General features: G+C 44.4%; 1 protein-coding gene across 1 annotated transcript; it reads left to right on the top strand.

Annotated features, from left to right (window-relative positions):
- The first annotated feature begins 37,711 nt into the window (after positions 1 to 37,711).
- Positions 37,712 to 142,203, top strand: TCERG1L (transcription elongation regulator 1 like). Its single transcript, XM_055721311.1, has 13 exons — positions 37,712 to 38,070; positions 39,472 to 39,615; positions 40,399 to 40,579; positions 55,480 to 55,668; positions 99,117 to 99,242; positions 108,460 to 108,554; positions 110,648 to 110,736; positions 114,575 to 114,729; positions 120,684 to 120,753; positions 128,368 to 128,503; positions 133,099 to 133,188; positions 136,394 to 136,512; positions 138,860 to 142,203. Exons 1-13 carry the CDS (start codon positions 37,762 to 37,764, stop codon positions 139,014 to 139,016), a joined length of 1,860 nt encoding a protein of 619 aa, XP_055577286.1. The 5' UTR covers positions 37,712 to 37,761; the 3' UTR covers positions 139,017 to 142,203.
- Positions 142,204 to 144,179: the final 1,976 nt, after the last annotated feature.

Genomic DNA, 144,179 nt, shown 5'->3' with positions numbered 1-144,179 from the left:
TGCAAACTTCTTATTCGAAACATCGCTCCTGGTTGTCACCTCTCTTTGGATGCTTTCAGCTCTGTCAGGCTCTCATTCACTCTCTTGCTCTTTTTATTGCTGTTAAACCTTGTCTTTGTTAGGCTTTAAAGTATGGGAGATTTGAGCAGCAGCCCAGGGCAAAGGAGAAAATCCCTGAATGCAGGTGATGGGGATTGGGAAGGAGGCTCGGGAGGTTCACTGTGCTGGTGCAGGCTCAGGGGCAGCTGGGCATCCCCACTGGTTAATACTGTGACAGGGGAAAAGTCTTAAATGTCTTCACATGGTCATGTAAGGTCAGGCAGTCAGGAGGGTATCAGCCTACTACTGGGATACTGAAAGCTGTTTTTCTATCAGTTTGGGAGAAATGTGTATTTTGTTAAAATCACAAGAACAAGCAAACATCCAAGTAACCTTTAAAATTAAAGTTATAAAAAGAATCCAATCCAGCACATGTGATCACAGGTTTGTGACATGCTGTGCCCTAAAGCCACTATGACCGGTGCTGCTACAAGTCAGACTTACACCCCAGTCCCTGCAGCGTTTCACACCCTCCTGGATCCCAACAGCTGTCAGACTGTATAAAAGAAAAACAAATTAAAGGAACAATTACCTTGCCACTTAAAAAATGTGTTATGAACAGAAAATGGATTGGGTTGCAGGCCTTTTTTTGCTGTCAGTTCCTGAGCTCAAGCAATTAAGATTATTTCCCAGCTCCAGGAGCTGAGCAGAACAATTTCCATAAGTAAAACCTTTCTCCATCTTTCACTGCCACAGACCAGCTGTGGTGGCACCCAAATAGGTCACATCCAATGTTCTCATTTCTCGTTTTTGCTGCATGTTACTGTGCCAGACTTACAGAGTAATGCCCTGCCATGGATAAAAGCCATCTCCAGCAGCACTTCACATGGGCTGGCTGGCCAGGCTTTCCTGAAGAGCCTTTTCCCAGCAAGGTGTTGAGCCTGGCAGCTTTCTCATATGCACAAGCAGTGCAGAACAGAGGGAAATCAGCCCTCTCATGTTAGCAAATGAATGGTGTTAGACGCTGTTTTGATTCGGACCCTACCTCTCCCCTGGATGCTGGTTCTCTGCTTTCATCAGAAGGAACATCCCCCTGCCACTTCCAGCCAGGTCTTCTCAGCACCAAAATACCAAGAGAAAAACACTTTGGGGAAGTTCACATTCCTAGGTTTTTTTCCAGATCACTTGACTGCATGTTTTGATCCAGCTGTCAGCGTAATGCTTTCATATTTGTACCCACAGCTAGCCAAATGCATGGGGTTTAGCAGCAAAAGGATGGATATTTTTTGCCACAGCAGAGACCACATTATGCCCCAGGGCATAAGAATTTCCCAGGTAGAAAAGTCTGACCTAACTCCTTACTGCTCCTGTTGGCTTTTTACTCATGTAACCTCTTTTTGAGTTGAACAGGAAAGCCCGGGTTCCCTTGATAGACAGCCTGGGTCTTTGCTAAGTGCTGCACCCATGGAGCCACGAGGGGTTTCTGTGTCAGTGTGAAGCTGGGCTTCGTCCGGGCCTCTCTGGTCCCAGCTGGTGGCACCCACTCCCTGGGATGGAGAGGAGAGGAGGTGGAGGACAGCCCCAGCTCTTTGTGGTCCCCCCAGCCACCAGGGATGAAGGATGCCAGCACCACCTGCTCAGAGTGGGAACATATTTACATACAGTATTTAGCACAACAAACCTCAATGCTGAGCTCGACTTCTTGGTGCTAACAGCATCTCTGGATAATTAAGACAAAGCAGAAAGCTTAAGGGATTGAGGCATGTCATCTATTAAAGTTAATAACGGATACATACTTAAGCTCACTGTGCTCCTGCAGAAACCCAAGCCAATTTTTATGCAGGGCAATTTTGGGGAGTTTTATAGATGTAAACTTAGCAAGATAGTAAGGGTGGGAGAAGAGAAAGATAGGAGATAAGAAATGGGAAAGCAAACAACTCAGAGCTGATTGGAGTTGAGGGGAGAGAAATCCAATTCTCCTCGCAGCTTTAAAACAAACAGATAAAAATCAAAGCAAAATAGATGAAATGGCAGATATTAAAAACATACGGTAAAGGGAGAGAGCATGTAGTGTTAGTTCTACTTCAAAGCTACATGCAAGCCATACGTGTGACACACAACGAGACAAAGCGTGTTCATACATAAAGAAATGGGAACAGTTATTTTAGAAGGTTTCCTCTGAAAGCTCTTCAGCTGGTCTCCACAGCCAGCTGGGGCTTTTCTGGTTCTTTCACCTTATTTTCACACCATCCCCCAACACAACAGGATTACTGGAGGTTCTGGAGGCACAAAGCACCTAGACAGGTAAATTCAGATTTCTTGAACTTAGGCAAGAGTAATGCCTTTTGTGTCCAGCCCCACCGCTCCTGTACAGAGCGGCACTGCAACTGTCAGGTGCAAAAATAATTTTTCTCCTTGCCTTTCTCTGCTTTCTAAAGACAAATGTTGGTGTTCCCCAGAAAATTGGCACCTTTCGTTCTCATCATGTTGCCAGCACAGCCTGGGAGCGCAGAAAATGATGTTGCTCCTTAAGTGGGAAATATTAAGGTCACGTACATAATCTCAGCATCTCTTCCAAACAGCTTTAAATGTGCTAGAAAAACACCCGTTTTCCACCAGCTTCACTCCAGGAGGGGGAGAAAGTGTGATGTGCAGAGCAAATACAGGCATGTTTGTTGGCGAGATGCTGCTGCTTGCCTAACCCCATCTTAGCCCGGGAGCTTGGACCAGGAGGAGGGAGACCTGGGCAGCACTTTTGCAGCTCTGCTGTCACAAGATAGCTTGATGTAAGACAGCAAAGAGTTTTAAAGATTTTGGGGCTAAAGCAGGCTCAGGTTGAAGAAGTTAGGATGAGTTCTCGCCCTGTTTCCACCCATGGAAAAACAGGAGGGTGAGGGCAGCGTGGGTTGTTACCTTCACTGCCCACACCTGTGGCGATCCCAGCCCTGAGGCCTCTGTGGCTCTGAGGGCACAGGTGGGTTTGCTGGTCCCCTTCAGCACTCAGCTGCTTGGCTGTGCTTGGCTCTTGTTGAACATTTCATCACTATTTGGGTTACAGGGGGTTATCATCATCCTGCCACGGTCTGCTTCCTTCTGCAGCCTCATTGCCACCTTGTCATGTGCAGGCTGAAGCAGTGATGTGGCTGAAAATAACCTGGTTTAAGTGCAGTATCAGGGTGGCATCAGACCTTCCTCATGACTGGCAAAGAAAAGCCCTTTTTTTTCAGTGATATGTGTGGTTTGCCTGTGTCTGTCATTCCTCTCTGGAATGATCTTGCATAAATCACAGTTAAAGGGATGCCTCAAATGTATTTTAAGTTTACATAATAATCTAATGGATTATTACCTAATTATCTAGATTATAATATCTAATATCATATTAGATATTAATGATATCTAGGATATTAGATAATCTAATGCCATAGTGCTCTGTGCTGGACAAGGAGTCTTTGTATACTCCCCATCCTGCTGCCCTGGGGGTGCCTCATTTGCAGTGGGATGTACCCTATGGCTGCCTATCCTGACCCCATGGTGTGATGAGTTGTATCATCACTTAGTCTGAGTGTGGCTTTAAATTTACTTTCTGAACATGTAGCACTTCATTTGCAACCCTTCTGAGCTGCTAAAGGGTGTCTTAACGCAGAGTACACTCACAAGTGCCTCAGCGTCTCCATGTGATGAGAAGCCCAAGCACTGGGAGGGGGTCTCTGCTGTGTAACAGTGGTATCAGTATGCGAGCAGGTTTTTAGGTGAAAATGGTGAGGACAACCACTCCTCAAATTCGTGTGTGTGTGGATTTTGGCTGCTGAGTAACTGCTGTTTGCTTTTCCTTAGCTAGGGAAACAGCTTTTCATGTAGAATGATATTATGAACTCATTAACACCAGCTCTAGCCACATATTTTATGCAAATACTGGATGAATTTATAAACTCTTACTTCTTTTCAGTTTAGTATGGGATAGTTATAAATACCTAGACCAAAAATAGGCTTATTACAAAGGCTCTGTTCTCATTAGGAAATTCAAATGTGCATTGATTTTGCATATACATACATTAAGTTCTCTAATTTCAAGGGTTTCCAAGGAATAACATTACCTGTATGGTTGGACTATGTGGGTCACAGGCAATGGTGGTGGGGAAAAAAGTTCCAAAGCTCACGTCTTAAAATTCTTCTATGTTGTTAATATTGTAAGAAATTAGATAATAATTTGACTGTGCAATGGGGTTTTCATTTTATCTTGATCTTACTGTTGCACTGTACCCTTCTCCTAACTGTCCAACCCCTCTGTTTTTAGAAGAGGGTGAGAGGTGAGGGAGTGCCCTTTCTCAGGGCATGTGTTCAAGCTTAAAGACAGAAATAAATTAAAAATCCTGGACAATTATCTTTGACAACTCAAGGTGAAGCACTGACTCTGATGTGCATAATTTTATAGTAAACAACAAAAAGAGATCTGGTGATACACCATACAGCAGCTTTCTTCTGGAGTGGCAGATTGTCCTGGAGCCACAGCTCCATCATCCTCCTGGAGGTCAGCCTGCTCTGCATGTGGAATTATAGAATGGTTTGGGCTGGAAGGGACCCTTAAAGCCCACCCAGTCCCACCCCGTGCCCTGGGCAGGGCCCCCTCCCCCCAGCCCAGGCTGCTCCCAGCCCCATCCAGCCTGGCCTTGAGCACTGCCAGGGATGGGGCACCCACAGCTGCTCTGGGCAGCCTGGGCCAGCGCCTCGCCGCCCTCACGGGGAACAATTTCTGCCTCACAGCTCATCTGCATCTCCCCTCTCTCAGCTTAAGGCCATTCCCCCTTGGCCTGTCACCACGTGCCCACGTGCAAAGCCCCTCTCCAGCTTCTTGCCGGCCCCTGTAGGTGCTGGGAGCTGCTCTAAGGTCTCCCCGGAGCCTTCTCCTCCCCAGGCTGAGCAGCCCCAGCTCTCCCAGCCCGGCTCCATAGCAGAGGGGCTCCAGCCCCCTGACCATCTTCTGACCCTGCTCTGAAGGTCAAGGCTGGAAGGAGAAACATCAAAAGGACAGCATGATCCATGGTGTTTCTTGGCCTTACTGTTGGCCTGTAGAAATGATGTCATGTTGAGAAGCAACACAACGATGGTGCTTTAATAGGCAGCTGGCCCGAGGGCTTTATTGTAACAAGGCTGGTGCTGCCCATGGTTCTCCTGCCCTGGTTATACACAGCTCACAGCCAGCAGCACGGGATGGAAGTTAAAAAAAACATAAACAAACAAGAAGCAAAATGTAGTGAAAAGTTAAACTGGGTCTCTATGCTCATACAGCAAGGATAGAGGAAATGACCCAAATCATCCAGGTGCTACCATGAGCATCTGGATGTTGCACTAATACCAGAACCTGAAGTCCTTGACTCGCCCCTGTCATGTAACCTTTAAAGGACGGACTTGCAAGAGAGGAGTAAGGCTGCCTGATTTGTGTCCTAGATTTTTCTGATGAATCTTTTGCTCTGGGAGCAAATGGCCCTTCCCCTGGTCCCCAGGGGAGAGGTCTTCGTCTGTGTGAGGCTGTCTAGGTCCCTGCCTGAGCTGGGGCGAGGAAAGGCAATAGCAGATTAGATGCTGAATTACAGGCTTACTTTAGATGTCTTAATTCTGGAATTAGACACATACCTTTAAGTATGCCATTTTGGAAACTGACTTTTCCTCGTGTGCAGACCCCTTGTCTTGCTAGGGATGAGCTACTGATGAACCACAGACACAGCTGGTCTATTACAACCCATTTTTTTTTTTTCTAATGAATCCACAATTAAATTTGGGGTTTCTTGAGTGATGTGTTATAGGATGATGCAAGATGCATTAATCTGCAGCTTTCATCATTAATTACATGTTATCAGGTAATTTTACACAGTGTGATTTATGCAGCCAACTGTGAAACTGCATTAAATGCATTGCTGAGGAGACCTAAAGGTGAGCTTTGAGAATCATAGAGGGACAGCGGATTTCATGGTGAAATCTCTTTTTACAGGCTGTAATGAAGGTGCACATGCTGTGTGCTTGCTTTATTTGCTAGGTAATGTGCCTTCATCATGGGGCAAAACAAAATAAAAGAAAATGCTCACTTAAGAGTGTCATGGTGCTGTTGAGCTAAAAAAAAAGGTGCATGAATACCTGGAAGACTTGAGAAAAGAACCCATTAATAAAAAGAGATAGCAGTAGTCACTGGCATGCATGAGGCAACATTTGTAATTTTAGAGATTTCTGAATTAGACAAGTTCTAGAAGCATAAATGCTTTTTTTATTGATCCAAGAGATGTTTTCCTTATTCCCTGCTGTCTCACAATGAAAGCATTACTGCAGTTTCTTTTTGTATTTGACAGTTTTATATCTGGTCTCCCTGCAATGCCTGTCCTGATGGCTAGCACAGGTGGAAAAGAGATGCTCCTGTCAAGTGATGGGGGCAAGCAACGAGGCTGTTACTTTTTCATTTTCCATGTGATTACCATGATCAACTGGAACCATGCATAGGTAAAATATCACTTAGTAGTATGCATTATTTATATACAGCAGTAGGCACATAAATAAAATGTATTGATGGATTAATGCTGAGATGTATTTTTAAAAACTGCCAGTCTGCCCTTTTACGTAAGAAAAATAATCCAGGGACTTGTGCAGGTGTTGGGAACAGCCTTCTCACGCCGGCTGTGTGTGCCCTTTGCAGGTGGGGGGTCCCGGTGCATGGGGAAGCGTGTCGGCTGCTGGAGGTCAGCTCTCCAGCCCTCTGATTCACATTTGTAAACCCACAGGAGACAAATCACTTATTTCTGTGTTTCTTCCCTGTTTGGCTTCTGCATAAGGGCATCCCGATGCTGTCTTGCCTATTTTAAAATGCATACGTCTTTTCTGCTAATTTTTGTTCAGGGATCTGGGTGTGACTTAATCAACTAAACACTTTACTGGGGACTGTAGTGGTCCTCGGAGCACCAGCCCTTCGGCAGACCTGGGCATCCACCCAGTGGTGGAAGTTTCCTGGCGGTGTTCACTGTATTGACTTGCCAATGATTTAAGTGAATGGAGAAACAAAGCAGAGTCAGGGACTGAACTTGCAGAAATCCTGTTGAAATCAATACCTCGCTAGAAAATAACGTATATATTCCAGCCCTCACCCAAGGAAGGTGAGGAGAGGTGTTTCTGAGAGCCTGGTAAATTGTAGATCTAAGCTGTGCTGCTCTGTTTGGAAACTGCTAGTTCTCAAATGCTTCAGGAATTGGCTATATTAAAGTTTATGTAAACCAAAAATATTACTTCTAATAAGCCATATCTTATTAGCGTTATGAACATATTTTTAAATCCTTGCTTTTCAGAGGGACGTAATGTGCAATCCAAGACTATAAAACATTGAACTCAGCAAGCTGTTCTCTGCCTGACAAGCAGGTAGTGATTAACTTAAATGATGCCTTTCTACACAGACTATTTCAGTGTCTAATGAACTTCTGGGTAATACTGATTGCAATCAGTTCTCTGTCCAAAATTTACAAAATGATGGCTTTTTTCTTTTGCAAAATAATTCAGAGACTTTAAGCATACATCTTCTGCCAACTGTCCAACGAATATTAATCTACTCATAATAAACTGTCTTATGAATAATTCCAGCTTCACAAAATGAATGAATTTAAGATATCGCAAAGTTAAATGAACCATTAGTGATGTGTCTCTTGTAAATATTGCCACATTATTGGATGTTGTTTCAGAGAGTTTTCTGTCACATACTTTTATTCCTTCATTTATGAACAGGTTACAAAGGATCTTTAATTTCTGTTCCTTATCTATCTTTTTATTGTCTCTATTGAAATGTTGGCTAGATTTATGCTGGACTACAAAGGTTACGGCCCATTGCTAAGCCTGAAAAAGACTGAAACACTACCATCCAGTGAAGAACAAAAGGCAGGAGATGAAGTAGCTTGATAAAATGAGGGCTAAAGATGCTTGAGTTAAGATTTTTGGATCTTAAATTACCTACCTTACCCACAGCAAGACTTTCAGCCTGCCTCAGCTCCCTGTATTAAAAAAATAAGGATGATATTCCCTATTTTGTTTAAAAAAATCTTTCCTTGATGAGAATACTTGGGCACCTTTCTGCACCAGTGTGCCATTTAGCTCAGGGTACTAAGTTCTGTTACGTGATTTTTAGTAACAAAGTTTGCAAAAGTTAACCAAATTCAGCTTAGAAAACTACAAAATTAAAACTTTCTCAGCTGTGTCCTCAGATTATGAACTTTGCAGTGCCCCTTTCTCTCAGACCTGCCTTCCTGCTCTCATCTTGCTGGGTGCCATTAACTGTTGTTTCTGCGAAGCCTCAGCACCCACAAAAAGTGGCAGGGTGGGGAGGAGGACCCCAAACTCACATGATCTGCATGGTTACTTGATCATACATTAGCTAGTCACGGATTTCTGTGAGGTCTCTGCCTTCCAGAAGCTTCCTTTGAATCTTGTAGTGGCAAATATCAGGTGAAGCCAGCCAATTGACGGTCTGCCAAGAGGTACCCTCAAGAAGAAATATGTTATTTTTCCACAACTACTAGGATATAAATCCCAGCGCACAAGGGCAGTTGAGTGAAGTGTTGGCTTCCCTGGCTCATACACCTATGACTGGGGGTGAATGGGAATTCCAGGAAACCCACAGGATTGAGGGAGACACTGGAAGGAAAAGAGCTCAGGGTTCCTCGCCGGGTAATGGCCCCATCCCACAGGAGCCCTTCTCGGTCAGGGCATTTGTGTCCTTCACCTTGAGCGCTGTGAACTGCTGAAGGTCTCTGCAAGGTGTCCTGACGTGCCCCCAGCCTCCAGAGCCCCTTCAGGCACTCGCTGTCTGCCCTGGTGAGAAAGCAGCACACACCCAAAGCGCAGGAGGAAATCAGTCAGCTGATGTTCCCAAAGTAATTGCGTAATTTTAAACAAATCAATATTATCTTTATGACATATTATTTTCCCATTGTTCTCTTATTTTGAAATGCAAGTAATGCATTTCTGTAGCTGAGCAGTAGATAGGCAAGATGAAAATTTGCCTTTGAAAATCAGAAAAATAGGCAAACCATGTAAGCTTAATTATTAATCACTAAAACTGCAGTGAAGAATTCTTTAAACTGCTTCCTTCAAAATAAAAGGTCTAGCAAACTGTGGGAAAAGAAATTTTAAATAAAATGTTTATAGCAGTTAGATGATTTATTCCCCAGAAACCACTCTCAGCTTGACTTTTTGGAAGCTCTCAGTAAAAAAAAAAAACCAACCCAAAAAAACCCCAAACCCAAATAAAAATTACTGCTTTAAACCATGCAAAAGTCTAAAGTAGGCAATAAAGTCGTAAGGACAGTGGCCTACTTTAATCTGCAATTTAAAACATATTAAAAACTTAAACTCTTTGTATTTAAAGCTTTTAAAGCTGTTGCTATGCCTTATTATAAGAATATCTTCATAACTGCAAAATTCATCCATTTATTTTGCTAAAGAATGTAATCTACATGTGGATAAGTGAATGGGGAAGAAAATGCACCATTTTTTGTTTGCATTGTCTAATCCAGTGATGGGAGAGTGTTTTCCTTGAGTAGGCACAGATCAGAAATGGTGCTTTGTCAGCAAGTTGCCTCCTCCTTTTTAAAACGCTGCCTGTGATTTCCAGAGTGTCGGTGGCTGGACTGATATTCACACAGCTGGTGATTTGGTGGGGTGGAGGGTTCATCAAACTCACCAAAGTGAAAACCTCTGACTAATTAAAAGTCAGCTGTACAGCAGGCTTAAATCCATTTCCTCTGAGAAATGAGGTGAGACACAAATCTCTCTGCTTCCAAACCTTGAATGGTTAAAGAATTTAGCTATTTATAAAGAATATGCAAGCTGTACGGAGACAGATAAGGCTTGCTTATGAATAACATTACCCTGTAACTCTCATCTGACGCTCTTATCCTTTCTCTGCCACTGCTACAAAGATGGCAAAGTAGATAACAGAGCCATTTGTAAATTAAACAAAATGTTTTCTATAAATTATTCTAGCATTTCAATTTGTTTCTCTTTTTCCACTTTGGGCTAATTTGGACTTGATCTTTTGCTTTCACTCTTAGTAGTCCATCCCTCATACTGTGCTCGTTTCTGGCTGACTCCTGTCCGCGTCACCGGAGCCCCTGGGTACTGTGTGCCTGGTGCCACGGCTGGGGGTTCGCGTCGGGCACCGCCACAGTTCTCTGTGCTCTGGGGTGAATCCTGGTGGTACCCATCTGACCATATCCACTAGTCCTGTCTTCATCTGAATTGGGATGAAAGTCGTTCTTCAAATCAATTATTTGTAAAGTAACACAGGATCTCACTGCCCCTCTTTTAGACTCGTAGTGGTCCTCTCACCTTGAGGGGTGGTGGTGCTGGGGACCGACTGCTCCTGCCATGTGACCAGCGACGTGCTGGACAGCCTTTTCCACATCCTCAGCCGATGTGAAGTGGGGCAATCGCAGCCCAAAGGTGTTGCCTTCGCTGCAGATTTGGTGATGAGTAGCGCTGCGTGCCGCAGGAGGTAGCAGCTGATTTCCTTCATGATGCCTCTGCAGCTTCAGGTGCTCATTTAATTTGCACGAAGATCTACAAGGGAAGATCCACAGCCACCTGTGCTTGCAGGTAAACCAGCCATGCTTTACTGGAGAAGGCCTGTGCTTGGGAGAGGTATTTAATAAAATGTTGTAACCCCAATAACATCTGTACAAAACAAACTGTTCCAGAAAGCCCTAGCCATTTTTCCCATACTGGGGTGTACATCCATCCTCCCCGAGTGCAGCCGTGTGTACGTGGCTGGGAAAGTCGGGAAGGAGCAAAACTGGAGCTGGTTTGTAGAGGTGATTATTCAACTTTGTTCTTTTATAGAAAATTAATTAGGCTATTATCAGGGGCTCAGCAGCAGCAGGTTGCCATGTGGTTCTCATGTGTCTGGGTGTAGTCCTGAAGGTTTTCTGAATATTTTAATTACTAGTCATGAGTGTAGCAAAGCCTTGCGGAGATATATGCCTTTGGAGGAAAAGAATAATACTATCTGGATGGGAGGCTGTGGGGAATATTTCCAGCTAGGTGCCTGAAGGCAAACCTGCTTGAAACAGTCACTGGGAGAAATAAAATCAGAAGGAACAATTCGATGGGTTTGAATCAACATTACAACAGCAGTGGGGATATATACATTATGTTTTTAATTTTAACAATCTTATCAAATCTGGCTACCACAGAGAGCATTTCAGAGGGCCTTTAGCATTGCCAATATCTTTCTTTTTCTCCACTAAAGGTGTCCTTTCATGTGTTCCCTTCTGAAAAAAATATCTTCCTGTTTTCACCTGGCTAATCTGGCTTCTTATACAGATTTTAAAGTTCTATTGCTTAAGAACAGAAAACACCTCATCCATACACAAGCTGTTTTGCATTCCTTAACTTCTCTGAAAAAAACCCCCAACTCTTAAGTAATATCTCCACTGGAAGCTGCCTGTACTGCATCACCCAGGACAGGCTGCCACACTCTTCAATAGCTTCTAGTAAGATGCTGCTGAGGTCTGTTAGGGGTTTCCCTGGGTGAGAAATGCAGGGTCTGGTCCATAATCCTGATTTACATATTTTCATATAAAATGAAAAAAAACCCCAACCAAACAAAACCCAAACAAAACCAACAAACCAACCCAGACTTTCATGTATGGCTGCCCAGGTGCTACCCACAGTTGCGCTGGTGTCTCTGTAAGTGCTGGGGCTGGTCCTTATGAGCCGTGGTACCTGTGCGTGGTGCGGTACCTGTGTCCTGCCCCGCACCATGCAGCACATGCCAGTAGCAGGGCATCTCCTGGCTTCCACAGAGGGAACATCCACTGCTGTATTTCTGCAGGCCTAGCTGAAGTGGGAAGGTAGAAACAGGAGACCTAGAAGCACTAGGCTTAAGCCCAACACAGAGCTCAACAATCATCTCTCTTAATCTGGATTTATTTGACTTGACAGAGGAACCTCAGTCTTTATCCCACAGTTGATGCACAGCTCTTGCTCCATTTGGTAGGCAAATAAATCATCTCCTATACTTTGGGACACCACATTTCCTCAAAAAGCAGCATGTAAACACTTGGGGTTTCTTTTTATTTGATAACTCAAAAGACCAAACAATTTAAATGTTTCTTCTGCCCACAAGCTCTCTGCTCTGGTGGCCACATTGTTATTTTAGGCTGACACTTTTCAAAAGTTGATTGTACAAAGACAGCAGATGAATGAGATGGGAAATGGGATGTAGTTAGCCAAAGATATTCAGTCCTTTTCTGTGGGGGGATGAAAGGAGCTATCAGGTACGGTAGTACCAATAAACACATTGATTTTTGACCTTTCAGTACCAGAAGAAAAAATCCAGATCTTAATTCTGTCCCGAAGTGGAGAAATACCCAGAGCATTACGCGTATTTTGTCTGTAGCTTTGAACAAATACACTGAAAGCAGCACCAAGTAATAATGATCCTGACCTATAATCTCCAACAGATTACTGGTTGGAACAGTGTTTATTACCTATAATGTTACCTGTGATGTTGTGTAGTTTCTGACAAACCTTACATGTCACAAAGATCGTTAAACCTGGAGATTTTCAGCAGCGTTTGCTGCCCCAAAAAAGCTGCCAACTTTTTTATTTTGTGACGATCTAAAGATTATGTTTGTGCAATTGCAGATAAAAATTTCTGCATATAATGTTTATGCTGAGGACAGGCATTAGTTAACAAAAGAAACAGCAACAACACAAAAATCTAATAGCCTGTAATAACTCATAATGTCAATTCCTAAATTGTGTTTCTGTTGCATTGAGATTGGCACTGAGATTACATAAATGCTTTCCTCCAACTGGGGATCTGAAAGACCTACATATTTTATTTTGTTGATGAAGACAAATTCTTCAAACATTCAGTTGCATCAGGTTAATGTCTGAGTGTGTTTCCTCAGGAATATGATGATAAATTAAACTGGTTGGTGTTTGGCATATGCGGGATCAGTACAAGGTTTCAGGACAATCCATAGAAGTTGCCTACCTATAAAGATGTGGTATATGTAACAGTTCACAGGTATTGCTGCCATCGTGTCTGCTGGTTTTTCTCCCACTCCAAGTGCAGTTGTGGGATTCAGAGCTTTTCCAGAGCTACCTTTGCTTTCACTTCTTTTGTGCAGAAACTCAGCTGACTTTCAACATTCAGCTGAAGCATTTAGTAAAAAGCCAGTTCTGGCTATAGCTGGGTTTCATGATGTAAGAAAAGTTTATTTGCAAGATGGCTTAAAACTTATTTTTCTTTTAACTGAGTTTCTTTGTTCTCTTTTTCTTTTCATTATTTTCTTCTCTTCATCTTACTGCTTTCACTTATTTTTAATTATCCATCTTTCTCTCCCCTTGGTTCTACTCATCCTTCTTTCAATTTCTTTACCCTTCTTCTTGATGATCTTTGATCAGTTTGATCTTTCTTCTTGTTCTTAACATTACTTCCTTTGCATTTCCTTTTGACATTATTTTCTTAGCATTACTTTCTGTATACACATATTTGAAAGCCCTGATGGGAGGGGTGCTAAGGTGGAGGGAGGTAGTTGGTGTGAGGCTACATGCACTCCATGTTTTCTATCTGTGCAGATCTGCTGTTTGCCTTGAATTCTGAAATGCTTTCCACACCCTTGCAGTCAAATCCAGATTTGTCCTGCATGAAGAATATGGCTAAATTCATATATTAACCTTGCTGGAAATGTGATGAACCTTGGGCAGTTCAGGCTCTTGTTGCCTGAGTTCCAAGAGGGAAGGGTGAACCTGGTGATGCTCATCTGCACCCATGAAGTGCTGGGTGGGTGCCAATGGAAAGTTTTCCAGTAATCTCATCTCACTAACTCTGTACCGCTATCAAAAGGAAACAGAGAGGGTGAAAAAAAGGTGATTCAGAATGTATTTGACTGGAGATAACATCTATCCTGCCTGCAAATGCAGCTTCTCCATCTATGGAAGAAATATGATCTATTTAGTTTCATATTTCAGACTTGTACAGTTTCAGCTAGTACAGCAGTAATGAATCACTGACCCTAGAAAAATATCACTGATTTGATTAATTAGCACTTAGAAGAACTCTTCAGAAAGGAAACTTTCAAAGGTTGGAAGTAGTGTTGGTATTTTATTTGTCCTTTCATTAGCTGGAATCCTAAGAAAAAATCTGATATGATTTTTATAGGGGTTACTTTCCAGTTGGTGCGGTGTAACCTCTTATTAGGCCACCTTTAGCAGAAATATAAAAAACTATACATAGATCAGAAGGGAAATTCAAAGGGAAGTAGACTGCATTTGATTGAGTTGGAATTTCTCTTTAAAATCAACTTCAAATTTAGAAAGCATGGGATCTAGTCTGGACAGATAATGTGTGCTTTCCTTTTTATTCCTAAAGATAGCATTAAATCATGTTTCACTATTTCCCATGAGATATACCACACTCTGACACGTCTGCTGGTTTCATCCGTCAACAGCACGCCTGCACTGAAGGGAAGGCACGTTCTCCAGCCCCTCGCAGGAGCTTCGGGGGGGGGGGGGGGGGGGGGCGCGGGGGCGTTGCTGAGGGTTTCTGACAAGACAGGCACAGGGCTCGGGGGCTGACCAGCCGCGGGTGGTCATCTCTGCTGTGCTGACAACCCACCAGACACAGCGTTTGGTCTAGAGAGTTGCCAGAGAGATCTTGTCAGCAGATTAAACAAACAACTAACAAGTTTGAAATGATCAGTTGATGAGCTAGAAAGTGTGACATTGGCTTTGGCTACAGGAAGTGCCAAGCCTTGTGGGGGAGCGTGGTGGGGAACAGTTTGAGCCGGGCAGCTCGGCAGCTGCCTGGAGGAACGGTGGCTGTGGGTGAAGCTCTCCCAGCAGAAAGCAGGGGTGCTGCCCCCCAGGCACATTGTACAACCTGGCAGTTGGATGGCGGCTGGGGGGAATGGAGAGCTCATCTCAAAGGTGGTCTGGGTCAGAAGTGGCCTCACTGTGACCCAGGCACAGACACCCAGAGTGAAGAGTAAACTGGGCAAACTCCAGTGAAATTGCAGAAAATGGCGATATTCCAACGTTCTCCTGCTGCTGCCCTCCCTTGCTCTTTCACTTCCCTTTCCCATCCCTGCATTTTGTGACTTGATTTCCATTCCCCCGTCCCTTCCCACTGGACCTGACTGGTGCCGTAGCCGATTTCTTACCGTGTTCACACAGAAAACGATGCTGACAAGCAAACACCTTTCAAAGCGCTACAGGCTACTATCCTTTTATCAAGATTGCTGTTTTGAAAGTGATCTTCATTTCTTTTACGCTTTCTAGTAGACCAAAGCAGAATTTTAATGAGGCTGGTATGAAATGCAGGCAAAGGGCTGGTGGAGCATCCCCTAGGCTATGCGCCCTTCTGCAGGAGGCATCTCGCCGGGGTCTGGGAAGTGGTTCCCAGTTTTCTTTGAGAACTGGGGGACTGGAGCACGGTGATGGGCTCCAAGTAAACTTTTTGGGTCTGAACAAGATCTGAAATACCAGGAGTGGTGTCAGAGATACCAGCCAGCTCTTGTTGGTTTGGTTGCCCTTTATGAAAACTGGTGAACCACCAGACTGGAACTAGGTCTGATCATCCCAGTGGCATGAGCCAGGGAGGGACAAGCTGACCAGCACCCTAACTGGGCATGGGGAGTATTCTCACATCAAATTCTGAGCGCTGGCATCTGCCCTTTATAATTAAAGAAGCACACAAAAAATTGGATTAATTAACACTTATGGATTTCATTAAATCTGTACATTAACTTAATAAGTTCACTTTTCCAGAACTTATGTCTGTGCCTGTTCTTAAAAGGTGCTAGGAAGAAAAGGGAGACAAGTAGCTTTCATTTTTTTCTGTTTAGGAATGGACATGTTCTGCAGTAATGTAGAATTTAATCTGAAAACAAGTTCAGCATTATCTTTGCACGATGTAATGTTATTACATATTAATTAAATTAATATGTTAACTGGTGATTATTCAAATGCACTCTAATTGGATAGATAGCATTACGGCACAGGGAATAAAAGTGACAGACACGTCTTGCAGATCTCTCCTACCTTTGGGTTGTCTACACGTGCAGTAAATAGGCTTTGCATTTTATGTTGCTGAACTTTACATGAGCGGTTTTCTGCGTATTGTGCCTCTGGGATATTCTTTGATCCATGCTGTTTATATTTTATTGGATTAAAACTACTTTAATAACTGCAGAAAGCTATGTTTGGATTAAGGAGGAAAATTAATGCTACAAGGAAGGAAATAATGAGACTGATCCTATGCCTTGCTTATGTGACTCCAGACTCCTTGCATGAGCAAAACCTGTCAGTGTGGGACTGGCTAAAATGGGCGTTTCTGGTTTCTATTGAATATCACTTACCGGTGGGGGAAACGAAACATTTACTAAACGTAAGTTTTGCAGAAGCTTGTAATTTGCATATGCAGTGCAGGTCAGGAAACATGATGGTGTGTCTCATCGGAGAGAGGAGCAGCCTTTCCTGCACAGGTTTTATCCAATGTTTTATCCAACTCTGCCATGTGTTAGTGCTGTGGGGTGTCTCAAAGCTGATGTGAAAAGAGGTGAGATGAGCAGGCATGGCAGTGGGTCCTCCCGTGTGGGAGCAGAAAGTTCAGGGGAGGGACAGCTTCCACCTCCAGAGGTTGCTTCAAAAGTTAGCAAATTCAAAGAATTTTTTTGTGTTGCACCACCAGATGTGTGTTTCTAAGATAAGTGAGGATTTACAATAGATACTGGATAATTTTTAGCTGCAAACTATGTAAAATTATATTTTTCACAGTGCTTCGATGCAGTAGTCCCAAGTCTACATGCTTCTTGAGTCTAATAGAAAACTCATCTCTCTTATGGAGAATTCATTTCAATTTGAAACAGAGTTGTTGTATTATCATTAGGACTGCTTTAATGTGAAGAGCCAATGCTTTCTCTAACAATGTAAGAGGCTTCGACAGTGGAGCCATAACGTTAAGATGTCTTATTAATTTAAGACATTTCCCTGTGGAGAGATGCTCCCAGCTGTGTGCGCTGTGCACATGCACGTGTCGAAGGCACACTCTGCGACCGGCTTTGCTGTCTGGGGCAGAGCTGGGCTGTGGCTGGAGGCTCACGCTGCCTTGCCTGGACTAACCGCCAGCTCCAGCTCAGCCCCAGCAGCAGCTTCCAACACAGGCTTGTTGTCATCTGTTATGACTAGCAGTTTGATCAGAACTGATGATTTGGCAATTCTTTCTGGGAAGATCCCAACACAAGTCTATACTGTTTAGGGTGACTACTTAGAAACGAGAGTAACATTATTTTTTTTTTTTATTGTTGTTATCATTCTGGTCTAGTGTAAATTTTTTTTTCCTGCTTACAGCAGTGCTACAGGCTCTAAAACAGAAACCATATATAGTAACCTATTGCTAATAATTTCTTCACTTCAAAACTGAATTTGTCAGCCTGAAAAGACCTGTTATAGACCTGTGCAAATGTAGTGATCCATGTTTGGAAAGCTGTCTTCTGGAGCATGGTAGTCTCTGAAATCAGGGTTTTGTTTTCCAGAAATTAATTGCCAACCTTGTTGAGCCAGTGAATTGTGTAACCATGAGGACTCAAAACTTACCTATTTTAAAATGTATCCTTTTCCTTTGTATTGTTCCGAAAACCCTGCTGGCATTGCAGCCCACTGCAGAGCGGGTGCACCCCACTCCTCTCCAGTGCCTTTGGGGGGTGCAAGGGGGGACAGGGGCAGCTCCTGCTTCTCATGTGCAGCCTGAGTAAGGCTGGCAAATACCCTGCCCGTGTCTGACTTCCACTGGTGGGAATATGGACTTGTACTGGGAGGGTGGTTTGCCAGGGGTGAGCTTTTCTGGTCAGACAGCTGAAGCATCCAGATGTGCACCAGCAACCAGGCAGAAAATCCTCCAAGGACAGTTTCTGTGTGTGGCTGTACCTGTGACACCAGGAGCAAACCTGAGACCTGCTGTGCCTGGTACAGAAGCCAGGGCAAGCACAAAGCTGCATGTACTTGGCCAAGAAAAGGAGATGGAGCAGCCCCAAAACCATTTGGCAGGAGGAAGATGATGAGTTTCAGTCCCTAAGAAGCATTCATTTATTTAAAGATTATGCTCTAACTTATCTAAGGTCATACCCAGATTAAAAAAACAGGTTTTTTAGTACTTATTTGGTTGCAAAAAATCAATATGCTCATTTTTACTTGTGTACTGTGGTGCTGTTCACATACAGAACTGTTTTTCTAGAGACCGGTACCAACCCACCGCTCATAAGCCCGTCTGAGGACAGACAGATGGGTTGCAGTTATACAAACTAGTTAGCATGTCCTGCCCCTGTTAAGTACTCTATTTTCTTTTATATTAAGTAAGCAATGACATTTGCCATAGGAACCAGGACATTTCTAGGGAAATGAATGCCCCTAAGGGACTGTTTGGCTCTGGGGATCCATGAGGGTTTGCAGCTGCAGCAGCAAGGGGAGAATAAGCACCAGGGCTCTGGCACCCTGGGGGCGAGCAGGTGATGCTCCTCCTGCGTTCAGGCACGTGTGTCAGTTGCTCTTGGGTAATTGTGGGTTATCCTGTCACCCAGCCCGGGCCAGGGGGCTGTGTATCTTCTCCCAGTGAGCTGCCCCTTGGTGCTTGCAGAGAAGCTGTGAAGAGGGCTCTGCTGTGCTGGGTCAGGCCCTAGGGCTGCGGCTTTTATAAGGATAAACTGAAGTGTATCTCTAACTGTGACAGAGGTTCTGCTTCATTTTGGGTTATATCTTGGAGGTGAGAGCTGAAAGCCTCACCCTTAGCTGGCAGGGCAATGCAGACATTGCTGTTGATGAAGTTACAACACAGATGATGGGTAGAGAGTTTGGAAAGGGAGGGAGGATATGTATTTATTCAAAGGCAGTAGTTTAATTGTCATTAGGAGGAACATCCTAATGGAGAAGTTTGCATCTTATCACATGTGCTCTTACTTCTTTCCTTTCTGTCATACTAGATCAAGCCACAGACTTCATCCTTCCCTGTGACCTCTCTCTAATGGATCTTGAGATCTGGGATTGGCAGCAGCTTGCTTTGCCGTTTGCAAACTTAGATAAAAGCCTCACTGCTAGGAAGAGAGAGGGCCAAGATGATTTCCCAGCCAGCCCTCGGTATGCAGAGCCCCAGTAAGACAAGCGCATTCATGGGGCTACATAAATGCTGCTGCTAATAGTCCAAGCACTATTACACTCATCAGCACTGTTCATTTGGGTATTAGCTCCGCAGCTGGAGCGCAGCACTCCACCTGAACGCCACGGCCTGGCAATTTGATCTGATTACTGGAGTAAGTGGTGCATATGAAAGAAAGCTGCCTAATGACAAAGCCCTGATATGAGGGATCTAGAGATTAATCAGGCACATCACTTTTTTCTGTAGGAAGCAGACAGTTTCTTTAAAATTAATGGCTTGGAAGACTTTCTAGTGGATTTTAAAAACAAACAAACAAACAAACAAACAAACAAAAAACCCACAAACAAAACCCCAGACCTTGGCAGATTTGCTTGGTATGCAAAGTGTGTGGCAGCAAGTTTGGAGGAGTAGAGTTAACTGGTGCAAAGCCCGACACCGATGTGGGATGCTCCATCATGGGAGGCCTCAGCCCTTGCTCCGCAGATAGACTGGGACCCGTGTGGGTGCTTGCAGGATCCTCAGCGGAGCGCTGGTGGCTCGTGGGAAACCCTCCCACTCACCTCCATCCCCCTGCCTTGCATTTGCCAACACCCATCTTTGGGAAGTCATGAGAAATGCCATGTCTCCCTCATGATGGGCTGTCATAGCACATCTTGCTGCTACAAAGCAAGCAGGAAAAAGAGAATATTTTTCTTTTTTTAAAGCCTACATTTACTGGTATTCAACAAACAATAATAATGTAATCGGAGCAATCAAATCTTCAAGTACTGTCAAATTATTTCTGGAAGATGAAAGCGTGAAATGTTCTCTGCTTCTGGCAGTTTTTTCTACAGAAACTGAACAAACTGGAGAGTTTGATAATGCATTAACGTTACTGGGTTTAAGTGGAGCTGGGTGAAATGCTAGATTTCCCTACCACAGGATTAGTGGGGGGATTTTTTTCTTGTTGTTTGAAGTGTTAGGGGTTTTCTCTCTCATTTCTGCACAATCATGCTCAGCTCGACATAAAACCCTGCACACTCCCAGCAGTGCAGCATCGCCAGCTGACCTGGTCCTGCTCAGGGGGAGTTTGAGCTTTACTTTTAGACTGGGGCATTAAAGAAAGAGTCCCTCACTGGTAAAATCTCGGAGATTTGAGAAACCAAGTCCAGTTGTGGTTAAAAGTTTGGGTGTCCATAGAACTCCTAGAGAATGAAAATGATCCAGTTAGAAGACTTAGATCATTTATTTGCTCAAACTGATAAATAAAAGACCTTCTACCTTTTTCTAGCGTGTACAACGTGGAGTAAGGGCAGGTGAAAATAGAAAAGGTCTCAGGCTTGTGGAGTGACCTGGGCTGTGGTCTGGAGAGGGATGCTGAAATTCAAGGTAAGAGGAAATTCTGAAAGCGTTATCACTCATGGGGCCACAGACAGGGACACCTTTCCTGCTTGTACCAAAGGAAAAATAAATGAGAGACTTAAAGTAAAATAAGAAAACAACATAAGAGAGCAATAACAAAAATGAGAGGGATTGCAGAGCAGTGTAAAAGTAGCACTGATATTTTGAGACATTTTTTAAATATATGGGTAACTAAAATGCTTGAAGTGTTGTGATGTTAATTATCTACTGCTCAGTTCAGACTGCTCAGGCATGCAGGACCTGCTTAGATATAAAAGCTGCATCACCTGGTGATGCAGGACACATGCCTGTGCCGCATCCCCCATGGCTAAAGACAGGTGCCAGCACTTCTCTCTTCACTGAGGACCTCAGCGGGGCTTCCAAAAGCCAAGGTTGTGCATGTCCACTGGGGCGGTGGGGACCAGCATGCAGTAGTAAATCTCTGGTCAAGCTTTTGGCAGCTAGGACTCTGAGTCACAGATGGTGCTGGCTCATGTTTGGCACAGCTGGGGGATGATGCTGGCCTAACAGTGGTTGAATGAAGATTGGGCAGGGTGGTGGTGGTGGTTTTATTTATTTTTCATTTGTTAGCAAAAGAGCTGCTTCATTTAGCCCAGATAAAACCTCCTGCTATAGCCAGTGGCAGCTTCCCTGAAAACATTATGCTTTCCCTACCTGATGAGAAACCTTTTGAGTTCTGATGGCTCACTACCATAAATGTAGAAGGATTTTTAGCAGGAGAGCTTAGGACAGGATGGGCCACAAAGTTAATCACGTCATTATCTAAGTGGATACAAAATTCTTCAGGAATGGCATTGAACTCTTATGGTCTGATAACTGTTGGCCACGTTGCTTAGAAATGTTTGTATTTGGGTTTTTTCTCTTTAGAAAGCTACTGGGGAACCCATTTCAGCTCCTTCTACCATGTCCACCCCTACCCCTGCATGATCTAATGTAGAGGAATTATAGAGGAATGAAGGCAGGTTAATTAACATTGATAATATACAGCTGTGGGCTGGCTTGGGGGTGTGGGGGGGTTGGTTGATGTGGATAAGGTGCAGCTGTGGCTAGTTCCTGGTAAGTAGTTAAATAGCTCTAAGGAGCACCAGATAAAGAGAGAGCACTGGATGAAGAGAGATCTGGAAGAAGCAGAGGGAGGAGAGAGTGAGCATGTCCTGAATGTAGGAGAGGCTCTGGGAGAAGCAGAAGGCTCGGAAGAGGAGAGGCTGGCTGGCAGAGGAGCCAGGAGAAGGAAGAATCTGGATACAGCAGAGGCAAGAAGCAGGGTGGGCTGGCCTGGAGAGGATGAAGAAACAGCACGGATAGTAGATGAACTGTTGAAGCCTTGTGGGGGGTTGGTGTCTGTGCTGGAGCAAGGTGTGATAACTACTTACTGAAGTTAACCTGGTGTGGGAAGGTAAAAGCATTGTTGCAGCCAGCTAGTTTGGATAATGTTGCGAAAGTCTAAAGGCCATTAGTATATTGAGATTTCTCTGGAAGACCTCACGAAGAACTGGGGAAGGACTTAAAACTCTGCAAACACATAAAACACTGTGGTGAGTTCAGGGACCTCCCCTCTCCCCCACTTTTATGAGGGGTCATGACAAGAGACACACAGAACTCAATTACCAAGAAGAAATGCTAAGGAAGACGTAATTGCCACCTACCAGCAGGGCCCTCTTGAATTGATTACTTTTTCCCTTTAGGAGCTTGCTTGTCAGTTGAGCTTTGCTTTCATTAAAGTACTACTTCTCTCAATTTTCATCTGCTCAATAAAATCCTAGAAAGAAACTTAAGGGTGCCCCCCGCTCCCTAGTACAGTAGCCCTACCAGCAGTTGCTTAGGCTATTTCTAGATTAAACAGGGCGGAGGAATTTTCTAATAAGAAGAGAGGATCTCGGTCATTATTATTCTCCCTTAAAGCCCAAGCCTGAAGCAGACAGTTCTCCCTACCTCTAGCTGGCCTTTTGGAGAAGAGAGGAACAAGCCTGCTGGTGTGCCAGGCGCTGGGTTCTTTTTCTGGGTTGCTTTTTTTTTTTTTTAATGTAAGACTTCTCACTCTTGCCTTAAATTTGCAGTCCTCCAGGTGTCTGGAGAATTGAACTGCTTTACAAGGTCAATCACAAGTCTTTACTGAATAATAATAGCGAATTTATTTTTTTTAATGATCAATACCAAGATGGCTATATGCGTATTCCTTGCAAAAACGTGAGTTAATTGATCTGGTTTTAAAGTTACATAGAAATTTTGCTTTCTGTCCCTCCATCTTCCTGTCTTCTTACAAAAATTTAAGATCATACCCATTTGTACATTAAAAACATCCATTCCTTTTCATACAGGAGAAGAAAGTAATAATTTGGGATTCTGTCTCAATGACTTTTTAAAATGCATTTCTTTAAATCATACTTCACTGTTTTCTAAGAGCTAATCCTATAAAGTTAGGTGTGTCATGGATGGATAAAATAACAAGAACGTTATTACCTGAATGAAAGGAACTGATCTGAATGCAGTAAAGATGATCTTAATGATAAATATTAGCTAGAAATACTTTGGGCCAACAAATTATTTTTCTTAGGCAAGCTGGATGCATTTTTATAATTTACAAGGTATATCTGGCACAACAGAAGTAAACGTTTGGAAGCAAAGTAATAGGCTTCTGTGATGTTGCTATCAAGACTTCAGAGGAAAAAGAAGATGGGCTTCAAGCGAAGGAAGAAGGTTGTTAAAAGACTGTATTGGGTTTTTTTTTCTTTAAGAATGCTGATCAGGTCTGTCAAACCAAGGGGAAAAACATGTATATGATTATATGAAACAGTCAAATACCTTGTCTAATTGTATTAAGAAACAAAGAAAAAATATCCACTTGTAACCATATCTAGTGCAAAACCATTGCTGGTGTATGGCTTTGGGATGAGGACCTATGGTACTATTTTTAGAGCTCTGTAATGGGTCCATTTTTTCCTTGACATGTTAAGACAGACAAGGAGAAACTAATAGAAAGTGTGAGAAATAGAGCAGGTGGCTATTGCAGGAGGTACCGTTAAATAGTGCACTAAGTACCATGGGTATGTACGGGATGCCAAGGGCGTATGAGAAGGATTCCAGTTGTTCTGGTGATGGTCACCAGCTTGAAGCACCGTGTGACTTGATCCTGTTCAGTTTTGCAACGTCAGATTAAATGGTACCTGAGCTTTGTGCTTTCCCATGGCTGAATTTCAACCACTGTGAGCTGCGTAAAAATGTAATATTGTGAGGTCTTCAAAACGGGTTGTCGATTAGGAGGATTTCTCTGTGGATGATCGCAGAAATACGCTCGCATTCAGTTCATCTTGCAATGCTGCATCTCTGGAGTGGTTTTGCTTCTGCACCTGACAGCTGGCTTTGGCATCTGCAATGAATCCTTCTGTAAAAGAAGCCAAGTGAAGAAGGTTCTTGATGTCAGCTCATAGCCCGTAGGAAAACTCATTAAGAGATGAGCCGCTTCACGGATCGTTTTGAAAATAGAAGTTCTCACACAAGGAAGAATATTATTCAACAAAATGACTTCTTCAAGCAGCAAACAAAATACAAATCAGGCTTGTGACATGAATGACATATTGTGAAGGAGCATCACTGGGGAATATTGCCTTAAAACAGTGAGTGCATCCGTCCCAGCTGCGGTAGCATGTGCTTTTTGTGGAGTCGTCCTTCCTCAGAGCACTGCACAGAGAGAAGAAAGCGATCCAAGGGAGTCTCTGGCTGTAATGAAGGGAAGAAGGCGAAAGAGAATGCTTGCCTCTGCCCTCTGATATTTCCCTTTAACACTGGAGGTGTTGTCCTCCTCAGCTGAGCAAAATATAAATAAGTTATGATGCTGGTAATGCTCAACCCAAAGACAGAAATACACAGCTTAAAGAAATCTCTAGAGGGAAGAGAGCATGTGTTTACCTACTGCGGACAAAGGTAATGTATCAGTCCTTGAAGGGTTTTTTTGTTTTGGTTTCTGTGGGGGTTTTTAATTAACCAAAGTGACAGGGAAATAAAGAGGGAAGATTAACTCCAAAAGCTTGCTGAAAAGCAACAGCAACCAACCAACCCGAAAATGTATTTTATGGTTTTGAAATCAGTGGAATCGGCCTTAACCATCTGATGAGGAGGAAAACCAGACCTGAAACCCAAAGGTAAAACCAGCCTGAGCAAACCTCTGAGGCAGGGAAGGGAGAGGGGGGGGATGCCTGGCAGGTGCCCAGAGAGATACGGCAGTACTGACATACGGGGTGATATTCAATGGGCTGATCTTCAGTGATGGGAAATATTTTTTTGTATTTGCTACTCAAAGTCAATGTCATACAATGGGATAATGCACCACTAGAAACTGCAAGCAAAAGTGTACACAAAATGAATTGGTTTTTAATTTACCTATGAAAAATGTTAAAAAAACCCCCAACAACAATAAAACTATTCCACCACTCCTGTAACTTTTCTCCACCTTTCCCTTTGGATTGCATTGAGCAACCACTCTCCCAAACCTGGGGGTTGAAAATTGTGTCCAGCTGCCTGCAGCGCTCTGCAAGCTGGCAGGATCATCAATGGCACCTTTGAGCTGGAAATTAATGTTTTGCTGTTTTACAAGATTATTTAATAATTTGTGCAGGTTTTAGTATAAGTTCCTTTTAAGCAACAAGTTTCTTATGAAATAAGAAAAATCACAGAATGGTTTGTGTTGGAAGGGACCTTGAAGCCCACCCAGTCCCATCCCCTGCCCTGGGCAGGGCCCCCTCCCCCCAGCCCAGGCTGCTCCCAGCCCCATCCAGCCTGGCCTTGAGCACTGCCAGGGATGGGGCACCCACAGCTGCTCTGGGCAGCCTGGGCCAGCGCCTCGCCACCCTCACAGGGAACAATTTCTGCCTCACAGCTCATCTGCATCTCCCCTCTCTCAGCTTAAAGCCATTCCCCTTGTCCTATCACTGCCTGCTCTTGTGAAAAGTCCCTCTCCAGTTTTCATGGCCTTTGACAGTGCTTTCTGTGCTAACTTTACAGGCTGAAAGCCACAGCTCAATGTTATTCACAAGCTGTGTGGAATGGGGTGATCATTAATTCTCTTATTTCCTTGGAAATGTAAGAAGCTGCTGGTGAATCCTAACGAGTAGCTCCTTGGCATCCTTCATTAGCCTGACCAATTGCTCAGCTTGATCAGCTCTCACTTGCTTTGTGCTGGGCCATATCCTGATGCTGTGGCTGCATCCTGGGCAGGCAGATGGAGTCTTGGGCTCCCTGTAGAGAGGAGGAAGGCACTGCAGCCCCCAGCCCCTACGGCCAGTGGACCGAGCCCTGTTTCTGTGGATGGGTGGGTGAACACCCTGCAGGGATGGATGAGGGTCACCCAGGATGAGGGCTGGTGTGAGGACCTGGCAGCACCGGCCCCTGTGGGGTGGAGGGATGGAGCTAGAAGCAGTTGTCCTTTGCTCTTGGTGCACTGGTGTCCAGCGGCATGCACCACCGCCTGCCTCCCCCCTCCCCCATTCCTGCACCAGGGCTGGGAATAGAATCAGAGAGGCGAGTTGGACCCTCTCCAGCATCTCCTCCTCCTGCTCTCCTGGGGGTCCTCACAGGAGGTGGGGGAAGCTGCAGGCTGTTGCTGCTGTATGTATACTGCATTATCTCTCCAAGCTGCACACCCCAGGTGCTGGGGGGATGCTCTGATCCCTTGAGGTGATGGAGCACAATTCTCTGAGGTGGTGGCTACCCAAGGCAGCAGCACCGAGTTCTACCCCCAAAACCATGCTGGGAGATACAGCTGGTATCTGCTTACCTTGTAACAACTGGGAGCTTAGCGTTTACTGGAGAAGCTTGGACCAGGTTTTGTTCTTGGCCAGAGGACATCCAGGCACCGGAGGTTTCTGGCAGACCACAGACCCTTCTCTTGGCTCGAGTGCCTCCTGTGCACAGCAGCTCTGCCTGCTCAGGAGGGCAACCACATGCACCCAGTTCTAGATGCAGGGATTTTTATGAAGCATTTGGTTTTAGAACGGTTTTGTGTTCTACCTAATTCCTAAGTGAATGGCTGAGCACTTTAATAGGTCTGAAAAACAGGCGTCTCTTCATCCAGCCCTAAGCTGCTTACAGAGGGTGGTGGCTCTGCTGCTGCCAGCCGACCCCTGCCTTGCTCGCCCGCCCGTTTGCGAAGGCAAGGAAAGCTCGGGCACGGGGGGAGGCGAAATGCAGCATGCAGCCCTATTCATAGGCTTGCCAGTCACCGTCCTGAATTGCAGGAGAAGGGACTGGGGGTGGAATAAACATCCTAAGCTAAGAGCTAACTGCAAGGTAAAATCACCCCTGAAATGGGTAATTAGGTGGCAAGCAAAAGTAGCTGCAATAAGGAGAGACCGGGAGAGCTCTGTCCTGAATGTGCTGCAAAATGCTCTTCTGGGAGCGGAGCAGAACCCATTACGGCTGAGTGACTGAAGAATGATACCGGGGGATTTAATGTTGGAGAAATTAAATCTGAAGGTTTCCAGATGGAATAATTAGTCTTGGTACATCTTTTTGTAACTTGACATTGATATTTCCACATTTGGTTCCCCAAACAGTTTTGGAGACAAGTATGTGATCTGGTATGCTGCCTCCACTACTGAATCCAGAATAATAATGTTACTTAAGAGCAATAATCTAGGAAGAGAGATAATTAGGTAACAAAAGTGTATTAGAAGTTACTACAAAGAGGATAAAGCTCATAAAAGTGTAATTTTTTTGGCTGATAAAGTGAAGTTTTAAACTTGCAATGATCTTTGACATAACCGTGTTAACATGGGGAGGTAACCACCTAATTAAGAAGCCAACCCCATGTATTTTTACCTTGGAGTAACACAGAAAAAGTAGAGGTAGCAATGATTTTCCACCTTACGCAGAGACCAAAGTGCCCACGACTCGCCCCCCTTGTGTATTTTAAATAACCTGAGTTCAGTGTAACCAACTGTCTCATAACGCTGCCTTTGCAATAAGCCCTTCTAAGCAATTTGTGAAAATAGCATGTGGGCTGATGATAATTAGGTGCCTCAGGAAAAGTCTGTCCTTGGCATGAAACATTACTGTCTCTTCACCAACTGATTTGGTGCATGTTGTGTACAACAGTATTGTGGTGGGTGGGCGCAGCACCTTTCCAACACTCCCACTTGGCACCCAGACCCTTGCTGTGGGGCATCATGTCCGTACCAGAAGCCTTCTCCTTGTCTGGTGGATGATAGGACCATCCTTCGAGGACCAGGAGTCACTGTGCATGCTGGAAACAGCAACTCCGAGACAGAAAATTGTGTCCTGTGGGCAATTTTGAAGACTTTCTGCAAGGCATGGTGTGATGAATGAGTTTCTAGCCCACCACAAAGCTGACCACACCTTGTGCTGCTCTCGGTGTCAGCTGCATTTCAGAGCTGCTCCTTTGTTCCTGTTATTTCTAAAGTTTGCTGCTGAGTTTGAATAAAGCAGGTTTCGGGAAGGGCCTTGCGACTATGAGATAAGCTGTGGGGCTGTTTTGCTGTCTGATGTCTTATCAGTTAATGCAGTGTTGCTCCCATGTCTTTCCTGGAAAACTGATCTTTTCTAAACTGGAGATTAAGCAATAACAAATGTTTGTTTAGGACTGCAAGAACTGATACAGGGTCTTCTTCCAACTTCCATGCAGACCACAGTGTTATAATGCCGAGTGGTCTACAGCAGCCAGAAGAGGACAGGTTTTTTATCCCTCCAGGATGAAATGGAACTTGTTTTTGAGCGTAAATAACCAAGTTGCTGAGAACGTGACAGACTGTTTTGCTGGACTGTATCTTTTGCCTGCCCTGCAAGTGCTATGGAGCGTGCAGATTTGATTACTGCTCTTCACCTTTTCTTGATAAACTAGCTACTAGTGGGCACCAGAAAAAAAATTGGATCTTTATATTATAAACCCTACTGTTAGTCTTTCTACAAGGGAGTTCATTTGACTATCCATCAAGTATCTCTTTAGAGTAGTAGGTAGATGTGAGATGGCACCATCTGTTGTTTGTTGTTTTGGAATCCACAGCTTTTTGAGCTTGAATCCACAGCTAGATGTTTTGAGCTTATCACATACACATTTTGCTGAAATTCACAAAAATTATGTCTAAGCAAGTTATTGTGAGCGAATTCATTGATCTGACTTTACTGGGAACCTGGAATGCTGAAAATTTCTTCCTTAGCTACCTGAGGTGAAATGCTTATGACGCATGTGCTGATGCTGAGGACCAGATCTCTAGGATTTCAGTGATGGCTGAAGAATGTAAATCAGGAAAGCATTTCTCTTCTGAGAGGTTAAAAGTAAAACACCCCTACTGATTCTCTTCTGTGGTGTACCAGCTGCAAACCAACATCTTCTCTTCAAACCCTCGATACTAAGCGTGTGCCTCAGTATTTTGGAGGACTAAGAAGGTGTAAATCTGATTCTGAGCATGCTATGTTTCTGCAGTGTCTCCTCTGAGACACACAGATTCCTTCCAGACAAGATGTAGGCTCTGAAAAGACAGGAGGGAATAAGGAAATTTGTCTCTTTCTGCCAGTGGTCAGCAATGCCTGCCAGGAAAACCTCCTACAGAAAGCCCCCAGGGCCCTTTGGGACTGTGTGGACCAGCACTGGGTCAACAGAGGAGCATCAGCAGGGTTTGTACTTAAGGGGAGGTGACTTCTGTTCCTTGACATTCCTGAGAAGCTCCCTTACCTTCATATAATGCTTTGCCAAACAAGCAGCTACTACACTTCTAAATGTCACAAACTGATAGGTGGTGCGTGAGGGCAGCACCACTGCCCTGACTGTATTTCATAAATTCCAGGTACATGGGGAGGATTCGTTTTAGCCATCCCCATCCAGCCTGTCTGGGTGTAGAGGGGAAACAGGTTGGTGCATCTATACATTACTCAGTCCCAAATCGAGCGTGGAAACTTTTTTGGAGTCTTTCAAAGGAAGGCCCAGATCAAAGTGAGTTGTGTGTGTTCTCAGCAGTGCTCTGGGACAACAGGCAGGTGGAGGTAGGTGTCTTAATCCTAGAGGTTATTTTATCCTTCTGCTAGTGGGGGGTGGAACTGGGAATGGCTACCGAGGAGGGTTAAAATCAGAGCAGACATGTATTCCAGCTGACTAGTTAGAAAGCAGTTCTTACCTCAAATCACTGTGCTCTTTATTCTTCAATTCAAAAAGAAAATGTTTCCAGCAACTTTAGTCTCTAGCGTGCATATACAAAATATGCCATTTTTTATATTTCTCTTGGTTTGAAGGCCTTTCTGTTTCTTTTCTTAGCTGAATTGATCTTCCTATATGCAAAACTCCGCAGAGCTTTACTCTGGACTATGCATTAGTTGTTCTGTTTTTAAAGAAAAAAAGACTTGTTTGTCTCCTGTATCCAACAGGATTATAATAAATTTAGGATTTTAGTGAACAGGCTTAGCTGTCCCAGCAGTCCTGGCAGAAGATGTTTGGCTCTCCCCCTCTATGCTCCTGCTTTCAGATGACCATACAACTGAAGGGCAGAGGTCTCTCGTTTGTTTTCCTTCCCTAAATAACCAGAGTTTGAGATTTCAGCATCAGTAATTCCACCTTTGTATAAAAATAGTTTGAGAATATTGTATAAGAACTTGGAAAACAAACTGAAGGAAATTCATATTTTATAGCTTATCTTGCCAATTAATCATCTTTGTGCAATCATGTCCTTCTCTGACAGCTGCTCAAACTGCCATGGGGTTAATCCAGCACCCGGGAAGGTGAAGATTAGCCATAATCTCCTGTTGGGGCTCCCGAGAATCCTGAAGGTTGGCAAGTGTGAAGACAGAGTGAAAAAGGAACAAATGACTATCTGGGAGATGTAAATGGTGCTGATGGCAAAGCCGCTCCAGAGATCACCGGCAGCATTACGAGGACACAGTTCATTGATGCCAGCAGAAGGTGTCAGTCCCTGCTGGGGCAGGCTGGGGATTGAGGAACGTTGCTCCATCCATTTCCCCACCCAGAGATGGTTTTTGACACTCTTCATTTGCAAACTGTAAATCAACCGTGCTCCCAGGCTGGCTGGGGGCTGTGCTGACCTACAGGTATGTCCCTGGGGTGGCAGAACCATCTGCAAAGCTTCAGATGCTCTGTCAGGTCTCCAGGCCATGGCCAAATCCTGCTGCTTGCTCCTTTACCTCTTACCTGTTGCTAAACAGGGTGATCCCTTCAGCCTGAAGCCATTTAGGTGATCTGTTGGTAGTTTGCTGAAGTGTCTCCACTTGCTTAAACACTATTCTCTGCTGTTTGGGTTTTTCATTCTCCTTGCCTGTCTCCTGCTGCAGTTTCGAGTGTCTATGTCCTCTAGGTACTCAACAGTGCTGGTCTGACTGTCTGATCCAGTTTTCCGTGGATCACCTCCTGCCAGAGAGATGGGGGGACCTCCTGGGGAGCCAGGTGTCTCAAGGCAATTTTCACCATCCCCAGGGACTGAAAAAGGGGTCCTAGGAAGGCTGAAGTTAGGTATCACAGGTGTTTTCCTGCAGTGATTTTTAGTGCACTGAAGCTACTGTTCATTTGACTGCTATTTCTTTGATTTCTCTTAATAGGTTGAAACTGGGCTCATGGAAATCAATGGAATTTAGCAAAAATCGGATCAGAGATCAGGTATTTCACATTAGGAGAATAGAAACAAAAGGTCATTTTATGGCAGGATTTTTCATTTGATGTGTTTGCCTCAGGGACCCTGTTCGGCAGAGGACTGACTCATGTTTTGAGGAGCAGTGGAATCTGTCCCACCATCCACCATGCACATGTACTGCATAGCTCCTCCTGGGCACAGGCAGTGGCAGCTAAATCCCGTGAGAACCTGACTGGTTTAGGCATCAGGTTTAATCCCTCTATCCAGGTATAGAAGGACTGCTGCTCGGTAGCCACCACTTCCAAAAAGAAGGATTTGTCAAAGCCTCCGATGAGCTACACAGGAGAATAAAAACAGCATCTGTGATTCTGCTAGCTGGAATGAAAGATGGGGGGACAATCAGTTCTTGTGCTACAGACTATAAGCTGATCACTGGACTCAGAAGCTCATTTCCCTTCGTAGCATGGTATTGCACAATTAGGTGCACAGTGGGTTTATTTGATACATTGCTGAAATATCTGCTGTTTACCACTGTTGGAAACAAATGACTAATGCAGCAGATAAGGATTAACCCAAAGGACGGACTATTAGTCTATGTTGCTATGAGGCAACTCAACAGAATAATCACCTTGCCAGGCCATTTGTTTGCCCAGGTATTTTGACAGCTCTGCTTGGGAAGAAATAAGAGCTCCTCAGATGGGGTTCCTGATTGCTGCACTGCTGTGAAGGAGTGCATCAGGTGGGTTAGCGCCACAAAAAAAAAAAAATAATTTAAAAAAAAAATCTGCTTGTGTTCAGCCTTACTTTCTCACACAGCACAAGATACCCAACGATGGCAGAGGAGATTCCCTCTCCTCGCTCCAGCCCCTCTGCACAGTATGAAATGAGCAGTTTAACCTGAGAGGCAGACGCTGGTAAAGATAGCTGCAAACCTCATTCCCTGGGACTCTGAGCTTAGATAGCACACGGAAGCAAGGATGAATTTATTTATTGGGAATTTTCTGAAGCATGGAATTCTGCTGAGATTCTGGTCAGTGCTATCATCTGCAGGCAACTTCAGCATGTTCAAATATACATGGCTACAGATATACCTGTATACAGGGCGATCTACGTAATGCCTTCTGGAACAGGGTGCAGAATACTGTTCTGTTCATATTTACCATGTCAAATTATATTTATCCCTACGGATGGCTACTGTGCTAGAATGGAGAATTACACCACCCATTCTGTAAAATAGCTCGGTGCATTAACAACAGAAAGTTTGGTCATTACCTGATACTGTCTCACACGACAACCTCAGCATGAAGAAAAGTGGTTGATAATGTCCTCAGTAAGAAAAGTCTATCATTTAGATATTAATGAAAGGGATGCCTTTTTTTGAGTCTTTAGACTCATTCTTCAGACTTTAAAATTAGAGATGATGGGTCTAAACCTGTTGTTTCAGCACTAAATTGGCTCTTTGGCTATCTGGAATACTCTTTGCAGTATTCAAGGGCTAACGTGTGCACCAGATGTGAGTCTCAGGTGCCTCCCACCCCTTCCCCCCCCAAAGCACTTCCAAGTTGAAGTTGCAATAGTTGAAAAAATTTATGCCCCAGCCACCTCTCTTCTTCCACCATGGCCTTCCTATTAACTCTCTCTTTTGTCACGAAAAGTGACAAGAAGTGCTGCTTCTTGTTCTGTCCACCAGGAGCATGAAAAACAGATCAATCCCTTCTTGTCAGCAGTTCTTGCACATATTTACAGGTTATTACCATGTCTCTGCTCCATCCTTTCCTGTCCATTCTTTAGCCCACCCCAGCAGACCTCCAGCATCTCCCCTTCATCAGCATCACTGTCACGAATTTCATCCTGTGCTGAGACTCCTCCAGAGGCAGGTAATACTGCAGCTGGGGTGACTGCACAGGACCAATGCTGGAATGACAAGTGGGTTGCTGTCCCGTTCTCTCAGTGATACACGCCATTTCAAGCACATGTGGCTGTAAATACCCATTTGGTTCACAGGAATGTATAACAAGCTTGTCAGCAGATGAGGAATACCATTGCCACGGGCACTGGGAGTAAGCTCCATGAGGAGCTGGGAACTACCCAGACCTGTGTTACTCGAATGCGAGGACATCCCTCCAGCCTTTCCTTTACGGAAAACGCAAGGGCTGGGCAGGAGGAAGATGCGTGTTCAGGGCAGCCCCTAACCAGAACAAAGAAACCTACTGCATGTGTGTTGGAGGGGGAATATCAGAATCATAAAATCATTTAGATTGGGAAAGATCATTGAATCTAACCGTCAACCTAACGCTGCCAAGTCCACCAGAAGAAGCAGTTGGTGGTAAGCAGCATTAAAGATGACACTTCATTCTTTAGGGGCAGCCACCCCATGCTCTGAAGAAGAAGAGGTACAGAGCCTGCGCATACAAGCATGGGGAGCGAGTCCAGAATGTGAAAACTTTATCTGAACCTTTTCACTTTGTACCTTCAGAGCCGGTGAGCACCCAGCCACCACCCAGCGCGGCAGGGTGAGGGGACGCCGTCCAGCCCCCAGCTCCCGAGCTGGGGATCGTCCCGATGATGCCAATCGCTGCGCACTGCGCTGGGCTCCATCTCCGCGCCGGCGCTGGACTCGGCATCACTGCCACTCTCTGGGCTGGCTGGGAAAAGCAGAGCCTTGGCAGTATACATTGCCTGTCTCTGGTGGATGATGCAGCCCCCCGCTCCTGCCGGTACCCCTCGCTCCTGCATCACCCCTTGCTCCTGCTGTCACCCCTCATTCCTGCCCATCACCCCTCACCCCTGCCATCACCCTTTCCCTGCCTGGCCGCAGCCTGGGAGTGCTGAGCTTGGACCACGGTGAGCATCCTGTGTATGGACTTGTCTTAAACTTGCCACACAAATAGCCTGGGAAACACCCAAATACTTCCCCAGCTCTAGGGAGGAAGGCAACAATAACTATGTTGTTATTTTTTGAAGTATAGGTAAAGAAAGCCTAAGCAAAAAAGCAGCTGATGCTTGTGTGTGACCCCCTTCCACCAGGTGATAACATGTCCTTCAGATGAGAAACTCTCCTCTGACCCCCGCTGACCTGAGCGAGCTGGGACTTTCCGAAGCCACATTACACGTACAGACTTTCCCATCTAACTTAGGAAAGTTTTTAGTAAGCCTACCCACTGCTAAGAAATTATAATTATTTTCATCTTTTAATCAGTGTTTTTGATGGTCTAAATAACAACACTGATTTGTGCTTTAAATAGTTACGCAGATGCTGGATTTAGGCTGGCCTTTGCTGATTTTAATGGGCTGATGTTAGTCATGGTTTCAGCACAGGGAATAAAGTCCTTCAAGAAACAACCTTTCTTCTGGACCTTAAATAGAAGAAGTAGCCTTGTCAGTGTTGTGTACCTTGGGAAAAAGTAGCTGTAAGTATCCCCCGCTACCTGGCAAGGGTGCACAGGCACGGGAGGGGTACGCTGCGGAATGTGGAGGTGGATGGACACAAACAGTTCATAGATTCATAGCATATTTCAGGTTGGAAGGGACCCATATGGATCACTGAGTCCAACTCCCTGCTGCTCGCAGGACTACCTAAAACTAGACTGTATGACCAAGAGTGTTGTCCAGACACTAAAGAAGTTGGTGAACTTCTTCAAAATCTATCCCAACCTTTTTCCTCCCCACAAAAAAATCTTCAGCCATAATAAAAAAGAAATTTTGCGGGTATTTTCAGCATTTTACAGGTGAACTATTGCATTTAAACCAGACTACTCAAGGACCACTGCATTTCATAGCAAACAACCATTTTTCTTTTTCTTTTTTTTTTTTGTTGTTGTTGTTGTTGTCATTGTGTGTGTGTTTCTCTGTTCCGTTACAGTTACCAGGAAGTGACTTTGGAGTTTTACAAATAGCTTAGCACTAAAATAGTTAGCAGTGATCTTCTCTTTATCTGATTTCTGTCACTTTCTAGATTACTCAAATCTGTATTTCCCAGTATCAATCTGAGGATAATTATAAGCAATATATTTCCCTGATCTCATGTTTATCCACAGATCCTAATAATTTGATTTCAAACTTCTTGGGAATTGCCTTTACTAAGGTTATTCACTGCCACAGGAGATCCAATTCCTCTGCACACCAAATAAAAGAGAGAGAAGATTAATTTCTGAGACCTTTGACTTTCTTCTGGACAGTTTTGAGAAGCCCCTTGTCTGCCTATGTACAGCTGCATCACCTGCAGTACGTTTTCCTTTGTGCTCTGGCTCTCTGGGACTGTGGGGATTTGCAGACTCAGGACCGGTGCAGCTCGATATTTGCCTTTTCTCACTGCGCAGCACTTGTTGTGCTGCTATGATGGAGAGCTGGAACAGTGCTGTTTGGCAGAGAAACATAAGCAATGATTTTAAGCCATAAAGTTGAAGCATTCGTATGTTCTGTGAACTCAGGCTCAGCCCATTTTAATGTTGTTCATGCCTTTAATTTTTTGCTGGAGATGCTGGAAGCTATGATGCTGTCAGCAGCTAGAAGAGGCTTGCTCAGCTCTCTCCTTTCAGCCGTGGAATGTATTAAGGAGAAGGCAGGAGAAACAAGCCCACAGGTTGCAAGCAAATGAGTTCCTTGCCCTGCCAGCGTGGCTTACCCTACGACTGCCTGAGCTGGGCTGGAGAAGGGACCTGCTCTCGAGCCCAGAGGAGACTACAAAGATTATCAAGGGGCCACAAAGATGATCAGGGAGCTGGAGCACCTCTCCTGTGAAGATGGGCTGAGACAGTTTGGGTTGTTCAGCCTAGGAAGAAGGCTCCGGGGAGACCTTAGAGCAGCTCCCAGCACCTGAAGGGGCCGGCGAGAAGCTGGAGAGGGGCTTTGTACGTGGGCACGTGGTGACAGGCCAAGGGGGAATGGCCTTAAGCTGAGAGAGGGGAGATGCAGATGAGCTGTGAGGCAGAAATTGTTCCCCGTGAGGGCGGCGAGGCGCTGGCCCAGGCTGCCCAGAGCAGCTGTGGGTGCCCCATCCCTGGCAGTGCTCAAGGCCAGGCTGGATGGGGCTGGGAGCAGCCTGGGCTGGGGGGAGGGGGCCCTGCCCGGGGCACGGGGTGGGACTGGGTGGGCTTCAAGGTCCCTTCCAGCCCAAACTATTCTATCATTCTATGCTTTGCAGAGGAGGTCAGTGCTTGTTTTCCCTCGACTCATTACACCAAGTATGATGGCTCACCCCTAACTGCTAGAGGTCACCTGTGACCAAGAGTTAAAGCTTAATTTTTAATGAGGAGCGACCAATGGCTTCTTCCCCCGCCTGGCAGAAGCAGCGGGCAGCAGGACAGCATGTGGCAGAGTTGGTGGCTGTGCCAGGGGCAGCTGGGCTCTTCCCCCACTTTCCCAGCAGCAGCAGCAGGAGGTGTGGAGCTCAGCGATGTGCTGGGCTCCCCAAAACACCTTTTTGCGGGCAGCAGTGATGGCAACGGTATTGTTTCCTGCTGGATGCACACAAAGTCGTGTTATTCCTATCGACGACAGGGGAAGGGCCCCATCTGAGGGGCAGCCGTGGGGTGCTTGAGCCCACTGCCGATTCCCCTAGAGAACCTGCCCGCGCTCCCTGCGCAGGGTGGGGGAGGGGGGCAGAGCCCCGTGCCCGTGCCTGCTCCATCGCACCGCGCATCTCCTCAGCGCCTGGTCCCCCGCCACCTCCCCAAAGCTCCCAGACCCCAGGGGGGAGCCGTGACTCACCCACCGGCAGAAGAGCCCTTTCTTCCAGGCGCTGCTGAAAAACCTCGACGCGGTATGACGCCTGAAAGAGCGCCCCCCGCCCTCCCCCCCTCCCCCCCCCCCCCCCCTCCCCCCCCCCCTCCCCCCCCCGCCCTCCCCCCCTCCCCCCCCCCTCCCCCCTCCCCCCCCCCCTCCCCCCCCTCCCTCCCCCCCCCGCCCTCCCCCCTCCCCCCCCCCTCCCCCCCCCCGCCCTCCCCCCTCCCCCCCCCCTCCCCCCTCCCCCCCCCTCCCCCCCCTCCCTCCCCCCCCCGCCCTCCCCCCTCCCCCCCCCCCTCCCCCCTCTCCCTCCCCCCCCTCCCTCCCCCCCCCGCCCTTAAGCAGCTCTGCCCTCCGGAGGGGGGTGTGCCTGTGGGGCGGGCTGGCCCCGGAGGCCGGCCGGGCCGGTTAACGGGTGCACCCCCCCCAAAAGCATCCTTATCTCATTCTTGGAGCCGGCGGGCCCGTTAACGGGTGCACCCCCCCAAAAGCATCCTTATCTCATTCTTGGAGCCGGCGGGCCCGTTAACGGGTGCACGCCCCCATAAGCATCCTTACCTCATTCGGGGAGCCAGCGGGCCGGTTACCGGGTGCACCCCCACACCAAAGCATCCCTACCTCCGGCGGGGGGGGGGGGCGGCCGGGCCGGTTAAGGGTGCCTCCCCCCCCCCGGGGCGGCCCCAGCGCGGCCCCCGCCCCGCTCCCCGCCCGCTGCCCCCCCCGGGCGGGCGGAGCTTGCCGGCGGCGCCCCGCCGCGAACTGGAGTTTCACTCGGCGGCGGCGCCGGTGCGGAGCTGGGGCGGCCGGGCTCCGCCGCGCCCCGTGCCATGTAGGATGCTGCCGGCTCCCGCAGCCAAGCGGCCGCCGCCCCTGCTCTGGGCCCCCGCCGAGCCCCCGGCTCCCCCCTGGGCCTGGGTGGTCCCGGCCGCCGCGGGGCTCGTCAGGGTCGGTGCCGCCGCCGCTGCCACCGGGGCTCCCCCCGCTCCGCCGCCGCCGCCTCCGCTGCTGCTGCCGGCGCCGCCGCCCGCGCCACCCCCTGCCGCGCTGCTGCGGGCCGCCCCGGGCTGGCGCGTCCCCTGCGAACCGCTCCTGCCGCTGCTCGCCGCCGCCGACCAGCACGGGGCCGCGCTGCTCCACGGGCAGGTACGGGCGGCGCGGGCTGGGCCGGGGGTCTCGGCAGGGCGCGGTGGCGGGCGGGGAGTTCCCCGGTTCCGCGATCCGGAGCCCACCGCCAGCCCCGGGCAGGGAGCCTCCGCGCGGCCCGGCGCTGGTGGGGCTGCGCCCGGGGGAGTGGGTCCGGTGGGACGGGACCCCGCGGGGCCGCGGTTGCACCCCGGTCCGTGCTCCCCCCCGCCCCGGTCCGTGCTCCACGCCCCCTCTCCGGGCCGCCCCCCCTCCCCGGGCTGTGCCCCACCGAGCGCTGCGGGCACGGTGCGCGGCTCCGCTCCCCGCCGGGCAGCCGCCGCAGCGGTACGGCGTGCGGGGGGGCGCAGCGCTTCCCCCGGCTTCTAACACCGGCCGTGAGGCTTCCCCCGGGGCGGGCAGGGCTGGGAGAGGGTCCCGGGTCCCTCCGGCGAGGCTCTCCCGGCACCCGGCACACGCCGGCGGCAGGATGCGTCTTCTGCAGGGGGAGCCCCGAAACACTCCAGCAGAGCCCGTACAGTCGGGTGGTTTGTTTTTTTTTCTTTTTTTTTTCTTCAATATTCCTAAAGGCTAAAGTTTTAAGTCACGTCAGTTGAACCGATCTGTCTCATCAGAGCTTTTCCTGATGAATATTTCAATTATTAATTGCTGTCGCAAGGCTGCTTGAAACAGTAAAGCGGCTTGCTGGAGTGTTTGTCCAGTCAGAGCGGAGCGATCGGAAGCTGTACTTGTAGTTTTGCCTTGTGTCTGTATTTTTTACTAGACAGAAGTGAAAATAAAACAGAGAGGTGAGCGCTGTAGTATCTGCTCGATTTCATGTGATGATTTCCAGCTTTTTCGAACACGAGCGTCTCTTGTGGTTTGGGAGCAGAGTGAGTGGGAGGGAGAAAATAGGTAGTGCTGGGTCTAATGAAACAGTAACATCAATTATTCTCCAGTGTGAGACCACTTAAATAAACTGCAGAGGTGGTTTTACTGTGGGAACCCATTTGCCAAACGGATTTAAGTTAAGATAAAATAACGTTTCCGACATTTCCTTTGGTTCTCATTTGCCTCGAGACGGATTTTAAAAACACTTTCTAGTGATGTTTTTGTTTTGTATGTGAGATGCTGTCTGAGCAGAGAAAAACCCAAGCTTCCCTGGCGACTAGCAGCCATTAGCCAAGTACTGCTTCACTGCCAGGCTACTGATTCCTGGCTCTCTAAAGCAGTTTATAATGTCAGTGCCACGTGTCGCTCGCTGTATAATGCCTAAAGAAACACAAATGGTCGCTGGACTGAGGATACACATTTGAAATTATCTGTACTTATCTTTTATGTAATTAGGAAATCATGAAGAGCATCAGTTTACTCAGGGTGAAATCCTTCTGTTAACTTTTCTTCCCACTTTCTTCCCCTAAGTGGATATTTGGAGCTCATTCTCCAGTCATAGGATTTTCACCTTCGAACGTGGAATTCGTTCCTGTTTTTCCACCTGTGTACACATCTACAATTCCTCCTCATGCTGGGAAAAACTGGATCGATAAAAGGCTACCGAACTGCAAAGTAAGTCTGGTCTTGGCATGTTTAAGTATTTTTAAGGCTAAAGTATATAAGCTGAAAAATTTTAGGGGTTTGTGAATTGCGAAGGCATGTGAAAGGTCAGTAGCTGGGATGTAAGGGATGGCTGATGGAGGAGGCTACTTCAGCGGTTATGCATCCTCACTTTTCTGAAGTTTTAAAAAGACAAAAATATCTTAATATTAAATCTTTATTACGCTGAGTAGAATGTTTTAATCTTGCTATGGGATGTGATGATAAGATTTTTTCATTTTCCCTTTCTTCTTGGTACTTTCACTGTCCCCCTGCGCGCTGCCATGTCCCTGGTGCCCGGGTGTCACTAGTGGTCCTGTGCCCTCATCCCGCCCACAGTTCCCTACATCTGTATATTCACCTGGCTGCATAATTAAAATGTGGCTTTGTGACTTTATCCCATTTCCCTCCCTCACCCCCATGTCTCCTGTTCAGAAGGTGACCCAGGTCTCTAAATTGCAGATGCTCCAGAGTAGCTGTGTCTGGGACACGATTGTCTTCAGCTGATTCTTTTGGTTTTTTGTGATGCTGCATCAGCTGGTTCGTCATGTTAAAAGCCAGTTCATTTTTAGATGCTCAGCTAAACTCCGTCTATAAGACTGATGGAGCAGAAATCAATCTATTTTTGCATGTTCGTCCCCAACTTGAGACACTGTGTGTGCTATAATATTGAGTTAAAAATACTTTATTTTCACTTTTATTTCTGAATTTTATATCTAAAAACTTAACATTCTTTTATTTATTTGTGTTGGACAGATATACTTGAATAATGCATTTGCTCTGGATTCAGCATGGATACATCCTGAGGAATCAAGGCTTTTCCAGGGAAATGAGAAACCTCTGCTAATGACAAATCAAGTAGCTATGGCTATAGCCAGGCCAGCTGCTGCCTCCAGGCCTCTTCCCACAGTGGTGTTGGCACCTCAGCTGATACCAGGTCAGTAGGACATAAATAATAAGCATTTACCTGATTTTTGTTTTTTGTTGTTGTTGTTTGTTTTTTTTTTTTAAATGCATCTCTCAGACATGCGTGAGCCATCCTCTCCTCTAAAGTAAGGGTTTCATTCCATTCAGCTGAAAATCTCTCACTTGATCTGAACCTTGATGGCAAAGTGCATTTCATCCTCTAAATTACTTTTAAAGAAAGAAAAGACCATGTGTAGTTATAGAAGATTGTAACTGATTATTCCATAACTGGTTGTCAACTTCTGGAATGATGGGGCCAGCCACTCCCAGCGTACTTGGTTTGTTTTCAAACAAGAAATTGCTGACACAGTTCATGTATGACTCTCCCAGTGGCTGCTGCTTCCAAGTGTTTGGTGTGGTCTGTGTAGACAGCTGTCAGTAGAGAAGAGCAATTGATCCATCATCTCATTAAGCCTCAGTTATGCGCAGCAGTATTTGTGAAATAAATTCCATTAATCTGCATAACTCAGGTATGTCACAGCTGTTAACAAAAGAGCTAAGCTTTATATTTGGGAAAGAACAGAAAATACATTGCAGTAAAGTGGAATATCTCTATTTTGGTGCTACGATGGTATTTTAAAATAGCAGTTGTTTCATAGAAAAGGTTAAGAAGTAGAATGCTACTGATGTTTAAAACCCTAACATACATTCTTGAGTTCAGAGTTAGGATATCGTTAATGGCTTGCTGTCAGTTGTTTCTTTCTTAGATGGCAATAACGTCCCTTCGATTGACAGCAGAGCCCCTCTTACCTTGCCTTTGCCCTGTAAAGTAGTTCTTATTTTGCAACTGTGTAGCGCACTGGAAGTTTTCTTTCATTTTGCCAGTAATGCGGAGATTCAGTTAGAGTGTGCTGGAAGAGATCTTTACTTTTTGGGTTCATTTGCCAGACTGATTAATTAGCAGTGAATGTTGTTCTGTATTGAAACATGTTGAACCACTCAAATTGGTTCCATATTTTGATGTTTTAGCAAGCCGTTGCAGTAAGCTGCCTTCTCCTCCTGCCAGATTCACCCGATGCTCAACTGAAGTGCTACTCAGCAGCTCTCAGAAACGAGAGTGCCATGGGCAAAACCCCATTACATCGATGCATTCCTCCTGGGGTGCCACGGGGAATAGCCGAGCTGTGCTCCCAGACAGGAGGCACTGTTCCAAGCATATTTTCAAGGACAGGCATAATGATGAAGGAGGTGTTCTGTGCAAGGGAGCAACAGCCCATTGTTTATTTATGTATTTGTGCGAAACGCTGAAATATTTAAAATATTTTTTCAATATTGCAATCTTTAAAAAAATATTTTATAGCACAGTACTTCAGATGTAAAGCAAGAGTGTACCTGGCAGTGGGTTAGGGAAGCATGCCTGGCAGAACAAGGGCATTCCCAGCCTGGTGTCACATCTGTGGTCTGTAAGCAGCGCAGAGAAAAGATTTTCTGCCTCCAGGACAATATATGCCCACACAAGCATGTTGTCTCAGGAGACCTTCAGGTGGATCCAACCCTTCCCCCAGCAGCATTGGCTGCCACCTCTTCAGAACCCCCCTGAGCTCCCCTTTGGGTGGGAGAGGTGCAGGGGAGAGCATGAAGGCCCCCAACCGTCTTTCCAAATCTTCCCATCCCTCTTGAAATCTTATTTCTGACTGATGTGCCCGATGCTGTGATCCAGTAACATCCCAGGCCGTGTGTGAGCTCTAGAGCTGGTGCAGAGAAGGGTGCGTGGTGATGGCGTTACTGCAGGGTGGCGACACCGGTGCCCTACAGCCGTAATCGGAAGCGTTACGGTAGTGCTTGAAGTATGTCCTATATAATCTTTACACTTAATATGAAGAGTAATAAAAATACTAAGAGCAAATTGCTTAGTTAAGTGGTTTGAAACTGAGAAGTTAATAAGCTTTTTGCAGGCCACGTGGCTGCATTCATTTTGAAAGCCTGTCTTAATGGCAGGTTTGCCTTCCACAGTTATCAGTAATGATATAATTGTTTTCTCAATGTATCAGCAATGTTACAAAGATAAAGGAATGAGGCACTGGAGTTTGGTGAATGGCAATGCACATAGTTTAACAGCTGTGAGCTCCAGCTACTAGAAGGTGTTATTTTCTGTAAGAAAAGGAACCAGCTATTATTCTCTCGCATATTGTGAAACATGAATTTATGTACTTACCATTTTGTGTACCTAAAGCAAGTAGTGACATTTTATTTTCGCACCTCAGAATGATAGCTTGTTTTATGTCTACTGGATACTGCATTTTTTGTGAGGAAGGCAGCGTCTAGATATTTTTACAGAGAAAGGATTAATATTTTTGTCTCCTGTATTGTACACTCTACTGTGTGGGTGAAGTCAGGGCTGGCTTTGTCCCGGGTCAGGTGTGCCCGTATGGCATCTGTGTATTCTACACATCCCTGTGTGGTTGGTGGCTGCTGAGCATGGGGTGAGGGGGCAATGGCAAGACCCCTTGGTGGCACCCATTTGATGAAAGCTGTAGCTGTCTGGTACATGATGTTCTGTGCTTTGACTTTTATTGATGCTGTTTTAAATGTCTGAAGGCATGTTTTTGTGCTTCGGCATTCCTGGCTCTCAAGAGAATTGCTGACAGTGGTTCCTTGCAAAGGGTGTGTTTTTATTGGTATTTTTGAGAAGGTTTTTATAGAATCACAGAATGGTTTGGGTGGGAAGGGACCTTGAAGCCCACCCAGACCCACCCCGTGCCCCGGGCAGGGCCCCCTCCCCCCAGCCCAGGCTGCTCCCAGCCCCATCCAGCCTGGCCTTGAGCACTGCCAGGGATGGGGCACCCACAGCTGCTCTGGGCAGCCTGGGCCAGTGCCTCGCCGCCCTCACGGGGAACAATTTCTGCCTCACAGCTCATCTGCATCTCCCCTCTCTCAGCTTAAGGCCATTCCCCCTTGGCCTGTCACCACGTGCCCACGTGCAAAGCCCTTCTCCAGCTTCTTGCCGGGCCCTGTAGGTGCTGGGAGATGCTCTAAGGTCTCCCCGGAGCCTTCTCCTCCCCAGGCTGAGCAGCCCCAGCTCTCCCAGCCTGGCTCCATAGCAGAGGGGCTCCAGCCCCCGACCATCTTCATGGTCTCCTCTGGAGACATTGCTGGGTCATGTTGAGCTTCTTGTCAACCAACACGCCCAAGTCCTTTCCCCTCAGGGCTGATCTCAATCCATTCTCTTCCCAGCCTGCATTTGTGGTTGGGGTTGCCCTGACTCACATGCAGGACCTTGCACTTGGCCGTGTGGAACTTCATGAGGTTCACACGAGCCCACCTCTCACACCTGTCCAGGTCCCTCTGGATGGCATCCCTTCCCTCCAGTGTGTTGACCCACCACACAGCTTGGTGTCATCGGCAAACTTGCTGAGGGTGCGCTCGATCCCGCTATCTCTGTCACCATCAAAGATATTAAACAGTGCCAATCCCAGTACGGAGCCCTGAGGAATGCCACTCATCACCGGTCTGCACTTGGACATTGAGCCGTTGAGATCAACTCTTTGAGTGCCACTATCCAGGCAATTCCTTTTCCACCCAGCGGTCCATCCATCAACCCATGTCTCTCCAGTTTAGAGACGAGGATGTCATGTGGGACAATGTCAAATGCTTTGCACAAGTCCAGGCAGATGACATCAGTCGCTCTTCCTTCACCCACCAGTGCTGATAGTAGAAGGCCACCAGATTTGTCAGGCACGATTTTCTGTTTAGTGAAGCGCTGTTGGCTATCACTAATGACCCCCTTATTTTCCATGTGCCCTAGCACAGTTTCCAGGGGGATCTGCCTCCCTTTCTTGCTGGGCACAGAGGTGAGGCTGACTGGCCTGTAGTTCCCTGGGTCTTTCTTTTATCCCTTTTTAAAAATGGGAGTTGTGTTTCCCCTCTTCCCATCAGTGGGAACTTCACTGGACTGCCATGACTTCTCAGGTGTGATAGTGGCTGAGCCGCTTCATCCATCAGTTCTCAGGAAAAGCTGGAGAACAAGCCTTTCATCCAGCCCTGTGTGAGGGAGGGGGCAGGGGTTACAGACAGAAGTGTTGTCATCTCTTCACGAAGTGAAGCTCTCCAGAAGTGCTTCACAAGCTGCTGAGCAGAGCCCGCAGCAGGCTGCTGCTCCGGCAGTGGCTGGGTGATGAGGGGAGTGAAGGAAGCATCCCCATCAAGGTTAAATATTCATTGGTTCTGTGAAGTTGAGTGAGATGTTGGCTTGCAGGTTATAGCCCCTGAGATCCATGTTTGCCTTCTGCTTGCTGGAGGGTGACTGTGAAATGCAAGGTTAGCGAGTCAATGTCTCCTGAAGTTGTGTGCACAGTCCTGTATCACACAGGCTCCTGCATTGGCAGGGACTGAAAGCTTGCTGGCTCTCCAGGAAACTCCAGTGTGATGCTAAACCGAACAGTCTGTGGGCACTCCGGTAGAACCAGTAATATACTGGTCATCGGTGTGCTTCTTACAGAAGACCGTAATAGTCTGCAGCTCGTTTCAGGGCATCATACTCTGAGCAGATCATCGGCACACAGAGCCAGACATTCTGCAGGGAGACCCTCAGCCTGCGGTAAGGACTGAACCACACACCTGAGCCAGCTCCCAGCCGCAACCAGTGCTGCGAGTGCCTGGAAGCGAAGGTTGCCTCTGTAAATCTTGCTGATGGCTTACTGAATAAATACCCTCAGGAGCTTCCAGGGGTGAAAGTGGTGGGCAGTTGCTCAGCAGCAGTTTGGAGGCTTGCATAACCTTGACAGTGGAGTGTTTGTAATACAGGATCTTCAGCCGGGTCCTTGCATGAGTCCTTGCATCCTGGATGCTCCCCTCTGCACTTCTACATCCATTTCCATTTCAAAATGTTTGGCAGTCCTCAAATGGGTTATATTTTTTTTAACACCCATTTCAACATAAATTGCATTTTCTTACTGATCTTGAGTGTTGTGTTGGCCCTGGCACTATGGATGTCTTCAGTAACAGCCGCAAAGGTGTATGCAGCAGAATGCGTTACGGCAAACGCATGGCGTTTCCAGAGGGCTCCTTCAGGGAGCCTTGTTGGAGCCGTGAGTGCTGGGAGGAGATGCTGAAGAGGTGAAAGCCTTTTAATGGCTTTCATCTTTAACAGAACACTCAGGGTGTCTTTTCCATTTGTAACCAAGGCAGACTAACTTGGAATGGAGACTTTCAGTGGTTTATGGCGTTCGTTTCCTTGAAGAGAAATAGTCTTCTCTAAATCAGACTTCTTTTTTTTTTTTCTTTCTTTTTTCTTTCTTTTTCTTTCTTTCTTTTTTTTTTTGAAAGATTTTTCAATAGAAAATACTTTCTGTTAAGTCAAAGCTTTATTGCTGCCTCTACATTTCCACAGTGTCTCTTTGCTCAATAGCAATCCCTTTGCTCTGTCATCCATTGGTGTCGGAATCAGAAATGCCAGAATAAAGAGTTCTTGTATATTCTTTCACCAAATTGCTTTAGAATTAGCAATCTTATGTAGATTAAAATTTTCATCCTTCCTGTTAGTGTCCTTTTCTTTCTTTTAATCCCACTAATCTTTACAGAAGCGAGACAATATTTTTCATAGCAAGTATCAGTATTAGAATGTATATGCATGTACACATATATGTACAGATACAGTTTTGTAGGTAACGCCAGTTTAAACTTCAGGCACTGCAAATCTATCAAGAAATGTGGTTTCTTTGTATTAATTTTGGGTTCCATTTTCTTAGGTTTAAGAGTTTTAAAATACATGACACAGGACCTCCGACTCTGTATTTCCTACACACAGGCTTTTTATTTGAAGCACATGTGTATGTAGAAGTAGTCAGGTTTTGGTCCTCTCAAATTGGATTCTTTAATATTTGATGTGCATGTGCTAGGGCTCCCTTTTTGTAAGACAAGAATAGCACTGCAGGAACCTGAATATCCCTGAAATGCCATGAAAACCATCTATTTGTGGGGAATTCAGGCACTGCAGAGATGAACAGGTTATTAAGTCTGTGGGAATGCTTGACTTTAATTGCAGCCTTTGCTAAGTTTCTGTTTTGCTTATTAATTTTGTGGGTTTTTTGGTGCTTTTTCTGTTACCTGCCCAAATCAAGTGCAAGGTTTAGCCTAGTTAAGATTTCTTTTTTTTCACTGAAGTTTTAGAAATAAAACTACGTGCAGTGTGTTTATGGGAAAGGCTTTTAGTTCTGACCCTGTCATAATATTGTCCTACCTGGCCCCAAGACCTCATTATAAAGAAATCTACCTCTCTCAGTGATTTGCAGAGGCTGTTTGTATTTGTGAAAAGCCAGGTATATTTATTTATTGCATATGAGCAAAAAAGTTAGCTGCTAGTGGTGCTGTTACTGGCAGACCCCTGCAATAGCTGGAGTTTACAAAATGGAAGAGGCAATAAGCTTTTTTTCCTCCCTTTGGGCTACGGAAGATAGGGATATCGATATGTTTTCCTTTGCATTGGGATAAATATGCTATTTAAGTCAATCCATTGCTTCATTTTATTGATTGAGAAATGCTTCGGTTGCTCAGCTGCTGACATTTCAGACCATGTGCAATTTAGGTAGCAGGGCCAGCAGGTTCTTGGTCATCTGCCTTCTGCAAGTATCGGTACTGCTGCTATAAATTAACGTGCTATAGGTCTTCCAAGTATTTGGGCTTGATGAAAAGACAAAGTTCCTTGCAAGAGGCATCAGAAGCTCCTGTTAAAATCATGCTTGATGGCAAGCCCTAAGACATGCATGGGCATTGCACGGGGCAGGGGGCATTGCATGGGAGGGCATTGCATGCAGGCAGGAATAGGAGTTAAATTCCAGGCAGCTGTTGGGCACCGGAGGGAGAGCACCGACACCTTGGTGCAGCTGCTCCACGCAGGAGTGGGCTCGCCCTGGCAGGCTGGGGCACTTAGGAATTGCTGTGCAGTGGGGTTTGGATAGTGTAAGAAGTGTCAGGAGAGGCTTAACCAAGAAGCAACCATCTTCAAAGCTCGAGCCCATCATTTCAAGGATGTGCTTTGCTGAGGGTGAAAGTAGTATTTTTTTCCTGACCTGGAGTGGTGTCCTGAGCCTGGCTAGTGCTGGCCAAGCGAGTCTCCCCCAGTGCCTGGCATTAGCGATATCCTGCATTAGACGCTCAGACAGCATGGTGTTATGTAGGGGCAGGCTCAGTTTAAGTAACGCTTTCAATTTCCTCCTCCTTTTGTAAGCATCTCCGTGAGTTTTTCTGCTGGAGCCAAGTCTCTGGTCATTTATCACTGGTGGAGGCTTGCCAGCTTCCCACCGCAGCACTGCCTAGCCTGGCAAACTGACTGGCCCTCTGGCTTTCGGGTGGGAGGCACCACCAAGCCCACTGAAACAGATGCTGAAAAAAAAAAGAAAAAAAGGTTTCATTGTTTCTGAAAAGGAAACTTATTTTTATTGGTAGTTTGTGTGGGTTTTTTCAGAGATACATTTATTCTATGGAAAGCACCCAACTGAAATGGCATCTCAGCCTGCCAAAGAGGATCGGCCCTATTGACTTGGTGGTGCCAGAAAATAGCTTTTAAATGGCAAAGGGCTGCGTGGAGCAAGCAAGGAGAGTAGCTACTGCTTGATCCCAAGGGCTTGTAGTAAACAGCCTTCTAATCCTGTTGATGAATAAAACAATAATAAAAGTAACTTATCTTCCTAGCTGCTATCCATTTCTGGGTAATTATCTAATAACAGAAAAAAATCAAATCCTAATATTCACCGAATGTCTATAGATATGAAGTTTGCCCCTGACCTTGCCCTTTTTTTAATACCTCTTTCCACTTGGCACCTTGCATCTGATCATCTACCGCTGTGACGGGAGATTTATTCAGAAAGTTGAGAATTCAGCCTTTAAGGTTGAATTAAGCCCCTGCTTGGCTGCTCAGAGGGAGCTGGCAGCAGCCCCCTTGAGATAGGAAAATCCAAATCCAACCAGCATCTCCTTGGATGTACTGCAGCCAGTAAATTTACATGTATCTATATGTAGTATAAATAACTATATTATTAAAATACTCGTGTCTTCAAGTGTAACATTTTTAAAATCTGTAGCCTTTTAACCCTAGCTATCATTTTTTTATGTATGTGATGATTTTTATCAGCTCTAGAAATGATCCAGTGTGTAGGCTTTTCAAAAATGCTAGATCTGTAACTGACAGCTGAAATAAGTTTCAGAAAATGATTTTTCTCTTGGTGTCCTGCCATACCTGGGCCTGGGGTCGCTGTCCCTGGGGGGTTCCCGTGCTGGTTGTGGGCACAGCTCTGCCCAGGCCCCTGCCACTCCAAAGGGGAGGAACAGTTCCTGCAGAAAAGGCTTGTTTTCTTCTGTAAGTTGTCAGGGTTTGCCACATTGTGGGTTTTTTTTTTTTTTTTTTTTTTTTGATGTTATTGTTTTGGTTTGGTTTTGGTTGGGTTTTTTGTTTGTTTGTTTGGGGGGTTTTTTTGTTTATTTTTTGTGGGTTTTTTTTAACCTTATGTTTTAATAGATTAGCTGGCCAAGACTGCTTCTCTGAAAAAAAAATAAATTAAATGGGAATTATTGTCTATTATCCCTTATTCCCTTTCCCTTCACCTGCAGAGTCTTTAAGCTAAAGTCTTTTAGATGACAGGTCTTTATTAGGCTGTTATCAGGATTAAAACTGACAGCTGCCTTCTGATGGAGAGGGAAAAAATGAAAGGAGGTAGTTGAAATAGGCTAAAATGACTGTTGCTGCGTAGAATCATGGAACTGTTTGTGTTGGAAAAGGCCTTTGGGATCACCACCGCTGTTGGTCAAGAGAAGGTGGTGAGAGCAGAACCTCCCTCTGTGGAGGCTGGTGGCCACGGAGCCTCCCTGCAGCAGTGGGGCTGGGAGGGCAAGGGAGGTTTAGGCAGAAACCACTGGTCTCTGTCCAGCTCTTGGTATGGTTGTGGTTATGGTATTCCTGCTTGTAATGTTCCTCTTCGAGGAGGAGCAGGCTATCCAGAGGAGCGGTGGAGCCACCATGCCTAGGGGTATATAAAAGACATGCAGATGTGGCACTCGGGGACGTGGCTTGGTGGTGGGCCTGGCAGTGCTGGGTTAACAGTTGGACTCTGATCTTAAAGGTCTTTTCCAACCTAAACAATTCTATGATTCTAAGCAACAACGGTCATTTTAGCCTACTTCAACTACCTTTTTTTCCCCCCTCTCCATCAGAAGGCAGCTGTCAGTTTTAATCCTGATAACAGCCTAATAAAGACCTGTCATCTAAAAGACTTTAGTTTACAGACTCTACAGGTGAAGGGAAAGGGAATAAGGGATAATAAACAATAATTCCCATTTCAATTTTTTTTCTTTTGGAGCTTTTTCAGATATCATGGAGTTTTTTTCGTAAGTCTTTGGAAACGGCGTTAAGTACTTCCTGACAGCTGTTGCCTTAGAGCTAAGCTGGCTGTGGTGGCTGGGTTGTGATCTCTGTCTCCCCAGGCTGGGGGTGCATACGGGGGTGCAGGTGTGATGGGGCTGCCACAGCAGCTCTTCATTATTGCTCCCTCCTCTCGACCCATCTGGCGGCGATAGCTAATGAGTGAATTTGCTCTGTGAGACGTGTACCCCTTGTCAAGACTTTGGGCTGGTGGGCAGTGCTGCAACCCTGCACCACGCACAGGTCCCACACCAGCCGGGGCATCGGCTGGCTCTGGCTGCATTATCCCGCCAGCCCTCTGTTCCAGGCTGCAGCTGATTTGGGCGGTGTCAGCTGACATTCAGTGAACGTTTCTGAAATGGCTTTGTAATCACAAATGATGGACTTTTAAATTTTTTTTTCATTTTTATTATTTTTTTGGATAGCAGCTGGGACTGTGCAGTGCTTGGGTGCAGCAAGCTCCGTAACTGTTCCAGTCTGGGAAGACCCAAGCCAGGGAGATTCTTTGTTGTACCCATAGTGAGATTAAGACACAAATGAGGTCAAATGCCACTAACCAAGAAAATTTATTGTGGGCTTGTATAAACAAAACATTCATGTGTTGTGGTAAGAAAACAGTAATAAGAAAGAGAGGGAAAGACAGTTGCGATAGAGTTGCAAGAGGTGGTCACCACCATGGATCCAGTGACGTCCCGTTGGTCCGTAGCCTCTGTTTACGTTGTTGTTGGGGGTCTCTGGATTGGCACTTCATGTTTGATGGCACAGTCTTTTATAGGGCGTTCAGGGGGGTGTTTCCCAGACAATGGCATGTACCCCATTCCTCCGTGGCGCACATGCAATTACAGTGGAGGTAGGGGTGATTGCCCATGTCTAGGCACACCCCTCAGAGCGCTGTGATCTTTCCTTGCCCTGGCCAAGAACTGGTGTCAGGCAGATGTTGGCTCTTTATCTGTTCACCAATGTTAAGTCCTGCAGGAGCTCAGCTGATGAGCTTTCAGGCAGTGTGAGATAGGGTCTCTCAAAGTGACCAAGGGGCTGGGCAGCAGCCTGGCTGGCTGAAGAGCAGTGCCTGAGGCCAGGGAGGGCAGCGGGGAAAACCCAGAAGGGCCAGGGATACAGACAGTCAGGGTGTTAGCGATCCCTTGTTTATGGCTAAAAATAAGGAGCTTGCATACCGCTTTAAAAAGAAGCAAGAATGGTATACATCGTTCTGTGGGTGAGGTTTAGGACCTCAGCATTACAGACTTTTATTAACTCTGAGGTCAAAACATTTAACTTCTATTTACTTTAGTTAGTGTTTAATTTTATGTGACTCCCCCAGCACATACATTTAAATTGAAACCCTTCAAAATATTTTTTACTTTAAATATAAATGGAAAAAATTTCTGATCACTTAGAAAGCTGCTCCAAGTTACTTGGTGTGATTTTTTTGCTAGTAGCGTTGGTTTCTGGTGTCCCTTTCCCATGCTAAACTACCCTACGTTAGCATGGGCAACGACACTGAAACGGGAGGTTTGGTGGCTGGAAAGCTTTGATAGGAATCAAGTGCTGCGCAGTTCCACGTGCTTGGTGCGCGTTCACCTGGATAGAGACAGATCAGCACATTGCAGTGAAAATCCAGTTGTGTTATAACTGTGTCTTTTGGCTACTCCAGGCAAAAAAGAAGAGGCAGCCAGGTCGGTGTCTGTGTTGGGGTCCTTTGGTCCTCACCCGAAGGAGCACCCCCTAATGCAGAAGAGCTCTTACAGGGCCTTTGGGCACTTGCAGTAGCTTGTGGGCTGAAAGGCTAAGCAAAACCCAGTGATTCATTAAAAAAAGTTACAAGGAATATTATACTTCTGTGTATTAATACTTTTTTCTCTGAGAAAGATTAAAGGTTCAAAAGGTCTTTAACCTGCTTGAAATTTTTTCCTCTCTCTCTTTTTTTTTTTTTTTTTTTAATTTTTTTTTAACATGGGTCTTTTGGGAATGATATTTATAACCTTTTGGTAAAAATGTTTTCCTGTAGGCAAAACGGAATACAAAGAGTGAAAGACTATAATAATCAAGTGCAATTTAAAATTCATTACACTGTCTGTACAGTAAGTTTTCACAATACAGATAATTTTTTTTATCTGAAAGGGAAGGTCTGGAATTACTTTTTTTGGGTGAGAGTGGATCTTCCTATCTCATAAGTGTTAGTAGCCTTTACTTTCGTCTTGTTAAAGTAATTTCTGTTCGTTTGGGTGTTTTTTCTTCAAGGAGGAAAATCTTGTGGTTTCAATTTTTAATGTGTTACAGAATGTCAGTCACCAAAAGACAGGTTGTGGTGTGCTGTGTCTGGTGGCAGAGGCCATATGTGAGTGTAGAGAGAGCACTGGCGCAGGCTGGGGGGGCAGAGGACTTTGGTGGATTTTAGAAAGGACACTGAGCACGCTCTGTGTGGGACGTGACACGTCTGGTGGGTCTCAGCAGGGTCCAGTTCCCAAAATTTTTGTACATGATGCTGTGCTAGACGAGAAGAGAAGGCACAACAGAAACAGCTCCTCTTCTGCACCTGTTAGACCCTTTTCCACACGGATGTTACCAGGTAGATATTTGGCCATCGCACATCATCCTTTGTGATGGCTTTGCTGCCTTGTCCCAGTGCTTTCACCGCTTTCCCCACCATCAGTGAATTCTCTCGGAATAGTCTCTTCATTGCTTCTTCAGCTGCTCTCTGCTCTTTTAATTGCTTCACATCAAACCATGCTGCCCATCTCGGATGTTTCCCGCTAATCTGTTTGCTTGAGAAGAGCAGAGCTGGAAGGCTGAGGAAGGACACTGAGATGGGGTTTGTTATTTCGGCAGCCAACTATTACCTTTCTCCTCAGGGTGTAGCATGACTTGGCAAAAGCAGATTTGGGGAAACCACCACTGCTAGGAAAAAAATTCAGGATTTTTTTCCCCTGAAGGCTATATTGATGATAGTATTTTACTACTACTTTTAACTCTTGAAATTCATGTAAATGTGGGGTGATTAATGACAATTCTAAGAAACCCTTTAAGAAATTTTTGGAAGTACTTACAGCAAAATCTGATTTGTTTCTGAGAAGAACGCCTCTCCAGCTACACTGAGCGTGGGTGAAAGTCCCCAGCTCTCAAGTCACATCCCAGGCCAGCTTCCAGCTGGGAAATCATATGCTGTGTTAGAGGCTGATAAACTGCTGAGATGATTGTTCAGTTGACTCAAATCAAGAGAATGGGCTTGATGACCCCCAGACACCCTGTCCGTGCTCTCCTCTCAAGTATTAACAGTTATAGGGGTAGTCCTTTCTTCATGGAATTATTTAGTAGGAGAGAGGGAGAAAGAACTTCATCAAAGGTGGGGAAATCACCAAAACTTCTCTTTCGACTGACTGATGAAACTTTAATAAGGGAATTGATGAAACTTTAATAAGGAAGCCCTGCTTCAGGAGCATTACTCATCTGTGCTGGTGGAAGACTTCAGCTATCCAAGCAACTAAGGCTTACATTATTTTGCTGCTTTCCTGGGGTCTTTGGGGAAATTGCATCTTCTCCAAAATAAAAGAATCAAATGAGAAGTAAACAACCTTTCTGCTCATGTACCCTGTAGGAAGCCAGTAGAAAAGTCATTTTTCTAGACAACATTAGTTTTCATAAGTTGCAGAAGATGTGTGGTTTTTTTCCCAACTGCAGACAGCTCAAATCAGGAATGAGTGCAGGCTCTTGGGGACCTGGTGTTTAACCTAACCTAATGGTCTTTCTAGCCCTCGGGTGCATAAACAATAAATTTGTATTAGACAGTTGGATTAGTTGGACACTGATTATTTATTTTTGAATTTTTTTTACTTTCCACCGTGACTCTGGCAGAATGATCTGATTTTCATCTATCCATGGATAAATGATCAACACTTTAATATTTGTGATTTTTTTTTCCCTGTGTGCCTGTTAATTAGTTTGTATGCAGGTGTTTTAAGTGAATTCTTCTTGGCATTGATGAATACAGTAGAAATAATAGAAGGGATTTTTTTGTGATGCTTACTGAAAATATTTGACTTATGTTTTGCTAATGCAGAGCTTATTTTGTTGGCAAATAATTGTTTATAAAGAGTCAGGAGCAAAACTGCTGAAAGTTGGTATAGTGTATGCCAAAAGTTGGTATAATGTATAGCCTCAGGAGACCCAATTAGCTGCAACCAATGCAGGGTCCTTTCCAAAAACCAGTGACCCGCTCTTTCCCCAACACTAACCGAGACCAAAACAGCACTTGGCATCTGGAGTCAAAACTTCTCAGGTGTCTGAAGCCAGAGCAGGATAGATAAACCTGAATGAGACGTCTGGGCAATGAAGCTGTGTGGTGGACTAGGATCTTGACTGAGCTTGCTCAGCTGTGGTTGTCTTGTCACCCACCCCATGCCCTCATGGTCATGCTTCCCAAGCGCCGGTCATGGGCTGATTCCCTGTTTTCTTCAGAGATGCACGTATAAAAAGAAATCCTACAAACTCACAGAATGCCTGAAGTGAGGAGTCTGATCAAATAGTGATTTTTTGTATTTTTTTTCTGCAGAGCTACAGTTGGCTTTTAGTGCCTGAAGGATTTCCACATGCACTGAAAACATTTGCTGAACAACATAATAAGCTAATGATTGCTTAATTTTTGAATACATAGCTCAGTGTAGAGGGAGTAACAGCTGGTGTTTGTCAAATTAGGTTTTCTCCTTAAGATTTTTACTACTCATTTTCTTGTTTATTTAACATATTTAGCCAAGATTGAGCTCTGAAGGTCTTCCCCACAAGCTTCTTAGACTTAAAAGGTAAATATTACATAGTATGAAGTGTGTTTGAGCCTTGATTTGGGGAACCTCTGTGTTCCCATGTGAAACCATTGGAAGTTTCCTGCGTGGTGTTTTTTCAAGATGAAGGATACTAGTATGTAAAACTTGTAAAACTCGGGTGTTTGTGTGCATAATACAGGAGAACAGCTGGGCAGGTAACAGTAACATTGGACAGTTAATATAGCAAGTGACAAAAACATTCAGATTTTAAATCAGCCAACTTATATTCAGGAAAATTCAGAATAAGGGCGGTCATGCATCATAACGAAGCTGTGGGAGCTGAAGAAAATGCCAACCAATGTCTTCAAATATTTGACTTTTTTATTGAGTTTTTTTTCATTTAAATTTAATAACTCTGCACAGTTTATATATGACTCACAACTGTCTTGTCCCTCTAGGTTATAATGCTATGTTCACATATATGAGGTTTTAATATCTGAAAATGCACCAACCACAAGCTAGGGCTTTAAGAATAATGATGAGGCAAGGGGCTTTGAGAGTCCTAAGAAAATATATTGTATAATATATTCAAAATCTAGCATCTCGCTAAGGGAGGCATGCAAACAGTGGAGGCCAGGTGGGAAACGTTGCAGGCTTTTGTTCCATCTTGCATTGAAATTCAGAATGCTGAAAGCACCATCTTACGTAAATCTGCTGGTTTCCAATTAAAAATAAAACCTGTTGCATCTCACCTTTCCACAGGTGGTTGCCAGAATAGCCTTAAGCCGGTTGGTGGCAATCAGACCCTGGCACTGGCCGCCGCAGCCACCACCGCGATGGTGGCGGTGGAGCCAGAAGCCCCCCAGGGACCTTCGGTGCCAAGCGTCCAGCCCTGCCACGTGCTGACCTTCTCCCCTATCAAAATTCCGGTTTTGGCTTCACCGTTTCCAGGTAAGGTCTGGTAGCACTAATGAGCAGCTTTTTATGTTTGCTTTGCAACAGAGAGAGGCTTCTGAGCGTGCGTTTTGGCGCTGTTTGGTAAACAGTCAGGGGATACAGGCAGCATTACTGTAAACTGGGAATAAAGTTAATTTTCCTGGTGCAGTGTAGGGGTGTTCTCTGAAGTTGTGTGTTAAAACTGAATTCAAAAGCCCATTTGCTATGTTTATGTCGCTGTGGCATTTACAGGCAGTAGATGAACTGAGCTGCATCCTCTGTCACCTTGGTGATCGCTGTAAATGAACGTGGTCTCAGTTGCACGGGGTTTTTGCAGCAGAACCTCAGGTTGTGATGTTGGCAGTGAAAGGTGTCTGTATGACATGTAGTAACACTTGATTAAGACTTAAGTAGATAGTGTGGCTGTTTATAATTAGAAAATATGCTGGGAAAATGTAGCCACAGTTGTATTTTTTTCTGATCGGTTTAGATGTGGTTGCTTACTGGAAAAAAACGCTATTTTTGTGGCATTACTTTGTGTAACCAGTTTCTGAATACAGCAGCTGGGGAAGTACTATGGCATCCCTGACTCGCTGTGGAAGTCTGATTTAAAGTCTTTAGGGTAATTGTTGAAACTGAATACTTCAGGCTATATGGAAATGCTATGTACCAATTAAGTTAGAAATTTAAATCAGGGTGCATTTTCCATCCTTTTGCTACTTGAAGTGTAACACAGCAAGATACAGTGAGATTGGATTTCGCAGAAGGTATGCAGTTATGATTTTTGGGTTTCAGATGAAATGTTTTTATGAGAAATGTATCTCGGTAATTATTGTTCCTGTTGAGCAGTCATTAGAATCACCCAGATAAATGCTTGCCAAGGGCGTACGGCAGTGTTTTCATGTTTAGGGAGTCTGATGAGCAAACTGACCCACAGGAATAAAGGCACAAGTCTTTTGGACTTTGTCAAGAAAGGATGTTTCTGAAATAAGGGCAGACAGCAGAGTTAATTGCTGCAATAGGGCAGGGAGTCGGTGGTGCTTCCCACAGGATTCCCCAAAAACCATTTTGCCTGTTTGTAAGTGAGCATCTTAGAGGAGAGTCCGAAGGCAAAAAAAGCCCATTCTTTATCTGTGCTGGGAAGCAGAATTACATGCCAGATGTGTTCTTCCCTGAATAGAGATGCTGGGACAATCTGGGAAGGAGCTTTGCAGGACTTTTGATTTACATCTGCGGAGGTGAGCTCTTTGTGAGGGGTGTTAGACAAGATAGAATATTATAATGCTGGGAAGCTCTACCACTTTGATAACTGGCTCAGCTCTGTGATGATAAACATGTCAAACCATGATAATTGTTGCTTTCCTTTTGAATAACTGTATGATAGGCTATCAAATATCATGCTTTGAGTGCCTGAGCAATCATCCTATTACCAATCATTCACAGTAAACTACACACTTCTGCGTGATTTCTCCTACAGAATATATAGTAGCTTTTTGAGAAAGAAAGCTTGAAAATGCCTGGTCCACGTACAATAAACCTGAGATTCAGCTAACCATTTTTCTCTATTAATCACCATCTCTTGAGGAAAAAGGCTTACATAAAACATTTTTATGAAATTCGTATTTATTGTGCCAGTGGAGAAGAGGATTCATAGGTGCTGGCTTTAGATTATCTTTGTCAACACCAGCTTGATGAGCAACTCACCCAGCTGGCGCTGGGCGGGCTGGGTGGGTGGGATGGAGTGTTGGGATGCCCTTGGGGCAGGGACCGCTCTGCAGCTGGGCTGGCATCCTCTGGCTGGGTCCAGGGCACTATAGCCATAGCTACCTGATAAAACAGGTGTGAGGGTTTCTGTAAGTGCTAACGAGGGAGCCAGGCTTTTGATAGGCATGAGAGAAAACGGAAGAAAAGCACATGCAGGAGCTTTAAACCCAGCGTGTACTCCAGTGCACGTACACCTACATCCTCTGCCGAAACACTGGGCATGTGGGGTGCTGAAGCTGGGTTTAACTTACAGGAAAAACCGGTCAGTTGGCCAAAGGCAGTGCTCTGCTGTCAAAAGTAAGCGTCTCTATTGCCATAGAGGTTAATGGCTGGGAAAATACCAAGAAAGTGTAATCTGATGTGTAGGTAATCCCAAGTGAGGAGCATGCTTTGTAACCATCTCAGCCTCTCAGTTAAAAACACCCATGTGCTGGCATTTATTAAAGATGACTTATTGTTCTCAAAGAGAACTACATCTCGGAGAGAACATAATCTGCGGACCCTGGAGGCAGCTGTGTTTTTCTCGATCCATGTGTGATTTATAAAGTAACATGGTAATTAATGAGCTTCCCATGTTCTCCTTGTCTAAAACTGATGCAAGGCAATGTTCACATTAACAGGAATGAATTTAGGAAACAAAAGATTAAATTATTTCTAACTTGAATCTACATGTATATTGGTGCCTGTAAGGCACACTGTTAATTGATTATACTGGAGATCAGTATTATAATGCTAGCTGGTGTGGTACTGTGCTTCTAATCACAGCAATTGGTTCAATCAGTAATCTTATAACTGAATATTTATTCTTAAGGAGGTCTTTAAATAAGATTAGTTTTGCAACCGTATTGTTTGGCTGTGTTACTTTCTGCCAGCCTAATTAGTAAACTTGGTGAGTTAGTAAAAAAAAAAGTAAGTTAGCGCAACAAGGCGGGCTGGTGGGGGCACTGGCTGAGCGAGGACCCAGGCTCCGGTGGTTTTCCAGCCTCGCAGAGCAAACATCTGGGAGCTTCCTTGAAGCAAATCACCAAGGTCCAGGAATTAAGGAGAACTGAGAGTACGCAGAACGCGGTAATAATTTTTCCAAGTTCATTTTAATAACATTTATTTTACATTTTGTAAAAGAAAAATGAGAATTAGAGCTGTAATAGAGTACAGGATATTCAGGGAATTTAAAACCTTTTGTGGCCTTTTTCTGTGCGGTATGCTCTGAAGGATCCCTGCTGGGTCTTTGGCCCTGGGGATAAGCAGACAAGGGTGGATGTGCTGGTCAGGAGAGGTTGGCACAGGTTTGCTGTGCCCTTGGCTCTGTGATGGGAGAAACCTCTGTAGTCATCTTTCCTGTTGGGTATTAGTTTGGCACCATGGTGATCCTAGACATTTTTAACAATGAGATAAATGTATGGAAAAGGAGAAATGTAAAATTGCCTATATTTAAGGTTGAGGAATCTATTTGTCTCTACATGAAGTGGTCTGTGATCTTCTGGGTGGCTACAGTTGCATGTTCCAACGTAATGCAAAATGAAAATACAAGCAAGGGACTGACCACCAGTGAACAGTCGCGGGGGGGGGGGGGGGGGGGGAAGAGGTAGACACCCACAACTTTTTCTCACCCTCAGAAGTTCATGCTCAAGTATTTATACATCCACCTGGTTTCAGGTCTAGGACTCAGTGCCTCTGTACTGATGTTAAATGCCATCTCAGAGCATGGCATCGTGCCCAGACCAGGCATTATCAAAATCAACCATCCTGGGGGGCAATGGGCTGGAATTGGTTCTGTTTTCTAGCCATAAAACATGTCCTTGGGCCCAAGAGCCCACTGTAGCCACAGTCCTTCCTAGTACAGGACATGAATTTTCTGTTCTTAATGCTTCCAGACTTGACATTTAAATTGTTAATATCCATTAAAATAAAAACCCAATTGAATTTCAGTACAATATAGTCATTTGAATAAATTGATATTACAAAACCTTGCTTTGGGTGCTATGGGGGTTGAAATTGAATACCCATGTCGTTCTCAGTTTGGGTTTGGGTTAGTTTACTGCTCATACAATTCACAACAGTTGTTGCTGATCTATAAAAAGGCTTTCTGCTCTCACCCTGATTTGGAGCCATGTAAATGCATTGTGCAGTTCGTGTGAGAGTTAAGTTGCTGCTGAAGTAGCTTTCTGGAAGTGAGGAGTCAGGGCGATACTGTAAGCAGAAAAGGAGGGAGCAGCGTTGTGTCCCTCCTTTGCCAGCCTCGCCTGCACTTTAAAACATCCTGACTTTGATGAATGTGCCTGGAGACCATGTGTATACTTCCTTTTTAAATTATTTTTATTTGGTAATAATTTCAGATAGAGCAAATCTGTTTTTCATAGCCACCTGAAAGGCACCTTATTCTTCCCTACCCTTCAAAAAACCACGTCAGTGGTCTTAATCCTCGTGGGCTGGAGTGTGAGAAGACCACCAAGCACTGGGTGTCTTGACTCCAGCTCAGTAAAATCTGCGAGGGCTTTGCTGGTGACTTGAATGACCATAGGGATCACATCTACAAATAGTGAGTAGGTATTTGGTAAAACTCAAAAATCTTGAAATCCTTGTATGTGGTATTGCAGATGGATAAAGCTAAATGCAGGCCACAGGTGATGTGGAAAACTAATGGTGCCTGGAAACAGTGAGGCTCCAGGACATAACAGAAAAAGTTGGAGAAAAAAAAAAAAGTAAAATAGAAAGTAAAATCAGAAGTCTGTTTGAACTATGGCAGCCAGTGGTACTGGCTCCTCTAGCTGTGCCCCGTGGAGATGTAATGGGCACAGAAGACCAAGACCTTCCAACAGCTGGAAGAAAGCGTTATCCTTCTGCTCTCTGCTGTTCTAGTCTGGTTTGGTTTGGTTAGGGATTTGTCATCTGGTTTAAAAAAAAAAAAAAAAAAAAAAAAAGAAATGGTATGGAAATACCTGGGTAAAATCAGAGAATTTTGTTCCAGAGAGCAACTTGATTGATTTGTGTAGGAGTGTGATACTTGACATTTTTGTGGATGAAAACTGATGCTCCTTAGACTTGATTTCCAGATTTTGTCCTCTTCAGCCATTCTCAGCTCAAAACTGCTGATCTCAAACCATTCAGGACAAGTCCCGTGGCAATCAGCTTTGTAATATAGTTGTGAGGTATTTGTACAATTGCTAGATACGTTATTCTATTTTCTGTTCACCAGAATGTAGGATTCTGTCTTAATTCATTACAGCATTTTCCAAGCAACTCTGAGCATACTGCATTGATGCATTATTATTTTTATTTTTTAGCAAAAGTCTTTTTTCCCTGATATGTTTTTTTTAAAAAGTTAAACATTTCAATTTTTGTTCATTGACAGGATGGTTGATGTGCTTGTTTTCTGTTATTGAGGTTTCAATTGGGTTTAATGTGGTGTCTGGTATGATTCCCTTATGGTGAGCTCTGCTTCTAACACAGTAAAACATGGAGCAGTGGCAGCAACCCCTTGGAGAACTTGGCTAGAGCAGTTTTCCTAGTTTTAAGCTGGTAAGAAGGTCTATGGAGTGCCTTCCACACAGTGCACAGAGCAATGACAGATGATGCGCTGATTTTAGCCACCTTCTAATACTGAAAAATCAGTATTATGGCTAGACTCACTTAACCACTAGAAAGTGGTTAAAGCTGTAATTATTAGAGACTCCTACAATGATAAAATTAATTCTTTGGCACCACTTCCACTTTTTTTTGAACACTGTTGAGCCTCTGGCAGTCAGTTTTGAGGGAGGTTTGTGTTGTGGTCAGCCGGGTTTGACTCTTGGAGAAAAGGATGTTCAAGATGGTCATGAGTAACCTAAAATGCATTACCCTGTGATTATCATCTGGCAGCTTCTGGAGGATAAGATGTAGTTATTTTACCTTACATTTTAGCTATGATGACTTAAGACAAGCCTCAACCAAGCTGGAGATAAAACATCAATCCTGTTGGCTAAACAAATGTGAAAATGTTGGCAGCTGAGTCATTCCTAAGCTGTTCACTGAAACATCTTTGTGTATCTAATGTAGTCACATGAACGTGCTCTAACGGGCTTCAATCCTTAGGGACTGGTGGAAAAAAAAATACCAAATTTTCAAGACTAGGAAATATCCATATCCCTGGGGAGGAAAAAAAATAAATATCATCCTTAAGCAGAGGGAAACCAGCTGGGTGAATCTGACATGGTGACTTGATACACGGCACTGTGCCCTTCAGGATGCAACTTTTGCTTTCTGGAAGTTTTGCATCCCAAAAGGTGTTGGACCTTTTCTGGTTATTTTGTTAAACAATAGTTTTGCTCATCCTTTTTCTAGAGAACCTCATGATTTAAGTTAAATCATTTGCAAGCAAGCAAAAAGTGTGTTATAAGCAATGCTGCTTTGAAAGAAACTCATGTTTCTTTGAATACCTCCAGTCTCCATCAGTTGGGACTAAGAGAGGGTGTGAAAGCTCATAAGCAACAGCAGTAGGAGACTCAAAGCCGAGTGGAGCCTGGAGGTCATTGGTGATGCAGGGATGGACCTGAAGCATGGTCACACATGGAGCATCACCTTCATCCCTTCCCCAGCCCCGAGAAGTGTCACTTGCTGTTCAGTTCTCCCTCAAAATGGGTTTTGTTCCAGTGGTCCATGCTGGGGCCAGCCTTGTCTTGGGGATCGTGAGTTTTATTCTAGTGAATATTCCCACTCAAGTACCTGGGGACGGAGCCGTTCAGAAACACTGTGCAGTGAGAAGGGTCTTAGCACAACATCTCTGTGCTGTCTGCTGAGCATGTCAACTGTTTTCCATCAATGATTTAGAATGGAGAAGGTTCCAGCAATGCTGTTGGAGCTCCATTTTGGGTTATTCGTTCAGGTTTTTTCCTCTCTTCTTTTTTCATCTACTGGTGGTTCTTATACATGTACCAGGCAAAATGTTCCCTTAAATATTTAATGTCATCCTTGCCGTTAACTTAGTTTTTTGTGCCAGCTTTAACATAAAGACTAAATAGGAGCTTGTGGAGATGCAGCTACTCACTGTGCTGCATCTTCATGCTTATGTGCTCTGCTGGTAAAGAGAAAATTTAATTTTCCAGCACTATTAAGGCAAGTCTTTGAAGAGGACTATCTTAAAAAAACCACCTAAATGCAATAAACTTTGGGAATGTAAGCAGTTACATGGAGTAATTCAAGTATGGGATATCTAGTAATCTCTAATACCACTTTTATGGCTACTGTAATAAGAATCGGGGTATTTTTCTTACTTTCACATACAATTTCGTAATTATTTGAGTGAGAAAGGTAAGATATGAATCTGTGGTTATGGACTCCGTAAATTAGCAGTGAGTACAAATATTAAAAAAGGCACCATCTGCCATATAAACCATTTGCCACCTGTTCCCTTGCTTTCAAAATTATTTAATGGTTTAAATTTAATGTTTTAGCTTGCCACAGAACAGCTGGGAAGTGACTAAGTATTTTTCCTATCAGTACCTTAACAGCCAAGCAACTTTATATGTTAAAAACAGCTCTTAATGCCAGTGTTTTTCTACATGCTCTTTCATGTGTCTGTCAGCTTGCTTCATTAGCAAATTCTGCTGATATAAAACACATTTTCATAATAACAGTTACTCAATTATTTTTATGGTGTTGCTTGGAAGAAACAGCTTCTCTTCCACAGCAAACAGAAGTGATGGGTATTTCGGAGTGGTCACAGCACTTAGCTCAGCACACGTCGAGGGAGAGGTGGCATGACGGCGGAGTTACTCCTGTGAAACCCTTAAGCTCAGCCTAACGTCGTCCCTCCCTGGTTTCTTACTGCTGTTGAAGGTGAGATTGAGTGAGGTGAGATAAAATTTGTCTGTAAGAAATATTTTTTTGTCAAGGGAATGGAATTTAAGAAATCAGGGACGAAGGTTAGACATCTCTAGTGCCTTCCAGGTACCTGGGGGTTCGTTCTGCTCATCTCCTCCCAGCACCCAGCTGGTGGGGTTGGGGTGGTCCAGCAAGCTGCGGGGCAGAGGAAGTTTGTCCAGCCTCTGTGGAAACTGCAAATGCTTTTCTTACCTTTTGTAACAAGATTAATTAAAAAATGTAATCCGGTAAGTAAATACTTGCAAAGCTTGTGCGGTTCTGGACATTCAGATTGTTTCTCCCTGCTCTGCCATGCTGGGTGCGCTCCGCAGGGCTCTGTTTCTCCAGGCGCTCCTCCTCATCGTTAAGACAATTCCCTCAGCGGTAATTTTCCTTGTGCATTTGTTATTTAGATAGTCTAGCCATTATGTATACCAGAATTCCTAGATGTTAGGTGGGCCAGAAATAATGATTTTGGAAAATCAAAAGAGCAATTCCAAATATCCCACCCAGAAATGTGATGTTTGTCTACTCAGGAAGCTTTTCTCTCCCCTTCCGGGTGTCCTATGTGTCTTGCAGTAAAACAGGCTTGACTTTGAATACTGAGTACTTCTAACAAGCTTGTTGTAAATGATCTGCCCAGCTTTAATGCTGTGTAACGAAGCAAGCAAATGAATGTTTATAGTTATTAAAGTGATAACTTCCTACTCGAGCTAATATTCAGCATAAAATTACTTTTCTGTTTCATATCTGTGTTGGCACATGGAAGGGAAGGCATGCATGTACAGGGGGTTTCTGAGCTAAAATAATGCCAGAGATCTCATTTAAATGAGTATCAATTTTCTCCTTCCATTGGACAGTAAATCTCTGCTGGAAACTGCAAGTGCTCAGTGGCCCAATTAAGACTCTGAGAAACTGGATGATCATTCCTGGGATGGTTCTTATAGTTTGTGAGAAAATTCAGCCATTTCTTTGGGTTACTAAGGCAAACATGTCGCAGGAGGAGGTGAGGCAGAGTGATATCAGGCAGAACTTTTTGATATTGCAGATTTTTTGCACCATCCTCATTAACGAATAAAGTTAATAACGGAGCATTTATTAATGCAAAGATGTTGATGGGCTAAACTGGCTTTATGGGTCATGATGCAGTTACTCTATACAACTGGACGGTGGTTTCCACAGCAGTGAGATGATGTCTGTGTAAGCCTATCATATGTACCTATAGGAAAGGACATCTCTAATCCTCCTTTTCGTGGAATATCATTGACATGACTAACTAGAAGGGAAGATCTTCTGATGGGATAAATACACATTTGCAGAGGGAACGTACTGCTGTGGTACTTCATCTTATCTCTTGCAAGAACCCTATGGCCAAGCTGGTATTATTAGTCCTGCTTCATTTATGCCATGTTCTTGGGTAAACAGCTATTTAGAGTGAACCAGAAGAAACTTGTTCAGTATCTTGAGTGTAATATCAAGATACTGACAATAGCAAAAACTTAATTAAACATTTGAAGATATAGTTAAAGACAAACAACCCAAATCCTTTCATTCATGCCCAACTTTTTGCTTGATAAATGTCATGAAAGTCAGACTTAATTTACTGTATGTTTAACTGCTTGTTAAAACAAGTAGTGTTTGTTGTGGTGGTTTTTGTTTGGTTTTTTTTTTTCCCCCCGAAAAATGCCAGTGCACTGCTGTAGAGAGTTTAAATCAGATTCCACGTGTTAGTAATAGCATTTATACTGTTAAAATACCTGGAGGGTGGTTTTTCCCCATACAAGAGACAAGTGGTGGAGACCTGGGCAGTTACTGCTGCTGCTACTTGGAAGATTAACACTAATACAGCAGTTAGCAATTTCCCCTGTGGAAAGCGAAGGCACTTTGAGGACCTTTGTCTGAATCGGTCACGTTTTGCTCTTTCCCCAGCAGGATGGGCCTCCTGGGCTGTGGCGGGCCACAGTGCTGCCAGCCCCCCCTTGCTGTGGCATGTGGAGGGTGAGCTAAAAGCACGCTATGTATCACTTTTGCTCCTCCTTCATGCTTTGCAATCATTTGGCCAGCCTCGTAATGTTTTAATCTCTGTCTCAGGTGCTTTGAAATTCTGCCTTGGCAGGGTGTGTATGCTGACTCTCTCGATCTCATGCCTAAGATGAGGGGTTGTAACGGGGGCAGGACTGGTGGGAGCTCTGCAGGTCCTGCCCTCTGCTTTAAGGGCTGAATTCCTTCCACCTTCGGCAGACAGGACCCCTGGGGATCAGGGGGGGAAAGGTCGTCTTTTCCATGCAGCTCATGAGACACTAACCTGCCCAACAATGTTCCTGGAGCGTGATCACTGGGCTGGGGGCCTTTTCGTGTGTCGGGGTGTGTGTTTCACACCCTTGCTCAAACATTTCATTTCAAATCTATTCAGCTCCTTCTCATTAGCTACAAGAGACACCATTTCCCCCCCCAGAAGATTTTTGAATAAGGGATTCTCCTCTTCATGTTTTTTTCTGTTGCAGACTCAAATTCAGTTGAGATTCCTGTAGCTTAAAGCAGAGTCTTAGCTAAACTAGATATATTGTAAATAGAGCAGAAGCCTTAGAATAAAAACCCAAATTGACTGAAACAGACAAATAGGTCTTGTGAGGATAACGGAATAGTTTCAAGAAGAGAGTTGTTAGCTTGACCCTAGCCCTAGGAGAAGATGAACAGACAAGAAGTACTGTTGACAATCATGAGTTTTATAACAGAGCTGAAGGAGCACATTGTTTTGGTGGCTGCTGTTGTTGCTTCCTTAAATTTATTTATGCAATTAAACCATTAGGAACTTAGCATGCGTTGCCAAGGCTTAATACAGTTACGATGTAATGTCGCTGCAATGCAAAATAGTTCAATGTACAATGACGCAAGGCCATCTTTTCTGAACTGCTTATTGGTATCCACCAGAAATATCGTGGAGAATTTGAGAGCACTACAAAGGAGCAAATTTTGCTAAGATGGAAGGATGCAACAGGAGTGATGTTACTTACGTGTGTTTCTCTTGCACTAGAGAAAATTTTAGGTATGTTATCAGTGAGAAGAGAAATGCATGTTTTTTTAAAAATATATTTTTCATAATAGTTCAGCCAACTTTATTTTTCAGATTTTTTTTTTTTGAGGCAGAGTTATTTTGAAATTGTAAAATGAAGCTGTAGTGAGTTTCAACCAACATGTTCTCAATGTTTGACCTGAACCTGTGGCACTGAATCAGGTCCGTATATCGTGTAAACTTAGTGCAAAACCAACGCCTGAGGGAGGGAGGAATTCTGTGGTCTCAGTGGACTGAGCTCTTGTGGCTTTTGCATCCACAGAATCTTGTACCTTCTGGTAGAAAATTCTCAATATGATGTGTTAGACAAGGAAATAATTTCACAGCATTCCCTGAAATTGAATGGGTTCTCAAAAGCCTAATAGTTTGTTAATTTTCTCCTTAACAATTTTTCTAACGTAATTGCGAACTGAGTAAGCCCCATGCACAAAAGTGTCCTCCAGATAATTTTAAGAATGCCATTACATTTAATCGTGGAAATTAAAAGGAATATAGAAATAACTGTTTGGAAGTTTACTCTAAAGAAACCTAAATGTAGCAGTTAGGTTTTGTTGCCCGTGAGTGGCTTGGAGCAGATGGGGAGGGCTGCCAGGCTGGGAGCTGGGGGTGGTTTCGTGGCGAGGACCTGCAGGCCCTTCTGCGGGTGGCTTTGGTACTCCAGCCCCAGGGACATGCAGGTGGCTGGCACACCCTGAGGGGGAGTGCAGGGGAGGGGAGGCTTTGTGGTGGTGGCATTGTTATCATTAATCCAGTAAAACCTGGATCAGCCTCTTAGATGGCAGGAAACAAATTTATAGGAATTTTCATGGTATTTTTCACCAGTTATGGTTAGGAGTCAGTGGGTATTTCCTGGTTGACTTCATGTGTTTCTCAGTCAGGCCCCACTATATAAGTGTAAATAAATTTAACAAGGTCAAATAAATTTTAGTTTGTTGGCCAGAATACAAATAAGGAAAATTAATGAAATTCCACAATTTTAAGTGTGCCATAGATGCTTCCCTAGAGGAGCTAAATAGAATTTAATTGATTTTATTGCAAATTTAGTTCTGTTTACTGCATGCAAAAGGCGGCGATGATGTTCCTGCAGGCGAGCAGGCGGTCTGGCAGCCCCCTGGGGCAGGGCTGGTGCTGGCACGGTGCTGAGCCTCACCCTCTGCGGGGGCGTTGGATGAAGGACATGCTCAGATCCACAACCCCCAGCGCCAGTGTGGGGGAGCCTGCAGCTCCTCTGACACCAGCCCTGCAGCAGTGATGCAAGGGGGAGGTAGAGGACATTTGTCACAAAAATTTGGAGTACAACACAAGGGTGAGAACTATTCAGCAAAGGGTTTACTGAGCAGCCACGCTGTTTGGCTTGAGCTGGCAGCAGATAACCCAAAGCAGAGACTCTGTCTGTCTTGGGTTTCTTTTGGAGAGCAGATAAAGCAGTGGAGACAAGTCTGACCCCATGGTTCCAGGAAAGAAACCCCCTCCTGCCAGGCCCTGTATTGTGTCAACTTCCCTTTGTGATTTTAAGAAACATTTGTCTTAAATCTGAGCTCGGACACGGTCATAACAATTGTCAACAGAATCGTGTTTCTGATTTCTGCTTTACTGGTTTCAAAATGCCAAACCTCATTTATAACTCAAATCCTCATAGAAATAAGTATTTGAAGATTTCATTCTGAAATACAAAGGATTAGTTCATGCAGAAAAAATTATTCTGATACAACGGAGAGAGTGTGAAAGTTCTGAAGGTTTGATACCACATAATTGAGTGTATTCTCTCAGAATTACATCCTATTAAAGGAAGAGATTGAAAATTTATGCTGGGATTAGTTTCTGTAATACTGGAAATATATCATAAAGCTTTTGCAAATGGGACCATGTAAAGGAGCAGCAAGAAGTGTTACAGAAGATGAAAGGTGTGAGGTGATCGTCATTGTCCCCTCCCTGTCCCTGGCACAGGAGGTGCTTCCCAGCCCTGCTGCTCCCATGGGCGCAGGATGGGTGCGGGATGGGCACACCGCAGCTGCCCTCCGCCGTTGCTGGTGCATCTCAGCACACCCTCTGCTTGGAGAACCGCCATGCTTACAGCCTTGGAGACTCAGTTACTGGCGAAACATGCTGAGCCACACTTGGCATAAATCACTGCTCATGGGTTTGGGGACCTACATCCTTATTTTCCAATTTTATATGATGGATCGTGTGAATAATTCAAAAGGAGCCTTTCATCTGATACCGGCTGTCACGTTCCTGGGTTCAGGAGGTCCTGCTGCATGGGGAGGTCACCTGGGTTAGGTGCTACTGCACTGAGAAACCTGTGAAAAATCTAATATTAACTCTTCTTTCCATTTGAGGGGACTGTATTATGCTCTGAAATGCAACAGGAGCCAGCAGTGCCTAAAGTGATCTCTGTGGAGTTTTAGACGTGTGTCCCTAGAAACACATATGAACCACTGCTAGAAAAACATGACAGCTCAAATGCTGCTCCTCTCAGCCATTGGTTACATCTCATTTGTGTTTTACTGAAGAGTGAAACAGTGATGCTGCAATCATGCCCTTTATGAAAAGAAATGAGGAAGAAGTAATCTTTGAAATGAGAATCCAGAAAAAATAAATTATCGGTACTTTAATACCAATATTAAGAATTATACTATTTGAAATATCAATAAATAAATCAAATGTTGATAACATTTGGTTTAGTTCTGGGCCTGTAAGACGTAATGGCAAACTAAAGAAGAGTTTAGTGTGTTGCATTTTTACAGATGGGTCCTGGCGTGGGGACCCGGTGCCGAGGAGCCGGTGCCACCCTCCCTCCAGCCCCCCCGGAGCAGGAGAGGCTTTCCAGTGGGAAGGATGGTGACTGCGAGCGTGACGGCGGTGGCATCACGTCTGTGCCATCCGGCAGTCTGTGTCAGTTCCTCCAGCGTCACACAGATGAGATCTGGGATCTTTTGCCCAGCATACATCATCTGGGAAGGCGTGGGGTGACCCCCTGGCTCCACGCCTGCTCCCCTGGCACAGCTGTCCCGGGAAGGGGGGCTGTAAGCAGGGGGTGGTGCACCCACGGGCAGCTGCCTGCACATCCCTCATGCTCAGCACCGCTTGCGAGGGACTCCTGGCTGCAAGGTGACCATGCCATGGCCATCCATCTTCAATAGCTGTAAAGCTTGGGCTGGAGATAGCCCATGGGCCCAGAGCCCTGCAGCCCCCAGCCCTGCCAGGTGCTGATGCTCACTTGTACATTTGGTAAGTCACTTCAGGAGTGACAATCTACAAGGTGACATCTTTTGCTGGCTGGCATAGGTTTTACTAGGTATGAAAATGAAGCACAGAAGAGAAACAGTCTTTTAAAATAAAAGGCTTAACAATTATTTTATTATTTCTTTCCCTAAGTGAGCAGAAGAGCTTGGTTTCACTTCAAGGTTGCTTATTTTGATGGTAGATCTGGAGGATGATTTAATTCCATGGGCTTTGTGAATCACATGTGCTAAGCAGCCAGATTTCATTCACTTTTAACAAATGGTCTGATTTCTGTGCAGTACCGCACAAATCCAGCTCTGGCTTTTGTTATGCCTGGCAGGTGTGCACTGTTTACTGTAGGCAAAGATGATTTTGCTGGGAGGATGGTAGTATTTGAATTTTTTTTCCCCAATTATCGTTTGTTTGCTTTTCAGAGGATCATATTCACCAGGCTGCTGGGGTTTAGAAGGCTGTAGTTGCTTTGGAAAGGATAAAGAGAACTGTCCTTTTGCTGTTTGCTGCAGGAGGACTCGATACTGTTGTGCATGTTTCCTCTGCAAATGTACGATGCTGGCCATGTGTTCCCGAGCTGTGTTACAGGAATTACTTTAATTATTATGTGGTGGTGAGGTTATGCCATTCATGGAAATGAAAATGACTGTCAGGGCTACCAATGGATAGCGTAAGGCAGTGAAGTTCATTTAGTCTTGCTTGGTCCCCACCTGCAGATCGGAGGTGCTGAGATGTCCAGGCTCTTCTCCTGGTTTCTGGTGGCATCTCAGCTCTGACGAGGCACACAGTGGGCTCTGTCCTGCTGAGGAGGTTTTGTCCCTGGTGGGTAGAGCATTTCTCTTTGTATTATTTTCCTCCTTCCTCTCTGTTTGTTGTTGTTGGGGTTTTTTTTGTTTGTTTTCTTTTCTTTTCTTTTCTTTCTTGTGCTTTTTCCCCTCCTGCCTCGCAGCCCAGGTCAGCTAGAAAAGTTTTCAGTATTTTTTGTTTTCATACTGAATCGTGCTGCCTCAAACATCACCATTGTTATCATCTGGATACTGGGATCCAGCTCTTAGGTCGAGAACTGTGCCTCATTTTTTGGCACGATTCTGGCAAGATTTCTTTTTAATTAGTAATACCACCTGTAGAGGAATGAAGCTGGGTTAATTAGGATTGATAATATACAGCTGTGGGCTGGCTTCAGGGGCGGTGGGTTGGCTGATGTAGGTAAGGTACAGCTGTGGCTGGTTCTGTTAAGGGGTTGAGCAGCTAAGGCAGAGAGAGGAGGAAGAAGCAGCAAAGGGAGGAGAGAGAGCACCGTGGAGGAGGAGGGACAAGGAGAAAGCAGCAGAGGGACTGGCCTGAAGGGTGTGAAGAAACAGCATCAACAGTAGATGGACCTTTGAGACCTTGTGGGGGATTGATGGCTGTGCTGGGGCAGGGCGTGCTAACTACTTATTGATGTTATCTCGGCATGTGATGGTAAAAAACCTTGTTGCAGCCGGCTAGTTTTGAGAGTGCTGCAATAACCACCTTGTCAGTGTGATATTTTAAAAATCAGGGGAATATTCAACCAGAATAACATTAATGTCAGAAGAACAGCAGATCCAGGACAGGGTCCCTGTGGTGATAAATGGCACAAGTTTATCCTGGGAAGTGTGGGACACTGTGTGTTCCAGCTGTGCTATTAAAGTAGTGCCATCGCCCAAGCAGTTCAGTAATGCAGAGAAACCTGTCATATTTCAGTATAATCCCAAGAAGCGTGCCTTGCCTTATGGAATTGTTTGTTAGTAGTTTCCAGTATGTTATTTTGGTGACTGTTGCTATCCTGTCCCCCTTCCCACAAAACAAGCTAGAGGACAAGCAGTCCTTGGGGACGCTCTGGTTTTCCCTAGGCACCCAGTGTAGGGAAGGGTCTCATGGTTCAGCTTAAACAATATCAGCACAGGAGAAAAAAAAATAAAAAGGGGATGTGAGTAAAGGTGATTTTTTTTCTGTACTGTACCTCATTGTGTTGATAGTGTGTGTATATGCAGAGCTATATACATGCAGACAGCTGGGCTGGGTGATGGAGGTGCTGCCAGGGTGGTGTTGGGAGCAGGAATCACATGGCTCAAGGCACAGTGAAAACTTGTGGCTAATATTCTTTGTTGACTAGAATTGTGGCAAATACTTGTTTTTCTTTTTAGTAGTTAATTCATGACCAGTGGCATTCTGACATTAATTTTCATGAACAGGCTTACAGGAGTTTTGCTGGGCTGCCTCCTCCTGACTATCAGTATTGCAGAGGTTCAATCTAGTCTGAAAATGTTGGTGCTGAAGTTTAAAGACTTAGGGGGTGCTTTTTGGAAGAGAAGTCCACCCAGGTGACTGGCATAAGATACATGAGATTTCTTTAGTCTCATACTTGGCCTTTTTTTTTTTTTTCCTCCTCCTTTTCTTTTCTATGGAATTCCTCCCTCCTGTATCAAAGTAGGCAGAATTAGGTGGGAAAGTGTACTTGGTTCTAATGCTACTGCTTTTAGAAGGAACACATCTTTGGTTTAATATGGAAAAATGACTTAAGTTGGTGCCAGGGTAGCCCTGGCGATGCTTGAGGGGTTGCAGGGGTTTGTCAGTAAGGATAGCCTTCTGCTGGGGGGAGGAAGAGGAGGAGGAACCCCCCCGAGAAGGGGGAGAACTGGAGCTCAGCCCTGGGTGTCCTACAGTCTGTGAGTACTGAAGTGGCTTCCGGGAGTTAATTAATGAGAGCAAAAGCAGAGAATCTAATTTCACACTTGATGTATGGAGCTCTTAGCTGGCTCACTGTAAACAATGCTGAAGATCTCTGTTAGGAAATATATCAAGATCTTTCCTGGGGTTGAAACCTTGGCGGTGTCCCTCAGTGCCCTTCTGTGGCCACCTGACCTGTAAAACTGCAGGAAAGCTTGCAATGTTGGAGGTGGGGAATTCCACCTTTATGACCTCAGGTGGGGAATCAGCATGTGATGGCTCAGAAGCTGGGTATCTTCTGGGTTGTACTATATGTCTTTAAAAATAAAAAGGGTGAGAAAAACCTTCTGGACAGCTTTTGTATTTTCAGTCTTCTAAATCTTGTGGAATCTGACCCCAAGCAAAATATCTTGAGCATCAGCTTAACAGAAATCCAGACCGCTGAGCAGTTCCACGGGGACGCTGGCTGAGACGCTGGGGATTTGCATCATTTGCTTTTCTAACTGTGGGACTTAAAGTGGCGTTTAATAGTCTTGTTATTTTTGTTATTAAATATGTCATTTTTGATACCATTATTGTGATTCTTTTATGGCTCTTGTGATGAGAAATCTCATTAAAAGTTGGGAAATGGTTTGTGTTAACTTTTGCTGATTGCAGAGCTCTGATTTAAATTTGGACTTTTTTTTTTTCAGTTAAACACCAGTGACAGAGGATAACTGATGTTGTGCAGAAAGATTAATTCCTGCCAGAGATCACAGATGTGAAAAGGCAGTACCAGAGGAGGGGTGGCGCACAGCTGGGTGTGGGCGAGGTGCCTCTCAGGGTGGATGTATGGATTTGAAGAACCGTTTCTCCCCAAAAGGGAAGAAATGAGGATCCTAAAACCCCATCTAAAAATAATTACTCTGAGAAATCTTTTAAATTGAGAAGCTTCAGTTTTCCCAAACGTGGCAATGAGACTTACAAAAAGCAATCAGAGTTGTAACTGCCTGCAATTAATGCCTGTTGAATGAGAAAACCATAGCAGAGAGGGGACCAGGGAGATTTGGCAAGGTTTGTCTTGTGGTGGGATATTTGTTGCCCACTAAAACCAGCTGGTTGGTGGTGCAGGAGCTGGGGCTGCTCCCCCCGTGCGCATCCTCCTTCCCCAGCTGAGATGGGGTGGTGATGGAGAAGGCAGCTGGTGGCTTCTGTCTTTGCTTTCCCCTTCCCGCAGGTCAGGGACAGTTTCTTTGGTTGTTTTTAAACCGATGGTATTTACAAGCATCAATAATACAGTACACAATTGTTAAGAAAGGCAAAACATGGCACTTCATCTGTTAGCTTTAAGGGGATTTGACTAGTTCTGACTTCACTTGGGTCTTGAAGCCACTTTGACTTGTTTCTCTGCTTATCTGCTGGAAATTGCAAAAACCCCCAGGTTATTAAAAGAAAGTGGATAGAAAAATCTTACCCCAACTCAGCTCATTGGTAGAAGATGCTCACTGATGCTAAGTACTTACGCTGCAGATTTAGAGAAATATTTACTGACTTTCTATCTGCACATCTTCGGTTCCCACTCCAATGAGCAATTTACTTCAGTGTTTACTTGTTCCTAAGGTGGTTATGCCAATGCAGATTGAAATGAAATCTTAAAATTATCCTGCAGAAACAAAAGTGCATCTACTGTTTGTGCTGCAGAGGGTGGAAGGAGGGCGTGGGACTCGGGTGTGCTTGGCTTTGTGCCATCAGGGGTCTTGCAGTTGCTGTTGGACATGTGATGGCTTCAGTGTTTCCCACCTTCAGTGGAGCGCAAGGCCAAAGCCACAGAGTTTTTGTAGCAGGAACAAATATGGAGTGAGGCTGTTGGAGCTCAGGTAAAGGAAAAAAAGAAAGGATTGAGAAAGACTGTAGAGCTTGCTGTACTGGGTGTAAATATGGAGGAGGATTGCTATTAGTGGTTTACCTGCAGGGAGGCATGCATGGGAGGTGGTGGGACAGGACCAGATTGCAGCAGATGGTGGTGGAGGACAGAGGGAAACTATTTCACGTGAGGAGCAACATCATGGGGCTTTCTGAGGGAAAGGGCTGAAAGCCACCTTTCTTCCACCCTGCAAACAAGAATGGGCTGTAGGAACTTCCTTGTTTGACTCGCAGATGTCCAAATTTACTTTTTGGAGAAAAGTTAGAGTTTTGCAGAATTGTTTGGGCTCTATGTAATTATTTTAAAGTACTGGACTGGGTCAGCTGCCCATGACACTCCCACAGATGTTCCTGCTGCCTTCTGCCTGTGGTTTGCCATCTTTGCTTCTAGGGAGTTTTTTCCAGCTATACAGTTAGTGCATGCGCTTGCATTTTCCCAGGACCATGGCATAGTCAGCCCTTTTTCTTTTTTTTTTTTTTTTTTTTGTGGTCCTGTGTCTTATGAAGTTCCATCCTCACCTTGTTTTCTACAGCAGCTTCTCTGCCAGGCTGCTATGCTGCCAACTCTGTCTGGCCACTTCTGCCACCCGAACCTGTCTCACCAAGGAGAATTTGGCATCTTTGCTCAGATCATGGCTCCTATTAGTCAAGATAATTTTGAGAAGAAACAAAATGTAACTCAGTTTTTTCTTTGATACTGGTATTTACCCAGCTTCTGTTTTCTACTAGGAGCCAAGTAATGGAAATTAAAACCTGGCAGCAGGTAGTGGTGCCCTGGGAGTCCAGCTCGGCTCCTTGGGTGGCTGCGGATTTTTTTGAACACTTACAGCTCCCAGATTTTCTGGCAAATTCATATTAGTTGCATAAATTGACATAAATGGATAGTTGGAAAGTTCAGAAGACTTCCTGATTCAACTTTTCTGAAAATCCAGATGTCCATCCTTGAGATGTCCAGTTACTGCTCTGGGATTTCTGTGGGACTTCTGGCATTTGACTGAATTAGCATCACTTGGCTTTGTGGTTGCTGCTGCGGCCTTGGTTAAGTGTGAAGGACAAGGGTGAAGATGTAGTGGTGAGCCCTGTTAGCACTTTGGAGCTGGCTGTGAGTGTGTGGACCGCATATGGGCCATGAACTGATGCACCTACTCCAGCATGTGTAGTCCCTACTTTTTTCAGTATTTTAAAGTCGACATCAGGTGTATTTGCACTGTGAGTTCTTCCCTGCACTGGCCTTGTTTGAGCTGGAGATTTTTTCAGTGTTCTAAGTAGAGTTTCATAGCTTAGATGCTCAGAGCACTTGGTGTCTGTTGAGGAGAAGCCAAGGACTTGCCCATGGAGCTGGTGTGGTATTGAGTGGCCACAGCTGGAGCCAGGGGAAACCGAGGCATGAATACTGACTCTGTCAATAATAACAATTTCCCCCCACTTTTTTAAAAGGAAAATCACAGCAGCGCATTATGGAGGGTGCCTGTGTATGTATCAGGTGAGTGCACAGTTTTACTAAGCGCTGCCCCTCTCTTGCTGCGCTCATGTTTTTTGGTGGGTCCTATAAGGCTCAGGGTGACAGGGAATCCAGGCTGAAGAACACCAATAATTTGCTAATGTCTTATCACAAAAGTGAAGTGGCTGATTTTTCTCTCCTTCCCTCAAATTATTATTTTTGCGTGTGTCTGCAATATATACTTGGTATCAATACAGATCATTTTGAAGGTAAAATTTTCTGGGGTAAGCTTTAGTAGAGGCAAAGTAATTTAAAACCATGTCAGTCTAGCACAGATTGTAATCTAATATTTGTAGCCATGTCATCTTTATGATTTGTATCTTGTAAATATCCACTTGCATGAAATGAGATGAAATCATATTTTCTCTTCATCCCTAAAAATCAATTGTCCTGTTCAAATCATAGTGAATGAAAATTATACATTGCAGAGCAGTATCGTAATTTGCAATCATGTAGGGCAGTCTGACCATGGATACAAGGACTGTCATCTCTGTCCTTCTGTTACAGAGGACAGGGATGCAGGATGTAATTAAGGATACGTGGGCATGGCTTTGTATGGCGGCGGGTCTGGGGCGCACCCCCTGCAGCATGGCCCATCCCCAGCTGCCCATGCTGGGTCAGCAGGGACCCAGCGCTTGTTTCCGTAACATACACCAGGGCCAAAATACATCTTCAGAGACAAACTTTGAGCTTTCTGCTACTCAGAACACAGGTCCAGCAGCTGTGTGTGCAATTACCGTTTGTACAAGCTGGCAGTGGAGAACCTGCCACTGAAGTACAGGAAGAATGCAATGCCAAGACTTTGGAAATGGGAATCCAAACTGAGATTCTTGAACTTCTCGTCTCCTGAGCCCTGACATGGCTTCTGTAGAACTCACAAGAGTTCTAAAAGAGGTGTAGGAGGAATAAATGGTACCAAACCCATCTGCACATCAATGCCTGAGGCCTAATAGCATCCCAAGGTGGAAGACTTTGTCTGGGAGTCTCCTGGATGGGAAGGGCTGTTGCTCTGTCCACCTTTGCAAGCTGGGTTGGCCCATGCTGATGTCTTGCATTCAAGGGATTCATCCAGAGGTGCCATGACAATTCTGGCTTTGAGGCCAGGCTGGATGGGGCTTGGAGCAGCCTGGGCTGGTGGGAGGTGTCCCTGCCCATGGCAGGAAGGTGGGATGAGGTGGACTTTGAGGTCTCTTCCAACCCAAACCATTCTGTGACACAGGGCCTTTCGTTACGAAGTAGCGCTGTGAAAGCAGTGGGTTTGCTTTTCCAAAAGCTCTTTAGATAGTCTAAGACCCGAGTTTAAAAGAAGACGGGAAGGAAGATGCAGGAGCAAAGTGCTATATGATCTTGACTGGGGTCTGTAGAAGTAGTTGCCATATATTTGGGATTTGGCTCTGCTCCAGAATATACCTCACTTAATTAGCTGAAACTGGTAGTGACACACAGCTTGCCAATTATTTGGCTTGATAATTAATTTTTTATTTTACCTTTAAGGGAATGAGGGATCATTGCACTTAAAAATACAAACCCCATAAACTCAGAATTTTTTTTTAAAAACTTCATCAGTTTCTCTTAGCACCTTATCATATCGTTTTCTGTTAAGTTTTATGTATTTCTTTCCTGAAGACAACAAACACTGATTCAGATTCGATGTAGCCCAGTGCTTCCTGGACAATGAAAATAGAGCTAGAAGATACTAAAATGCTCCCAGGATTTTCCTTCAAGCAGCTACAGTAGCAGCAGCACTGAGTTGCTTCTTAAGTTCCTAGTGAGCGTTTCACACTTGCACAAGCTACAGTGCTGCAGCTGAACGGTTGCAGGGTCTGATCCTGCCAGCCTTGCTCAGAGGTGCTTTTTAACACCAGTGCCCGCATCAGACTGGCGATACAAAGGAACAGTTTCCTTTTTTTCAGCTTTACGTGAGGGTGGAGAAAAAGGTTGCATTCAGGATGGGGTTTACAAGCCAGAGGGTAGGGCAGGCAGGAGGAGCAGAGGGTGTAGGTGATGGCAATGGTGGGGAGCTGCTGTGGTGTGTCCCGCAGGAGTGGAGAAGAGAGTTCAGGCTGTCGAGCAGTTGTGGTGCATGCCTGCAGGCTGTGCTTTCTGGCTCCCAGAGATTTAAATAACAATCTGTCTCACAATTTAGCTGTAGTAGCACGCGGTTATTTAGCCTTAACTACTTGTATTAGCGGGCAATGTCAATTGTACAAGCACAACGTACAAATCTGCACCTGAAAACTGCAGTTTCCATTCTGTTCGTTTCTGATGCATGGAGCACTGCTCCATGTGCAGTCCTGCCTTTACCGTGAGGATATGTTTGCATTTTGTTTCTCCCTTTGGTTTTGAAAAAAAAAACACCAACAAACAAACCCAAACAACCAAAACCCCAACAGAAAACCAGTATTACTTCTACTTTTGGCCTTAAAGTAATGGAGTGAGTGGCAATTAAATATTCAAGTTGCCAAATCTGTCTGTAAACTGGGTTGTGCACTGATGTCTCTGTTACCAGATCAGTGTTATTGAACCTGTGCACTTCTGGAGACCAGTCTAACGCTCACTGTAGGAGACTTCCAGAGGAAGGAGACCTTAGGCAATGAAATTGTGACCTGGGAAAAAGGCATGAGTGAGTATCCTGAGCTGTGCCCTTTAAACAGGGGAAAGGCAGCTTTCCAGCACTACTAAGCCTCCGTGCCTTTGCGAGAGGATATTCATCAACAATGTTCTCATACTTTGTTTCACTTGATATGAAAATGGAAATATTCTTTGTTTTAATTTATCTTTGCAGTTGTAACTAGCTCATGTTCTGATTTCTGCGCTTAGGCAAACCTGAGAATCACTGAGAAAAAAGGAAGCTGGTGAAAAAACCAACATATGGTACAGATTTGTTTTCTTAGGATCACGAATTTCTCTTTAATGAACTAAAATACTATGCATCATTTTAAACACACATTTTGCATATTTTTAAAATGCATTTTTGCATATGAAAACCGTAGTTGTTGCCCATACCTCCCAGCTGATCTGATTTGGTGAAATGTTCTGGTTCCTTTAAAATTTCATGATTAAAAAAAAATATAAATAAATTCTAGCCCAGAACAGCTATTGTTCGTGTAGCTGGCAGAAAACCAGGCACGTAACACTCCAATAAGTTGGCATTACTATGGATTGGTGTGGCTCAAGAAGGATCCTTTTTTTTTCTTTTTTTTTTTTTTAGAAATCCTTTTTGGCACCTTAGAACGTGCCCTGTTTCATTTGTGTTCTGTTGCTGATTCATTTTTTCAGATAGGTATTTAAGAAGTAATGACTTCAGTCTGAGGAGAGCGGCCGCTGCGCATTAGCGAGGGAGCCAACACATTTCCATTGGCATTGCAAATTAATCAATCTATTCCAAAACCCTGAGATATCTCCAGTATTCCAAATGTGGGGGACAAAAACGTGTTAAGAGCATACCAAAGCTGAGGGCAAAATAATTCAGTGAGAATTCCCACTGTAGAGACTTCTACAGACTTGTCCTGGAGAAGGAGTTGGACGAGCAGATGGTTTGCTGCCAGGTGGCCTTGGCAGAGCTCACCTGCCTGCCGGCTCCTACATCTTTCTAGGAGGAGGGTGGCAGCATCCCGTGCTGAGCGGTTGCATGGGGAATGGAGGATGACCACTGAATCCAAACCTGTGTCCGTGTGATGCTCTGGTGACACTGGTGTCAGACGTTCTAGGTGTTCCCTGAGTGCTCGCTCATGTTGGCATTAGGGAGGACGTCAGGGAGGATCCATACAAAACTGTGTGAAGTGGGAAGGAGTTTGGGGGGTTCTGTATCTTAGGTTTTATCTTGCATATAAGCATTGCATCCATGAAGATTTGTGAGAAATTTATACATGAGGATTGGTCATGGTTGATGCAGGTACAGGAACTTGTGTCGAGCCATGTTGTAAGCCAGCCTTTCCCCAAAATAAAGGGTTAGAGGAAAGGGAAGATCAAACACTTGCTTTCTTTGCTGGGTGTGTCAAAAAATGCTACAGATCCTTAAACCTTGGTCCAAGATTTATGTCCAAGGGAGACAGTGTCATGAGAAGCTTTTCCACAGGTGAGATGGAACTGGAATTGATAGTTGTTTCTCAAAATCCCATGAGAAATTAAGTTTTTCAAGGAAGCCTGAGTTAGTGGGTAGATGTAAGAGTTGGAGAGTTGATGATTATTTTTAACCACTGTGGTGCCATGGGTCTGTCAGTTCTGTTTGCGAAGGTAAGATGAGGGTGGGCTGCTTTTTTGTTGTGCTGAAGTACGTCATCTCTATAGAAGTACTGAGAAAGTAACTGGTATGAGATAATTTTCTGATCTCAGGAAGCCTGATGACTTACCCAGAGACCCTGAAAGGTCACAGGTCTCCCTTGGGTGACTGCTGGGCGGTGCTGACCAAAGACCCCCAAAAAAGACTTTCCTTGAAAATCCAAGTGTGAAAAATATTATTGGAATTTCTTGTGGGATGCAGGGAGGAGTCGCAGTGTGTGTTAGAGCTGGTGCCTGGTCGTTGGAACACAGCGGAGGACTTTGGCAGATTCCTGAGTTGAAATGCTGCCACAGTCAGAATGGTGAGTTGACAACTAAACAGAAAGAAATATTGTTTGTTTTGTGAGCCACTGTAGTAAATATACACATTTGTATTCCTCCTAAGTAAGGATATTCTCGTTCAAAACAAACAGATATTTATTTTTCTCTACTTTAACTGTATTTTGAGAGCTGAATCTATCTTCTTAAGCACCTTTTTCAGGCATCACAGCCATTTCCTACGTAGATTATCATGAAAATTCCCCATGTGAGCATTAAGCAGAAGTCAGACCGTGCTGCCTGTGCTGCTGCTCTCCCCTCCCTTGGCGAATGCCTCTCCTGCTGCTCAGGGCCACGGCTGCCGTGTGCGTGATCCCTCAAATCATCTCATTACACGCAAGACTGCTAATAACGTAGAGGGAAATATTTTCCAATAATCTGGTTTTTTATGTGGAATTCGCTTGCCAGCCTGGCATTCACAAATGTAACAGAGGATCATTGTAATGAAATGTAAATATTTTCCAAACACAGGGCCTTTTCTGCTGGGAGCCTGCTGCTGTCTGCAAGGCACGCTGTTCCAGCGGCTGGCTCGGGCGGTGCTGGCTGTTCTCTGTGCTCTGGGGGCTCAGCACCCTCGGCCATCGGCATGGGACCCTGCCAAGGGCCAGGGGGGGCTTGGTGGGGAGGTACCGGGTAGCGCTGCTCACTACTTGCGTTGTGCCTGGGAATTAGATCTGGGCAGCGTCCTTGCAGCTGAAATCACACAGTCCTTAATTTCTCGGTGATCAAGGATCATAAATCAATGCTTTCAAGGCAAGGTAGTTCAGTTGCGGTTGGAGGAGATGACGTGCACTTGATTGCTGAGACGGCGTGTCCGCTGGGCAGTAAGCATGCAAGGAGATGGGCAATTACCTCCTTAAGTAATTCTCTGAGCTAATGAGGGCTAGTTTCCTACGGATTTATACCTCCTGGTATTTAAATAAGTGCAAACTTCAACTGAGCACTTTACTTTCTCATGGATGCTCGGGCACTTACGAAGAAATGAGGTTTTGCCATCATGTTCTTTCAGTCCAAGCGCTTAGAGCATCTCTCTCCTCCTCCCTGCTATGCCGGTCATGAATACGGAGGTATTCATTCAATCTTTGAAAGCCTTTTCAGGTTTGCACAAAAGCTACCACGGGTTTCAAATGTCTTTGTGGAGGAGCACAGTTATGTTTGGGCAAATATCCCCTGTAAAAGGAGATAGGAAGGAAAAACTTCGCTTCAGTAGAAGCTAGGCTGAGGAGCCTGGGGCATCTCCAGGGAGAAGAAAACTCATCCCTAAACAGCTCATTACTGACCTTGCAGAAGTTTAGTGATGAGTGAGGGATGAAGGGCTTTGGGCTGATGCGGTTGGCAGCTGGGTCCTCAGTGTGACTGTCGTATTTCGGTGTCTGCTTTTTATAAAGGTATCTTCAGTCTGGGTTCCTGTTCAAAGCTATATATACTCGTCTATAAAATACCTAAGGACACCGTAAGTCGGACTTGAGGAGGGCTGTCAAAGCCACCAGAGCAGAACAGTTGACTGAGGCACCTTCAGTAGTGCTGTTTCATCAGCATCGCTTCTCACCCGGTCAGCGTGAGGCTGCGAGGGATGCAGGAGGGTGTTTCGCCACGGAAGGGCTTTCTGCCACATTTACCTTCTAAAGCCATTCCAACTCAAACAATTGTAATTAACAAGTAGGATTTTTTATTATTATTATTTCATTAAATTATTATTATTGATACCATTTTTAAGCCCAGGCTGGATGGGGCTTGGAGGAACCTGGTCTGGTGGAAGGTGTCCCTGCCCGTGTCAGGGGGGCTGGAACTAGATGGTCTTCTAAGACCCCTTCCAACCCAAACCAGTGTACAATTCATTCTGTGATTCATTTAACCGAATTCCACTGTAAAGGTGGAAAAATGAGCGTATCGTCTAGAAAAGACTGGTAATAGTTCTCCATGTTGTCTTTTTGCTGTATAGTTATATATGCGTGCATCTGTGAGTGTGTGTATATATATACATGTAGCTGTACTTACGTGTCTCATGCTATTTTTCATTTAGCCAAAGAATGAAAATCCTTTAATAATTTTCTGATGCCCTTATTGGACAATTTATTAATCTGATGGAATAGTGATGAGGTGACTAAGCTTCTATGCTATCCATTTTTAGTTAAAAATAAAATAAAAAAATTCTGTGTCAAAATTCATAAGCCAGCTAATGCTTTTTCAAGTGTGCTGTGATGCCCTTGAGTCCCCTGTGTCTGTGCCAGGCAGTACTGTAACCTGCTGAGAGCTGTTCCTTCCTAGAAACATGCGTTCGTTTTGGTGTCACCCTTCACCCCTTCCATCTCATTGCCATTCTTCTATTTTCCATCCCTGCTCCTTGAATATATTGTTTTTGCTACTTTGCAGTACAGTAGCAAACCAGATCTTCAATAGCAATTTCCTTTTATTTTTTTTTTTATTTAAAAATAGGAAAACTCAAACAAAATAAAACCACAAGAAACCTGAACAAAGAACTGCAAAGCAATCAGGGTAATTCTGCCAAAAGCAATGATGCTGCCAAAATTTAAAGTGTTGTTTCTATTTGGAAATGAAACTATAAAAGCCTTGATTTATAAAACCATCCTCCTTTTTTTCTCCCTGCCTACACAAGTGGTTGGTGGGCTTGGGGGCTGTGGGGGGGTGCATCAGGTGGGGCAGGGCTGGCACTGGGAGTCGGGTACCCCAGGGATGTGCTACTGCCTCTTCCCGCCCTGCGGATGGGGTCACCGCTGACTTGCAAGCCATGCTGATGCTTTGGGGGGTTATTTTGCATAAAGACTAATTTAGGCATCCATATGAAAGATCACAAGAATGGCTGGTTTTATCCTGATCCTCTTGATGAAGGTGAAATGCCGTTTGCTGGGACCTGAGCGGCAGTACCATGGGATGCCTTCAGCACATGCCCACGGTGTGGCTTGTCTCCTCTAAGGAGCGTCGTGGGAACCAGCCCTTCTAAAGACAGATCTGTCTACATTTGCTGCTGAAAAACAAGCCATACTGAGACAGTTTTATGGTCCATGCTCAGAAAGGTCTTTGCTGTGCTAACCAGCTTTCCAGGCATTTCTCCTCACCACCAGCCCTCCCTTTCTGGGTTAATGATGAGCCAGTAGATGTTTGGCTTTGCTTCAGCTTCCAGTTTAGTCCCATTCACAAGCAAAAACTGCTTGGAGATCATCCCCCTTACACTTCTGTTGCATGAAGAGGAAGGGAGAAATGAGGGCAAATCCTGCACCGTTTCACCCAGCGAGTCTGGTTGTGGCTTGCAGAGTCTGGAAAAAACGTGCTTTTAAACTCCTGGTGTAAATGCTGTTTATATATGGCCTGTCCTGTCCTTCATATAAGCAAGCAAACAAATCCTGTTTGCATCTCATTGTGAAGTTTGCTTCAGTTTGTGGTTTCTAACTGAGAAGTTTGGGGGCCATTAGCACGTTTCAGGTGAGGGAGCACTCAGCAGTTGTCCACAGGTATGCACCATAAATCATCATTACTTGGGTAACTACTTTCATAGCAGATACCAGGGAAAATTGTAAGTGGTGATTGCCGTTTCCAGCCCCCTCCAGCTTTTGGCATTTTTCGAGGTGGCTATGCTCAGTGCGCCTTCCTATGTAGCATCACGACATATTGCAGTGTGCTGGAAATTTTCTTTAGTGACCCAGCACTGGAGGCTAGGTTTGCTCTGCCAGATGCAGGTGAAGTTGTGACTGTTTGCTGGTTTAAGTTTTGCTAGACCTTTTAGCAGCTGGGCAGTGTCTGTGCCAGCTGTGCTAAAGTCATTTCTTGCAAGGATTTCACCCAGCAGCACCTTTACAGACCAGTAAGGGCAGCTGCTGCTCAAAACCCACAACACGTTTTGCAATCTGAAGCAGAGGGAAGAAGGTAATCAGATTCAGAAAGTGCTGAATATTTTTAATGAACGTATCTTAGCCTTTCAAAGAAACAGAATAAGGAAAAAGAATTTGGCAAAGGTGGCTTCTAGGCAGCCTCAGGTTTAGCCAAGTGAATATGGCCTTGAGGAACACTGTGGTGTGACCTTGAGGAGGTGGAAGCAGAGTCTGAATGTAGCTGGAAGAATCTGCATGATTTGTAAAAACTGATTATTATTTTTTTTTTGTTACTGTTCAATTCCTCCTTTGTTCAAGCAAAGAGAATTCTCTTGTCCTTTGCAAGTAAGCAGCATTGCCCCAAATTACCTAATCATGACGGATGTGGCTTCTAAATGAAGCAGGTCCCTGGGCCCTGATCTTCACTGACTTCTGGGGTCATAAATGATAACAGCAATAATAAAAATAAATTGGTGTGTTTCTCTGTCTGACTCTGTTACTGGCTATTAGACACAGCGACTGAAATTATTAATTTCATTGCTCTCCTCTTTTCAATTGTCAACTACGTGTTTATGTTCCAGGAATTTTTACAAACTAATCCTCCTTGTCACTGGCAACAGTTTGGCTGGAACAAGATGAGCAAAGGGGGATCCTCATGGGGAAGCAGGATGACAAGCGTCTGCATCACCTTGTCCTGGTGCAGCTGGTGGCAATGTCATTTGCCTGGGTGAGTGCCCTTGGGGCTGGGAACAGGCAAATTCCTCCAAAGTAAGAGCTCAATAATTAAATAATTGGACAAGATATGGATTTATTATGTTCTCTTATTACTGAAACGTCTTGCAGTGGTCTCTTCTGCCTATGACCTTCCTCGCCAGCAGAAAGACTGCATTTGTTTGCTAGGTTTGTTTATATTGGGCAGTGGGTTCGTGCTGATGGTTCTTGCCCGACCTCCTTAATCCTAGTTATGCAGTTCTTTAGGGCATTGTCTTCATTTTCAAGATTTTTGAACCTTACCCCTGTTTCTTTCAATTCAAGTCCAAATCCCACAGGAGACATTAGAGAGACAACAGAAATGAGTTAAATGTGAAATGCTATCAATGATTTTTTAAGCAAGCTGTGGTTTCTCTGCAGCGTCATGCATTGGATTTTCATTCTCCGTAGTTAGCTCCAAACTACCAAGCTGCCCGCGGCAGCAGCTGGGTATTACATCCATTTCTCACATTGGGCAAGGGCTGTGTGTTGTGCCCACCATCAAATCCTTTTCCGATTTAATGCCTCAAGCTCAGTGCCTCAGACAGCAAGGAGTATTTTCTAAAATTGGGCAACCACCGTAGTGAGAAGGTGATGCTGCATTGGACACAGACGCATTTCCGTCATACCTCTTGTGTTTTCCGTGTTGCAATGGCCATGCCTACATGGCAGGGTAGCATCTTCCAGGTACAGGATGAAGCTGGTCTGTGCCTGCCCTGCAATGTAGACATTCTCATTAGCGGCTGCTGAGAAATTGATTACTGCATGGGTTTACTCATCTGCTCTTCAATTTTCTGTTCCTTCCAGCAGGTTCTGGGAATTTTGGTAAGATTCCTTCACAGTGTAATGCTTTATTTTAAAACTGGTTTTGTCATTTGGCAGTTTTAAAATAGTTTGATTGCATTTGAATGAGCCAGATACCTATATATATATATATATATATACACACACATATCTCTATATATCTAATTACGGGTCTTTGTTCCTGCTTGTTGATGGCCCTTCTGCTGTGTGATATTCAGGGCAGGGCCAGAACAGATAAGAGCCTTGTGCCCTTCAGCTGGAACAGGCATGAAGGGTGGGGGAGGATGTGACAGAGGTCTGTGAGGTCATGAGAGATATTGGGAGTATAAATGAGTATTATGCTATCTCTGTGCTTTTTTTCTTACACCTTTTCCCTGTCTATCACTACATCCTTGCTCCATTCCTACAGTCTTCCTGCAGCGTTTGCTGTTAGCTGTTGCTGGGAGCTGGGTGGTGATTATGAAGGACCTTTGCTCTGATGCAGTGTGTCCATCTGACACTTAATGTTCTTACGGATACAATACTGCAACACATTTTTTTTTTTCACGTTTGTGAATTAAGACCATGTTCCAAACCAGGTGTCCCCATGCAATCAACAGGAGCTACCCATTACAAGGGCATGTAGCAATAGGACACAGGGGAATGGCTTTAAGCTGAGAGAGGGGAGATGCAGATGAGCTGTGAGGCAGAAATTGTTCCCCGTGAGGGCGGCGAGGCGCTGGCCCAGGCTGCCCAGAGCAGCTGTGGGTGCCCCATCCCTGGCAGTGCTCAAGGCCAGGCTGGATGGGGCTGGGAGCAGCCTGGGCTGGGGGGAGGGGGCCCTGCCCGGGGCACGGGGTGGGACGGGACAATTGTTAAGGTCCCTTCCAACCCAAACCATTCTGTGATTCTGTGATTTGCAGCACACCTGGTACACTTGTTGCTATTTTTCAGGTAATGCAAGGCTTGTTTCTTTGGTTTGTTATGTTTTCTCTTGATTTGTTGTTATATCCTATTAGATTATTAATAGGTGCTTAACACGTTTTAGTTTGAAAAATCCAGGGAAACTGGAATAAAATTCTGACCCTTGGAAGACAAGGGAGGGTTTGATGTGCTCAGTGTCAGAATTTCTCCCCTCATCTCTGAAATGGGTTTTACAGCACTATGTTTATCCACTCCATGAGTTTTTGTGCATTCAGGATTTTTTTCAGTAAGACATGAAGAACTGATGGCAATTTTGTCAGTAGTGTGCTCTGCTCCCCAAACTGATGCTTTCTGTATGTACTCACTGCAAAATGAAACAGCACCTGTATCTGCTGCTGTGAGGAAAGCTCTTTTGAATGTTTATATTCAATATTAGCAGTTTATTTCATGTTTATATGTCGGCTCCTGCTTTAGGCCCTTTTGGGGTCAGTTGGTTGGGTTTTCTTTGATTATTCCATGCAAAAGTGGAATTCCTCTAAATGGTATCAAAAAGGCAAAGCCCAAAGCCTGCCTTGCATCAGCATTGCTCTGCAGGTCCCTTTGGAAGTGTTACAGTAAAGCCTTTCCTGAGCAGAGCCAGACCACTGAATATTTAATGCTCTTTGTTAATACTTTCTCATTACATTTCAATTTAGATATAAAAAAAAAGAATCATTGAGGCTCACATTTGACTTAGAAATAAGCAGATCTTGGAGTACCTGCTGGGCTTCTTATTGAGTGTGGGATTTTCAGTTGTTGCATCACTGACTTGAAAGTCAACACAATTACACTGTTAATAGGTTTTCTACTCTTTGGTCACAGGCACACTTTTGAAAATTACATTCTTGAGCTTTACACCACTGAAAACGTTCACTGTCTTTTGAAACCAAAGGTGATTCTGTCTGTACATAGCAGAATGTAATGAATATATATGCGAGCAAGCAAGAATAACTTTTCTGACAAAGCAGAGGAATTAAAACACCAGCGTTGCAGGAACAAAACAGGGTGCCAGAATAAATTAAAGTATTATAGGAAAGGAAGCAAAATTCCCACCTTCCCACGCCTGAGACCAGCTGCACCGGCAGGAAACTGCCATCACCGAGGAAGCTTGTATTTATACGGATTTCAGCCTCTCTGGTGCAGTCAGCTCAGCAGCACTGCACTTTATCCTGTTAAGCAATATAAATTCTCTGGGCCTTTGCCTCAGTCAAAAGATTAAGCTGGGAAACAACAGGAGCGGAGACTTCAGAGTTTTCACGGGAGGGGAGAGTGCTGAGCTCAGAGCTCTGCAGACTGCATGGGATCACCCCGACACCCGAGCAGGCCTGTCCTGAGCTGGGGAGGGGGCGCCTGGTGCTCTGCTGTGCGTGGCCGGTGGCCTGTGGCCATCGCCCGTGCGTCTGGGCTGGCAGCATAGGCAGTGCCTGTGGGAACGTGTTTGAGGGGCGCTGCCATAGTGTAGAGTGTATGCACTCATTAAGTATTTACAAGGGTGCTAAAACATGTTTCCCCATTTGTTGTCTTGCTTCTGAGCTTTTTAAGGTGTGAATAAGCACTGAATATTTCTGTACTCTTTCCATGGCTCTTGGTATCTTTCCGTTGACTCCAGTGGGCTCTGACGAGAGCTTTTCAGTAAGAAGTGACACCTCCGTGTAATCTCCATCTCTCAGCAGCAGAGGCACAGTGATTCTTCTCATTTTAAGTCAGTGAACTTTATAATGGGTGCTGTTTGGACAGTAGTCTCTAGCAGAAAAATAACTTACCTGATTTGAGACGGTTTTAAAATAACAACTAGGTTAATGGTGCATCTTGATTTTATTAAAATGTCATAGAATTAGTTTGAAATGCACCAAGGCAATGAAACTTTTGTGTTTAAAAGCCATTTTGTGATAAGACCCGAGAGGCACTGGACATCACTGTGGTCTCCTGTGGTGAGATCTCCCAGGTCAGGACCGCTTGCTCACCTGCTCCAGCCCAGTGCTTCTCTCTAGCAAATACTGCACCTGTGACTTTCCTCATTTCTGAGGTTCAGCTGCTGGATTGGTAATGGGGCTGAGGAGAGCAGTACCTGGGAGATTCCCGGAGCTGCCACAGCATTCCCATTCCTCCCCGACTGCCTCCAGCCACGGGGACAGGTTGGTGTGGTGTGGGTTGGGTGCATTCAGGTGCATCAGTGATGCTGGGGCCGAGTCCCAGCCCATGGCACCCCCTTACCTGAGTCCACTGGGGTTTGCAGCAGAAGGTCTTGCGGAGATTTCTATTTCAAGTGCAAAGTAGCTCTTGCAAGTTGGGCTTTGACATGATTTAGGATTGCCCATGAAATGTGGCTGTGTTTGAGCAGGCTGGGCTGGTCCAGCTGGAAAGGCTGGGAGGGTGAGGATGGCAAAGCTGCCATGCCTGCCCGGGTGGCAACAGGGAGCAGAGCAGGGCTTATCTGCCCTGGGCAAGAAAAGAGATTTAATTCACCCAGTGTGGGCGTTGTGTGGCTTTAAAAATGGGCAGGGGAAATCTTGGAAATAAGCAGGTTGCAAGAGGATAAGAGGGCTCACTGTAAAGCCTTTGTTACAGACTTAAACTACGCTGTAAGCATTGTTTTGAAGAAACATGCTTCATGTTTCAGAAAGTTGTGCTTGGGGTTAGTAACCTATTTGCCTGCAGCTCTGGCAGGTTGATGCCATCCTTGGATTACTGGCTTGGTGGCATTTACTTTGTTTCCCAAGCGTAACAGCTTGCTGTGGTGACAGCGAAGGTGCTGGGTACCTGCAGGGCACCTGCATCTCCAGCCCTGTGAGCGGGGTGGGGTGGTGGTGGTCCTGGCTGCCCCTGTAGAGGCCAGGGCTGCCAAACCTGCTGAGAGCCAGCAAAACTGCTCAGGTGCTCTGCCCCATCTCTGCTCCCCACACAGGTGATGCAACATCCCTCGGAGCCTGCCTCTATGAGCAAGGCAGTGGGTACCAGCAGCGGCACCCTCCTTAGGGGAGGGCACCATTTGTCATCAGTGTCTCACTTCTTTCTCCCCATTTTTCTGCCTACACATGGGAGTGCCGTGCTGGAGAGGCATTTTCTCTCCCCAGTTTGGCGACACTTCCAGAAGGCGCCATTTTCATGCAGTGCTTTCTCTTGGGAATTACCACCTGCACTTGGAGGGTATGGGATGGATGGGAACAGATCCCTGCAGCAGTGAATTGCCTCTGGAACACTTCAGTTCTGCCTGGGAGGGGGCTGCAGGACCCCTCTTACACAGCTCCTTCTCCCAGGCACCTCCTTCCTGTTTTGAATAATTAGTTTGTATTTCTCTTATTTGGTGTGAATTATCGAGGCTGTTTGCTGTCATTTCATCATCATCAAAATAAATACCCTTTATTTTTTTTTCTTTTCTCATACTGGTAAGTCAGAATTTGACAAGCAAATACAAGCAGATGGTTATTAGTGAAATATAACAGGAGGATTAATTCTTTTTATGTAGATTTTTACTGGGAAACAATCTTCTAGAGGGATGCCAGCTAAGGGAAATAGGCTACGGAGAGACTGGGGGGGGAACTGGTGTACCTGAACAGTGCCCACGGCAAGTGGGTCCTGCTCCATGGGAACCTGCCGGGGTTGCTCTGCTGAAATCTAAGTTACTTGGTAGCAAAATCCATCACATGACTTGTAATTGCTAATGCTCAGTAGGGAGCTTGGTTAATTATGACCCCAACAGGTTTTGTATGTAGCATTAATGAAAGTATTGTCTTTACGCGTGTGAGTACATGGTGATGGTGGCCTGGCTCGTCCTGGGTACCCTTTGCTGGGGATGAATGGTCAGTGTTCTGACCCAGGGCGTGGGAGGGATCATGCTTAGGATGAAGCGTGATGGTTCACTTTTATACGTTATTTCCTGTAAGGGATAAGGTGTGCAAACCAGGGGATGGATAGGCAAAATTTGAGTTTGTGATTTATTTATTTTTTTAAAAAAATTATTGCTGGGTGAATTATTTCAGGCAAAACAGGATTAATATTCTCAAAAATGCCTTCGGTCTATGTTCCTTTTTACCCGTCTAATCCCAACGGTACAGAAAGAATGTTTCAGTTGAATGTGGCTTTCATAGTTTTGAAGCAAATACATAACTACAGGCAAATATGAGCTATGTCATAAAAGGTGAGAAAAAGTGAAAAAGGTGAATGGAATAGGGGTGGTATTAGATATATGAAAAACATTAATTTTTTGAAATTAGAACCTTGGCTTTTTTTTTCCACTGCTGAACAGGACGGCGGTGCAGGCTGGGTTGTCGCTGGGCGCTGGAGCATCCTGCCTAGCACCTGGTGTGGTGGCTGGTGTCAAGAGGGGAGCACCACGGCCGTGGCTGCCGTTTGGCTGAACTGACTGGCAGCAACCAGTGGTTGCACTTGGCTGGGCAGGTGGATGGATGTGGCTGTTTCCTGCCCTGGTCCAACCCTTACATCCAGAATTTCCGAGCTCGCTTGCAGTGAAGGTGAAGCCTTTCTGTGGCTGTACATAGTGGTGGGAGCTCTGCAGCCAAGATGTTGCTTGGCTGTGGCCACACGGCATCCACGCAGGTGAGCGCAGGAGTAACTGTCTTTGGTGCACAGCATCGTGGCTGGCAGAGCATTCCCTGCCCTGCACCTCAGTCTGTAAAGCCCAGCATCAGGGGAGCTGGTAACTTCACAAGCAGCCAGAGACCTTCGTGAGCATTTCAGGCAGTGTCGCACTGCAGCACCCAGCCCTTGGCATGGTGGTGGCCCTCCATCCCTTCACTGCAAGAAACATAATTTCCTATTTTATTGTTTGTTTCTCAGTAAATGTTTCGATCGTGTAGTTGAATTTTAGAAATTCTTACAAACGTTTTCCTGATTGATTCCCTCGTAGGCTGAGAGCCTCGCTGTGTTGGCTCTGCCTGCGATGTGCCGCTGCTCTCAGCCAGGCGTATTGTGCTCTTACGGCTGACGCCGTTCGTGAGGCAGTCTTACAAAGCCATTAATAAAAACGAGTCTGAGATATATTTAGCTAAAATAAATATGAATGACAAACTCTGCTGTTCAATAATCCATTAAGAGCTTTTGTCCCATGGCATAAAGAGTAGCTTTGCAAGAGGCAAATGCATTGCAGGAAGAAAAGCTATGGGAGTGTCATTTAGTGCCCATAAAGCTCAACAGAGAGACTTGTAGTGACTTCATTGGGGTTAAGGTTAGGCCCATGCTGTGGATATTTTCAATGTGGATACATAATAAATTATCTGCCCCCTGTTCTTTCGGGTGCAGTGCTGTTAAAGGCTCCTTGAATCACACTGAGGACAGTCAGGCTTAAACCTTTGCCAAACTGTCAACCTAGCTTTAAGATAAATTTGGAAGTGCCGTGGCTTAGTTAGAAAAGGTAAGAACTAAAATGTAACAGCAGGAGCAGGAGACCTCCACTGCTGTAGCCAGCTGTGGTGCGGTCCAGGACCGGTGTCACGTTATTTTGCTGTGGGCAGCATGACTCCCACGAGCGTGGGTTGTTAACATCCGTGTGCTGTGTAACGGAGTGTTGAGTTCTGATGGATCTGCTGAGGCACAGAGTAAACGTTTATAAAGAACAGTTTTGTCCTGAAAATCTGTCCCATCCCATTCAACTGGGCCACAAGCATCAGCAATGTATCTGCTCCCTTTCCTGACGTGTGTTTTGGCCACAAGAAAGTAGAGGAGGGAGCTAGCAACAGTGATCTGTCTGTGTGGTACACGGTAAAAAAAGAAATAATATTTAAATACTGTTTGCTAGAAATAACAAAGGTGGAAAAGTTAATTGTCTGTTTTGGGAAAATTCTAGTAGCTAATTTAATTTAGTTCCTGGTGCACACCTGGGGACAGTTTCTTCTAGAGGTGAAGTACAGTTGGTCAGTTATACAATGGGGAATTGCTCATCTCCTTCTTCAGGTGCTTAAGTGACAGCATAAAAATGCCAATTCAGACATGCTGGGTGATGGGGTTGTCCATTATAACCATTACCAGTTCAGCCAGTGTGGCTGTAACCATTCCCAGTTTGGCCAGAGGGGCCATGGGACCTGGTCACCCTGAGCTGTCCTTGCTTGGGAGTGATGAGAGGAGCCGTTCCCCAGGGCTGAAGCTGATCTTGCCCTGCCAGCCCTGGCTCCAGCTGTTGGCAGGCTGAGCCCCCTGCTCATGATGGGGAGGTTTTTGCTGCAGGAGGGTTTGCTGCCCTGAGGGAGTGACTCCAGTGCAGGAGCTGTGCCCGGTGTGGTCCTCCTGCTCTGCTCCTGGTGATGCACAGCCATTCCTGAGGTAGGGCTTGGCAGCGTGGCTGTGGGGATCAGCAAGCTGGAGGTGGGCATGTGGAGCCCCCAGACCCCCGTGCACAGGGGCAGGGGAGCCCCAGGCACCTCAGCTCTCCCCTCTAGATTACATCATCAGACGTGCAAATCAGCGTCTGCTCATCAGGGATGCATATCAGGGCAGCGTATCACTTGCAAGAGGATCTTCAGATTTCTGAACCTTCTGCTCATCTGCTTTTGTCCTCCTTTGTCCTTGTAAAGTCCTTTTGCAGTTAAATTGAAATGTAGGTTGCTTGTGTTTGTAAGCGACAGTAAAATGCATCTGCGCTGAAATAATCTTAAAAATGGACAGATGTTCTCAAAACGCACGACTTGCTAGTCAGGCCTCCTTGGCTCTAACAGTAATCAGAAACTTCGTAGAAAAGATCACTTTTATCCTCCCCCCCCCCCCCCCCCCCCCCCCACCAGTATTGTTTTATTGTAAAATTTGCCTAAACCTAATCATAAAATGCCTAGAGAGTGGGTGGGTGGGTGTTAGGTTCTTTATGGGTCTTGTTTAGGTGTTGTTCCAGCTCAGGGTATGTTCAGTTCAGACTGAAAGCTTATATTGCATCATGACATTAAACTCAATCCATAGAGTTTTATTTGTATTCCAAATCCATCTATTGCAAAGACTGTTTCTTATGAGCACAAAGAACTAGAAAGCATAAATATTTATTCCTTAAAGGTTAAGGTTGCCTTAAATCACGTGAGCTTATTTGGTGAGCATCAGATATAATTAAACTAAGCAGTTGAACTTGATCTGCATGTGTGAAATAAAGTATATATGTATATGCTTGATTCCAGTATCGATGGAAGCTGTGAGCTAATTGCTTTCATCACATCAAAAGATGCACTGATAATTTTATTGTTTCTGGATGTGATGATAAATCAACATAAAGAAGCAGTTGAAGTTATATAATGGCAAGTCATGTTTCAACACGCAGCATACACTGTGGTAACAAAATGAGCAGAGCTCATCTCAAACAATATATGTCTAACTACAGGGGGATAATTAAGCACATTATGAAAATTGTTCCAATTTTGGATATAGAGAATTGCTTGTGTACCAGAACTCACCTGCAATGTGAGCTTACATCTGCCTGGTGTCCCTGTAAACCTCAGAATTTGGCTGTGAACCTTCAGGCATCTGCAGGGGCCCGTCTGCGGTTCATACGGTGTGCGGCCAGGGCCACGCTGCCGCAGGCTCCTGCAGGCAGTAGGACTGGTGGCATTTTTGGAGCCAGGTATGATTTTCTCCCCTGCACGATAATGCAGCCCTCGCTAGATGGTGGTGGTGTGAGTTGTGATGCCTGCTCATGCTTGGGGACAGGTTTTGGATCAGCTCAGCGTTTCTCAAAGAGCTTGCTCACAAAGTGTGGAGCTGCCTGAGGACAGCCTGTCCCCTGGGGAGACCTTCAGCAGCCTGAAGGGGATGTGGACCAAGCCTTTTTGGTGGCACAGGTTCTGTAGATGTAGACCTTAAAGCACAAACTGGAGGTTCCCAGTCATGCTCTCTCTAGTATTTTTAGATTCGTGATCTTTAAGGATGGTCATTTCGGATAAATTCAGAATAGCTGCATAGCCTTTTCCAGGTATGTTGTTGTAGGTAGCAAGGTATTCATGTGCAGATACCTCACCGAGACTAGATGATGAAATACCATTTCAGTCTGTCTCTGATCACTCTGATGGGCGAGTGCCAGGAGGATGGGTCCAGGCTCTTCTCAGCGGTGCCCAGCGACAGGACAAGGGGCATCGGGCACAGGCTGCAGCACAGGGGCTTCCATCTGAGCGTGGGGCAGAACTTGTGCGCTGTGAGGGTGAGCACGGGCACAGCTGCCCGGAGAGGCTGTGGGGTTCTCCTGCTCTGCAGACACCCCAACCCGCCTGGACGTGGCTCTGTGCAGCCTGCTCTGGGGGACCCTGCTCTAGCAGGGGGTGGGACGGGGTGGGCTCCAGAGGGCCCTTCCAGCCCCCACCATGCTGCGATTCTGAGAAAGCAATAGGATGAAAGTGTCCTTTTTGTTGGCATTAAAATTAATTTGAAAAGCCAAAGAAAACCAAATAACTTTTGCTCTATAAAATAATATTAATGGAATTAATTATGTAGTGATGTGCATCTAAGTTACAGACATTAATTCTAGCTTAAGAAATGGTCTCCAAGGGTATGGAAATCAGAATTTCAGTCTATTCATGTGTGTGTCCTGCTGGGCATCTCTGTAAAACTGGAGGGGCTGCTGTGAGTTGCTGTTGCATGGGCTGCTCCATATAATCAGAGGCACCTTAGATTTCAGTGTTGGAATTGATGTTTCCTCAGCATTTCTTTATATCCAGAGAGCTCATGAAAGTTAATAGTTTTGCCAGGGGCTTTGAAAGAAGCAGAAAAAAAACCTGTCATTGCCTCAGGTCCGAACATCGTCTCAAGCTGGAAAATGGTTCACTGTCTTGTTTAGAGATGGCCAAGTTACAAGTGCCTCCAGTTACTTTATTGTGCTGTAGGTAGCACAACAAACATCACACTGACCTGTTCCTCTTCTGTAAATGCTTTATTTATCATTCTTTCTTCAAACCAAGTATGCATTTATCATAGTACCTTGCAGGGTAATTTCTTTATCATGCTCATGATTGTGTCTTGCAGGAATTTCTCTTATCCTGCCTTAATGGTGGGGTGAGGGGGAAAAAAAAAAAAAAAAGAAAGAAAAATAATAAAATGTTTCCTTTTCTGGTGTTTTTCCTGCCACTGCTTGCAATTCATCTTCCCTGTGCCCCCGCAGGTAGCCTGTGCTGCCATTGCAGGGGGCATCGTCAGCAGCCGGTTCTGCTATCATGGGGAGGAGACCACCAGGAGAATGGCACAGGGCTGCTTAGCTGCGACAGTTAGTGGCTCACAGAGCTCTTGTTGTACTGTCTCTCCTCTCCCACCTGCTCCATTGATGTTAACAATCTAGAAGCACCACTTGGTACCCATTTTGCTTTGTTCTAGACTGCCACAGGTCCCTGGAGGGCTCTCACTCACCAGGTCAGATGGGGCATCACGCCTGGCCAAGCACATACACATTACAGCTTAAGAAAATCCATGGTTTGTTTATATATTTTTCTGTGTGCCTTAAGACCATGTCGTCTTCTCCGTTCTCTGTCCTGTACGAACCTCCACTGTGCCCGGAAGGATGAAATAGCATTGGCACTGTCCTTTTGTTCCCTCTTTTCTGCCCCTTCCATTAGCTGGCTGGCATGACAGTGGCTTGCTAATTAATCCTGGGCCTAGGAGGGATGTATGCCAGGTGCAGGTGAAGGGTAGGAAGAAGCCTGTAAAAATACTAAATGTGCTTCTAATGTTCTTGAGATTTTCACAAAATAAAAACGTAGAGATATGATATACTGATGTGCAGTAGCTGTGGGGCTGTGGGTTCTTGCTCTGTGTGTGCGTATACATGCACAGGAAGATGTTCCTGTGTGTATGGTGCAGATGATTGTTTGCAAAATACTCATCAAAGGTGACCTTCCAGTTGTCTTGAGGCCTGACCCTGTGGCCACAAAGCCCAGAGTTCAGGGCTTGCTCTGAACAATGCTGCCAGTTCCAGAAGAGAGGTGTGCTCTGTTCATGCATTGCTCTGAGTTGTTGAGGGTCTGCAGGTCCTCTGAGGGGAGGAGATGAAGAGGAGGTTAATGGGGGAACCCCTCCCCAACTGATTGGCGCTAATCATCCTTTTCCCCTTGTTCCTCTGGAAGTATTGCAGCTGTCCTCCCATTTGTTGCATTCAGCACGTTGGGAAACTTGTTTCTTTTTCCCTGCTGGATGGGGATCATGGTTTTCTGAGGTGTTTGATTTACATTTAAAATTAATAAATCATCCCTTACCAAGTAATGTCGCTAAGATACCCTGGCTCATAACAAGTTCGTATTATGCAGATAGATTATTGAACATTCAATGAACTTGACAATCTGGCCCCAGCTCCTCAAGCTTCACAAACCTACTTTTCCCTAAGATTGTTAGCATAGCTTTACTTTTCCCCGAGTAGTTCTTTAGCTGTGATAACCCTTTATATGAATATGACTTTCTAATTTTATAAAATGTTATCTTTATCATAAGATTTATTACTTTATATCCATTTCTGTTGTTGTAAAAGATCATTAAATAATTGGAAGTTGATGAAAATTATGTACTACGATTTAAACTGCCCTTCACCTGTCATGAGAATGGATCCCACAAAGTCCAGTGATAGCCTGAATTCCAGCCTGCTTCAGGAACACATACTTGATGGTAAGAGAAGTGCATTAAAATGGCAGCTTTGAAAACATGCTGGCTAGGAAAGAAAACAGCCCCACCATCGCTGGAATTGTATTTCTGTAGAGAATGTCACCAGGTCCGGGTAGAAGACGTGGGCTTTCCCGGTTGCAGTAGTAATTGTGGACTTATTGCTTCCCGTTGGGTAAAAGCAGATGTTTATCATCGCTTGGACCACCAAGAAATCCTTTTAAATGGCACTGTTAGCTTCACTGTTAGTTTGCAAGAGAGACCTTTCTATGGTGCAGAAAGCTCTGGGCTTCGGGCCCCAGGGTGAAGTCAGAAATAGATGGATTTGCTGCCGGGCAGTCTCTAAATGGTGTAAACTGGGTTTTCTTTAGGCTTTCTCTAGTCCCAATTTCTACTTCCTTCTTCATTTGAACAATCTACTACAAAATACTCAGATTTGTCTTTTCTTGGAGAGTTTATGGCTTCCACTGCTGTCACCTGGTCACTGGGGTGGAAGTCAAGGGGCTGGAGGAGGGAAGAGGGAAAATCACTGTGAATTTCATGAGGCGCATTTTATTTTACTCATACGGGTAATTCAGATTATAGTCGATAGAATATATGTCTGCCTAACAGCAAAATGCACGCTTCATTAGCATAATTAGCATTATCTTTACTATTGTTGCCAAAATGCCCTCCCTGTGGATGCAGCACGCCTTTGCAGGAGCCGGTAAGCGGGTGCGATGCCCAGGTGTGGTGGGAAGGGGCCGGTGGCCCTGCCTGGCTGACACCCAGCCTGGGCAGCGCGAGAGCACCCGCTCCTGCTGGCGCCAGCCCAGATGGTGCCAAGGCTCCAGTTTCAAAGAAGAGAAAGTGACCTTTTTCATGATAAAATGCCGTTAGAGTTGCATTCAGAAAAGCGACCAGTGCCCCCACGCTGGTGAGAGTTACGTTTCATAATCTGCTTTGGCACCTGGAACCGAACAAAACTTGATGAAAAGGTTTATAGCGTGCTGGTGAGTTTTCAAAACAGAGTGAAGGTTTCAGAAATGATCCATATTACTGCAAAATGCAGGGAAGCTGGGATGAGGGCTGTTTGATAGCACAAGAATAGTGAGCGAAACAAAAGGACAGTGAATTCTGCAGCTTGGATCATGCTTGGGAAATAAGATGTTATTCCCAGAGTCTGCCTTAAACTAGGGATATGTCCCCACTGGCAGCTGGGCTTTGAAATGGTGGTTTGTAAACAGGGTATGGAGACTGCTAATGGGACACCTGAATTTCTGTCTGAAGTGAGATGATGTGGCATAGGTCTTTCAGTTTCTGAAAAAAAAAGGTCGCGCACAGAGTTAGTGGGAAACTAATGCTCAAGGTTTGTTGTCAAATTCGACAACAGCCAGAAATTCTCCAGGATTCTCAAGGTAGCCTGGTTTAATTAATGTAGTTCTAGCAGCAGACCCTGGTTACTAATTTGTCATGAATAACATATATGAGCAATTTAGTGGTTTTCTGTTTTGTGAATCGTCTGAGCAGACTGTGATTCCCTTGGATAAAGCTTCTGGTTTAAATTATCAGCAAAATAATTTCCCATGGATAGGGCGGGACACAAAGAGTTTGTGATAAATAACAGTAGAAACTGGAGGTGTGCTATTTCATCTTAAATAAGAAAACTGATCTTGTTTGTCATCTGTTCTGAAAGCGTTAATGTATCCCTGGGAATTCTTATTTTGGGGGCTACATTTTTAATTTATGTTTTCCTCCAATGCTTATTTGCTGAGAATGAATGGATAATGTGGCCAGACTAGACCAGTAATTCAACTAAACACAAACCCTAGCGTTCTAACCATGCAAAAGGGTAGGTAATAGGGAGAAATGTTTAGTAGTAGGTTAAAAGAGCCTTCTGTGAAATACAGCTGGGAGAAAAGTGAGTTTTTTAAAGGCATTTTTGTTTACTGGCAAAAAAAAAAAAAAAAAAGGTTTCTTTATGGTTTGAATCCAGGTTCTGCCTCCAGAGTGGATGCTCATATGGGTCCTTTGATGCCGACACAATTCACCCGGGTAACTGCTGTGGCTGCGCCAGCGGTGACGTTCATGGCAACCAATCTGATGGATCAGACATTAACAGGTGTGTTTATGTTTCTATATACTGATTATATTACTGAAGCACGTGTTGTGTATTTCATTCTGAAGCATGCTTTCCATACAGCATGGAAATGGGAGACCCTTAAAAAACTGGCTCAAGTTTTATGACATTTGCTTTAGCTAATTACGAGTGTATTCAGAGTGTTTCGGATCCTGTTTGCTCGGTCTGGCAGTTGGCAGTAGCTTTGCATTTGATGATACAAAAGGCAAGTTTCTGAAACGTCCTTGGGCTTTTCATGTCCCGTGCCAGTGGTATTCACAAGCATTGCAGTGATAATGTGGTTATCTTTTGGATAGTTGCTCCATGAAGCCTCGTTGGCTGAAGCCTCCGAGGATGCTTTACGCTGTACTGCGCGATAAAACTGGTTTATTTACTGTCATGTAAATGTGTGTGTGGTGTTGTGAGAGAAGGGGTGATGCTGTTCCCAAAGACTGAAGGAAGTCTTGCGGCTTTGTTCAGATTCATATATCCACGTTGCAAACCACAATAAAAAATGATTGGGTTTTGATAGGAAATTGGGAACGCCTTTCCTCTTAGCAGCACTGTCATTATGAAGTCAGGAGCTCTGTTAATGGAGGTGAGATGCTGTGATGGGGCTGGACAAGTTGTTCCTCTGCCTGACTTGGGTGCCTGCAGCCATGGAGGGGGGTGCCAGCAAGCCCCCCCTAGCTGTGCGGCACTGCGGGGCCCTCAACAAATATTGCCAGCCCTGTTCCATGGCAAGAACTGGTGTTTATCAGGAATTACTATGTATCAGTTCAGGCTTAATTTATCTGATCCTCACACCTGGGAATTAGGATGGTTGTGGAGGTGCCAAAGAGTTAGAAAGGAACATCCTTGTAACTGTTGAGGGTGCCCCATCCCTGGCAGTGCACAAGGCCAGGCTGGATGGGGCTGGGAGCAGCCTGGGCTGGGGGGAGGGGGCCCTGCCCGGGGCACGGGGTGGGACTGGGGGGGCTTTAAGGTCCCTTCCAGCCCAAATCATGCTGTGATTCTGTGTACGGATTTTCAGTGTAGAAGCTCTCACTTGTCCAGCTAAGCCATTTCTTTTGTGGGTACTTCAGGCTCACCAGATTTACCCTCAGCTAAGATAAAAATTTCATAAAATACTTTGTGGTCAGCTGTGCTAGGCAAATCTATAAGCGGGGCTGGAGGCTCCCTTTGAAGCAGGTCTGCCTGCTGCCATACCTGTCTTCAATAAGATGCTCTGACTGAATTTGTGTTACTGAGTATTCCAGTCTGGAAAATGCTGAAAATTTTATGACAGAGACACCTTAAACTCAAAGGGAAGTTCATACAGATCTTTTTTGACATACTTCAGTTTCTAGTTTCTTGTCTGGTTTTGTTTGCATTTGGTAAGTAACTGCTTCTTTTATCATCTGTACAGTTATAGTGCTTGAAGACCTGCATACTCCTCCTTAAAGTCACCAAGAATTGTATTGACTTGCTTCCTTGTCAGAAGCAGGGAGGAAATACTGAAACTGTTCAAAGTGTGCAGGGACAGAAAGATGAAGATTTGTGCAGGGGTCATGCTGATCTGCAGCTTGTTGCTTGTTGAAAGCTGAAACTGTGGTTTCTAATATATTTTATATCAAGTATATTTCATAATCTTCTTACTGGCAGACTTGAAAACACAAACACTCCTGATTTTATCCATCATGCTGAACAAGGATTTACCTGTATAAAGCCTTCTGATGACTAGGTGGCTTTCGACGATGAGGCCAGCACGACGTTTGGTCAGTGGGATGTCTAAATCAAGTGGCTATGCAGTTGGGAGGCAGTCACTTTGAAAGAGCGATTGTTGCATTTTTATATGCATACAAGTAATGTAAATAAGTTTTACATTATATTTTTGTTTCCTGCTTTCTCTTGAAAGGAGAGAGCTTTTCCTCCTTTTGTCGTCTTTGATTTGCTGCCAATTACATTTAAGGGAGAAATGGTAATTCCATTCAAGTACAGTATGGATTTTTCTTTGATGTTTTTGAGGAGATTGCACTCTTTTCTATAGATTGCTACAAACTATCGTTATCTCTAGTGGAAAAAGCAATCAAAGCAGGAATCATAATTAAGAGCAGATGACAGTAATAAAGGTGTTTTTACCCGTCAACCTCAAAGTGCTACAGAAAAGCCAATGTGCTCTTTAGGAAGCTGTTAGACACTGGGATGGGATGAAGTCCTGCGGGTGTCCTGGCCCTGAGACAGTGGTCGGTGGTGGGCCGGGTTGCGGGGAGAGGTGGGGGTCCTGGTGCTAAGACCCTCTCGTGCCTGGGTACCAAATTCAAGCACACCAGCCTGCTGAGTCACCAGTGCTGGCCAGGTGGACAATTATAGTGGAGAGGTGGTTTAAGAAGATACTGTCCTCCAAGTTTTCTGTGGTGTTTTGCTTGGTTTGTTTTTTTTTTTCGTTTGGTTGGGGGTTTTTGGTGGGTTTGTTTGTTTGGTTTTGGTTTAAGTTATTTAAAAGCCCTGGACTTTTAAAAATTCACTGAGTGTCTCCAGCTCAGGAGCACTGAAGCACAGGGGTAGTTGTTTCTAAGAAAGAACTGGGGTGGACAGCTGGAATACTAACATGTTAAGCTGTGCATCTTACATCTAGTATGAGGAGTGCTTTAACCTATACATACAGACCTGTGCCTCCATGTTTTGCTGCCAGTACTATACAGTGGCAGGATTATGCTTTGTATAGCATTACAGGCATGCTTTCATTTTGCAATATAGATAAGCCTTTCCTTGACTTGGTTTCTAAACAAAAAATTGGGTATTCAGCGAGGCTTGGCGCAGATGGATTTTGCTCATGACAACACAAAATCTGTCTTTCTCTGAAGAAAAAATTAATAACATTTTCTGTATTTCTGGAGCCAGAGGAGAGAAAAAAAAAACCAAAAAACCCATGGTCCTGGCTTCTAGTAAGCATTTATTTTTGTATGGGAAGCTGGAAATGTCCAGTATTAACTACAGCTCTGACTTTTTTGCATTACTGTAGTACAAGAGGGGTGGAGCTGTAACTACTACCCTCACAGAGCTCTGCATCGCTTCGTAGATACGCAGAGCTCGGCCCATTAAGTGCCTTGAAGATCAAGGCCAAGATCTTGAACTTGATATTTAAAAAGAATCAGATGGGAAGAGCAGGGGAAGGAAGGTCAGCAAGAGTCAGTGAAGGTTTTTGACTCAGATCCTGGCTTGGCCTGGGCCAGCCTCAGAGAGATGCAGAAACAGCTGGAGAGAGAGGCTGAGGAATGGTACCAAGGCTTAAATGAGGGGGAAATGCAAAACCAGATCGAAATACCCTTCTGATGAGCATGTGGCAGCAGCTGCCTTGAGCTCGGGGAGGGAGGAGGCGAATGAAGGCAGGCGCTGTGCTGTGCCTGGCTTGGTGGGAGCTGGTGCTGCTCTGTGGGCAGCGGTGCTCATAGCAATGCTCCTGCTTCTGTCAGTCTAGGGGAAACGAATGCACAGAGCCAGTCTGGGAGGTGGGGATGGCACGCTGCCTGCACTGCATGGTACCTGAGGGAATATGCCTGTAGGTTTTTTTCACCTTTTCCTTCTTTAACAAAGAAAGTGTTCTCAGGTTAGTGGCAAATAACATCTGTTGGGCAGTGTTAGCTGCGTGTCTGAAAAGTCCTACGACGGAATGAGTTTGTCATTGAACTCTGCACCCAGGCATACAGCCCACGGTACGGCACAGGAGACAAGGCATTTGTCCTTGTTATTCTACTGATCCCGTTACAAATCTCCAGGAAAATAAAAGGGTGAGTGGGAAGAGATTGCTGCAGAAGAAAAAAAGCACTGCTCAAGGAAGCTTGTGCTAAGAGAGGAGACAGAGCGTTTGGCAGGGTACGGTGAAACTGCTCAAAGCAGAAAATGGACACTAATTAAAGGTTGAAATACAGTGTGTGGGCCAGAGGAGGATCTGTTTCCCTGGAGCAGTGCTGATGGGCTGAAGGCGGGATCCCTGCCTGCAGGAGCGGGGCATGGACCTGGCTGACGTAGCTAGCACTGAAATCCCACACTTGGCTCGAGCAAGAAGCAACAGGGGAGGAACTGTGAATCACTTGGATACAGTCTTCAGGCTAACCGGGAAACCAAATGCATTAAGGTTGTGGGGAGAGACAGAACCGACCTGCAGAGATACTGTTGGGATAATAAAAAACTCAGTGTTTACATGTGTGCACTTGAGGTAAATCCAATTCTTGGAAACATTTAGAATCAAAATTTTAAACTTCTTTTGAGATTAATGGAGATTTGGCCTCTAAATACCTTTGCAGAACAAATTTTTATTATCTCTTGTCCATAGTTTCTCGTGGCATGAATCAATCTTCCCTCTTTCTCTCCCCATTTCTCTCTCTAATATTACTTTTAATAAGATGTTTATGATCATACATCTACATCCTCTGTGACATACCCAAGATACTTTTGCTACTTCACCTTTGCTTTTCATACTGTGAATTATTCATGTGTCTCTACCTGCTGTGGAGCCTCAGAGAAGTCTCTTTAATCAGACATCTTTATCCTCCCATCTCCAGCGCATCCTTCGGCAGCGTTACAGCAAGTGCAAGAGCACATCGTTAGGAATTACACTGCTAAGTTTAGGGGCAAAAAATGGTGCGTGATTATGTTGGAAATACATTTTGGCAGCTTAATTGTCAGGCTGCAGTTTATTTGATGCACTTAAGTTTAAAAGTGGGGGGAAAAGTTAATGAGAAAAGAGTAAACCTGAGCAAAGACGTGCGCCAGCTGCCAATGGAGGGTAAACATGCATCTTGCTGGCTGTCCTTTCCCAGCGTGTGCAGAGGAGAAGAAATATTTAATATTCTAAGAAGTCCTAACGTGGTCTGCTTGGAAACTCTTCCTTCCTTGGAAAGCAGAGCGGGTCTGTGGGTCAGCAGCACGGGCTCCCCACAGCCCTCCACCCACCTCTGCCCTCACAGCTCCACCACCTTGCTTTTGGGGAGCTGGCCTCCTGAGCACGGCGAGCTGCAGCCCGGGGAGTGCTCCCTGCCCCGAGGACACCTGGGCACCCCTGAGCTCCATGGGGAAAGCACAAGCTTGAATTATTTTTCTCTTGATATACTTAGAGAAAACAGTCGCAGTGTTCAACTACAGATATAAAAATAAATGACTCCTGATGTGCACAATGACTTTCAGGGCTTTCTTTTCTTATTTTACTTTAATTTTTGATATTTCCATCTTATTTTATGTATGCTGACTGTCCAAAATTTTGTGGAAGTATATTTCTCATGTGAATGGCTAATGAACTGCATGCTGCAGAAGTTCACCTACGTGTGCTGTGCTGGTGATGCTGTATTTTGAGCAAAAGCAACAGCACCCAAGTCCCTCCCTGGAGCTTCACCTTTCCTGTTCAGATGCTGTGAGGGAGCTTTTCAAAGGAGGGGAAAAAAGATGTTGCCTCAGGCATTTGCAGCGCAGAGTGTCTCCACTCCAAAGATGTGTAAAGTTCAAACAGGACTGAGAACAGCTGCCCCCGCGTTAGAGCCTCCCCACACCAGTACGTCCACGCTCTGTACTTCAAGCCAATCTCCAGGTATTAAAAAGCAGGGTAAGAGCAGCAGTGACAAAAGCAATGATGACATATGTCGTACCTTCCTTTGCATCGAAATGGAGCTCCTGGAGCTGTGCGAGTGTGGTTTAGGTTCTCTCTCCTATTTCATTTCTTCAGCGTCAGCTGTGGGGAAATCCTCTGCTGAATTTTGCATGTCCAACAGTGTGTTTAAATCTGCCAGCTGGCATTTATATATCTGTATTAATGGTTGTAAAACTAAGGAAATATGTTTTCTTGTTCCTCATGCGTGTATGGATATGCATATACATGAACGAAAGGCCTTGGCACCTTTTTGAAACAATGTGATAATGAAGACTATAAAAGAATCAAAATTCTAATAATAATAAAAGACTTTTTTACTCAGAGTAGGTAAATAGTTAGAAAGAGAAAGCAGCAGAGCTGGAAGAGGGATAGATGTGATTTCCCTACAAATCATAAGAACAAGATCAGTCCCAGGTCTGTTAAGCATCGTTTCCCAAGTGTGCTACTCCATGTCCAGCTACTCCAAGTTTGAGTGACAGAATCTGAACAGCAATTTCTTTGTGGCTGTTTTATCAGCAGCTAATTGGCCTTCCCGACTTGTTGCTTCAGGGATTATATCATGGCAAGATCAGAAGAGTCGAGAGCTGGAAGCGCTGAGACGTACCGCGCCGCTCCACAGTGTTGCCCTCCAAGGCTCCCAGCACGCCGTGGTGCCTGTGCCCAGCACTGGTGCCGGCTGTGTGCCTGCAAAAGCCACCCCAAACCCAGGCTCTCCCAGTTGCCTTTAAACTGCTGCAAAATCAATGACTTGCAAAGGAACATTTGCTGCAGAGGGGGATGTCTCAAGGTTCCTTTCATCCCCTACAACGATATTTCCAGAAAGCAGGCTAATGTTTTGGTTTACAAACCCCATCAGAAAGGAGGCAGGCTGTATGGGACACACGGCGCCTGCTGTGCCGCAGGGCAGTGCCTGAGGGCTGGCTCGTAGCACGCCACGGGAGCACAGAGCAAGCCACCAAGGATATTCCTGGGGGAAAGCAGTGGGAGAGTCGGAGTGATGAGAAAATGCAGGGCAAGATAATGAAATATCTTATGAAAAAGGTTAGAAACTGCATGTTGTCTGTCTTCTGCCATGTTTTAGAGCTGGAGAGTTTATTAGCAGAATTTAATTTAAGCGAGGTGCCCTAATTCTGCCTGCAGACCTCAGAGCAGTGAGTACGAGAAGCATCCACGGCTGTGGGGTGCCCTTTCTCTGTGTTTGCTTTCCTCACACGGGGCTGCCTTGTGGCGGGTACCACCACTGACCAGTGCCAGTGGCCACCTCTGGCCTTTCTAGGTGCTCGCATATGGCACTGCTGCTCACGGCGCTGGTCCCAGCAGGGTCATATTGTATCTTAGAATCACAGAATGGTTTGGGTGGGAAGGGACCTTAAAGACCATCTTGTTCCACTCCCCTGCCATGGCCAGGGACACCTTCCACCAGCCCAGGTTGCTCCAAGTCCCATCCAGCCTGGTCGTCAACAGTTCCAGGGGCCATGCTTCATCCCTCCAGTGTCCCTGGCCTTCCTGAGCAGGCTGCTGGGACTGCCTTCACCTTTTCAGAAGCCCAGCAGGAGAAGGCAGAGGCGAGTGCTCACAGGCAGGCTGAAGCCAGGTGTGGCTTTACTGCATTTAAAGACTAGCGTGCTTGTTGATGCTTTGATTCCGGGTTACCAGATGTCTAGCGAAGAAAGACAGAGACACCCTTTTTGATATGTATTAGCTGCTCCCTCCTCCTAGCTCCTTTAATGTGGAAATTAATTGCTATGGTTTGTAAATCTTCTTTTTTGCTACCCATAAAAATAGAGTAAGTCATCTTCTGTGAAAAATAACAGGTATTTAAATTTTTCTTATTGTGATGTATTCCACAGTGAAGCAGAGTCAAATGGCTGAGACTCTGCCTTTTCCTCAGTGTAGCTCCTGTTACGTGTGTGTCTATTCTATAGTCTGAGTAATTTTAAAATTAACTGAATAGTATTTTGACATGTGAATCTACTAAATAATACGCAGTCCTCAAAAAGCAGTGCTTGCAAATATTTTCTTGAAGCTACTCTACCACAGTTTTAGTCTGTTTAGCAGACAGAAAGTGCTCCATGACTCTTGAGATGGTTAAGGGGTAACGTGTGTCATGGCTTGCCCTCCTTACGGCACTCTAAATACTGGTGGTACCAGTCCGGATCTGCAGTGTATGATGCACTTGAGCTCTCCAAGGAGCCTGTGACGGCCGTGCACAGTGCTGGGTGTAGGGTGGGTGCCTCCCTGCAAAACCAGGGCAGGGGGCTATGGGTGCAGGGCCGTGCATGTTGACAGGGATGGATTGCTGTGGTCCCCATTTCCAAGTGGTTTGAGCCTCGTTTGGCAATTTAACTGCTGTGCTGGAACTCTACAGGCACAGGACTGCTGAGTTACGATCATACATTGCTTGTGGGGTTTTTATCATAAACAGGTTGAAATATGACCAGTATTTGTTGTTTAACTCTGTCTTAAAGTTTTACAGGCGGGTAGAAATTTTGCAGGTGGAAAGTGGTGTGTAGACTTTCATTCTAGGAGGAACACACCAGATCACGTAGCCTGGGCAGCTGCGTGTCACTGGCCGTACCTGCTCCCCACCGGAGCCGTTGCTGTCACTGCTTTGTTCTGCCTGAGCAGAGCAATGGCTGTGGTTGGGAAGAATGAGGCAGGGGTGGGTGGGGGTGGGGGCGGCGGCTACATCCACTTTCCCTGGGACTGGTTATTTTACAAAGAATATATGTACCTTGTCCTCCCTGCTGCAGGCAGGCTGGGTCAGGTGACTAGAGAGTACATTTGCTCAAACTGCTAAATACATGTTTTAAGAGGACAAGAGAAAAAAAAAGAAGTCTGTCTTAATATTTCTTACTGTGAAACCGACTTTTTTCTGATTGTTGGGTCTGTGTCTCATACCTGCTGTCTTTTTGTCTTTCCTCACTGTCCCTTATGGCCCCTCTGTTATCAAGACTTACACATTTTGTAGCCAGCGGAAACACTTTCTAGTGCTTAGCGTTTCAGGATGAAGCTCTTTGTAAAGGAGGGGAATGTGTTTTTACCACTGCTTCCAGTGGAAGTGCAATTAAACACTGGTCGGTGGCTCCTGTGGAGGTTAACCCAGAGCACACCAGCGTCTCCTGCCTGGGAGGAGAATGGGCTGGCCAGCCCTGTGCCCCTTGGGTGGGGGCTGCTGCTCCAAGGGGCAGCTGTGCCCTGGGGCATACAGGATCATAGCATGGTTTGGGTTGGAAGGGACCTTAAAAATCACCCAGTTCTACTCCCCTGCCCTGGGCAGGGACCCCACCCACCAGCCCAGGCTGCTCCAAGCCCTGTCCAACCTGGCCTTGATGTTCCATGAAAAAAAGCACTTTTGGGTTCAGGGAAAGCAGGAGAAAACACTCAGTGTGATTAAAGCCTCACGCTAAAGTATATGAATGTGTCCTATTACAATACAGCATTATATTTAGTAAGGAGATTAGCTTTATTTATTTATTTACACATATGTGTGTAAATAAAGGAGTGAGTGACTAGGAAGAGGTGAAGAGAGGCGTCTAAGAGCCACATCAGGAATGTGTTTATTGCACATTAAAATGAAATCCTTTCCCCTCACAGATAATGACAAAGAATCGAGTAGATCCTCCTGCCCACAGACCTTGATTTTACACACGGAGAGGAAGAGTACCCCTGTGGACAGCGACGGTGATAAGGTCTGCGATGGACTTTCTTCTTTTAAAAACCTCTTTAAACTATTGAACTGCATGAATCAGTCAGGATAAAGGACTGTCCTCTGGCTAGAGCTGCGCTAGTGATACGGCGATTGTTTCCTGCAGTCAATTTTAAAGAGCTATCTATTTAATTTATCTTGGTGCTTTATAGGAGCTCTGTCACTGTAGTGTCAGTATCAGAGGAGGGATGCTTTTGGCTGGTTTTCTGCCCATGCTGGAGGAGAAGCAAGTCTATGGGGGGGTGGGGTGTGTGCGCAAATGTGGAGGTGCAACACAGCCCAGGAAAAAAAATTAATGCACTGAAAAGTTGGAAGTGCAGAAACAGAGCATCTGTGACTCTCCCTGTCTCGCTGTGGTGGCAGGGACCTGTGGAGCTGGGTCAGCTGCTCAGGGCAGGATCCCCTGGCTGGATGTTGTGCTGCTTATCGCAACACCAGCCCCAGGTGCAAGAAAGATGGCAAGAAAATGGCCCCCACCTTTTTGGTGTTACTAATTTAAAATGCTGTGTGCTTCTGTAGCCCTCCTTTACAGATCATTGCATGGTCCTTAAATAAAACTGTCAGGTGAACATAAATGGGTAGCAAATAGTATGTGCCACTTGCAGATGGGTAATACTATATGTGTGTGACTTCATTAGGTTTTTTATAAAAAAGGCTAGATTATAAAGGAAAAGGACCAAAATTGTACTCCTGGCTTCTGTGAAATCAATGGAAATATTTGCTTTCTGCACTGCTCATGCAGAGATTGTGAAAATGGCTAAAGCTAAAGAGGGAAACCTTTATCTGAGTACGGGGGTGTGGAGGAGCATCACAGGCTCAGAAAGCAGCAGTGCGGAAGGTGCTTGAAGCCACCTTGGAGCAGATGTGGTCTGTTCCCCTGCGTTTCTGCTTTATGCACACATGCTTTCTGCAGCAGGAGCTCTGTCCTGCAGGAGGAGGACCTGTGAACTGAGCTACTGTTCCGTTGATTTTCATTTGGCACATTCCTATCACGCTGCTCTCTTCAGGCTCTCTGAAAGCAAACCTCCCCTGCCTACCAGGCGCTGCAGGTGTTCCCCACATTTGCAGCTGCATCGGTACTCAGGCACATTCCGTAGGGCTTTAAGTTATGAAATACTTTCAAGATGAAGACCTCTGAACATATGCTTTATTATTTTTTAATTAAGTACGTGCTTCTCATGTTTTGATACCGCATTGAGCTAGATCACTGCCTTCCTCCCCACACCTCCCCCTCGCAGTTCATTTCCGTAAGCTTCTACAATAAATAGCTGTTCTTCAGCTGGTAAAACACCGCCTGTGCTTGTCAGCGGTACCATACAGCCCTGCCGCCTTGTCTGCTGCTCCAGCCGTACAGGCAGCCTTACACAGAGCAACCCAGCCCTGTTGCAGGGGGGTTTGATGGAGGCAGCTGGTTCCCCTCCATCTCAGCAGGTTACTGCTGTCTGAAACCAGGGACGTTTGCTTTTGCCAGTGTTATTATGTCTTTGGGAAGTCCTAGAACTGCTGCGAAGTAAGCAGCTGGTGATGGCAGCACAGGTGCTGAGCTCTATGGAGCAGCATGTGCTCCCTGGGCTCGCTCAGCTGCTCCCATGCAAGTGATTCCCTTTGGTTCTTGCACTGCCTTATGCACTAGAGCTGGTACAAGTGCTTTGTTGCCATGTGTGCTACTCACCCACGCATGGCCTTCCCTGGGCAGTTCCCCACCATCCCCTGCACGCGCGGCTGCTTTGTGCGCAGGGCCTGAGGCACGCCGTAGTGGGAGCACCCTCCTGCCCACCCCTCGTTAGGATGGGCATCGCTCCCCACGCATCATTTCTGATGAGCCGGCTCTCCTCGTTATTGCAGTGCAGAGTTAGACCCGCTCTCCCAAGTGAGCTGTTGGTGTAAGTGGGTTGACATTTTTATTATTTCCTGTTTATCTGAGCTGTTCTCAAGGTATCTGGTTGTTCATAAAACCATGCGTGGAATAATGGCAGTAAGGGTGATCCACTTCCAGTTAAAGGGAGTGAGCAATTTGTATAACAATAACATCTACATCAGCTGTATTTGTTGACTAATCTCTATCTGTCTTTCAAGGATCATTCTTTCAAACTAGTAGATGAGGCTGTCAGCACATCCAATGGCAACAAGCCCGTGGCATCCACTCCAGTGCCAGGATCACCATGGTAAGCAAATGCAATCAGACCTGCTAGAAGCCATTCATCAGTGCCATTTCCCTGGCCAAACACGCATTACTGCTCTGGTACGTGGGGAAAATACACTACCCTGGGTGTTAAGTAGCAATGCTGGGTTCCTGTTCCAGCTTCCACTGGAGCTGTCCCTCATTAATCATGTACTTAAGGAAAATGTGGGGGGGTAGGTATAAACACAGCGTGAACCAGCTCCCTGGGGTCTGCAAGGTAAGGGCTGTCTGCTGCGGAGCTCTGGCTCAGCTGGGGATCGGGTCTGGCAGGAGGCAACCAATGGTTTCCCCATCTGGTTTTGTGGGCGCGCATGATGCTTGGATGGATCAGAGAGGAACTACAAGATCCCTAAGAAACGTTCTTGCTTTGTAGGCCCAGATCCTATTTATCTCCTAGTTATTTCAGTGGCAGTGGGTGACTTGCTGGCTTGCAAGAATGGTGTTGATTTCAGGTTGTATCGCTGAAAATAGGTTGTGTCTCATAATCCAGTTTCCTGACCACGTTCCTGTCCAGGTAACTACATGCTGGGTAACTAAAGCTCATGTCATTTTTAAATGGATAAAAACTTTCTGTCCCAAACAGTTGACTAGAAGGAATTTTTACCTCCTTTACCCATATAATAATTAGTTTATACTTAATGGCTGACATCTACGGGATCTTTGGCTAAGGCACTCCACATAGGTATCAGCCATTATTTGTCATTATCATATTGTGCCATTTTGCAAGCCCGTGTTATAAGCACAGTCCGATGTCCTACTTAATTTCAACATCATAAATACACAATGTATATCAGTCGTCTTCTTGACAGTTGCTACTCCGTGGCGTAGTGCAGAGGAAGCATTTGAGTTCAGTGGTGTCATTAGCAGGTTGTGGTTTAATCTGTTCCTACAGAAAAGAGCCCTAGCCAGTGGTACCCCCAGAGGGATCTCACGGCACCCCCTCTTCTCCAGCAGCAATGGCTGAGTGGTCAATGGGCATCTGATACCTCCACTCTCAGACCCAGACTTGTGATGTTTTAATCCATAAGGAGAAACCTTACACTTCTGGGTTTCCAGAAGTTGAACAGAGGACTGTTTAGTGACCCAGTTGGTACTTCAGGTGTGAGAAAAGGCATCCAGATCTCTTCCTTGGGACCAGAGGGAGAGGGGCATAGTGCTCATACTGACAGTTCTCCTGTGTTCTGAGTTGACAACATCTTGTTGTCTGTCCCATGGATTTTGATGGAAAATGGGGCATATCTGTAGGGTGCTTCAAGCAGTTTATGAATTTTTCTGATAGGTTGAAACTACATATACAACACAAGTCCAAAAAACCATGAATTTACTTCAACCCATAGGGTGGCTTACTCCTGCTGGACCCACGGTTGATGTGACATCACCAAGCACATGTCAGAGTAGGTAGACTATGCTTCTTAATGGCAGAGAAATATTCAGGAAAGTTATCAGACCTTATCTATGTTATGAAATAAAAAAACCCTACCAACCTAATATCATCACCTTGTGCCCTTACTCATTTTTAAGTTAAAATTTTCTAAAGGGAAACATGAAAAATATCTGCATTTCCAGTTTATGCTCTGTGACTGAAACAAAATACCATGCGTCCCCTGTGGATAATTGAAACCGTTACTGTACCAGAGGAACAGGTGACATGTTACTCGGGGAAAGGGACATTAATTTTAAATTAAATGTCAAATTATATTAGTCATGGAAAAGTGAAGAGGTGTCACAAGGGATCCCAGAGTTTCTAACCTGTGGTGATAACACGCAAGACCTAGCGATACTCAGTGATTAATGAGCACCATCAACATCTGTGCGCATGGCTGGAGGAGCAGTGAGCACAGCAGCGTACCAACAGAGACAAACCACACATTTCCAAACCCACTGGTTGCAATGTCTTCAACAGTCCTGTGTGCATGGGGTAGCACTGCAGATCCCGAATGAGGTGCTGGTTTCACGTTTACCATCATTTGATACTCATTCCCCAAGTGGTTCAAATTCTGTGGTGTGCTTACTTGCCAAGGAAAGAAATTACGGCAAGGGGCACTTCGAAGCAGCTGTTTACTCCTGGGCAGGGTTGAGCCTGTGTCCTGACTGTAATTTGAGTATTTAATTAAAACGTAACAATAACCCATTTGTATTAATCAGCTAAGTGTGTTGTCTTCACATAAATGCCTGGATTTTTTTTCCCCCCTTCCTTCTGGGACAGCTGTGCTCTTGGTTTGGGAGAGCTCCTGTAGAAGTCCCTCTTGGTGTGTTCTGTAGAAGAGGCCCAGAGCTGGTGGGTCCATGTTTCTGGGAGAACAGAGGTTCCTGTAGCTCCAAGGTACAAAGTGAGAAGTCACAACTATACCTAACTGTTGCCAAACAGGATTAGAGCATCTGATTTGCGAGGCGGTTTTGTGATCCAAAATATTTGTGCATTAAAGTAAACAAAATTTATCACAACTGTGTCACTGAATCCAGGGTGCCAAAACTTCCATAGGGTCTAAGTAGGACTGAAGTCCACAGCTGGGTTTGTACAACCAGTTTTGGGCTCCTGTTCATAGGGAGAACATTTAACTCTACTGAACATACTTACTGTGATGTCCAGGCTCAGTAACACACACCGAGCTGCTCCTGGCACCCTGCAGCTCCCTCCATGGTTTCATACAGAGGTTGCTTGGTTTTCATTGCATGGTTGGGCAAGATCAATGGTCATGACTTACCAGCGGTGCACAGGGTATGTCGATTATCTTATTATAGTACGCTGTAGTGATGGAGCGTTTTTCGTATTTGCAGTCTTTTACCCAGACCAAACCCTTTTTTAACCAGTTTTATTCCCTGCTTTTAAAAACAATCATCAAAGCTTCTAATGATAAGATTTGTTCCTTCCAGGTATTTATGCTTCAGAGGCACCAACATTTTCCCATTATAAGTGTATGTGTGTGTGAGGGAGTTGGAGTAGGTGCTTGATGTTTGTTAGTTTTCATTACGATTCAGGAAGGGCGGGCTTGAGACAAATATTCTGTTTGTTTATTTACACATAGATTTAGGGAAGTACAACTTGAGGTTTTTGAATGTCTGTTAAGGATGGTGTGATACTTATTTTCATATTATTTTAGCTGTTTTAAAATGAATGTCAGGATAAAATGTTAAGCTGCAGTCATGCATATTTTAACTGACCAAGTCATGAGGCTGTGATTTCCATGGCATCACTTGGTCGTGTTTTTTTAAATTTGAATCAAATCTCATAAAAATCAGCCTAAAGTTTTGTGGCAGGCTTCTGCGGTGGCCAGTTGTACCTATCCAGTGCAGAGCACAGTGGGAGCCGGCTGGGATGCCCTGGGGATGCTGTAGGGATGCCCCTGGGATGCTGTGGTTACATCTCCTCCTACCAGCAGAGCTGGGTAAGGCTCCCGTGGCTGCCTGCCAGCAGCAGGCACAGCCCTGGCCTGTGGGCATCGAGGCTGTGGCCACATAGCCCCGCTGCCCAGGCTTCTGCTGCTTGCTGCCTCAGCCACGGCTTTACAACGTGACGTATATTTTCCTGTGGCTCCTTTTGCCGTGAGCACCACAGTGTTCCTCTTCTCCTGGTTCTTTTTCCCTTCCGTGATAGAACATTTCACCTGCTGCTATTCTGGGGGTTGTTTAGACCATTCCTATGACATTTTATTGATAAGGGAAGAGCCACTCCAGCCAAGGTGACTGGTGTGGGCTGGCAGGGTCTGGCCAAGGGGAGCCTCACCCACACATGGTAGAGATGCAATGAGCCAGCTGTGGGTTACTTTCTTGTTCGTGGGTGTATCTGATATTATCTAAGCATAGTTTATCACTTGGAATAGGTGTGTAGTCTGGACTGGAGATGACCGGGTCTTCTTCTTCAACCCTACAATGCAGCTGTCAGTCTGGGAGAAGCCGGTGGACCTGAAGCACCGCGGCGACATAAACCGGATCATCGAGGATCCTCCTCACAAGCGCAAGCTGGAAGCTGCAGCAAGTAACTAAAGCCCTGTGATTATTTGCCTCTATTTAAACTCAAATATGGAATGAAACTTGGTCGCTAAATACTTTCAGTGAAAGTTTGATAACCGTAATTAGAGTGAGTTTTCTTTTGAGATTTCATATAAAATATTGTGTTAGAATTGACGTTTATTGCAAAATCCTTATTTTCACTGAAATGCTTAGCTGGGGGATAGAGCGTTCTCATTAATAGCAATGAAGAAACAGGTGGCTTCTTATACTGGATGAATCTCTGATGTATAAAATACATCTCGGAAGATGCTGTCTTTATTATTACACTTATTTCCAAGATGTACATTAGGAATGCATTACCAATGCGTTATTCAGCTGTTACACAAAAGCAGATACTCCGTAGCTAATGATTACCCAATCAAATTGTAGAGGCAGGGGAAAAGTCCTGGTAGTAAAACTCTTAATGAGTGCTAAAAGGTTTGGTGGAAACATGGGTGCTTCCATCTAAACATGACCCTGCCACCTTCTAAACACTGTGATTCCTGAAGAGGAAAGTTGTGCCTAAAGAACACACTGATCTGCAGGAATACAATTTGAGTGGTTCAAAATATAGTTTAAAAGACACCCCTTGGCTTGTCAAGTGATCCAAGGTGCTTGCTACCTGGTCCTCCCCAAGATGGCTGGTTCATGGAGGCAGTTCTCCCAGCCAGACTTTTCCATCCCATGCCCCTCACCATGCCTTCTTTTTTCCTGCCACACGTACCTTAGTTGTTCAGTCCACATTTGGTCTGTGCTGGTGACCAGTCCAGGAGCAGCCCAGCCTGTCAGCCTGTGCTTGCCAGTGCGGTAATGGCCTCCATAGTTTGTTCCACACATTTTTCTCCAAAGTTTATGTTTCACCAGTTTTTGTGGACTCCCTGTTACATGCCATGTCGATGCTCCTTTTATTTCCTGATGCTTTATGTTGGCTTTCACATGGGAACGGTGTCGGTAAGACCTGGTGTTACCGGGAGGACGTGTAGACGCGTGGCACTCATTCAAAATGCTGCTTGTGTTGATGAGCTGCTTGTAATTCTTGAATATTCTGCTTTGCAGCTGTTTCAGTGAGTGGAGAGCTCCTTCGGCTGGTGCTTGTTCTTTAGTGGTGAGGTCTAAAAAAATGGAGGGGGAAACAAAATGGAGACTTTTGTCATTCTTTTAAAGTGTAGTATTTTATAACTAAAAGTAAGGTAGCCCTGCCAGTTTAGTGAGGTGACCTGCCTTTTTTCACCCAGGTCATGGGGGACTGTAACATACGCTTTCATCCATGGGCACCGCTCCTAATTAACTGCTGCAGAACAGGAGCTGTGAACGTGCATTTGTGGACTTGAGACACTAGGTCTGCAGGTAGATGAAAGTGAGTGATAATCAGGATTTATGTTGTCAGTATTAGCAAAAGTTGGCTGAAAAAAAGCCACAGGAATGTTTTCTATTAGTGTAGTCCTTATTGACATACAATGCCATTACATTTTTCAATATACATTGCAATTGTCAGATGCTTGTGTGTGTATATACATAAATATATACACAAATTTTGTATATGGCTTGAATAACTTCAGCTGTATATCTAATAATGCCAAAGTGTATCTGCTGAAGTTCATTCTACAGGAGAGAAATATAGTATATGTTTTCTATTACAGGATATATTGAAATATCAACTAATTCATGACAAGGGGGAATGATGGCCAAAACCAAAACTGAGGGTTGTTGTTCATGGTCTATAATTAATTAACGAGAAGACTCTAAAGTCATTGTTAAAATGTGCCACTTCAAAAATCCATTTTTTGCTGTGTGTTCCATCCTTTTTATTTATTATCTGTATGTACCATGAAGATTTGATTCATGCACCAGTTTCTTTATGACCATGGTTTTCATTGTTGCTAATAGTCTTAATCTTCCTTGATATAATTGGGACCTGCAGTTGCTCAGTATTTGAGACAGTCAGGTTATAATTAGTATATATTAGCTGCTAAGGTGAAAGGAATTATTTGTTACCATTTCTCTTAGCTTGGAATCTCGAGTAAATAAATAACACAAATGAGCTGTGTGTTTGCAACAATGGCTGCCAAATTTATTTAGCTTAGTTGCTGCTGCTGAGTTTTAATTAGGATTTTTAAATCAAAGGCACAAAAAAAGTTGGCAAGCATAGTTATTCATGGGGCCCTACAGGTTATCTGTGCATCACTCAACTGAAAGATCAAGTGCATTTATAACTTAGGCATAAATGATAAATTACTCATTTATCAATTCCTCCTCCTCCACAAAGTATAAGTTCTTAGGGAGATTGATGAAGGTGCCGTGGCTCTTCACTAATGGGTTCCCATCAGGCCATCCTGTGGAGTTGGAGAGGAGAGGCAGCTCCTCCTGTGCCTCCGGAGTGGCTGCACGGTGCGGGGTCCAGAGCAGCTCTTGGCCAGCACCACCGAGCCCCTCCGACAGGGACCTCACCGGGGCAGGGTGACCGCTGGGCAGAGCAGGCGAGGCCAGGGCAGCGGGGGCATTTCTGGGGCTTTCACACCTCCATCGTCCATGTTGCCTGGCGGCAGCGTGTGCCATCTGGTGACAGCTCTCTCTTCTTGTCCCTGACTGTTGTTACTCCTCTGCCTCCGTATGCTCACAGACTGACCATAATAACCCTATTTCCACTCAAAGATTCCTTGAAATCCTTGTCTTATTGCAATGGAGAAAACCATTTTTATCTATTCCTATTCCTTCACCAGCTCAAATGGTTTGTCTGGTTGTTTAGGCTGAGGAAGTTATTTTTTCAGTTAATTAAAAGAAAACTGACATTCTGGCTACAGAAAATGGCATGTCGATTCATAGCTGGTATGTTCCCTATTCAAAACCAGTTACAATTTGGTTTATTCTCTTCTCACAAATATTTTGGACCCCTTAACATTCAGACAAAACCATGAAGCATGGTCTCTAGAAATAAGGTAAAGCTTATTATATATATTATATATATATATATAAAATGTATACTTTGTCTATTATTTATTATTATTTTAAATCTTAGAGTAAACTCCTGGCTTACGTGTGACGCATACTCTTTACAAGTCTGCAGATCAGATTTTTGTGTGTGGCCGATGGATTGATAGTGCTTTACCTCACCTGCTAAATGCCGGTGTTCCCTCTTTGTTCTGGAAAATGAACTGGAATTCATGACATGGCTGGGATTAGCTGAATGATTTCATTAATCAGCACTAAGCCTGATAGACCATCAGATTGGGGCAGTGCTCCGCTTCATGATTTCATGGAAAGATTACTGTCAAGTGATATTCTTCCTGAAAGCTTTAAATCAATTATTAGATTTTGCGCTTGGCTGCCTGTCTTCCCTTTCAAAGTCAGTTCATAATCCTACCAAAGGTCCAGCGGTGTGATGTGATTCAGTAGGCTCCTGAGTGAGAGTACAGATACCATTTGTCATGTTTTACTGAGTTTTCCATTGCACAGAAATTCTAAGTGATGATGCTGACTCTGATCTTGTCCCATTTATCCAAGTCAGTAGACCCACAGCAGTCATTCCTGCAGGCAAAGCGAGAAGGATGTGGTGTCCCTCCCTCAGGGGGCTGTCACTGCTGTCTGGGAGAACCTGAGGTGTCTCAGGAACCGGTGGATGGAAGTAAACCCTGAAATCAGGGTGTATTGCATGAGTTCTTTTACCTGAAGGCTGTATGGTAGCTAACGTTTGGTTTTATAAATGCCCGGTTCAAATTTTTTTCACAGAAAAACTTAGAAGTTATATATCCTTTTCAGAATTCTGTGAAAGGCCTTGTTGTAAGATGACTTCAAATTTGAGTGTTGTTGTAGAAGCACAGACCCATGGAATGGTTTGGGTTGGAAGGGACCTTAATAGTCATTTCGTTCCACTCCCCTGCCAGGGGCAGGGCCCCCTCCCCCCAGCCCAGGCTCTCCCAGCCCCATCCAGCCTGGCCTTGAGCACTGCCAGGGATGGGGCACCCACAACTTCATCATCACCACCGTCATCATCACCAGTGAGTTTGCTCTTGTCCTGTGGAAATGTCAAAGAGGAAAGGCTCGTTGCCTTGGCCAGACTTCTCACCGCTTGCTTGCTTTAGTAAAAGAACGTCCCATCAGGCTTCGTAACGTCTGAGCATATCACGACATACGTCCTTTAGCCAGCTCTGGAAAGGCTGTCTGTGGCGTGTGGCAAACGCAGGAGGTGCCCCACCAGGCATGGCTTTTCCTTTTCTTTAATAGAGGTGAATTTGGTAGGAACAGGTTTGTGCTTGCCCAGCCACCTTTAACTTCATTGCTCTGGGAAAACACCACCGATTACTCTTGCAATTACATATTATTACCTTCAGATTTCATTAAAATTAAGACCACTGCTGCCTCCACAGGTTGTTCAACTCCTGATTAGTAGCTTTATAATATATCTGTTGAATTACTTCCACCTTCTGAGTTTACATGTCATTTTTCCTATTTCTTTGTATTTTTAATGGGGTATCCCAAAGAAGAATTTACCAAGAAGAGGTAATGCCTACAGTGAAGTTTTGTTTATTTAAAACATTATTAAATTAATTTCTGTATTCATAACGATCATGTATTGTCAGGAATGTTGAGCTCGAACTGTTCTTATTTTGGACTGCCATTAATTTTTCCTTATTCTCATTTAAAGTTCTAGTTAGTAAAGCGTTCATTTGCACCTGCTTTGTGTTTCCTCCTCATGTGGTCTCTGTTCCTGGTCTTCCAATGCTGCAACGTTACAGCTGCTGTTTGTTTCTTATTGTTCTTTTTGCAGTGATTTAGTGTGCACTTTGTTCAAGCACTTAGTACAAATAAAAGGTAACATTTGCTGAAAGCATACTGATAAACATGTAATTTCCCTAAAATAAGGAAACAAAATGATCTAAGAACAAGATTCTTAAATTGAAACTCGAAGTAAATGGCCAAATTTCTTTTAACTTCAGTGATACTAAGATTGGACCCATTTTCTGGCATATGTCATGGAGTTTCATCTGATTTCAGTGAGATCAGATCTCATCATATCAAGTTATTCAAACCTTTTATCTTCATAACCTAAGTTCAATTTTATATTTTTTTAATTTATTTTTTCATAGTTTCATCAATAGCAAGATATGTCTTCACCAGTCTAGTACAAAGAGGCAGAGGTTTGGTGTTTCTGATATTCCCAACAATTATGAACCACATACTATTTAATAATTATATTTCTCAGCGAATTCCTGCTGAACTACTGAAGCGTCCCCAACACAGACCAAACACTGGATGGACATGACTTCTGGTGGTCTGTTCATTTGAATTTTGAAAAAAATTGCAGTTTGTATATGTGAAAAACAAATAATTTTCAAAATTAAATATCTGTTCCATATGCTTCATATTCTGACAATGCAACCTCAGAGTCCTTCAAGGGTAGGTGTCTAGGTGAAACCAGGAGTGTAACGTTGCCTTGGAGCTATTCCGCAACATCAGGAGTGTGGAGGTTGTTGGTATCTCCATAGCCTTGTTATACTTGTGGTTGCTTTTCTGGTAAATCAGCATTATATTTGCTTATTTAGAAAGATGATTGGGCTAAGGAGGCAAGTTCTGGTGTGAGTTAGCACTACCGAATCCTTCTGAAATAATTTTGCAGGGATCTCTTTGTAGTTGCATTTTTAAGGGAAGGGAGGAGGGAGTATCAGATGAAGCAGTAAGAAGGTTTAAAACAATTATGTCATAAATGAACAATGTGTAATTTTTCAGAATGAAAATGTTTGGTTTTATTGCTATCACTTTTGTTTGGATGAAGGCAGTTCTGAGGATCTGATGAAATATGTGTTATTTTTAAAAGACTCTGTGGAGAGTGAATAATAGTACATACCTGAGCAGCGGCCAAAGACAAGAAATGAAAGATTAATTTGAGGAATATGTATTCCCATTTATCTAGTTCAAATCTAATAATTATTTATTTCTTTTTAGCAGAAAAATGTGTTAGTTCTTGTCCAGGGGATGAAAATGATGATCTTAGCATCAAAACTAAGAGAAATAAGTAAGTTCTAAAGTTTACTTATCTATATGTAATGTTGGGAAGCTAACATCTGGTACAAATAAGTGCAAAGAGAAATACAATTCTCTTCTGTGTGGGTAACTACACCAGTAAATTATGAGAGTCATTCCTGAGGTGTCCAATCTTCATAAAACTCCATGATTCTCTGTAATCTGTTTGCCATGAATGTCATCCATTTTTGTCTAAGTAACTCTTACTTACTTTTAAATGGTTAAAACCAGACTGTAACAATATGCATTTATTTCAAAGACATTGCATAAAAGCTTTATCTTTATGGAAGTGAAGAGGATTATTTATTATTTTTTTGTCACTGGTGTCAGGGTTTCCAAGCTACCGGCTCAGAAATGTAAGCAGGCATTTCTGTCATGGTGCTTTTATTTGACCTTTATCACCACGTGTGTTTCAAATTTTCAAGAAGCAATAGCCAAAACCCCACGTGCCAAATAAGCAACTCCTTCACCCTTTGCCAAAACAGCAAAAAAATGAAGCAAACAGTTCTGTCGTAAAGAGTGCCTTAAGAAACATTTCATTCCATTTAACCTTTGGCCAGGAACCGCAGATAACATTAGCGGTTCATGCAGGCTGGCTATGATTAAGATACTAGTTAGGACCATTGAAAAAGTAAATCTGTAGAATAAATCTGCATAGACAGTGTGTTATATTTCTGAAGGCATTGTGACGAGCATGCTAAATTTTTGTATTTTCCAACTGAATACATTGAAGATAATTTTTTTCTCTCTTCTATCGCCATTCTTCTTATCCTATGACATTGGATGGTTCTTTTGACCTTGTTAAGAATTTCTGTAGATTTGTTTTATTATGAAGGAAGGATAAGATACTGCCGAGTTTAATACTCAGGCTATTTGAACATTTACTGTTTGATATAAAGAGTATATTTACACTTTATATATACTAACGATGTACTTTTACTATTTATGTAATATTTAGTAAATATTACTTAAACAGTGTAAAAATGTATATTTAGTATAAAATGTTTAGGACCGCTTTAATTGACGTCAGTGGGTCTGACAATAATGGGACAGTATTATGACCTGTGCGTAGAAGGGGATATTTTCCCTGTGCTATTAAGGTGATTGCCTTTGGTGGTTGGTTGAGAAAATATGAAAACGTCTTTCCATTAATGTACATAAATACAGTTCTAAACCTCCAGAAGCTTGTTCATAGAACTTGCACATTTGCCAAGATTGCTGTATCAGAGTATTCTGGGGCATGCTCTGCCATGTGTTGGAAGGTCAGGGAGTGCCTTTTTCACTGTCTATTGTGAGCAAGGAATCTTGTCTCATCTTCATTGGGTTCCCATGACTGACTTGAAAGTGGTTTCCATGACTTATCCACTTGAAAGACTAACTTTGGGGGTTTTAGTCTCGTATCTTCTTTACACTCAAAAGGACATTGTCAACATTCTAAGCCCCAAATATGGACCGTCTTTTTATATATTTGCAAAATTTATCTTTTATTATTTTAATTTACTTGCAGAAATACATTTTTTGTATGCATATTTACACACACATCCCTCCTCCAAAGCAGATAGGTAAATACAGTTCAAGCTGGGCAATCTCAGCCCATCGCTGAGTTGCTGCATGCCTCTCCTGCCTTAATGCATTTTAGCATCTTTCTTGTGGTATATATTTATAGATACATAGGTACATGTATATACATATAGAAGTGTAAATCACACAGCCATCCAGCTAAAAGAGCAATCCTGTCAGAAATCCCGCAGCATGGTGGCAGGTACCTCTGATTTCCAGCAGTGTTTGCTGCGGTATGGGCAGCAAAGCAGTGCTGCAGTGTCCACTGATGCTGCCAAGGTATCTCGCATGGAAAAGAGCATTTGTGGGATGGGAAGGCATCCTTTGGGTCTTGAAAAGGTCGTTTGAGTGATAGGCAGCACAAACTACTCTCAGCTGTGACTTTATGCCACAAAAGTTAAATAGCATGTTATAATGAATGTACATCACCTGCTGTTTATGTTACATTTGTCTTTATATTATGCTACATTTATGTATGGCATAACAAATAATACAGCTTTTATCATACTTGAGATATGTGGCAAGATATTAGTTGAGAGGATGTTTAAAGCTCTGAGAGCCCTATCATAAGTTCTATTTAAAAAAATAAATCTTTAGATCAGTAGGAACTAATTCTTATTTGTGAAGTATTTGGTCAATTGCTCCTCTGAAAGTCGAGGGCAGCATTCACATAACAAACAAGTGAGCTTTGGCTGGCAACACAGCATTTTCTCAAACTTCTTTGTGACAATCCCAATTCCCCAGAAGTTTGACCTGTCACCGAAAAGCCATAAAATGTTTATTTTTCTGTCAGCAGAACATACATCTGCAAATTACTGTGTGATTTCTACCGCCACTTTGAATTTTAAATTATCTTCTAGAACATGTGAAGATCTCCTGATGTTCTGCTTTTTTACCCTGAAACAGTGGCAGAATATAGAGGTTCATTGAGGGACCTTAAACTACTGACATTTTACTAAAGAAATGCAGTCTAAATGCTTGTTTAAATGTATTTATATTAGACTGTAGCTAACAGTTCATGACATAAAGAAGTAAAATATCATAGGGTTTTAATTTCAAACTAGAATTTAGTTATCCTCAGGATGAAAATACTGTATAAACTCATTTGCTATATTAAGATTGTTTTATGAATGTGATTGAGGCATCCCAATGGAGATTGCATGGTACTGTCCCAGCTGGGTGTCCACTGCAGTGGGCAACCTTCCATCACCGCAGCTGAGCCCTGGGGATGGTTCTTTGCACAGCAGCTAAAATCACTGCCACCATCAGTGTTTGGAACTGATATTATGGTTTCTAAGTGCGATGGGTCTCAGTTGCATACATCTGTGTGTGTCTGGATTAGTCAGCCAAAAGTGGGACTGATTTTAAAAGTGTGGCCCGTAATTTGCTGTAAGAAATGCAGCCGAGTTACTCGGTGCCATAGGCAGCAAAAGGTGAATTCTCAAAATGTATAGCATACTAAAGTGCTGGTTAAGCTCCGAGTTTGGGATAAAAGGATACACATCACCAGCTTTTCATCTTCCAAATTGCACATACAAGGTCCAAATCTGACTTTCTGTTTCCTCTGCTTTGTTTTACTTGGAATGGACAAAGTGCTGCTCACTCCAGACTGAGTCCAGAGGTGGTGAAAAATTTCTTTTTACAGAAACCTAAACGCATTTTCATTTTGGTGCTGGACGGACAGAAAAATTATTTATATTGCTGTCATATCCACATTAATAATTGAATATGAAAACAGTGACTGTTTTCCTACATCTAACACAGAATACCCCTGCACAGCCATTATCCGCTTATTTTTGTGATATCAACATTATTTTTTTTTGGTTATGTATATCTTAAAAAGGAGGCATTACATGCTTTCAGGGTTTCTTTTAAAATACGCTGTTTTCTATATTCTCTATTATTTAAGTAAAGTAACTTAGTAAATCAGTGTTCCTTTGACACACAGTAAATCATCTGCTATACAGAAAGCGCTGTGCTAAGGGTAAGGTCCTGTTCCATCAAGGTTCCAGTACAATTCCTTATAACTGACCTAGCGGGTCATCTCACAGAGGTTCGCATTGGATCACCAACTCACATTGGTAAGAACATATCTGCTATTTCGCTTGCTCTACCCTTTCTTTGGTGACAGAGCTAGCAGGGGACCTGGCCAAGGCTGGCTGCAGAAGACAGCAGGGCTCCCTTCTTTCTCTCGTGGAGGTCTGCACAACCTCCCTCCAGTGCTTCCAGCCAGAATCTGCATCTGCAGGTTTGGGAGCTCTGGGCTCCACAAGCTGCTGTCACATTTCTGTTTATACTTTGTTGGGGTATAATGAAACTGCTTAAAAATACTGAAGTCAAATTCTTGCTCAGTCAATGCTCTGACTGTACTCTTTACAACAGAAAAAAAAGAGAGAAAGTTTAGCTTTTCTTCAGAGAAACTTCAGGTTTTCTGGGTTTTCTTCACAGAATGACAGAAGGGGGCGGGGGGGCTCTGTCCCCCCTGGTCCCAGCAGGTCCCTCAGGGATGTTTCCACGTGGGTTCGAGCATCTTCAAGGATGGAGCCCCACAGCCTCCCTGGGCAGCCTACTGCTGTGTCTGACCACCCTCACAGCAAGAAAGTGCTTTCTTATGCTATAGGTGGATTTCCCTGTGTTTCAGTTTGTGTCCATTGCTGCTTCTTTCAGTGGGTGCCACAGTTATACGTCTCACCACCCTATGCATTTTTTGATTTGCAGGCTTCCCAGGTCATCCTAGTAGGCTGCCCATATATGTCCATCTGAGTAGGAAGTCACATGCTTTGTTGTGCAGATTATTGTATTATTTGCCTTAAAAATTGCATTCTTCATTGTCATTTTTGGCTTGAGAACAAGTTCTGTGTGGTTTGCAGCATCGTTTTCCATTGTGTAAGGAGGACTGAAGGGAAGAATGGCTTTTCTGGTGCTCGCCTGCTGGAGCAGTGCACTGTATTCCTTTCAGTTTTGGCTTGCTTTGCACTTTGTGTGTGCTAGAAATTGGATTGGCCTCTCATGGATCCTGTCGCAATAAAATTCACTATTACGATATAAAAGTAACTGTCATTCTGTGAAGAACACTGATTTGGTATCTCTCAAATCGCCAGTAATACAGCCTACATTGTAGGACAATGTAAGTGTAATGTAATTATTTGTAGAAGGAAGATAATACGCTAGAGCTCACATTACATACTGATCTAATTCATTTGCTTGGAAATAAAAAAAAGTGTTTTCCTGCTGAAATTTCAAACTAAGTATTACTCTGCAGTGGTGAAAATTGCATTAGTAGAAAATGCTGTCATGCCTAGTAGGAGCTTAAAAATCAAATGGCCTGATATTTATTATACTCCATTGAACCCTGTGATCATTTTAAGACCCCTGAACTTTCCAAAAGGTGGCCTTAATTTGCACTGAGCTCCTTCATAGACTCACAGAACGGTTTGGACTGGAAGGGACCTTTAAAGCCCACCCAGTCCCACCCCGTGCCCCGGGCAGGGCCCCCTCCCCCCAGCCCAGGCTGCTCCCAGCCCCATCCAGCCTGGCCTTGAGCACTGCCAGGGATGGGGCACCCACAGCTGCTCTGGGCAGCCTGGGCCAGCGCCTCGCCGCCCTCACGGGGAACAATTTCTGCCTCACAGCTCATCTGCATCTCCCCTCTCCCAGCTTAAGGCCATTCCCCCTTGGCCTGTCACCACGTGCCCACGTACAAAGCCCCTCTCCAGCTTCTTGCCGGCCCCTGTAGGTGCTGGGAGCTGCTCTAAGGTCTCCCCGGAGCCTTCTCCTCCCCAGGCTGAGCAGCCCCAGCTCTCCCAGCCCGGCTCCATAGCAGAGGGGCTCCAGCCCCCTGACCACCTCCGTGGCCTCCTCTGGGCTCGCTCCAACAGGTCCGTGTCCTCCTTATGTTGGGGGGCCCAGAGCTGGTCGCAGCGCTGCAGGGGGGTCTCACGGGAGCGGAGCAGAGGGGCAGAATCCCCTCCCCCACCCTGCTGGCCACGCTGCTGGGGATGCAGCCCAGGGCACAGGGGCCTCTCTGGGCTGCGAGTGCACATTGCCAGGTCATTTTGGGCTTCTTTTCAACCAACACCCCCAAGTCCTTTCCCCTCAGGGCTGATCTCAATCCATTCTCTTCCCAGCCTGCATTTGTGCTTGGGGTTGCCCTGACCCACATGCAGGACCTTGCACTTGGCCATGTGGAACTTCATGAGGTTCACACGGGCCGGCTTCTCACACCTGTCCAGGTCCCTCTGGATGGCATCCCTTCCCTCCAGCGTGTTGACCCACCACACAGCTTGGTGTCATTGGCAAACTTGCTGAGGGTGCGCTCGATCCCGCTATCTCTGTCACCATCAAAGATATTAAACAGTGCCAATCCCAGTACGGAGCCCTGAGGAATGCCACTCATCACCGGTCTGCACTTGGACATTGAGCCGTTGAGATCAACTCTGTGAGTGCCACCATCCAGGCAATTCCTTTTCCACCCAGCGGTCCATCCATCAACCCATGTCTCTCCAGTTTAGAGACGAGGATGTCATGTGGGACAATGTCAAATGCTTTGCACAAGTCCAGGCAGATGACATCAGTCGCTCTTCCTTCACCCACCAGTGCTGATCGTAGAAGGCCACCAGATTTGTCAGGCACGATTTTCTGTTTAGTGAAGCGCTGTTGGCTATCACTAATGACCCCCTTATTTTCCATGTGCCCTAGCACAGTTTCCAGGGGGATCTGCCTCCCTTTCTTGCTGGGCACAGAGGTGAGGCTGACTGGCCTGTAGTTCCCTGGGTCTTTCTTTTATCCCTTTTTAAAAATGGGAGTTGTGTTTCCCCTCTTCCCATCAGTGGGAACTTCACTGGACTGCCATGACTTCTCAGGTGTGATAGTGGCTGAGCCGCTTCATCCACCAGTTTCCTCAGGACCTGTGGATGCATTCGTTGCTCAGAGTATTAAGGAACAGCAGGATGGACCCAGGGCACAAGTCTGATTTTGACGCTTGAATTGGCCAACTTCTCTGAAGTCAGGAGGTTTGAGTGCCCACCTCAAATCCCATCACCCTCCCTGAGCAGACTCCTTCCTACCTCTGATTCCCAACTAATTAACCTCTCATTGCAGATGCTGAGGGCCCGCAGGGGCAAATCTTCAGCTCTCTGAACAGTGGGGAAATAGGTGTTCACTTCCAGTGCTGTGAGAGTGCAGCGTTAGTGGTCTCTAACTCTGAGAAAATTATGTAGCTATTTATCTGGTGTGAAACTGTTCAGCTCTAGCAATGACACCAGTTAGGTAGGATTGCACCTGAAGAGAGCATCGCTCTTAATGGTGCTGCTGCTTTATGGTTGAAACTTTCTGTAAAGTGTCCTTTTCTGAAATGAGCACAGTGGTGCTATGTACGTGCTTTTATTCCATGGGTCTTGTAGGCAGAGGGACTCAGGCAATATGTAGGAAGTATTTTCTCATAAATGCCTATTTATTCTAATCAGATGCAATCTTGGAAAAAGGCTGTCAGGATAAATATAGACCTGGCACCGACAAAGGGCAGGTTCTTTGTTGATGCTTTATTGGCAGGTTTGTGCAGGCGATGCATTGCTGGATTACTTCCCTTAGGAGTGAGCTTGCGGGGTGCATGGGAGCATAAAATAAAGATTAGTGTTGTCGTTCAAGTTTGGGGGCACAGAAACAGAGAAAAGAAAAATAAACCAAGATGAGTCTCTTCAGTCACTCCTTTAAAGTCTCCACTCCTTGACAAATTTTATATAAAGCTGTCACTTTTCTGTGGCTTGAAATATAGCATAGTATGTCACTGCTGAGTTCCCCTTTGATCACGCCGATAGACCATCCTTCCGCATAACGAGCTGCTGGAGGTCCCCTGGCAGGGCTCGCGAGCCCTGTGGTTTAATAACGAGCCGCAGGTCTGGGTAACTTCTCAGCTGTCAGCGCCTGCTCCCGGGCTGCTCTGAGCGCACCAAGAAGTCCTGCGTCCTGGAGGATTTTCTAGAGAGGGTAAAAAATCCCCTCCCAAGTTGACAATTACTGAACTATTTTCTATCTTACCTTGTTAAAGAACAGAAGATTCCCAGGCTGCTGGCCGGGGGAGGAATGAAGCAGAGGAGAAAAATGAGGAAACATCAGCACCTCAGATCACGCCTCCCCTAGAAGAGCGCATCACTCATTTCCGAGACATGCTTCTGGAGAGAGGGGTAAGAAATACACTTGCTTTCCTTGACATGTCCCATTTATGAAAATAGGGGATTATGTGGGACAACTACAGGAGTCATTTCATAACTATGACTTAGCAGTCAAATGAAGAATTATTGAGAGGGGGTTTTCTATTAGCCATGCTGGTTTTGTCATACTTTACTGTGACTTTTCTTCTGATGCCATGCAGCCAAACGTGGCTGTGCAGAACTGAGAGCCCTTTGCAAGTCTGCTTCCAATTAAATTCCTACAGACAGACCCAAGGATACCCAAAGATAGGTGGTACCTCTTCCAGCACAGACCAACGTCTCAGCAGGGTGTGGGGCTTGTATCCACATGCCATCCCAGAGGTCCCATGTGAACCCCAGAAATGAGGAATGAAGAACAAAAGATGTGTCACGTACATCACCTGAAGGACAGCCCCAGGCTCAGGAATAGCTCTGGCAAGCTCGTTGCTTTTTTTAGCACGGGAGAGGTTTCATCACCACCAACTCTGATGACCCCAGCCATAGGAAATCAAATGTAGTTACTGGCCATCCAAAATCCACCCAGTCTGTTACAAAAGATTGTTCTGGAATCTCAGGAGGGTTAAGAAAGCCTTCCCTTTTCCCTGGACCTCAGTGACTATCCTTGGACTTTTCTGGGGAGATGTGTGGTTCCAGCTGAGGCTGAGGTGCGGGAGTGTGGGATGCTCAGGGCTTTGGGCTGAACGGGGATCAGAAGAGATGGCCCCTCCGCAGCCAACCAGACAAGAGTACCTGGAGCATCCTTCTCTTCTGCATTGAGGCCAGCGCAGACCCGGTGGCTGTGGAGCTGTTACAGGTTGCAGGAGGGAGTTATTGCAGCCATTTTACCATGACCTAATCAAGATCATGAGTCGATAGATGGAGCATAAATTCAGTTTGCAGACAGAACCCATCAGCGTTGTGAGCCTCATGACCAATGGTGAAATATGGATTACAGATAGCGTAACAGCATCCAGTGACTGATTTTGTAAAGAGCTTTGGCCTGATTTTTGTTTTCTGTGGTAGTGCTTACAAACCTGTGATGAACTGCCCATGTAAAGATTACCGTCAATATGAGGAATTGTGGGTACTGTTTTTTCTAACATCACCTCCGCAAAAGTTCATCTCACAGTGTCCCTTCTTCCAGAGAACTGATGATTTTGAGCATGAATGGAATTAATAAGCCTGATAGCTTTAGGTCTTAATCCTGCAAACATAAATGGGTGTGTAATAGAGTAGTGTATGTAGATTTTATACCTCCCTCCAACACTCTGAAAATATGTATTCTATAGAAGTTAATGTAATTTCTACAAAGAAAAAAAATCCAAGGTATTTGTTGCTAGGCAATAAAGCCTATAAAATTTAACATTAGTAATCAGCAGACTTTAAAGGTAGATAATCAGAGCTTCAGAAGCTCAACAGTAAATTATCTCCACCCCAACACTTCTTTATTAATACATTTTGTTATTTATGCTTAAAAAATGTAGAAGTACTGTAAATGGATACTTGTTGAAGAATTCTGCCGGCACATTTTAAGTCAGTGGGCAATAAGTCAAAATTTGGAAGTATTAGGGATGTTTTATAATAGGATTTCTCAAGTGTTTCCTGTATAAGAGTCAGACTTCCTCATAAAAATAAGAAATTCAGGAAATTTACTGTTTTGTTTTGCTATTATTCATAAATGTACACTAATAGGCAATTTTTCTGTCACCCCAAGCATTTTTTTTAAATATCCAGATAAGCTGCTGGTTAGCACCAGCTGGTTGGCATTGCTTGAGATGCAGTGAGGCCATCAGTGTTATTTTAAATGGGTTATTTAATGAATGTCTCCTGCTATTTTCTCGTAAAGTTTTTATTTCTTAAGAAGTTCCTTAATGGCATTACAAAGAGCTTGAACTAGATGGAGTTCTTCAGTGTAGTTCTGACTCTTCCTATATGAATTATATCAACAGAAGAATATTTATTGTAACATTTTAAAAAAAAACAAACACGTGATTTTCAGTGTAGCTCCAAGACAATTGCTCTATTCTTGATTCTGTGGCAAGTTTTCCATGGTAAAGATGTAATCTTTGATATCCTCCTGGAAATTTAAAAGTTTCCACAAAATCCTGAGGGGAAGCGGAAAGTTCAAGCCTCTCCCAGGCTCCCTCACAACCACAGCATCAAAATATCCGTGTTCTACAGTCTGTATTTCTAGGAAAGTCTTCTCTTTGCTGGGATTCTGTCAGTGAAACAAGACTTTTCTAAAGGATTCCAAATGGTATTTTTTTCTCCAGATTTTACTTTCCTAATTCTGGGGAGAAAAAAAAGGGGTTCGCGGGGGTCCTGACCCCAACCTTCCCATCTCAAAACAATTCTGGCAGCCTCAGCATTATCCTAAAGAAAAAAAAAAATATTAAAAATCCAAATAAACAGGGTTTTTCTGGATTTTTCCCCTATGGCCTGTTTTTCAGACAGACCCAAAAAGCCCCTTTATAGAAGGAAAAGCCACTGAATCCCATTTATTAATATCTTTTAATGGAGGTGGTTTGTTGGTTTGGGACGCTGGGCACATTTGGTGCCAGCAGCAGGTGATGATGTGGGCAGGGGTCTCCCAGCTCAGGCACAGGGTGGTCCTTGCCACTACTGACCCCGCTGCCTCCCCTCAGCCCTTTGCCACACCATCCTTCTTGCTTTTCTGCATGTCTTGGTAGCTTGTGCCCAGGGTGGACATGGTTCACTACCAGAACAGCATATCCTGAAAGATGGGAATCCTTTGCTAATGAAGCAAATATCAGGCTCTTCACCTTTCTGTTCCTAGGTGTTTTTTAGTCAAAGCCAAAATCTCAACCTGTCATTGTTTCTGGGCTTCCAGAGTAAATTAAAAATAAACCCATCTATTCAGATAGATGTTCTTTCACTTCTAAGCATACTGCTCAAACTCAATACGTTGAATTCTTGTGAGTTTTTTTCCCTGTACTTTGCACTCTGGTTAAGAGCAGGGGTTGAGAACTGGAAACCCATGACAAGCTCAGACCTCTTTTCTCCTTTTCGTATCTCTCTTCTCCTTTTCATCTGTGGTGATACTAGGACACAGAAGTCATCACTTATTCTAGGAAGAGATGCCACCCCCACCATGCCCAGTGCATGTGTTTGCTGGTTGAGTGTCCCATAGTAAGGAAGAACAGCACAATACAATAGGCGTTGGGAGATTAGTCAGAACATTAATATTTTATATGCATTTGCAGGATATGAGTATCCTGAACAGCGTGTGATGTGTAGCTAGAATTAAACTATAGATATTAGTAGCCAACATTTATTTTAGCTGTGTCTGTAGCATGTGAAATGTAATCATTACTAAAAAAAAAATCATAAACAGGGATGATTACCTGATAAATTAGCCTGAGCTTAACTAGCTTTGAGTTCAAACTGGCTTTTGTACTGGGAAAAAAACCTGATATCCGAGAGAGTGTAAGAGACACCCTGAAGGCAAGGATTCCTGCTGATGATCCTTCTGAAGGGGAAAAAAACCCAGACCTCAGGACTTCGCCACGTGTGCAGGTGTGGAGTGCAAACCCCAAGCTGTGAGAAGATGATGAACTTTGATTTTTCCAATTTCTAACCACTCTAACAGGAAAACCAGTCCATTTAAACCTTCTTTGCTTCATCAGAGCATTCCTGTTTGGGTGTTAATTACTCTATTTTAATTATACCTCACATGCTTAATTTTTTTATTGAATTTACTCTTTGTAATTAGATGGAGTGATTAGAATATTTAATGTTACTCGGGAGTATTCTGCAACAATCTAATTAACAGTGGTGTTGTACAAGGTAGCAGATTCAGGCTGGGGAATTCAGTCCTACGCTCCCAGATTGTCATTTTGTGAAAGTCCTGGGTAAAGGGGACTGGGCAAGTGAGGCACCTGCTTGGATCCGTGGTGGTCCTTACAGCCCACTCACCGTAAAGAGGTTTTGGAGAAGGTGGAAGAACCTCTGTAGGAGCATGATGTTCTCATCCTCTGGCTGCAGGACCGTGAGTGATGCATGGGCAGTGGGTGGATGCCCAGGTCCCACTCCAGAGAGCTGGATTCAGGGGAGAAGCCCCGAAATGGAGGAGATGTGACAGCCATGCTGCTGGAGGGAAGCGGCACATTTACTATAGAAGCATGGTGATACAGCGCCTTGAAGATGTTCCCTGCTATTTCTTCAGCGTGTGCATGCATTGATGGCCTCATTTGGGTTACAATTTTAGTTTTGGAGAGGAAAGGAGTTAAAGCTGAGATAATTGCTTAAATGGAAATTGATGCTCCTGTTGTACAAAGGGGATAATAAAATGGCATTTTCCTTTCTGCTACAGATTCTTTCCATAAAAAATGTGGAATAAGCATCTCCCAGATACTCAGAGATGTCCTAGAGCAAATCAATACTAATGGTGTGGGGGCGACCAGAGCATTGCCAGAAACAGATTAAAATTCAACTTCCAACCGCTCTGAGGAATCCTTTAGAGGGTTCATTAGCTTTCTGAACTACTCTTTTGGTTCACCTTGGAACATTTTCTTCTTTCACGTCCTTATTAAAATTCCTTAATGTGACTGTGTTTGTCTACTTCACAGGTTTCAGCATTTTCTACATGGGAAAAGGAGTTACACAAAATAGTATTTGATCCACGTTACCTTCTGCTAAATTCAGAAGAACGTAAACAGGTGAGCATTACCTCCAGCATAGCTTCTGATTAGCAGCAAACATCTCCCAAATTAACTGTAATAACAGAGTAATTATCTTGGTAGGAGAAAAAGAATTGCATGAAATTAAAATTTCTTTTTTGAGTTTTTCAGTGAGACTCATAATTTAAACTTCCACTCATAAGAAAGTCCTGCCTTTGAAAAGCAAGTGGTAACGAGTGAGTTTGCACACAGAGATGAGCTATGGTCTCTTGGGTTATACGAACAACTCCCACTGAGGCTGGGAAACCGGGCTGTAGGAAGGGGAATGGCCAACAGGTAATGTTTCCACTCTGAATTATTTAAATATGGTAGAGAGACTACTTAATTTTTATTACTTAGAATATTTTCTAGGAGTTTGGCAGTATTTACTGCTATATTTGGCAATAACTAAACTTGCTAGACATAAATCGATAGAGCACTGTGGCTATGCTGGTATCTGTCTGAAAGAGTTTAGTATTCCTGGCAAGCTGCAAAGGGAAGCGGACCCTTTGCTGCCTTGTTTATTTGGGCATTAATTATCACTAGGGATCTAAAAACCCAAGGGCTGCAGATTAGTGTAAAAAAAATTAGGAGATATGCAAGGATGTTGCAAAGAAGGTGAACACTTCTATTATGCGGTTATTTCTCTTCCTTACCAGTCTTTTGTCATCCTGGAGAAGGAAGAATTTTGAAAATGGAATTTTCCATTTTTTAAGTAAACACGATTAAAAATGTACTTATTCCTGTTCCATTGCTCTGGGGCCTGTATCGTCTTGTGATTCTCCAGAGGTCTTCCTGTAGGCACTGAGGGACTGGGCACATACATTTTCATTTACGCCCTTTCCAATGTTTTCTCTCCTAAGAAAGGAAGTGAAATAAAATAATAAGGAAATATGGGAATGAAAACATAAGAGGAACTGCTACAATGGAGAATACTGCTAGGCAAGAGACCAGGCAGGCGGTTTAGTATTTGTTTCAGGGAATCAGCAAGGACAAAATCTAGACCTTGATGAGTCAATCAAGATACATTACTACTTGCATTTTATCAGCCTTGGAGATGATGTAATAAAAATATGTCATGAATACACATAATATAATGTGCTTGAAGCACTGCTGAGGGGGACCTCATTTGTGGGGCATATTCAATATTCAAGGAAAAGGTTATGAGAAGCTGGTAGCTCACAGTCCTGTAGGTAGAAACCTATAGTCATGTAGGTAGAAACCCATGGTCAGGCAAAGGTTGGCTCTGGGAGTGACAGTAATTCCGGCTCAGAGCTAAGGTAGAAGAGGGTGATCATTGATTGCTCTTCTGCAAAACAGTGTTAACAACACAGTAACCTTGTGAGCACATGCCAGGTGTAATATATTTCAGGTACTAAGCTTGAAGTTAAGATTTCTAGACGTTCATTATGATTAGTGCCATTTAATTAGACCCCATTTTCCTCCAAGAGGTAGTTTAAGAAGAAAGTTAGGCTCAGGCAAGAGTAGCTGCCTGATTTAATGAAAGTACTTCTTGAGGTGCAGCTCAAATTAGTAGAAGCCATTATTTAGGTTTATGGAGACATTTACCTTCACGGATGCTGACTGATGTGGCCTGAATAGTGAGCGTCTGAGTACTTTATAAGTTAAGCAAATGAATTTGTATTGGAGGGGGCTAGAGGTGAAAAGTGGCTCACAATGAAGGTGAGGAATGAAGGAAGGGAGGGAGGGAGGGAAAAAACAATGCTGGAGCGTGGCTGGCTGTACTGCGGTTTCGTTCTTTCCATGGCCAGGCAGATAGGTCGGAAAGGGCAAGGAATGTGTTTTGGCCACGATCTGCCAGTGTCTGAGGGAACTTTGTCTTGACTTGAATTTGGGCTGAGGTGGGTTTGACTTCCAGGAGTCAAGCCCTGCTGTCAGTGGGTGTCCTTACGCAGCCTGCGGAACGTAACGATCTGTTACTGAACAGCTGAAGGTTGCTTTACATACTTACCAATGTTTTTCAAGGGGTTATTAATAGTTGAAAGATGCTACTATGTTTAAGCAAGGAACTGCGAAGGGTAAAGGAACAACTGCATTAAAATAATGACCTATCTGTTAATTTTGATTTATTACCTTCATAATAGCTTCACTGATACCAGAAAGGCAAGCAGTAACAGAGTCACCTGCTTTATTTGTTCCATTTTTTCCATCTTCTCTTACACTCAATGTACATAATTGCATATAGTATCATATATTTAGATTTACTAGGGTTTTTTTCATGGCCATTTTTCGATGTTTACTTTCCCAGTGCTATTTCTTCCCTTTTCCACATACCATACTAAATACCATTTGTAATTTGGTTGCTTTAGCTTCCATAAAATGTAGATTTGCACCTGTGCATCGTCATGCCTGATGAGAAAGCAACTGTGGTAGTATCTGTAGTAATCACATTTAATGTATGTAATTTGTGGGGAAAAGGATGGTGAATATGGAAAGCTTATATCATTTTGAGGAGCAGCTCCTTTTATTTAACAACTTAATGTGCCACACATTTTAGAGCATGAAACAAGCGCGGTCAGATTTTTGGTATTAAAAATGTAATTAAATCAGTTGGCAGAATTTTGTGACATAGTGAACTCCTTAACTCCTTTTCAAGACACCAATAGTCCTGATGCTGATTGCCCTGCTTGCATATTTAGCTGCCAAATACAGGTCGAGGAAGTTTGTCAGCCATTCCACACACATTAAAGCTTTCAGGTGTATGTGTACCAAGGAAGGGTCATGTACTTTTTGATAACTGATTTGAAAGGTCTTCAGGCTTTTGTGGGGGTAACCTACGGAATACTGATGTTTCATATTATAGATATGTTCTGGAATTCCAGCAAGTTGGGAAAGAGGCAAGATCCAAACTAAATAACTGCAGTCCAGATGAACAAAAAAAAAAAAAAAAGCTTATAGGCATGAAAATGCAAGCAAAACACTGAAATCAGGAAATGTTGATTTATGTTGCACTTGCTGTTTGAATGAAGATGTTATCTGTCCAAATTATACCTCTTTCCAGCTACTTATTTTGTGAGAACACACGATCAGTGCTGCACAAAGCAGGTTCAGCTGCATGTGAGTCAGCCAATACTCAGGGCAGATAAGAACTGTAGTTCTTGAGATTGACAGCCCTTTGATCAAGCATAAATACCATAAAGGCTTTGATAATAAATACTGTGTCGTGTTTCCCTTTCTCGGAAAGATATTTGAACAGTTTGTCAAGACCAGGATCAGAGAAGAGTACAAAGAAAAGAAAAATAAATTGTTGCTAGCCAAAGAAGAATTTAAAAAGCTCCTTGAAGAATCCAAGTTATCACCAAGGTATGGCATTGCCTTATGAAGATTTGTTAAGATAAGCTTTCTTATTTAGCCCTTGCTTATCAGCCCCAGAATTCTGTAACACTGAACATACTCCTTATAGCAAGCTTGTACATCCATTGTTGCAATGCTGTGCTGACATGTCTTCCCTAATATTTTACACTATTTTGTTGTATCAGTAGGAGAAGGAACATTCCCTCTCCCTTTCTGTTCCTTTCTCTCTCTCTCTCTCTCTGTCATTCAGAATGTGAGATATTTTGCATAACACATTCATTTTATATGCATGCTATATTTATAGATATTTATATATTTTTTATATATATAAATATATATATTATTTATAGAACACATGCACAGAGAAATACTAGTTACATAAAATCAGTACCTGAATGTTTAATCTCATTTGTATTAGGCATACAGGTGTAACTAGGGAAAAACTGTATTTACGTTTGTTTCTTGATGAAAGAGAAATATAATTTAACAAAGCTAGTTATTAATGCCACATCACTAAATTAAAATAAAGCGTGCAATGCAGTAATTTATTTTTCTACATTGCTTTTTGAGTAATGAATCCAAAACTGCCCAATAGCAAATGCAGTTCTTAGGACAGTACTTTCTCATTTGTAAATTATATGAAAATAAAGGTTTATATATTATAAATCTCATTAAATTGTTAGAACTAAGGAAGTGTAGTTTTCTCTACTAAAGTACACAGGTAGTAGACACAAACAACACGTGAGAATCTACAGAAGCAATAATTATGGGAATTTTTTTGCATCAAAACTGACAATATTCTGGGCTAATGTAAGAGCTAACCACTGGTTCCAGCAACGATCTTTTCAGTCTGCAAGGGTGATATTGGCCTGGCCTACAGGACAGAGAACATTTTACCCGTTACTGGTTTTGTTGAGCTGAGTGCGAGACTGCATCAAAGAAGCTCATCTACCCGCCGTAGTCTTTGGCTTGATTTTGATACGCAGTGAGAGAAAGAAATCAAAAATACTTCCAATAAGAAGAAAACAGGTCTTCCCCCACGTGGCTGTTACAAATCTGCGCATTAATTAGAGCCCTGATTTAGCCAACAGTAATTATTGCAAAATGGGGGGCAGAGCCCAGTAACTGAACAAAGTCATTGCTGGGGCGAGCGAGGCAGTGGTGCGGTGCAGAGACACACGATGCACAGCATCCCCAGCACCGGCAACAGCTGGAGCATGAAGCAGCCAGGCTTGGCATTGCCAAAGGAAAACTGATAGACTCGGAGCACCTCCAGTGTCCTCCCCGTGTGCTTCTCTAGGTTGACAGGAATAATCATCTCATATTTTAAATACAGGCAGGGTCAGACCAGCTTGCTCAGGACCTTACTGCAGGATGGGGCTGTGCTGCCTGCCCATCTTCTCCGGGTCCATGACTCCTCCTGCCATCACGGCAGTCCCACGGGGCAGGCGGGCTGCCCGGGCACAGCCTGGGGGTCGCTGCCCTTCCTGTGGTCATTGTTTTTCTCCTCTCCTTCATGAACTCCAGTTTTCCATCATTTCTCATGGTGCTGTGAATGCAGCCTAAAAGGAAGTTCAGCTAGAAAACACTGCTAGAAGAATGTACACCTCGGAAATACAAAAACTACAGGAGTTTAAATAAAAAACCCTTCTTGTTGGTCTGTGAATTATGGTGCCGGTTCTTTATAGTGCCTGCCATGCTGCTCCCAGACCTGGACCTGTGGGCCTGTACCGGGTTTAGCAAAGGCATCCAGGTAAAACACCAGTGAATGTTCTCAGACACTGTGTTTCCATTGGAAAAGGCAGGACCTGACAATGAAATCCTCAGGCAGTGCTCCCTGTGGGTTTTGTGCCCATCACTCAGAGTTACAATTAATTTTTTGCTTTTTTGACAGGAAAGATCATACTAGCGTGGTATTTCATCAGGTATGGTGTAGTACTGGCAGTCAAAGTGCATTTGTTTGCAATTAGCCACAGGTGTAGTTTTCTGCTTGGTTATAGGCTAATTACTGAAATACTGGCCATAAATACTGGCCCGCATAGTTGAAGCCGCAATACCCTGTGCTGTAGCAAATACTTTAATGATTCAAAATTGTCCTGTCAGCTATCACCCAGATTTTTCTAAATCAAAAAATGGAATTTAAGTGTTGCAGGCTGATCCATGGGTCCAAAGCCCGGGCAGTTCTGGCATGGCCCTGCCTCTCTTGTCCTAGGTTTACCATCATGTTCCTGTCAAATATTCTCCAGAACACCCCTCATTTTTACTGTATGTGTGAAAAGTTAAGTGAGATCCAGGTCAAAGCGTCGGAGCGTGGACTGACAAAGTAGCAGCTGTAAAATGTCTCTCTTTTCTGCAGAACAACATTTAAAGAATTTGCAGAGAAATATGGAAGAGATCAGCGGTTTCGGCTTGTTCAGAAGAAGAAGGACCAAGAGCATTTTTTCAATCAGTTCATACTTATCCTTAAAAAGAGGGACAAAGAAAACAGGATAAGACTACGGAAAATGAGATAAAACCTCCTGAAACTGGCAATAAATACAAAAGTCCATGCTGTGACTGCAGTAAGAAATTAAAATGAAGGCTAAAAGCATTCGGGGTTAAACTTGCAACAGCTTGACGAGGAAGTGAATATCCCTGAGAAAAACTTTCTCTAAACAGTTTATTGAACATGTACTGAATTTGTGAAGGCTGTTCTGCAGGAATCTGAAAGGTATTTTGTTCTCAAAGAATTAATGTTTCATATTGAAGCTCTCTTTTGTACAACATTCAGAGTTTGATGCATTTCTAATTGCCATGATATGTCAATCCCGTAATTGTTTTAATTATGCAAATTACTTGTAATATACACAAATTATGAATCCAATGCAGATTTATAATTAAGCAGAAGCAGATGCCATCCATAACAATCTCAAGATATTTTCATCATTTAGGGGAATTATCTAAAGCAATCTTTTGGCAACTTTATGCTTTAACATAAAGTGTTTAGAGGTACGGTGGTATGCAGGAATTAATTACCCGGTGTTCATACGTCTCTGTCCAGTTCTCTGAGTAGTAGTAATAAGATATTAATTGTTAATCTTAGTGAAGAGTGTGGAAATCTTGGCATATGTTCCATAGGAAAACTAAGTTTCAGAACTAGCTTTCTACTTACCATGAGTCGTGCTGTCAGGCACACAGGCGATAGCAACACTTCTCCATCAAAGTTCCTAAAAGAAGTTATTTTGTAAAACCATCACAATATGATTTGAATTATGTTACTGTATGTGAAAAGTCTGCATGAGATTTTTCTCATCATATTTGTATGAATAAATATTTAACTTTTTTAATTAATAAATATTTTAAGCCAATTTTCAGGGGGGTTTAAGTTTCTAAACTTTCTGAAATATTGGATAAAATAATGCAGGTTGTGTGGTTTTTACTTGAGAAAGAGAAAATCAGAGAGTTCCAACTGCTCTTGATTTGTATGGAAATTCCACTAATGTCAGTTGGAATTCTGAGCATATTTGGAGCAAAACAGGCACTCTGACTGCGAAGGCAGGATATCGTGGCTAGAGTAAATCAGCACAGCTCTGCTGAACATCAGTATATCCCCTTCTTTATGCTGCAGGAAAGAGACACTCTCCTCTGTGATCATAATAATTTTCTCAGTTGACCTAATTTTTAAGTTAATAGATTTATAGATTTCTATTTGCTAGGAGTGATGTTGACATTTTCTCCAACAAATGGTAATTGTTCTTTAGATGTGTGCTGTATATTTTTTATAATCAAGGAAATAAAGGGTATTTTCTAATGCTTTGGAAAAATGAACTCAGAATAATTCAAAGAAGAGTACTTAACATAAGATGTGTTTCAGAAAGCATGTAGAGTTGCAAGTTTCTACAGGAAAAAAATTGTCATTTATTTCTGTGAGAGCAGGACCTGGCCCCAAGTTGCTGTTGGTGTGAGTGAGAGGCATGTTGCTGTGTTGGCATTATCACGTTAAACAGATGCTGCCAGTTTTTCCTCACTTTTGCAAGTGAGGGTGATACTTCAGGACTGAGCGAGCTGGAGTGCAAATTGGTCAAGGACATTTGAATTTACATGGCTTGCAAGACTTCTGGTAGCCACTCACAACTTGATCTAACAATTATTTTTACATCACTGGAAGAGCCCGGTGTGTTGCAGGAATCCTGCATGAATTATGCAGAGACAAATGCTGTTCGCTTGTAAGCATGGTAGGGCTAGGCAGCAGTGACCCAGAAAAAAGACATAGGTCTTTCAGTAGACATGAAGGCAGACTTCACACTGGTTTTCATAAGGTTTTGCAATTTTCCATGTTAAAAAAAAAAAAAAAAAAGATACAGAAAACTGATGAGATCTGGCTTTTATGACTGAGAGCTTTTCTGTTTCAGTGGTTTGTACCCTTGCTGTTGTTTCCTGATTTAAATGTATGTGCATATCTAGACCCTATACTGCCATCCCCTATTTCAAATATAAATAAAATGGGGTATTAATATTTTGGGGATTCTCCTTGATTTTAGCATTTCCTTACAATGTCATAAATCCCTGTCACAATGCAAGTGTGATGGCAAGTGAATAATCTCTTTGATTTTCTTGGGAAATTCTGCGAAACACAAGAAGTGCTCAGTGCTGGTGGTGATCTGTATTTGTTAGAAAGCCTCCAAGTTTGGCTCTGTTTTCTTCTGTTTAAAATGGAAGAATATTAAAATTAACACAACTGGCCTTGTGATGCAACAGAAGGAAATGTGTATATGAAGGCATATTATAGTGCAAAATGCTGATAGTTGATGAAATGAAATACCTTCAGAGAAGTGCTTCAAGTTTGTGGGAGCATATGATCTCATCCCAAAATAGTATTTTTATAACCTATTCCTTTCACAGTACCCTTAACAAATCCTAGTCTCATTGCAGGTGCCTCGAATTAAAACATTCTCTTCTCTTCTTATTGGTATTTAAGAAAAATGGTTTTGTTGGGAGTGACTGCTTTTTGTTGCTCATCAGGAGTCTCCTCAGATGATGGCAGAGCCCATCCACCACATTACCTTCTCCTCTGCTTATATAGAAATAGAATATTTCTTTGCCGAGCTGAAATAGAAACATGGATAACAATAAGAAACACCAAAATATTTGTAGGTTTTACCTTAAATAACCGAGCACCTTGTTAGGGATGGGTATTTATTCCATTTGCCTATGGGTGGTAGTGGAGACGATTCTCCTCTTCTGGGTTTGATTCCTTCCCCACCTGGTGAGTGGATGCAGCAGGGCTGGTCCTGGGGTGGGTGCAACTGAGACACCTCTGTGCTGATGGGGATGCATTGCTGCCGAAAGCGTGAGCACCTGTTCTCGGAGCCAGGGCTTGAAAAATCAAACAGCTTTTGTGTATCCTGTATATAATGCAAAAACTCCATGAAGTCGAGGGGAACCCCTTTATTTATTTATATACCACTTTTGCCAAAATACACCCTTTAGCATTGTGAATATAAATGAATTAGTATTCATGTCTAATATGTCAAAGAAAGACCTTCTGTCACAACTTTTTAGTACAGTCTGAGATGAATATAGGTGCTTTTTGCTTTACTACATTATCCTTTGGATTGGTATAGTATATAGGACATAATAGCCCTTCATATTCTAATTGTGATTATTATTGTTTATAATACTGTTTTAATAAAATACAACTGCTGTACAATCAGGAAGGCCTTGAAGGTTGCAGATGCCTTTGATGGGTCCAAAAGCTTGGCTCCAGGTTTGCCCATTTGTCCTGCAGATGGTCAGATGAGGCTGGTTTTGTTGACGTTAGAGATGAGGTTGGTCTGGCCTCCAGGCATTGAAAACCAAGGCTATTCCTAATGCCAAATTCAACAAATCTGAAGAGAAAAAGGAGGCCTGGTGTTTGTTTTGGTTGTGTTTTGTCAAGGAAGACCTGCGTGGTGTGACCCAGGAGGTGGAGGAGCACACTGCACCATTTCATTATGTCAAGGCAGTAACTTTGTGGCTGCTGTGGAAGTTGCACAAGAATGATGGCCACAAATGTGTGACCGTTATACATTAACAGCACTTAGTGGGTGCAGGAAGTCCTAGCTGTGTAAGTCAAGAGATGGATCACCTATGGAGTCGTACATAATACCCCAGTGTGACTGCAGAGTGCTGTCTGTGTGTTGGGTGCGGCTTTGGAGGAAGCATCCGTCCACACAGCTCACTTACAAAGCACACACACAGAGCTTTGAGCTTCTTCAGGAAACTTTGAAAAAGTGCTAGGCTCCATTAAATGGTCAGAAGCAGTTATTTTTCTCAGGAAATATAGTTTTTCCAGAATTAGTTATTTCTTTTCTGCACTATATCTAAATTTTCATAGGCTGGGATGCACGCTTCAAAGTGTCTTGGCCAAGGTACAGTAAGGACAGGCAAATGGGCCAGCCTGCTATAGCATCATCGGCATGACCACATCAAAATAGTTTTGAATAGAGCCCACCTGTGCAAGGTGATGTGGCCACAGCTGGACCAGGGGAGTGCAGCCCCCATCACTAGAGGACACCAAGGAGAAGGGGAATTGCTCACATAAGGGAAGACTTAAAAAAAAACAAGAAACCCAAACCAAAAGCCTGACTTTGGCCAGTGCAGTAAGTCTAGAAAGGGACATCATTATTCCGCATGATCATGCTATGAGGGGATAGCACAGCAGGAGAGGATGTTTACCAAACCTGAACAACCGCACAAGAACAAGATGATTTTCATGAGTTAGGAGTTAATTTTCAAGACTCTCTTTTTACCATCTAAAATGGGGGCACTCTTCCTTTTATCTAGGTCATGAAGGCATTGGAATGGTTAATGAGCTTAGCAACAAGACAGGGAAGCTTCACACACAGAGGTTATATGTGACACCATAAACACTATAGATTTGGAAAGCTACTGTATCTGAAGAAGCTCTGAACATTATGTATGTTCAGAGGAAAGAGGAAAATCTAATTCATCCTGAGTTGAGTAATCACTGATATTTTTTCTGGAGGGGTTTCAAGAGAGTAGCACTCTGGGTAGATTGAGACTAGGTTGTTCAAGTTATTGTTACAAATTTTGTTCATTTTCAGTTCTCCAGGAATCCTGTGTTTCTTAATACCCATTACACTAAAATGAGTGTAATCCATCTTTTAATTTCTGGGCTCAACAGGATCACCTGGCATGAATGAATTAACAAGGGGGTTTAATTTATCCCCAGTCACTTCCCCAGTGCAGGGGTGGGAGACTCTTGGGGGTCATGCTTCCTCCAACCCTGGTCTATTTACAATAGCCTGGTCACTTAGGAGTCCCTCTACCAAGGATTCTCCAACTCATGCATGGGGATTTTTTTACTCCAGTAGCAAGAAACATTCAAACTAATCACTCGGCCTTTCACATCTATGTGCATCTGTTGTCGGACAGGAGGTAGGCACCGAGCCTGATCCCATGGAGGCTGACGCTGACCTGCGCCCAGTTCTCAGCTTGTGTGCTCAGGTGGGTCCAGCCTGCCCCGGTCACAGCCCCAGCTAGGGGTCACCGGGGCCAGGGCTGGGCAGGAGGACATGGCTTGGGGTTTCTGGTGTGGTTCTGCTGCAGCTGTTTCTCCTGAGCCTCTGATGAGCAGTGACGGTCTGGCTGTTGAAGGCAGAAAAAGGTCAAAGTATACCGGATTTCTGAAAATG

Source organism: Falco cherrug, chromosome 9 (genome assembly GCF_023634085.1).
Source record: "Falco cherrug isolate bFalChe1 chromosome 9, bFalChe1.pri, whole genome shotgun sequence".
NCBI lineage: Eukaryota > Metazoa > Chordata > Aves > Falconiformes > Falconidae > Falco > Falco cherrug.
The sequence above is the reverse complement of the archived record's forward strand: the minus strand, read 5'-3'. Positions and strand labels throughout refer to the sequence as shown.

Excerpts from the sequence above, each read along its gene's own strand:
- TCERG1L (XM_055721311.1), top strand. The coding sequence starts at position 37,762 with ATGCTGCCGGCTCCCGCAGCCAAGCGGCCGCCGCCCCTGCTCTGGGCC. Across the intron at positions 39,616-40,398 it reads AAAGGCTACCGAACTGCAAA|ATATACTTGAATAATGCATT; the intron begins GTAAGTCTGGTC and ends TGTGTTGGACAG. Across the intron at positions 55,669-99,116 it reads TTTGGCTTCACCGTTTCCAG|GTTCTGCCTCCAGAGTGGAT; the intron begins GTAAGGTCTGGT and ends GTTTGAATCCAG.